The following is a 144,179-nucleotide window of genomic DNA, read 5'->3' on the forward strand; positions in this document are numbered from 1 at the left end:
CTGCGCTGCCAGGCAGGGGCCACTAGAGGCGCTGTTCACCCTACATTTTCTCTCTGGCTCGGTCTCCGTCCGTCACTGCTCCTGAGATTAAGTGCCAGGTAAGTAGATAAGGAACATCCCCAGTAAAGCCCACTTGACTATGAATGTCCAGGAGCTGTTTATATCCTCACCCATGGCTTCAAACCCTCAATTCATGACCCCCACTCTAGAAAGTTCTCCTGTCCTTCCCAAGCCCCGCTGGCACTCTAGATTCTTCTTTACCTCCCGTCTCCATGCCCAGCATTTCTTTTCCGCACAGACTTATCCAGGAATCAGGTAGGGGGCCCCAGAGCCTGGGGTCCACTTTCAGCCCCGCCAAAAGAGAGGAGGAATTCGTGACGTTGGATGCTGAGAGCGGGTGAGCCTGGTTCTGTAGAGGAGTGGTTGTCACTGTGACTTTGTGAGTGGAGGCCTCAGCTTCAGCTAAAAGAGTGTAGATAAACAACCTGCCTCACTTGAAGTATACCTGTGAAATTGTATTTTAAGCCTTAGGTCCAGTTCCTAAGAAGCAAAGCCCGAGGCAAGGGTTTATGTATCCACAGAGGCTGGGGATGAGGCAGCATGTTCTCAGGAGCTGAGCAAGGATGGGCCTGGGCTGGAGCCTGCTTCAGCCTGATCCCTGGATGGCTCTGGAATCCACCTGTCTGCAGAGTTGTCCCCACCGTGATGCCAGGCCCCAGCACAGCCGGGTGGAAGGGAACCCTGCTAGTGTCAGCTGCTGGTCAGTGGGGGGCCATGTACAAGTGGGATCTACCCGAGACCCCAGCAGCAGGTACTAAAACAGCCACAATACATCACACCTACAGACTGTCAACCGGGTGTGATGATACAAATAGAGCTTAGACTTGGAGGGAGATGGTGGTGAGTGTGTCCAATAGCAAAGACCAGAGGTTAGCCGGGAAGGACCCAACCACACTCTCCCATTTCCAACTCTGGCCTCTCTGTCTGGAAAGAGCCTCGTAAGCCGGGGCAGGGGAATCAGGCACTTTGGTGGGGCACTGGATCCTCTTGACCTTCAGGCCTACCCTCCCTTCATGGAGGTGAGCCTCTGTGTGGCCTCGCCCCAGAGCCCCGGTCCCCACTGTCTGGAACAAGCACTTCCCAGGCTGGCCTCACCCCAGGAGCTGGGTGCATGCCTGGTACAGGTTTTATTGCTTCTTATTAGGTATGATCTCTTTGTGTGCCCAGACTGTGAATTCTTGTAATCAGGGACTATGTCAAAATGTCTCTGTGCCTCATTCTTCAAGGGTGTTTGGGAAATACTCAATGGGTTGGTCACTGTTTGACTCGTCGGGGGCCAGAGACTCCAGAGAGCTGCAAAGGGACAGTCTGTGGAGGAAGGAGCACTCGGGGGGACTTGCAACTCACTGATTTCTGGTTTTGAGAACATTCTCTTCTGTTTAGAACAGGTCATTTTGCCATTATTGCTTTTTTTTTTAAGATGTCTTTTTCAGTAATCTTTACACCCAAGGTGGGGCTCAAACTCACAACCCCAAGATCAAGAGTCGCATGCTCTACGGACTGAGCCAGCCAGGCACCCCTTGGGATTCCTGTTTTTGCTGCCATGTGAATTCTAAGTTGAGGAGGCCATGCTGCTGTTCTTGTTCTTGAGTTGTTCCTTGGTACTAGAAGCGGAATATGACCAAGGCCCACCCTTGAGGTGCTCCGGGAAGATTCTAAATGTGTAAATGGTACAGTCTTTGCACACAAGGAGTTTATGATTTGAAGAGGGACAGAATAGGTGTTTTTATGCTGTGCAGAAGAAGGAAATAGGGCCAGAAGTCATGTCTCTGTGGAGTCATGTGTTTATATTCCGGACACTGAGAGAGGCTGGGGGCAAAACGCTGAGTGGCCATCCATCTCCCAGGTATGCACAGTTGTCCAAATAAGCAGAATTGTCCCTTCCAGGCAGGCAGGACAGATGAAACCTTGTCCTTAAGCTTCCTGTGCAGGCCTTCAATTAAGTCATATGATAAGGATTAATATTGTTTGTTGAGTGTCAGCAATGAACCAGACATACGACACCATCCATTCCCAGGAGCGCTAGACAGACGAGCAATTCAAACATAAAATGGGCCCACTGACGAGCTGTCCAAGGCTCAGCGATGAGCACTTTCAGGGTATATGGCCTGGTTCACTGTTTGTTTGTTCTTTGTTGATTTTTCCCCAAAATTCCACCTGCTGCTCTGGGAAGGAATGCCGTCCCTCCTGTGTATTCTGCGCTCTGTGTTCACTCCGTGGTGACACTTCCAGAATAGCTGTGGACCTTGTTAGCCACTCTCTTTCATACGGAAATCTGGTCAAAGCAGAACTGCTCTGAGGAGATCCTGCTTTCCATACATTCTCACTGGTGCATTAAGTGCGCACCAGATCGTGAATGCCGGGTGTGTTTATCCTCTCGTTGACTCAAATGACGATCATTAGTTTTCACCTGAGGCATTCCTGAAAGCAAGCTTCACTTGTAGGGAGCAAGGCAGAAACATAACAGCCAGCCACAGAGGTGATTTTGTGTCTCCCTTCTCCCTGCATTATCCAGACCACCGGTCGTGTGCTCTGGTTCTGATCTAAAGTACGTTTTCTGACCATCCCAGCAGGGTCCCCCTCTTTGAGATGTACTCCCAGTGGATTTTGCAAATTTAGGTTTGTGGAATCAGTCCACACACGTAGTAGTGAGAGAAGACGATCAAGAGAAGTGGATGGGGCACTTGGGTGGCTCAGTAGGTTAAGTCTGCCTTTGGCTCAGGTCATAATTCCAGGGTCCTGGGATCAAGTCCCACATCGGGCTCCCTTCTTAGTGAGGAGCCTGTCTCCCCCCTCCCTCCACTGCTCCCCTGCTTGTGCAAGCTCTCACTCTCAAATAAATAAATAAATAGATACATAAAATCTTTTTTTTAAGATTTTTATTTATTCATTTGACAGACAGAGATCACAAGTAGGCAGAGAAGCAGGCAGAGAAAGAGGGGGAAGCAAGCTCCCTGCTGAGCAGAGAGCCCAATGTGGGGCTCCATCCCAGGACCTTGGGATCATAACCTGAGCCAAAGGCAGAGGCTTTAACCCACTGAGCCACCCAGGTGCCCCAAATAAATAAAATATTTTAAAAAGAAAGTAGAAAGTTCATACTCTAATAGCATGGATGGGCACACATAATATTACAAACAAAGAGGCCGTCTGTTTGAAAGAGGAAAGGCCGGCTTGGATGGAGCAGAGATGACTACATGGCTTGTTGCACTCTTCTCCGTGTTTTAGTCACAGTGTGGATGGAAGCAAGTACTGTGGTAAACCTGAATCACAGTGCGCATGCTTACAATTTGTTCCATCTCCCCTCCTTTGTTTTGTTTCAGTTTTGTTTGCAGTTTTTCTGGATTCGTGGTAAGGAGGGAAAATTTGCAGGCATTTCTACTGAGCATTTCCCACCGTAATGTCCCTGGTTGCCAAGTATTCAGCAGCTGGACCAACAGCCACAAAGGGGGCTCACTGTGAGTTACACTCGGGTCATCACCACAAACTCTACTTTGACTGGCGGGCTATAGTCTCCTTTTGAGTGAGCTGATAGAGGGCCATACTTTTCTCCTGGAGTCCTTTCATGGGTTTGAAAGTTGCACCCAAGAGTATGGGAAGCTAAAACAACAAACAAACAAAAAAACACAAAAAGAAAAGAAAAGAAAACAAACCAGCTAAAAGGCTGAGAAGCTGAGCAGAGCCTTCAGCACTCACGTGGGGCAGGACACACAAATATTATGACCCACCGAAGAGGAGAGGCCCCGATCAACCCCTGATCTTGCAAACGGAACCCGAGGGGTCATTCCATGAAAGGAGTTGGAGACCTTGAAATAAACGTGCTTCCCCACGTTGGAAGTTTTAGCTTCCAGCCAGCTCCACCCTTGATCAGATCAGGATCATTTGCCCCAGTCTGTCTGCGGAATAAAAACTAATCCTCTCTGGAGAAAGATATAAACACACAAAGCCTCAAATTATCCCTCAGAATGTTTATGCTCAATGTCCAGCACTGAAGTAAAAGCAAAAACATCAACAATAATGCAAGAATCAAGGGAAAGAATTTTTTTTCAATAGATGATGCTAAGTCAATTGTGTATCCACATGAGGGGAAAACCCGCACTACACAAAAAAATCAATTCTATACAGATTGTAAATGTCAATGTGACAACTAGAGGCACTTGGGTGGCTCAGTCAGTGAACCGTTTGCCTCCGGCTCAGACCATGATCTCAGGGCCCTGGGATCAAGCCCCATGTTGGGCTCCCTGCTGAGTGGGGAGTCTGCTTCTCCCTCTCCCTCTGACCTTCCCCATACAGGTGCTTTCTCTCATAAATAAATAAAAAAATAAATAAATAAATAAATAAATAAATATCTTTAAAACAATAAATGTGACAAGTAAAACAATAAGGCTTCTAGAAGATAATGTAGGAGAACAACTTCAAGACACTGAGTAGGCAAAGTAGGCAACACAATTTCTTAAACAGAACCCAGAAAACATTATCCATGGTGCAAAAGATTGATAAAGTATACCACATTAAAATGGGAACTTCTGTTCCTCAAATAACATGATAAAAGGAATTGAAAATGAAAGACATGGAGTGGGAGAAAATATTTGTAATAATCATAATGATGAAAGTTTTGATTCCAGAATACATATTTTTTTTAAAAATTCTGATACATCTAAAAGAAAAAGTGGGGGGTCAAATAGGGGAAGGGAAGTAAGAGCACACATACTGTGATGAGCCCTGGGTGATGTGTCCAAGTGTTGAACCACTGCATTGTACACGTAAACCTAATATAACACCATATGTTGATTATACATGAGTTAAAATAATTCATAAGGAAAAAAGAGGATTAATTAAAGTAGTTATATTTTTATATAAAAAGTATTTGAGATGACGACAAAAAAGAAAGAAAAAAGACCAAATAACCCAATATAAAAATGAACAGAGGGCAGATTCAACCAAGCACTTTACAGAAGCAGGTATTTCATAGGATAAGCCAATGAAAATCTGCTTCAGTCATCGGAAAAATATAAGTTAAAATTAAAGTGAGATTCTAATACTAATCCGCTGAAATGATCCAAAGAAAGAGGACTGACCCTATTCAGCAAAAAAGGGGAGTGACTGAAATATTCAGATAGTGTTCCAGAGGGGAAATTGGGACAACTCAGGGAAACTATGTGGTAATATTTTCTAAAGCTGACTATATATGCATGGTTATGGTGTAGCGATTCCATCTTTAGACAGTGCCTGTGTCAAGCACAATAATGGCAGCCCCAGGGGCGCGTGGGTGGCTCAGTTGATTAAGTGACTGCCTTCAGCTCAGGTCATGATCCTGGAGTTCCAGAATTGAGTCCAGCAACGGGCTCCCTGCTCAGTGAGAGTCTGCTTCTCCCTCTGACCTTTCCCCTCTCATGCTCTCTTTCTCATTCTCTGTCCCAAACAAATAAATAAATAAAATCTTAAATAAAAATAATATCACTCCAAAAGACGTGTGCATCCCAATCACTTGTACCTGGGTTTAGGTTACCTTACTTAGCAAGAAGGACTTTGCAAGTATATTTAAATTGAAGATCATGAGATGGGTGTTGGGGCTCATCCTGCATTACTGAGGTGGGTTCAATCTAACACATGCATCCTCATGTAGGGGGAAGCATGGGGTCAGATTCCGGAGAAGAGGTGTGACAATGGAAGCTGGCATCTGAGTGACGAGTGAGGGCTGGAAAGGACGGCAGGTCAAGGACTGTGGGTGGTCTCTAGAAGCAACAAAAGGCTGACAGACCTTTCCCTGGGCTCTCAAGAAGCAATGCATTTCAGCCAAAACCTTGATTTTAACCCAACAAGACCCATTTGGAGCTTCTGATCTCCAGAACTGTAACATTATAAACTTAATATTGTTTTAAGGCACTAAATTTGAGGTAGTTTCTTATAAAAGCCATTCACAACTAATACAACAGCTAAAGAAATGAGTACATATGTGTACCAAAATACATTCACAAGAATGTTTCAAGAGCATTACTTGTTCAATCTAAAGCCGGAAATCTCAGCTTTTTCCATATTTTGGCTATCGTGGGCATTGCTGCAGGTGAATGGATAAGGAAAATGTGATATGTATAGATAGATAGATAGATAGATACAGATATATGGGAATATTAAATATTACATATTACATATAATATTACATATTACATCAATATTACATATATATATGTATGTGTATGTATGTATACATATATATACACAAAATATTACTCAGCCATCAGAAAGGATGAATAATTACCATTTACACTGACAAGGATAGAACTGGAGAGCATTATGCTGAGTGAAATAAGGCAGAGAAAAATAATGATATGGTTTCACTCCTATGTGGATTGTAAGAAACAGCACAGAGGGTCACGGGGGAAGGGAGGGAAAACTGAGTGGGAGGTCATCAGAGCAGGAGAAAATCCATGAGGGACTCTTAGCTATAGGAAACAAACTGAGGGTTGCTGAAGGGGAGGGAGGTGGAGGGATGGGGGTAAACGGGTGATGGGCATTAAGGAGGGCATGTGATGTGATGAGCCCTGAGTGTTAAATGCAACTGATAAATTATTGAACACTACATCTGAAACTGATGATGTACTCTATATTGCTCATTAATATTTAAATTTAAAGAAAGAAGAAAGAAAAATAAATAGCTGAAACTGGAAATCATCCAAACATCAGTGAACAGTAGAGTGGAAAAATAAACGGTGGTATAATCATTCAGCAGAATACCATAATAAATGAGCTACTACTATACGCAACAATATGTGATGTAAGTGACCAGAGGGATGCTGGCAAATGTGTAAAATCTCTCTATATATCTATACATATACTTATTATAAATTTCAGTATTATAAAGGTTGGAAAGTCACAATCTACAAGTAATAAAATCTGCAATACTCCTTAGTGGATATTCCATATTGCCAATCAATTCTCTGTCGATTTTGTTGACTTTTGCTGAACTCCTGTATCTGTAGGCAGCTGTGGGTATGGTCAACAAACCAACAATGTAGCTCTGACATGCTTGTTACTCGATCATTTTACTTATGTTGAGGAATAAGACCAAAGAAACTAAAGATTTATGTTGAGCCTTCCCATACTTGCCAGTGAAGGAGGAACCTCTATACTGAATTAGATAATAGTTTTGAATACTGAAAGAATAGTTCCTGGTTTTTTGTGTGTTTCTCACAATGTAATTTAGGCTGCAGACACAACATATTTTAAGGTTAATTGGTCCTCTTAATGAACATTTTCTCCATCACTTTCTTGAGTCTAGATGATCAACAGAACAATAAAATAAAGCCCTAATTTACAGTATTTGCTAATTTCCATGAGGTAAATACTCCCACTGTGGCCAATTTTAAGCTACCAATGTGACAGTATTGAACTCAAGATTTGAATGAAATACACAACACTGCTCCTTTCAATAATGTTTATTCCAAGCAGTTATAATTAATTTTACATAGCCTCATGAGCATAGATAAAAAAAAAGGTAGTTGAATAATTAGGAAGCAATGAGCTTTGAGTATTTATTACCTTTGTTTTTAATGTAATTAGTTTAATTATGATTTTTTATCATGTACCTTTTATGTTATGTTTGACACCTGGTTTCCAAAATTCCTAAAATTTTAACAATCAGCTCTTATAAGCTGTTAAGAGACATGCTGCTAGACAAACTTCAAAAAATAATATTGAATTAAATCTGCTAGACATAAAAGAATACCTATTGTAAGAGTCTATCTATGTAAAGTACTAAAAAAAAAGTAAAACTTGACTGTTATGTTAGATGTCAGGACAATGGCCCAGCTAAGCCCAATATTGATCAGCTGATCCACAGACATGTAAATGAATCCAGATAAAATTAGTGAAGTCAAACATCCATGGCAATAGCGATTTCTGTCTTAAAGTGCCATTGAATTCTGGGATGGTTTGTTATGGGCATTTTTGTGGCAATAGCTAAATAATTCAGAGATTGTACCCTCTCCTCTGGGGAGAAGGGTAAAGGGCAGTGCCCAGAAAGGCAATGTTTGGGGTGCTGAGGATTCTATTTCTTGACCTCTGTTCTGGCTATACCATGTGTTGGTTTTGTGATAATTCGCCGAGCTGTACTTCGGGTTTGCACACATTTCTTTACGTGTGTTTTGCCACAACAAAAACAAAAGTTTTAATAAAAAAAATACAACTGGAAAAATGTTCTTAAGCCTCTCCAGAGTAACAGAATCGATATTTATGTATAAGAATGTGTGGTGTGTGTGTGTGTGTGTGGGTGTGTGTGTGTATCCATGAGAGGTTAAATAGTCCCACCATCTGCCATCGGCAAGCTGGAGACCCCAGAAAGCTGGTGGCATAATTTAGTCTGAGTCCAAAGGCCTGAGGACCAGCAGAGCTATTGGTGTAAGTCCCAAGCCAGGAGCTGGAGAAAGAGCTTGAGATATCCCAGCTCAAGCAGTGAGGCAGGAAAAAAAGGGGTGAATTCTTCCCTCCTCCACCTTTTGTTCTGTTCAAGATTTTAATGGACTGAATGATGCCCACGCACATTGGGGAGGGCAAACTGTTTTACGGAATCCACCTGTTCCAATGTTACCAGAAATATCCAGAAATACCGCCCAAGGACACACCCAGGAATACTGTTTAATCTCTGCAGTCTCTGGTAGGTCAAGTTGACACATAAAATTAGCCATCACAACCAGTAATCAAAGATATTACAATTTTAAAAAGTAAACACCATTTCTACCTAAAAATTGGCCAAGATATTGAACTCTGTTACTCAGTGTTGAGAGATTGTTGGAAAATGAGCATTTTTAATATGTTGGTCTGTCACCAACATATTAAAATGCTTAGTATACCAACATCTCGGTGGGATGATTATATACTGATATAAATTTCTTAAAGAGTTATTTGCCAAATTTATCAAATACTTGTCAAAATATCTCTTGACCCATCATCTCACATTTGGAAGTTTACAGTAAGGAAATCATTTCAATCATTTGCAAAGATTTAGTTATTAGTGTGTCAATCACAGGATTGCTTTTGATAGTGAAATGTCTGAACAGGGGCACCTGGGTGGCTCAGTGGGTTAAATCCTTTGCCTTCGGCTCAGGTCATGAGCTCAGGATCCTGGGATCGAGCCCCACATCGGGCTCTCTGCTCAGCAGGGAGCCTGCTTCTCCCACCTCCTTGGCCTGCCTCTCTGCCTACTTGTGCTCTCTCTCTCTCTGTCAAATAAATAAATAAAAACTTTTACAAAATAAAAGTCTGAACAAATTAAATGTCATTAAGTTGTGATTAATTAATAAAGAATATACATTCCTGCCAGTGTAGCCACTTTGAGATGATGGAAAGCATATAGTTAATTCTACAGAATGTTGTTTGTGATCTACTACTTAATGGAAAGAACGAATTATATAGAATAATACAGCCTTTGTTAAAAGAGCTATATTTCTATAGCTAGATTTACATGTTAGATGTTAAAGATCACCAATGGTAAGCAAGTGAATAGGTAGATATGGAGATAAGTAGGTACGCAGAAAACGAAAAGTGTGCCAGGAGACACACCAACACACTGATAATTTTTATAACTGGATAATTTTCATTTTCTTCTCTTATTTCCATTTCCTAATTTCTTCTCTGATGTGTGTGTATTTTGTTTAACTCGAAGTGACTAACATGAGCATTGCCACCCACAAAAGAGTATAAATGCTTCATGTCAGATCAAGTTTTGCTACCAAATGAGCTTTTCAGACCTTTGTGGATCTTCAAGATTCTGCTAAGGGATCCTTGACTGTAACATATTTACTTTAGAACTTTATTACCTGTTTTCTCTCCCTGATCAGGTGGCCATATTACACGCCACCTTTTTTTTTTTGTGATTTCTTTTCTCCAATTTACCCCTGTGCTCCACCAAGATCCTACTTCTGGATCTGGATTTCTAGACACAGAAATCCACGTTGCTGTTCAACTGCTTCTGCCCAGAACAAGCTCCCACATTCCTGGGTTCCATTTTGAACGGTATCTTCCAAATCTCTGTGATAGTCTGATTTACCACTCCGTGTTATAACTCAATCCACTTTATTTACTCTGCATTTTCTATGTATTAAGTATCTGAGGTCATAAGTCTTACCTCTAGATCCTTCCTTTACTGTTTTCTCGTGGGAAAAACCAGATACGCATTTCCTTGCCATAACTGCTGTTTTCCATAATAATTCTATCCATGTCAGTGTTTCTCCTCTATTACTCCTTCAGTTTAAATCACTCTTGATCTGATTAACTAGGCTTCAGGCAGATAATGATACAAGAGCTATTAAAATAGATATGTTTTATATGTTTATATCACATGTGTTTTTATTTTTATTTTTAAATTTATTTTTAAAATCCTAACAATTTTTTAAAGCTTATTTATTTATTTACATCATCTCTACACCCAACGTGGGACTCAATCTCGTGGCCCAGAGATCAAGAGTCATAGGCTTTCCTGACTGAGCCAGTCGGGTGCCCCCCATCATGTTTTTTAATATACCAACTCCTTAATTACTCTCAAGGATTTAATTAATAATAAAATCAGAAACTAGGATCATTTGGTTTCAAGACACCTGTTTAAATAGAGGGAGAATGTTGTCACTGTTCCCTAATGTTAACATTGGTGCAGAGAAAAAAAGGGGACAGTCTCAATCCACATCGAGGAATGGCAGGTAGGGTCCCAGGATCAAGAAGGAGGCTGGCAGAAGATCTCACATTCCTCAGAGCCCATCAGTGTTGCTGCATCAGAACCTTCTGCATGCACAGTTCTGCATCATGGTGCTTTATGTTAAAAAGCCACCTACCTGTATTTTAAACCTTGTGCAAATTATACCATTTGCCTATGTAATCGTGTTATTTGTGGCATGCTTTTCACTGACGAATATGCAAGAGCTTTAAAGCTGCGCTTATACAGAATTACAGATGCATCAGACCTGACCCTGAGATCATGAAACCTGCAAATGAAAAGACATGAGAGTACTTCATATCTTAATATGAATCATCACAAACTCTTTCTTGAGATCACACATCCGATTCATTAAATACGGCTTAACCGACTTCTGATCTGGGTTGGACGCTGGAAGCTTTGGAAGCGAAGCTGGAATGGCATTTCCAGTGATTTTGTGTGAGGTCTTTTCTGTGAACCGAAGAATGTGTGAGTTAAGACAGAAAGCTAAGGGAGGTTTGGGTGCATTCCTAATATTTAGTTTTAACTCCTAAACCTCTCTAAGAAATGGGCAACTTTTAGGCATGTTTGGTAGCCCTTACTGGCTTTGTATTTCCTCAAATGCAGGCTCATGATCTTCAAAAGACCTGTGTTTTGAAAATATTAGTTACATCATGTTATGGATTGGAGGAAGTAGATGGGTGTGGGTGACAGATGGGGGTGCACAGAGCAGAACTGACTTGCCCAGCTGGTCAGTGGCTCCTAGGGCCTTAAACATTACAAGCCCATGTGGACTGGCCTACTTTAAAATGCAGGGAGGCAGAGAATGGGAAGTAAATGTACAAATAAACAGTATAGCAACTGAAAGTCAATATTAAAGGTATTGAAATGAAGAGTTTTAAAGATAACATTTAGTTAAGAATTCAAGAGAATGACCAAAACTTCTCCACTAGTCATCACAAACCCACTTTTCATCCTCTAATCCCTCCGGGTGGGCTCGGTTTTCTAGTGCTTTCCAACACTCATTTCAGGGACTTGTAGGAAGTCATAATCGAAAGGGGACAGAAGCCAGCTATGTTGTCTCTCCCAGCTTCCCCAGACTGACCCTAACCTTATGCTACAGCCAGGCATTCTGAGAAGGGATGCCCTTCCCCTCTTGGAACAACAGCTGACCATTTGGTACCAATTAGTTTGGTGTCTTGGCAAGAAATTAGCCCAACTCAGGGTCTGCATCCGGCCTCCACGTTGATGGGCCTATCACAGTTCTGCTCAAGTGGAAGCATCTAAGAATCCCACCATCTGTTCCTGGAGAGGGCTGTCCCAGGATTGGCAGAGAACCCAGAGCCCGGAAGGAATGACGCTGATGCAACACTGGGCCCGCACAACATCAATGTTAGATACTAATGGCAGGGCGTGTGCCCTCCTTCCTGCTTTGAGCCTGCAGACAAAGCTGCAGTGGCCCAGAAAGAAAGGTTTATTACCCCTTGCTTCTCTGAAAGAGATCACTGGAAAGAACCAGGCCCCCGGACTCAAACTGCTCAGTCCCCTGCCTCTCAGGATGGACTTGGACATCAGGCAGCTTGGGCACAAAATCTCCCCTGCACTTGTCAGCTAATGACCTCACTCGACAAAACCTTAGTTTCCTCATCAGTGAGAGGAAGTGGTAATAGAAACTCTCTCATAAGGATTGAGAAGATTGAATGAGATGATAGTTGTAAAAGGTAGAGTACTTTATTTCACTAGTGTTGGACATTATTATTGGCTGTGGGACCATAGGACAAAGTCAGGATATATGCCTTCCTCGGTAGACAGACCAACAGAGAGACCTCTTTAGCAGGTGCACAGCCAATGTTCGGTAGGATTTTTCTCTCTCTGGGCACTGGCATGATAGTTCTCCTCAGTACTTGAGGACACAGGCATTGGAATCAAGATGGAATTCTGACTTCTCTGCCTATAGCCTCGTGACCTTGGGCAAAAGACTTATCATTTTGGAGACTTATTTTTCTTTCCTGTGAAATGAGGATAACAATACCTGTGTCTCATAGGTTTGGGCCTAAGCTGGTGCATGGGTAAATTGTAGGCGTTCCCTAAATTGTAGCTATTCCTATTGTCGTATTATTTTCTTATCATTCTCTCTAGTTCGAGTATAGTAGGTGAGGAAGATAAATTAGGATTATGGAACAGAGACTTCTGTCAGGTGTGAATCCTTTCTGATAAAAAGAGGGAGAAAAATCTAGAAAAGATGCTCTAGGAAAAGAGGTAAATGGAAACCAGGGAAATCCAGTGCTTTGGCATCTGATCTGTCTTCCTCTTCTTTCTTTCTTTCTTTCTTTCTTTCTTTCTTTCTTTCTTTCTCTCTCTCTCTCTCTCTTTCTCTCTCTTTCTTAAATACATTAGCTTTCAATGGAAACAGTTTGAGTGAAGGAATTTAGTTGAATAGGATTACATTTCAAAGCATTTTGGAGTTTGTCTCTTGTAAAAAAGAAATCTGTCAAATATTTGCAAGTCTTATGTCTGATAAGGGATTAATATTCAGCATATATAAGGTACACATTCAGCTCAGTAAGAACAGTAATACAAACAACCCAATTGAAAAATGGTCAAAGGCCTTCAATAGACATTTTCCAAAAGATATAAAAATGGTCGTGGGGCACCTGGTGGCTCAGTGTATTAAAGCCTCTACCTTTGTCTCAGGTCATGATCCCAGGGCCCTGGGATTGAGCCCCGCATTGGGCTCTCTGCTCAGAAGGGAGTCTGCTTCCCTCTCTCTCTCTCCCTGTCTCTCTGCCTACTGTGATCTCTGGCTGTCAAGTAAATAAATAAAATCTTTTAAAAAATGGTCAATAATATATATGCATATCTTTTCCATACACTAACCATTTTTTGACTACATGTGTAGCAGATATGTTCTTCAAGGTTGTCTGTCATTTTATTCTGAGTCTTTGATTTGAAAAATTTTAATTTTAAAATTGTTGTTGAGTTTGTTAATCTTTAAGTTGTGTTTTCTGCTTTCCCTTTAATAAACTCTTGTCTTTCCTCAAGTCATAAGGATATTTTTCTATATTGTTTTTGAAACATTTTCTAGATTTTGCATTTCACAGTTAGTACTTGAATCATCTTGGCATTATGGGGTGGTTTTTGGTGTGAGTTTGGTCTTTTTTCCCTACAGATAACCAATTTTTCTCATGCTCTGTTTTGAAACACCAATTCTGTCCCCAGTGACCTAACATGTCAGTAGCACCGCCTATGAAGTACATCTACGTGTGGGTTTCTGTCACATTCCAATGGCTTATCTACACCTCTATGCCTGAACCAGTGCCATGCTGTCCTAAGTATGAGAGCCTTATGATAAGGTCCTTCCCCCTTTCAAAGAGTGCCTTGGCTGTTACCAACACTTTATACTTCTTTTTTTAAAAAGTAATTTATTTATTTACTTATTTGTTTATTTATTTATTTATTTTGAGCCCATGTCTGAGCGTTGGTAGGGGAGAGGGCAGTGGGAGAGGGTAAGAGAGAATCCCAAGCGGACTCTGCTGAGCATGGAGCCCACGTGAGGTGTGGAGCCCTAAGCAGGGTGCAGAGTTGCACACAGGGCTCAATCGCACGACCCTGAGATCATGACCTGAGCCGAAATCAAGAGTCAGCCACTTAAGCCACCTCAGTGCCCTGGCTCTTTGTGGTTATATTTATATCTTAAACTCAAAGCATCAAGAATCTCCACCCTAAAAACCATGTAATTAAATTATTTTTAACTTCCATCTGATGATCTTTGTCCTTTTTTAAAAAAAGATTTGTTTACTTAATTGAGAGAAAGAGACAGTGTGAGCTCGTGTGAATGGGGGTAGGGGCAGTGGGAGAGGGGGAGAGAATCTGAAGCAGACTCCCCTCTGAGCATGGAGGTCAACATGGGGCTGGATTCCATGACTCCAAGATCATGACCTGAGCAAAATCAAGAGTCAGATGCTTAACCAATGGAGCCACTTAGGCACCTGATCTTTGCCTTTTAATTTATTATAATTACTTATATATTTGGACTTCTGTCATTGTACTCACAGCCACTGTATTATTCCATACTTTCCCCCACCTAGTCTCACTCTTTTCTATGTCTTTTCTGTCCCCCTTTCTTTCTTTTGGACTAACCTTTTAAAGATTTTGTTTTTAAGTGATCTCTACATCCAACATGGGGCTCAAACTCACGACCCCAAGATCAAGAGTCACGTGCCCCTGACTGAGCCAGCCAGATGCCCCTAACTTGGTTTTTAAATAATTTTTTTCTTCTAAGTTTTCCTTTGACTATAGAAGTAACACATTCTTTTTATCTTTTGTTGTTTTAATGCTTATTTAATTTATCAAAGTCTAGAGTTCATAAATATTTTTATATCCTTCCAATCATTTCAAGGATTTAAGAATAATTAAACTCCACTTGTCACTAACTGAATTTTATGATGTTTTTATGTATTTTAATTCTATGTCATATTTAGACCTATAAAACATTACTGTTAATGTTTCATACAGCCATTTAAAAGTACATTTTCCCATATAATTATCACTTTCTTTGCTTTTTATTCCTTGCATCTAGTATTACCTTCCTTCTACTTAATGAATATCCTTGAAAATTTCCTTAAACTCTCCAATGTCTGGGGCACCTGGTGGCTCAGTTGGTTAAGTGTCCGACTCTTGATTTGGGCTCAAGTCACGACCTCAGGGTGGTGGGATCGAGTTCCATGTCAGATTCCACCCTCAGTACAGAGCTCAAGATTCTGCTCAAGATTCTCTCTCTCTCTCTCCCTCTACCCACCCCAACGCACAAGCTCTCTTTCTCTCTCTCAAATAAATAAATAAATCTTAAAGAAAGAAAGAAAGAAAGAAAGAAAGAAAGAAAGAAAGAAAGAAAGAAAGAAACTCCTTGATGTTTGCTGGTGGCAGGCTGAGATTTATTAGCCTAAAAATAGCTTTATATAACCCTAACCCTAACCCTTTAAAATATGCTTTAGCTGGAGGTGTGTGTCGGTGTGTGTGCACAGTTCTCTTCTCCCAGCACACTGAAAATATTCTGTTTTTGTCTGATTTCTACAGTTGCTGTTGAGATTGATTGAGCTAACAGTTGCACCTTTGAAGGTAGCCTCTCTCTCTTCTCTCTGGTTCCTTTTAAGATCTCCTCCTGTCAGTTTTTCTGCAGTTCCATTATGTGAGCTATTTGTTGGACCTTTGTATGTGGATTTGTGTCTTTTGAAAGTTTTTGAAAAATTGTAGCCATTACATCATTAAATATTATCTCTGCCTCATCTCGTCTGTCCTTTTTCTTTCCTTCAGAACATCTTGTTATACTCATGTTAGACTTTCTCACTTTATAGTTCTTGCTTTCAAATGTGCCATCTTTTCCTCTTTCTATGGGACATTTAGTAAGTTCTTAAGATCCGTATTTTGTCTTTAGGATCCAGTTCTCTCTTCGGTCATGTCGAATGTATTAAACTCATCTATTCAGGTATTTATTTCATTGCTACATTTCTTTCTAGACATTCTACTTCATTCTTTTTTTAATCTCCTCAGCCATTGAAGTCTGTTTCTTTTTTAACAGAAAACATGTTTTTTTTTTTTTAAATTCTGTGTCTGATAACTCCAGTATCTGAGCTCTTTGCAAGTCTATCTCAATTGTTGTTTGCAGTGGTTCTTACTCAGGCTGCCTTGTTTCCTTAAATATTTATGATATATTTATGTGGGCTGCTTGTTTTCCACAGACATGTATTTGAGAAAGTTCTTCGAGGACTAAGGATTCCTAATATGGAGAGAGGAGTTAAAATGGCAGAGCAGTAGGAGGACCTGAACATTTTTGTCCCCATAACACAACTAGATGTTTATCAAATTGTTCAGAACCCCCAAGAAGGCAGCTGGAGGTCCCAGAGAACAGAAACTGCAAGTCCACAAGTGGAAACACAGCCACCTTTTGGAAGGTAAGAGGTGCGGAAGTCCAACTGTAGAAGACACAGCTGTGGATGCAGCCGTAGGGAGAGAACTGGCTTGTAGGGACAACCACAAAGTGTTAGAGGCAGAGCACACAATCTGAACTTTTAAGTTTGCTATTGTGGAGGTTGTGGCTGGATTAAAGGCGCTCTGGTAAGGAAGAGGGGCTGGAATCCCAGGAGTGACAGGATGGTCCAACACCCCCAGGTCACAGGAAGAATGATGGGTAGTTCCCAGTGCTACGCTCTTCCCAGGCCTAGGAGCTGGCAAGCCAGCAGAGAGCAGCGGGTCTTGGTGCCGGCTTTCGGCTATCAACTGTGAACTGCCATTTGGACGTGGCAGTGCTTTTCTGTTGCGTCCCAAAGCGTGGTGAGCCCCTCCCCTGCAGGAAGAGTGCTGGATCGCACTGTGGGTGTTCCTGAAATTTGGAGTTTTGAAACTGGGCTCTACACCTTTAGGTAAGAAGGCTCAGACATGAGCAGGATGAATGCAGGTTCAGACGGAAACCAGGAAACAAATAGGTTGATGGCTTTTCCAGGAGGGCTCACTGAAGAGTAAGGGGTGCAAACTTTCAGTTCAGGGGTAGAACAGGGCGCAACCATATCTGTCCCTTGCATGAGCGGGGACAGCCTTCAGGGCGTAAAACAGCGCCACCTAGTGGATGCATATACATCTAGCCCCGCCCTCTGCGCACTGGCCTCACATTTCCACTAAAACACTGTGGCCTGAGAGTCAGCAGGGCAGGCCCCTCCCCTAGAAGACCAGCGCAAAGGGTGTCCTTTACTGATCATAGAGGGATGCAGAGCTTCAGATCTAGGGGAAATAAGATGGAGCTTCCTTTTTGCTTTTATTCTTTATTTCTTTTATTTTTTTTCATTTATTTTCTTATATTTTCCATTTCCTTTGCAATTTTAAAAATTTATATATATATACTATTCACATATACATATTATTTTTTCTAATTTTATTTTATTTTGGGACCTAGGTTTTTTTAACAAGCAGACCAAAACACACCTGGATCTAGTTGGCATTTATAAAATATTTTATTATTTACTTGAGAGAGAGCGAGTATGAGTGGGGGGGGGCTGAGGGAGAGAGACAAGCAGACTCCCTGCTGAGCAAGAAGCTACTCTGGGCTTGATCCAGGACCCCGGGATAATGACCTGAGCCAAAGACAGATACTTAACCAGTGAGCTACTCAGGCAGCCTCGAGCTGGATTTGGAGGTTGGGGGGGGTCTTATTTTGTGTTTTCATTTTTCTTATTTTTTTCTCTTTCTTTATTTTGTTTGTTTTTGTTGTTCTTTTTTCTCTCTCCTTTTCTGGACAAAACGATGAGGAAGAGGAATTCATTCCAAAAGAAAGAACATGAAATAGAATCACAACCAGGGATTTAATCAATACAGGCATAAGTAAAATGTCTGAACTAGAATTTAAAATGGTTATGAGGATACTAGTTGAGTTTAAAAAAAGCATAGACGACATAGACTATCTACTACAGAGATAAAAGAAATAAAATCTACTCAGGCCAAAATTAAGAATGCTATACCTAAGTGCAAACTCAAATGGATGCTGTAACAATGAGAATGGATGAAGCAGAGGAGAAAATTGGTGATATAGAAGATAAAATTATGGGAAATAATGAAACTGAAAAGAAGAGGGAAAGAAAGATAATGGACTACAAAGGTAGATTTCGAGAACTCAGCAACTTAGTAAAACATAGTAACATTTGTATAATAGGAGTTCTAGAAGATGAAGAGAGAAATAAAGGGGAAGGAGATTCATTTGAACACATTATAGCTGAAAACTTCCCTAATCTGGGGAAGTACACAGCCATCAAAATCCTCTCACTAAATTCAACAAAAAAGCTGGCCATTGCCAAGACATATCAGAGTCAAATCCACAAAATACATGGACAAGAAAAGAAACCTGAAAGTAGCAAGGGAAAAAAGTCCTTAACCTACAAGGGAAACAGATCAGGTTCACAACAGATCCTGTCCACAGAGACCTGGTAAGCCAGAAAGGAATGGCAGGAAATATTCAATGTGCTGAATAAGAAAAATATGCTGCCCATAATAGTTTAATCCAGCAAGGCTGTCATTCAGAAAGAGTTTCCCAGACAACAACAAACAAAAGGAGTTCATGACCACCAAACAAGCCCTGCAAGAAATATGAAGGGGAACTCTTTGAGTGAAAAAAAAAAAACCAGAAGCCAACAAAGACTGGAAAGGAACAGGAACAGAGAACATCACCAGAAACACCACCTCTGCAGGTAACACAACAGTATTAAATTCATATCTTTCAATACTCAATTTGAATGTAAATGGACTAAATGCTCTGATCAAAAGACATAGGGTATCAGAATGGATTAAAAAAAAAGAGCCATCTATATGCTGCCTACAATGGACTCCTTTTATACCTAAATACACCTACAGATTGAAAGTGAGGGGATGCAGAACCATCTATTGTGTTAATGCATATCAAAAGAAAGCTAGAGTGGCCATACTTATATCAGCAAATTAGATTTTAAACCAAAGACTGTAACAAGAGATGAGGAAGGGCACTGCACCATAATTCAGTAGTCTATCCATCAAGAAGAGTTCACAATTGGGGGTGACTGGGTAGCTCAGGCAGTTAAGTGCCTGCCTTTGGCTCGGGTCATGATCCCAGGACCCTGGAACTGAGCCCTACATTGGGCTCCCCATTCAATGGAGTTTATCCCTCTCCCTCTGTTCCTCCTTCTGCCCCTCCCTACACCCCTTCCCCTGCCCATGCTTGCTCTCTCTCTCTCTGAAGTAAATAAATCAAATATTTAAATAAAAGAAAAGAAAAAAAAGAAGATCTAACAATTGTAAATATTTATGCCCCCAACTTGGGAGCACCCAGAAATATAAATCAGTTAATAACAAATATAAATAAACTGATTGATAATAATACAATAATAGTAGGGGACTTTAACATGCTACTTACAGCAATGGACAATCATCTGAGCAGAAAATCAAGGAAGCAATGGCTTTGAATGACACTGGACCAGATGATATTTTATATCAAATATAAAAATTCAGAACAATTCATTCTAAAGCAGCAGAATACACATTCTTCTTGAGTGCACATGGGACATTCTCCAGAATAGATCACAAATCAGGCCTCAACAAGTACAAAAAGATGAAGTCAAACCACAAGAAAAAATTTGGAAAGACCTCAAATACATAGGTATTTTAAAATTAACATATAATGTATCATTTGTTTCAGGGTGCAGGTCTGTGAATCATCAGTCTTACATAATTCACAGAACTCACCAGAGCACATACCTTCCCCAATGTCCATCACCCAGCCACCCTATCCCTCCCTGCTCCTCCAGCAACCCTCAGTTCATTTCCTGAGATTAAGAGTCTCTCATAGTTTGTCAAATACTTACAGGTTAAAGAACATCCTATTAAAGAATGAATGGGTTAACCAGGAATTTAAAGAAGAATTTTAAAAATACATGGAAGAAAATGAGAAAGCACAACAGCCCCAAACCTTTGGGATGCAGCAAAGGCAGTTCTAAGAGGGAAGTACATTTCAGTATAGGCCTACCTCAAGAAGCAAGAAAAGTCTCAAATACACAACCTGACCTTACACCTGAAGGAGATAAAAAAGGAAGAGCAATAGAGCCTAAAGCCAACAGAAGAAGGGAAATAATAAAAGTTAGAGCAGAAATAAATTATGTAGAAACAAACAAAAAGAAAACCAGTAGAATGGATTATCGAAATTAAGAGCTGGTTCTTTAAAAGAATTAATAAAATTGATAAATCCCTAGGCCCATTAATCAAAAAGAAAAGAGAAAGGACCCAAATATATAAAATCACTAATGATAGAGGAGAGATCACAACCAATACCACATAAATACAAACAATTTTCAGAGAATACTATGAAAAATTACATGCCAACAAACTGGGCAACCTGGAAAAAATGGACAAATTTCTAGAAATTTTTAAACTATCAAAACTGAAACAGGAAGAAATAGAAAATTTGAACACACCCATAAGCAGCAATGAAATTGAATCAGAAATCAAAAATCTCCCAACAAACAAAAAGTCCTGGGCCAGATGGCTTCCCAAGGAAATTCTATCAGACATTTAAAGAAGAGTTAATATATATTCTTCTCACACTGTTCCAAAAAATAGAAATGGAAGGAAATCTTCCAAATTTATTCTATGAAGCCAGCATTACCTTGATTCCCAAACCAGATGAAGACCCCACTGAAAAGGAGAATTACAGGCTAATATCCCTGGTGAACATGGATGTAAAAGAAAATTCTCAACAAGATAATAACAAATAAAATTCAACAGTACATTAAAAGAACTATTCACCATGATCAAGAGGGATTTATTCCTGGGTTGCAGGATTTAGTGGTTCACTATTCACAAATCAATCAAAGTGGTACATCATATTAATAAAAGAAAGGATAAGATCCTGTAAATAGATACAGAAAAAAATATGACAAAATACAGCATCTTTTCCTGACAAAAATGCTCACCAGAATAAGGATAGAGGGAACATAACTCAATATCATGAGGGCCATATATGAAACACTCACAACTAATATCATTTTTCAACAAGGTAAAACTGAGAGCCTCTCCTCTACAATCAAGAACAAGATAAGGATATCCACTTGCACCATTCCTATTTAACATATTCCTGGAAGTCTTAGCCTCAGCCATAAAAAGAAATAAACAAAAAGAAATAAAAGGCATCTAAGTTGGCAAAGAAGAGTCAAAGTTACACTATTTGCAAATGACATGGTACTCTATGTAGGAAATCTGAAAGATTCCACCAAAAAGTTACTAGGACTCATACATGAATTCAGCAAATTTGCAGGGTATAAAATCAATGTACAGAAGTCTGTTGCATTTCTATATACCAACAACAAAGTAGCAGAAAAATAAATCAAGGAATGGATCCCATTTACAATTACACCAAAAACAATAGGATATTTAATAATAAATCTAAATAAAGAGGTAAAAGATCTATACTCTGAAAACTATAAAACACTTATGAAAGAAATTGAAGAGGACACAAAGAAATGGCAAGCATTCTATACTTCATATTGGAAGAACAAACATTGTTAAAGTGTTTACACTACCCAAAGCAATCTATATGTTTATTAACTCATTTTAATACCACCAGCATTTTTTCACAGTTAGAATAAAGAATCCTAAAATTTGTATGGAACCACAAAAGACCCTGAATAGCCAAAGTAATTCTGAAAAAGAAAAACAAAATTAATTGGAGGCACCACAATTTTGGATTTCAAACTATATTGCAAGGCTGTAATCATCACGGCAGTATGGTACTAGGATGCCTGGGTGGCTCAGTCGGTTTAGCATCTGACTCTTGACTTTGGCTCAGGTCATGATCTCAGGGTCTTGGGTTACAGCCCCACAACAGGCTACCCACTCATTGAGATGTCTGCTTGGACTCTCTCACTCCCTCTCCCCCTCCCCCTCAATAAAGAAATAAATCTTAAAGGAAAAAAAGACGCTATAGTACTGGCACAAAAACAGACACATAGATCAATGGAACAGAATAGAGAATCCAAAAAATGGACCTACAACTATACAGTTAACTGATCTTCAACAAAGCAGGAAAGAATATCCAATGGAAGAAAGAAAGTCCCAACACCATTGGGAAAACTGGACAGCAACATGCAGAAGAATGAAACTGAACCACTTTCTTATACCTTATACAAAAATAAATTCAAAATGGATTAAAAACCTTAATGTGAGACAGGAAATCATCAAAATCCTAGAGAACACAGGCAGAACCCTCTTTGACCTCGGCCATAGCAACTTCTTACTGGACAGGTCACCACAGACAAGGGAAACAAAAGCAACAATGAATCACTGGGATTTCACCAAGATAAAAAATCTCCTGCATAGCAAGGAAAACAATCAACAGCAGCCTATAGAATTGGAGAAGATATTTGCAAACAACAGATTTGCTGATAAAGGGTTAGTACCCCAAATCTACAAAGAACTTATCAAACTCAACACCCAAAAACCAAATAACCCAGTTAAGAAATGGGCAAAAGACATGAATAGATACTCTTCCAAAAAGAGACATCGAGATGGCTAACAGACACATGAAAAGAAGCTCAACATCAGTCATCCTCAGGGAAATGTGAATTAAGACCACAATGAGATACTATCTGAAGCCTGTCAGGATGGCTAAAATCAACAACACAAGAAACAATAGGTGTTGGCAAGGTTGTGGTGAAAGGGGAAGTCTCTTGCATTGTTGGTGGGAATGCAAACTGGTGCAGAAACTCTGGAAAACAATATGGAGGTTCCTCAACATGTTAACAGTAGAATTACCCTACAACTCAGCCATCGCACTACTACATATTTACCCAAAGGGTAGAAAAATACAGATTTGAAAGGACACCCCCCCAATGTTTATAGTTGTATTATCAACAAGAGCTAAACTATGGAGAGAGCCCAAATGTCCATTGAATGATGAATGGATAAAGAAGCTGTGGTATTTACCTACAAAGGACTATTACTTAGCCATCAAAAAGAATGAAATCTTGACACTTGCAACAACAAGAGCAAGAGAGTATTATGCTGAGTGAAATAAGTCAGAGAAAGACAAATGCCATATGATTCACTTATGTGTGGATTTTAAGAAAGAAAACAGAAGTACCTATGGGAAGGGGAAAAAGAAAAAGAGGAGAGGTACACAAGCTATAAGACTCTTAATGATAGGAACAAACCGAGCGTTGTTGGAGGGAGGTGGGTGGGGGATGGGCTAGGTGGGTGATGCGCATTAAAGAGGCCACTCATTTTTTTTTTTAAGATTTTATTTATTTATTTGACAGAAGCAGGAGAGCACTAGCAGTGGGAGCAGCAGAGGGAGAGGAGAAGCAAGCCCCCCCACTGAGCAGGGAGCCCAGTGCGGGGCTTGATCCAAGTACCCTGGGATCATGACCTGAGCTGAAGGCAGTCCCTTAACCAACTGAGCCACCCAGGCGCCCCAAGGAAGGCACTCACTAGGATGAGCCCTGGGTGTTGTATGTAAATGATGAATCACTGAATTTTGCTCCAGAAACCAATATTGCACTGTATGTTAACTACCTAAAATTTAAATTAAAAAAGAGAGAGGGAGAGAGAAAGAATTCCGGATTCTCCTGGAATTAAAGCAGAACTCTTTGTAGAAAAGTCGAGGTTATTTTGCCATATGCCCTGGGAGACCATTAGTGCATTGTCCCTTTGAGGTACATTTCCTCTTCAGTGTTGTTGTTGTTGTTGTTTTAAAATTTTATTCATTTATTTGACAGACAGAGATCACAAGTAGGCAGAGAGGCAGGCAGAGAGAGAGAGAAGGGGGGGGAAGCAGGGTCCGTGCTGAGCAGAAAGCTCGATGCTGGGTTCAATCCCAAGACCCCGAGATCATGACCCAAGCTGAAGGCAGAGGCCCAACCAACTGAGCCACCCACGTGCCCTGACTGTTGTTGTTTTACACAGGAGGTGTGAGTCTGTGCTGTAAATGTGTATAAGGTCTAGCCTGTGGCCGCGACTTCCCATGGGCGGGGTTTCCCTTCTGCTGGAGCCCAAGGAGCTGGGTGATTTTCCTCCTAGTGCTGTGCAGTGGTTAGGGGAAACTTGGGTCTATTTTCAGATCAAGCTGACGCTGAAGGTGTGATTTTCAGGCGTCCCAGTTTTGGGGGACGAGGGTCTTCTGGGATGTGCCACTTTGGCTGTCCTGTGCTGCGTCTCCATCTCCTAGGCTCCATGAAGCCGTGAGCACCAGAGCTCAGTATCATCAAAGTTGGCAAATTCCCCAGGTGGGGAGCCGACTCTGTTATTTCCCTCTGTTTCCATGTTCCCTTGGATTCTGCTTTGTGTATGCCTTGATTTCTTGCCAGCTCATCAGTGCTTTGAAGAAGCCTTTGATTTTCAACCTTTTTAATTATTTTCAGCAAGAAGGGATGATTTGGGTAATTAGGTTGCCATATTGCCAGAAAGAGAACCCTGCAGGGTTTGTGTGTGTGAAACATCAAGAGAAGAAAATGACGCCTAATAAAATGCACAGGTTAGTAAATAAAACTCTGCTTTAATTTTGTAAACAGGTGTTTCAGTCCTATTGTGTGATTGACACACATTGGGACTTTTGCTTCTGTTCAGGGAGGTACGAAGTGCTCAACCAGGTGACTTTCTCAGGAAAAGAGAAAAGACATGTGAGAAAGGAAGCGGATGACAAAATCGAATGGGAGGATTTCCTCCCCTTGTTTAGGATTGTGCCTTTCCCATGTGAAGGAAAATAAGTCTATGCCAGCGCAGACTAATTATAGGAGGAAAAATAAATAAATACTCTTGAATAAATCACATTAATCTTTTGACTTTCTTAAAACAGACTTATAAAAATATGTCGAGTTTACCTCCTTAACTTCCCCCTCAATAGAGTCACAGAAAGTAAACTAGATGGGAATTCGTCTCTCCTTCACCCAAGTGTAAAAATCATTTTTGTCTAGGTGGAAGTGGGAGGCACCAGTTCCAAGTTCCCCAATTTTAACTCATCAAAAAATGAGCAAAAACATCCCAGGGGCAGTCTGCTTTCTAAGGAACCCTGTGCTGTCATCCCCACCATGGAGGCTCACCTTGCATGCTGGTAGACACTGACTTTTCTTCCTTTTGGGGAGTAGACGGGGTCTGTAGGTGATACTAGACTGGCCTGGGGGACTGCAGACCAGGATTCGAGGCCTTTCCATGGATTGTGTGTATAAGGCTCAGCTCAGTGCCTTATTAACAAAACTGTGGGCTGAATGGGAATATGCCTAAGATTCCTCCAGCACATTAAAACAATTTGTGGGACACCTCTGTTCTCCCACACTCTGTTCTCCCACACTCTTGCCTAGAGTCAGCTCTCTGGCTCTTTCTCCTGAAGAACTTTCCATATCCCAGGGGAGGCTGCCCTGTCCTCCCTCTTCAAGGACTGCGCACCCAACCTAACCTCCCCCAGAGCCCAGTCCTGCTTTGGCCCTGGACTCAGCATGCTAGCCTCAGATGGACTTCAGCTTCTAGAATGGTCTTATGGAAAGACTTTTATGAGGGAATGAGTGGCCATGGAAGTTTCTAATCGGTGTAAGGTGACAACAAGGCACTGAGAATGGAGAAGTAAGGCACACATTGATGCTGAGCCGGGCAGGGGGCATGAGGGATGAGAAGGATTCTGCTAAGTTGAAACTGACATCCTCATGCTGGAAAGAGGCCACACTTTTATAGCTTCTCTGACTCAAGTTCACATTGCCTGCCGTGATCGGTTCAATCTTCCTAAAGACTGTTATTATCACCCAGCTCTCATGCCCCAAATCATTGCGGCTGACTTTGGCTTGCACAATAACATCAAAATACCTTAGTCTGGCTGTCAGGGTCCTCTAGGATCTATTACTGGCGTATAACATTCTGAAGTTCTAAAATTCTAGAGTCCCAGAAACGCCTGGATCTGCACCCACACTTGAAATTCTTACTTTGTAGAAATATTCCCCTTAATTCTTTCTGTGAAATCTGGTGGGACTTTGTTCTGGAGTTAACTTCTACTTGGGTAGGAAGAAGATAGAATGTTCCAGGACAGAGGCAGACAGTGGTCTCAGCTTTGAAGGCACTTAGATTTGGCTCGGTACCTCCCAGTCTTGCTTCTGCAAACCATCCTCGTTTGTGACCATATGACTTACCACTGAGTCCCACGTGGTTACCTCTCTTTAATGTCTCCCCATGTTCTGAGGCACTGCAGGGTCTAAGCTGACTCAGGCAGGCATATCTCTTTCTGAACGTCAGACTGACGCTGAGTACACAAATGGAATAAGGCATTTTTTGATTCTGAGTATAGAATCGCTCCTCTATGGCTGTGCAATAAATTACCCCCAAACTTAGCAGCCCAAACAATATATTTAAGTACTTATGATCTCACACAGTTTCTGAGGGTCAGGCACCTGAAAGCAGTCGAGCTGGGTGTTTCTGCCTTGAGGTATCTCATGAGATTGCCATCACACAGTCAGCCGGCTGCAGCTGTTTGAAGGACATATGGTGATGGGCAGACCTCAATTCTGTGCAGGTGGCAGGTGTGGAGGGCTTCAGTTCCTTGACACCCAGATATCTACAGGGAGACCTGCATGTCCAAAAGAGCTAATGATGAATGAGAGAGAGAGAGCAAGTGAGGGAGTGAGAGGGAAGGAGAGGGGGAATAGAGGAAGAAAGGAGAGAAAGAGAGAGAAGATAAAGAGAGGAAAAAAGAGAGAGAACAAAAAAGAAGCCTCAGTGTCTTTCAAAACCTAATTCTGTAATTGATTTACCCCCATTTCTCCTATATCCTGTTAGTCACACCAGATGTGGGAGGGTACAACACACGTGCAGATTCCGGGATGGAGAAATCTTCATGGTCCTCCCCGAGGCTGGCTAGCACACTGACTTATGCTTTTACCCCCACACAATTTAACATCTTTGAAATTGGGATACATCTTACAATCAAAGGTATAGAATGGTTTGGAAGGCAAAATTCCCATTTAACAGCATTTAAATCGTCATAAGCCTTATCACCATGATTTGAGGATATGCTATCCTGGGATGTTCGGGCTATCAGGAGGCTTCCTGGCTCCTGGCAGCTTGTCTTGACCCCAGTCTCTCATGGCCCCAACTTGACAGCCCACTTGCCAGCCCACTTGCCACCCACCAGATGTGCTCGGCTCCTGTCCTGTGCCCTTGCTCACCACACCACCCCTTCCAATGCATCCTCTTCATGGCTACATGATCACACCAGGTACTGAAGCCTCCAGAAGCTTTCCTGGACCAGCCGGAAGCATCACAGTCTTCTCTTGCTATAGGACCACCTATAGTCCTAGCTACTGCTGCCGTCCATTCGTCAGTACTTACGTTTCTGGCCTTGTAGACTTGCTGCATTTTCTGTGTAATAAATGTTGCTGTATGCATTTAGCCTGTTTTTTAAAAGCAGAATTTCTGGACTCTTCATAAAACAACTACAACAGACTTCTGCTCCTCAGGTGAAACTGTAAAACTAATCCAGCACACATCAATAATGGACAGCTATCCAAGAATGCACAAGCTCACCATTATACACGAAAGCTACAAAGATCACCATTTCCAGTTCTGTTCCCTACAACTTCTACATTCTAAGATTTGCTTAGACAAGACTTCGAAGTGCACCATCGCATAGGATGGGGGAGGGGTGTCTGCTCTATTTTACTTGCAAAAAATAGGGGTTCTGTCCAGTCTCTGTGTTAAGAGTAAAAGATCGGTACTTCATGACACTCTTGTAAGTGACTTAATTTGTTGCCCTTTTTTTTCAGGTTTAATTCCAACAGGTGAATTGATGTTCTCTATAGAAAGCAGGTTGAAAAGGGGGAGTGGATAAAATGCACGAACTTCCACCGAAACCCAGTAGACAAGATTGTTAAATTTGAGGATTTTCTTTCAGTTATTTGCCTGCTCCAAAGGAAAGCTGTGCTGGACCATTGCCAGGAAACAGTGGGAAAGACCCAGGCTCGTACTTCTGGGTGACAGGCTGGAAAGCATTTCTATCATTGCATGTATATATGGGAAAACAAATCATCACTCTTGCCTCACACTATATCCAAAAATTAACTGGAAATAGATCATAGACTTAAAGGTAAAGGCTAAAGCCATAAAACTTCCAAAAGGAAATGCAGGGGAAAATCTTCATATTCTTGGGGTAAGGATGGGTGGATCGGGCCAGGTACACTATTCCCTGGGCACCATTTTTCAATTCAGGGCACAGGAAGATTCAAGACTATTTTGGTCTTGAATCTAAGCCTTGTTGACTCATCTAGTCCTCAAAACCTATCACATTTGAATGAACTCGGTTCGTATCTGTTGTCAGTTTAGGTTAGAAACCAGAAGGATGATTCATTGACACATTCCCTCATCTCTAAGAGCACAGAGTCTAATATTCTTCAGTTTTCCCAGACTTGGGAAGAGGTGACTTATGGAGACATTGCAAAAAGGAGGATGACAGGATGTCTACGAAACACTCAGGTCTCTAGGAGGAAGACACCTCAGATTCACAAGGGACGACTAGCGTAACTCTTTTTCCCAAGAATATGTTCTGACTTGTTGCCAAGGACCTGTCTTTGATCTGTCTCGGGATGTCTGTGTTTAAACACACAGAGTTAATGATTGGTTTGGTGGTTGGCATGAGGGGATGGTCACTGAACAAAGGCACCCCACCTATTCTCTGCCCTCTGACTTCCTCCCTCTTCTCCAGGTCCCCTATAGCATGTGACAAGCAGAATTAGCTCACATAAAGCTATCAAAGAACTCTCTCATTAACTTAGCCCCCAGGTGTCAGAAGAAACAGCTTAAGTCCCTGAAACATGAAATGAAGATGTGTCCCCAGCTTAACGATGTAACACCCCTTCCCTCACATGCTGCACACCGTGGGAAGCTCTAATCACAACCATTAGGGACCTAGTTGCTGAGCATATATCAAAGGAATAGGACAGAAGTGAGGAAAGATAATTGTGTTTAAAAAATGAATTAAAACAATTATACAACCACCCACTGAGTACAGAGCTTTCAGCTCTGCTTCAAATAGGATATGAAAAGAATCAGCTGAGAAATCGTATTGCAATCAAAGCTGGTCAGCACTTTCAGAGAACTTTTTTCTGCAGGATCAGAATGCAGACATTATTGGTTAGAGAAATCTAAAAGGTGCTCTCTCATCAGATATCTTGTGAACCTACAGTAAATGATTCCCAGTAACATCAAAACCCAATAATAACCGTTTCAAGACATTAAAACCCCACTTCTGATGGTCAGTGGTATTGTTTGTCATGTTTGTTGTAATTTGCAACGGCCAGCATCCTTTGGACACTCTTCCTACCTCTGAGGAATTTTCCCCTGTTGACTTTCTACCCCAAAAGAGAAGCCAGAAATCACTTTCTCATTCTACATTGCAAATGATACAAGGATGTGACCTAAGGTCTGCCCCATCAGATGCACTCACATGAGGCTCTGATGGGAGAAGAAGAAGCAAGCACCAAGTAGGTAGGATCTGTTTCTAAGGATGGATGCAAAGGACTGGAGTTCTCTGAGCAGCTGTGCCCATGGTTCCATCCAGGGCCAGCTGTTGGGGTATCACTGCACTATCTCCCCTGGGCAGTCCTGCAGTGGTACAGCCCCAGAAACTGGCATTGGCCCTCCAGATATTCTTCAAGGCTCTTGATAAAGTTCAATAAAGTCCTTTTTTGTTCAAACTAATTACATCATTGACTGATACACATTTTGCTTTTCAGAAGTAAAGGATAGGGGAAGAACTCATAAGTGCTTTGAAAACTGTAAAAGACTGTACCGATCTATGGTAGCAACTACAGTGCTTGGCTTTTAAAGGCAAGAAACAGCAACCTAAGCTTGCAAATAAATAGACCACTCACAAGCTTGCTGAATGTTTGGAATTCTACAAAGTAAAACATGGGTCATGGGGATTAATGTTGTAGAGGTCCCTTCATAGCCAGATGGATGACGAGTTGGGTTTTCAGAAGTTTCCAAAGCTACTCTTAGTGTAGGAACTAGCTGAGGCTATTTCTGTCCCCACACTCTGACAATGGACACTTGTCCTTTGGGGGGAAGATAGCAGGAAACCCCAAGTTAATGGGACAATGCAGGTTTTCAGTATGGGCCTGGCTGAGGTCCCAGTCAAGAGCCCGCATGACCCACCAGGGACATCACCCACGCTCCTTCCTTTGTTAAGCTGGATGATCTTCCATCGTATGGATTTACCACATTTTGTAGGTCTGTTCATGTGGTGATGGACAGTTAGGCTGCTCTTTCTGACATGGACCTTTCCCATCATTTCGCAGAGCCCTTCCCTGGGACACAGCCCACTGGGATGGCAGACAGAGTCTCCTGCATCGGCTGCCACATGACACACAACCGAATCTGCTTCCTTGTTCCCACAGTGATTTTTCACTCATAGCCTCATCGCCCTACTTTGGTTCAGGGGCTTGATGGTCACTTACTCTGGCACATTTTTGTATTTGCCCCCACTTGGTGGAGAGACAGAGTGCACGCTATCATCAATGTGGAAAAGAAAATATGGCTTCCTTATTGTCTTATCCATTCTTGCTCATGGGGCTCTGCTTTGTATGGAGAATGAGCAGGGGACTTACAGTATCTCAGCATCTTTGTGATTAAGTAGAGTGCATTCAAAATCCAGCTCCCTCACCAGGCGGGGTCAGACACTCCATTGTACCATGCACACTTTATCAGGTATAGGCACTCTCTCTCCATTCACCCTTCTCTCTACCATGGTTCTGGATGTAGGTTGGGATGGGACTGAAGGCTGCAGGGCACAAAGCCCTTGGATTCATGCTGCGTCCTGTGGCACTGGTAGTCTTTGCTGCAGAATGCTGGTTTGTGGGTGGTCCTGGTGAGGCCTCGTGGGCTCCCACTGCTGGAGGCTGGCGCCTATCAAGTCCCCATATACCATGGCTCACTCATCCCAGCCCCATCCCTCTTGGTCTTCTCTCTGCTCCCCAGCAGGAGCTGGGGAGGTGAGGGGGGGCTCTGGGTCTTCTCCATACCACACAAACTGTGTGGAGCCAGGAACTCGCCTCAGCCTCTTCTGTCCAGCCAACTCCACACCCCCATATCTTCCTCCACCCAAACACTAAGCTTCTTGACTCAATTTTAATGATGGGAAGAGTGTTCTCGACACTCTAGGAAAGAAGCACTACCATAGAGTCCCTCAGACCTGGCTCCTAGAAGTTTGAAAGGAAGAAGCTTTTTCTAGCTGGGGATAAAAAAATAAAAATTAAAATAAAAACTCAACTTTGAAGCTTGGTTGATGAATGATCTCTTTTATTTCAGTGGTACCTGTGGTCCTTCCTGAGACTTCTGACTCTGCCTTGGGGACAGAAGTCCATATGGGAATGTAATTTGGGGCCCTACTGAGATTATATTGGTTTCATCTTTGAAAAAGATCATCTCTATTACTTGATTTCAATCTTAGAACAAGCAGAGTTGTTGTTCCCTTCCCTTTTGGAGAGCCTTTTCTGCTTTTGCCAACTTCCCCACACAATCCTGGCTAACCTCCATGATTACAGGGAAAGGTGGACGTGGGCGAGTGCTCTACTTAGATGAAAACTCTGGTTATAATCTCACTGTCAAAAGATGTCTGGATACTTGCTTAACTTTTGGGTTTCTTTTCAAGGGATTAAAATGTAAATTGATGTTTCCATCTCCAGGAACCCAAACTTGACTATATCTTCCAAATGGTTCATCCCAGTTATGTAACATCAACTTCCTCTTCCCCTAGCTCTGCCACACTGACAATGTCTGCCCCTCAGTGACGGCCTCCTGAATCGCTGATGAAGTCTGACACACTCTCACGCATCCCTGTATCTGACCCAGTTCATTCCCAGTCTCAGCTTTTTGAAAGTCTGGGAGGTACAGTAATATGCAGAATCAGAGTCCTTGAATGGACACAGAAATTCCTTCCAAACACCCAAAATATCCTCAATGTCTTCCTTTTGTATCTGTTTCTTCTCAAGTACCCTATCACCCAACAAATTTCTGTAAATACCTGTCATTCCATTTAATTTTATTTTGTGTCTATACTAGAATTAATCTTTTTTTAAAATTATTTTGAGTCAAATGTACAGTTTAAAGTAAATGACAGACTGGCAATTTTTTAGGAGGGACTTACATGTAAGTCAGTTATTTTAGCCCAACAATTCACAAAATAACTTTCTTTAATATCATGGGAAAAAATATATAATATCAGAAAGGCAGGGAGAATTTACTCTTTGTTACTGTTTATCTCTTGTGCCTTGTACAGTACCTGGAAATTTATTTATTTATTGCATTTCATTTATTGATATAATAATATAACATTATGATAATATTTCATATATTATATGTAGTATATCATTTCATTGGCTCTCTCCCGTGTCTTCCCATAAGGGCACTAATCCCATTTTTAAGGCCCCACCACCATGACCTAATAATCTCCTAAAGGCCTTATCTGTAAATGTCATTACACTGGTATTAGGGTTCCAACATATGACTTTTTTTAAGATTTTATTTATTTATTTGACAGACAGAGATCACAAGTAGGCAGAGAGGCAGGCAGAGAGAGGGAGGGAAGCAGGCTCCCTGCTGAGCAGAAAGCCCAACGCGGGGCTCGATCCCAGGACCCTGAAATCATGACCTAGCCAAAGGCAGAGGCTTAACCCATTGAGCCACCCAGGTTCCCCTCCAACATATGACTTTTGAGAGGGGACACAAACATTCAGTCTATAGCAGAGCTATATTTTTTAAAATTATTTTTTAAGAAACAGGAAAAATTAACCAAAAATCATTAATGTAAAAAAATGATAAAAGTACGTTGTATTACTCTAGATTTATTTTGTAACTGCAAATGTATAATATTCACTTAATATAATCAATCACTTGGGATGATAAAAAATGTGGACTCAGCAGCCCTGGCTGACTAATTGAGTCAGCATCTAAACTGTATCTGTGTTTTATTTTGTGTATGTGTATTTTGTGTCTTGAGAAAAATATGATTACAGAGATAAGTAACTGTAGATAAAGGCTGACTCATGACAATTTGCCTTAAAATCTCGGGGCACTCCTTAATTTAACCCAAAGTCTTGAAGAAAAAATGAAAAAAGTCTTTGCTTCAAAGTTGAATCACTAAGAAGGTCAAATACGTGTTCAGATTCCTAAACAGAAACATGCACATTTTATTACGGCAGCAGAAATTTACACAGTGATGAGTTAGTCCTTCACTTGCTATTGTATAACACTATCAAGTCCCGGAGGAAATCCCAGGGAGGAACATGAATCGAGCTATGCCCATTGGGGCAAAATAGTGCACATTCAGCATCTTCAACTGATGTTTTAAGGGTTACCAGAAGGAGACACTTTGGGCTAAAAACCAACCTGTGCTTTGCTCCCCAAGCAGTCTCCACAGCACACAGCTGTGACCACACAAAGGAAGGTGCTTCTTTTCCTAATCCACACCCAGTCATCATACAAAGATAATAAGGCACCATACATTCAGCAGTGGGAGGGGTCCTTATGTAATCAGGCATATTGTTTTGATTTTCTATGCACGGATATTCACAGGCCTGAATTTTTTAAAAGAGCAGTCAGAGTTTCAATTTTCCTGGTTAATTGTGTATTTGGAAGGTCAAAGATAGCACAATAATTCAGAGAAAAAAACATATTCGATAATCTGTATGAGGATGAATGAACAATGGCTCTATAAGTGAATGTGATGGTGGAAATTCAGGATATATAGCACACCTCAAGTTTTATTGTCATCATTTTAATAAAAAATATGAATAAAAATATTTTTAAGACACGTGAGTAAGGACTAGAAGTGCAGTCTTACAGGCTACCCACATCAAATGAGGTCACACATCCATTACATCGAAATTAAAATGGCTTCAAGTTCTCACCCTCTTCCCTCAAAGGAATCTGAAGGTCGAACATTGCTATGCTGTCACTTGGGATGCCATTGTTGGCGCTGTCACCTTGCAAGGACAGAAATATGCACTGGTTATTATGGGATCAGAAGGAAGAGTCACAGAAACCTGATTTAGGGGAAGAGAGTGAAAAAAAATATCAGGGAAGAATAATTGAACTCTGCATTAGAAACTATTGATACACTCTATGTTAACTAATTGAATTTAAATAAAAGAAGTTTAAAAAGAAAAAAAAATCAGGGAAGACGAGTAACCGTCCTTAATTTTCCATATTTTTTATTTTCCATATTTTGATACTTTGACCATCATGAGTGCTTGCTGAAGCTGGAAGGTTCAGCCCCTCCAGGGTTGGTCAGCTCCTAGAGAGAGTTATCCCTCAGCTGAGAGTGAGGTTTTTAAATGCAAAGCAATGAATCTAGAGTCTGAATTCCTGACCACCTTCTCTGTGGAACTCTTACTCAGGGTCCGAATCACCCCAGGGCCAAGTACCAGACAACCAGGGACAGCCGTTATACCCCAGCTCCTGCTGAAAGTGTCCAAATCAGCCAGTCCCAACCTACCATCCCTACTTCTCCTATTCCTTCCTACAGAAACCACAATAAAGGCTCTTATTCTCAGTCCCATCATGACAGATCCTGGTGCTCCCCTTTGTCCCCCCCCACCCCTCCCTCGTGGCTGCACCAGCCCCCTCCTTCTGGGATCTGTGAGTAACCAATTGTCTTTTCAATGGCAGTGATCTCCTTGTCTGTTGGCCTTACTATCCCTAAATGACAATAAAACCCCTAAGTCCAAACAAAGACTTCCTGGAGGAGGTGATGTATGAGGTGTATGATGTGTGAAGAATGTCTGGAAGTGTTATCTTTGTATAACAAGCCAGCAAATAGGGTTTTAGGCACAGAGAGCAGCAGGTGTGGCCAGATGCAGGTAAGAGAAAGCCAAAGCCATCCACGAATTCACAGGGGCTCACTCTGGTTCAAGCACAGAACCTGTGGAAGGAGAAGGGAAAAGTGGAATTGAAGAGATCATGTAAATGGTGGAAACTGTGGGGATTTGTGTGTGCCTGACTACTGTACTTTATCACCTTCCTCTTTCTGGGTACAGAACGCCGTTCACTCTGGGTAATTTCCCCTGTGCTTCTCTGGAAAACAGCATGGAGATTCCTCAAAGAGGAAAATACTTTCCTGTATTTTCTCACCTTCTTCTTTCTGGGTACAGAACGCCGTTCACTCTGGGTAATTTCCCCTGTGCTTCTCTGGAAAACAGCATGGAGGTTCCTCAAAGAGGAAAATAGGGTTACCCTAGGACCCAGCAATCCCACTACTGGGTATTTACTCCAAAGATACAAATGTAGTGATCCAAAGGGGCATGTGAACCTGAATATTTACAGCAACAATGTCCACAATAGCCAAACTATGGAAAGAACCTAGATGTCCATCAACAGAGGAATGGATAAAGAAGATGTGATAAACACACACACACACAAACACGTGCACGTGCGCGCACGCACACACACCCACACACACACACACACACAGAATGGAATACTATGCAGACATCAAAAATGAAATCTTGCCATTTGCAATGACTTGGATGGAACTAGAGGGTATTATGCTAAGTGAAGTAAGTCAACCAGAGAAAGGCAATTATCATATGATCTCTCTGATATAAGGAATTTGAAAGACAGGGTGGGGGGTCATGGTAGGTAGGGAGGGAAAAAATGAAACAAGATGGGATGGGGAGAGAGAAAAACCATAACAGACTTAATCTCACAAAACAAACTGAGGATTGCGGGGATGGAGGGGGTATGGAGAGGGTGGTTGGGTTATGGACATTGGGGAGGGTATGTGATATGGTGAGTTCTGTGAAATGTGTAACACAGATGAATCACAGACCTATACCCTTGGGGCAAATAATACATTATATGTTAATTAAAAAATATTTTCCTATGCTTTATGCAGTCTGGGGGACGATGGCCACACATATAAACCCACACAGTGATTGGTCCACCTGACACCAATAGGACCAATCAGAATCTCCCTGGGATTGATATGTAAATGACAGGAAGGCGAGGTTCTCTCTTTAGGCGAGTGACTGGCCTTGCTGGATGGGATTCAGGAGCTGGCAATGGCTATCTTCCCGGACACTTGAAGAGTCTCTGACCAGAGAAGAAAGTAGCCATATGGAGACGAGTAAACATGAGACATGGACAAAGAGAAAAGTGTTTTGCCGGTTTCCAGTCCCTAATTCTTGATTCTGAAATTTTAGTTCTGCAGCTCTTCTTTTGATTTTTTTTAAAGATTTTTTCTTTATTTATCTGACAGAGATCACAAGTAGGCAGAGAGGCAGGCAGAGAGAGAGGAGGAAGCAGGCTCCCCGCTGAGCAGGGAGCCCGATGTAGGGCTCGATCCCAGGACCCTGGGATCATGACCTGAGCCGAAGGCAGAGGCTTAACCCACTGAGCCACCCAGGTGCCCCGTCTTCTTTTGATTTTTATGAACTCCCATGGTGTCCACCCCTACAGGAACCTGGACATTCCTTTGTTTTTTGTTTGTTTGCTTGCTTGCTTTTCCCCTTTGGTTCTGTACAGTTTTCTTTGGACTTCTGCCACTTGCAATCAAAGGGTCTTGTAAAAATAGAACACCAAGGAAATTTACATGTCCTTAGGAGCTACTGAGTAAGTTTCTGTAGGGGAAGGACATAATGAGATGCACATTTTAGAGTGATCATCTTGGAATAAGTTTAGAGGATGAATTGGTGTGAGAAGGGGAGGGAAAGGGGCATGTTCCTGGAGATGAGATGACAGATTGTAAGGCTGTTATAGTCATTCTGGCAAAGTATGGTGAATGCCTGAAACAGAAGAGAAAAAGGGGCCATGGAAAGATTAAACATACACAAGGTGAGAAGACTTATGAGACTTTATGAAATCCGAATTTCTGAAATCCGAAATTGCTAGGCTTTTAACACAGTTACTTTGGGATCTAATCTTTAAAAAAAAAATTAAATATCTCTGGTGGTGACGACACCATCGTCTTTCCAATGATTAAGAACTTGAAATCTTAATCTGGCCTGGGCTATAGAATGTCAGTTGCGGCTTGAGCACAATGAAAAGTCGTCGAAGGGTTTTATGCTGGTAGGTGGAGGGTGGTCATGGGATTCCTTTTGCATTTTTAAAATGTCATTTTTGGGGGCGCCTGGGTGGCTCAGTAGGTTAAGCCGCTGCCTTCGGCTCAGGTCATGATCTCAGAGTCCTGTGATCGAGCCCCGCATCAGGCTCTCTGCTCGGTGGGGAACCTGCTTACTCTTCTCTCTCTGACTGCTTGTGATCTCTCTGTGTCAAATAAATAAATAAAATCTTAAAAAAAGGTCATTTTTGGCTGCCGTGTAAAGAATGGATAGAGAAAAGGCAAAAATAGAAACAAATCATTCTCCAATATTTATGGAACATCTACTATGTGTCAGGTACTGTTCTAAATCTTAAAGACAGAATAGTTAACAAGAGACAAAATAAATTTGATGTCCCCTTGGAGTTACCATTTTAGTTGTTGAGTGAGAAATGAAGCAAATAAATATACATACATATCAGGGGTTGATACGAGGTAGGAAGGAATCTAAGCTGAGTGAGTGGATATGGGGTGTGGGGGTTTAGGGAAGCAGGTTGGTATTTTCTATGGGGCTGTGTTAGGGAAGTCTCCCTCATTTGAGGAAAGACCTGGAGGAAATTAAGGAACAAGCAGTTGTGCTGTTTGGAGAAGAGCATCCCACACAAAGCAAACAGTAAGCCCAAGGTGGGAGCACATCTGGTGTGTTAAAAGAATGACATGGGGACCAGTAATGCTGGGCAAAAGATGAGCAAGAGGGCAAGTAGTAGGAGGTAGGTAAGGAAGGTAGTGGGGTCAGATCACATAAAGTCTTGAAGGCCTTTGTAAAGAATTGCCTTTAACTTTGTGCCAGACAAGAAGACCTTGGATGGTTTTGAAGAGGCTTGACTTGATTTAGATTAGAAAAATATCAGGGCACCTGGGTGGCTCAGTGGGTGAAGCCTCTGCCTTCAGCTCAGGTCATGGTCTCAGGGTCCTGGGATCGAGCCCCACATTGGGCTCTCTGCTCATCAGGGAGCCTGATTCCCCCTTTCCCACTGCCTGCCTCTCTGCCTATATGAGATCTCTCTCTCGCTCTGTCAAATAAATAAATAAAATCTTAAAAAGAAAAGAAAAGAATCACTCAGGCTGCTGTGTGCAGAACGGACTTGCGGGGTTGTGGGGTGGGGATGCTACTTGCATTAATGTAGACTGAGATTTCTATACTGCTGGCATTTAAGGCCGCATTAATTTTTGCTATGGGGAGCTGTCCTGTGCACTGACCACTAGATCCCAGGAGCTCCCTTTCCCACTCCCAAGTTGTGACAACCAAAAGTGTGTCCAGACCCTGTCAAAGTCCCCTGGCGGGGGGCAGGTGCACAAAACTCTCCTGGTTGAGGACCACTGATCTGGGTGAGAGGGGGTATTGGCCCAGACCAGAGCGGTAGATGCAGGGGTGGGGAGAAGGGGGGATATTCTGGGTGTATATTGAAGGCAAAACACGCAGGATTTGTAAATATATTAAGTGTGGAGTGTACGGAAAAGACAAGAGTTGGGATGATTTTACAATTTTGGGGGCCCGAGGCCCTGGAACAGTGAAGTTGCCACTTGCTAAGATGGGAAAGACGACGGGAGAAGCAAGTTTGATGGGCAACAAGTGTTTGGTTCTGGATTTGGCGGCTGAATCCACATGGGGATGCCCAACCAGCAGCTGAACACACGAGTCTGGCATTCAGGGGTGAGGTCCAGGCTGGAGGCACAAATATGAGCACCGTTAGGACATAGGGTTCAAGCTCTGAGAAGAAGTGGGCTTACCTAGGCAGTGAGTATGGACAGAGGTGTGTTTGGCAACACGATAAGGCAGCCTCATGATATCTGCCCCCTGGTGTTTGTCCTGTGAGTATGGACGGGAGTGTGTATGGGACTTAGGACTTGCTTTTAACCAGTAGAATTCGGCAAGGTAAGAAGATGTCACTATTATGATCTCATTATATTAAATCAGACTGTTTTACTGATTGGAGTGAGAGGCTGTCCTGGACTTGAAGAAGCAAAGAGCCAAGTTCGGAATCACCCGTGGAGAGATTTATATGGCAGGAAACCGCAAGCAGCCTCTGGGGGCTGAGGATGGTCTCCAGTTAACAGCCTGGAGAATCTCCCTGCCCCTCCCCAGCATGGGCTGCCCCCCAAATCACACAGCTACAAGGAAATGAGTTCTGCCAACAACCCGAGTGAGTTTGGAAGCAGAGCCTTCCATAGTGGAACCTGCAAGTGAGAACACAGCTTGGTGGGTGCCTTCTCTCCTCCTTTGAGTGAGACCCAGAGCCGAGGATCCTGGTTAAGCTGTGTCTGGCCTCCTGACAGCTAGAGATGGTAGGATGGTAAACTGAGCTGTTTAAAGTTACTAAACTTGTTATTATTTGTTACAAAGTAATTATTAAAAACAAAACAAGAGGCCCAAAATGGAGTTGCTTATGCTAAGCCCCACGTCATCCAAACCAGACTTAATTATTATTTCAGCTGTCCCAGAAATGGAATCTGAGCCCAGGCAATCAGACACCACCTGATCCCCACTCCCTCAGACCCCTGCCATCCCCGGCAGCCAAGTCACCTGGCCACAACCAACCTGCCTTATTTGCCTGATGTGACTTCCTTGTTCTTCCTCTCTTCTGCCTATAAAAGTCTTTCATTTTGTACAGCTCCTCCGAGATCCTTTCAATCTGCTAGATTAGATGCTGCCCATTTCATGAATCATTGAATAAAGCCAATAGGTTCTTTAAAATGTACTCAGCTGAATTTTTTTTTAACACAACAGAAAACTCAAGCAGAAGGTCTGAGTCCCAGAGCACAGGACTGATGTCTAAAGGTCAGGAAGCTCAAGAAAACCCAGCCAGGAAAGGAGCCATCATCACTGACCAGTGTGGAAGAGGAAGGGAGAGCCAACATCACGATGAAAAAGATAGAATATTTCCATAGAAGTGGAGGGACTTCTGTGTCTATAGGACTGACAGGTTGAGTCATTTGGATCTGAGGGTTAATCATTGGATTTGGCAACTTGCGGTGATTAGCGATCTTGTAAAATATCTGTGTAGGTGTAGTCATGGGACCAATGACTGTTAACCGTGTCTGAAGTGCAAAACAAATTTCAGGGTTTGGATTCAAATGGGAGCAGTGGATATAAAGAGCAGTGATCAAGTCTGACTTCTGTTTTGGATCAAATCAGTTGGTTTTGCTGATGGATTAGATATGAGATAAGGGAAAGGAATTTATCCCAGGGGCTGAGGCTTTAGCCAGTAGGAGGTGGGGATGCTGTTTACTAAGATGGGGAGACCAGGACAGGTGCAGGTTGAGGAGGGAGCAGGTTAGAAATCGTGGTGAAAATAAGATTCCCGTTACATATTCATGGAGAAATGCTGCAAGCAGCTGGCCACGTGATTCTCAGCTCCAAGGGCGGGTTAGGATTAAAGACGTTAACTTCAGAGCCTTCAGCTTCTACAAAGAACTTAAATCAATGATGCTGAATGGAATCGGCTAAAGCAGTGGTTTTTAAGCTGGGGCTGGGAGGCAAGGAGTTTTGCTCCCAGGGCCGATTGAACAATATCCGGAGACATTTTTGGTGGTCACCACTGGGTGGGGTGGTGCTACTGTCATCTAGTGACTAGAGACCAGAGATGCTGCTAACTGTCCTGCAGTGCACAGGACATCCCCATAGCAGAGAATCACACACCAGGTATCAATAGTGCTAAGTTGCGAAACCCTGATCGAGGGAGAGAGAGAGAGAGAGAGAATGCAAGCACATAGCTACAGAAGACCCAGAATCAAGCTCTTCAAAGGTGTGGAGATGAGATAGAGAAGCAGATTGAGAATACAGGTCCAGGATGGTAGGAAGAGAAACCACGTGAGGGTGTAAGGTTAAGAGGGCACTAAGGAAGCGGGAACCTAGAGACACCGAGTACGTCCACGTTTGCTAGTGGTAGGCGTGTATGGTGCATAGACCCCCTACGAGAATTCATGCACCTTGCACATTTTTAAGTGGACATCTGAAAATTTTAATCATAAACTTTTCATCACAGTATATGTATATTTTATTAACTCGGTGTTGAAAATATTAAACATTTAAAAAATGAGATAGAGGGCACCTCGGTGGCTCAGTCACTAAGCAGCTGCCTTTGGCTCAGGTCATGATCCCAGGGGCCTGGGATGAAGGCCCACATTCCTGCTCAGCAGAAAGCCTGCTTCTCCCTCCCCAGCTCCCCCTACTTGTTTTGTGGTGTGTGTGTGTGTGTGTGTGTGTGTGTGTGTGTGTGTGTGTGTGTCTCAATGCCAAATAAATAAATAAATAAATCTTTAAAAAGAAAATGAGATAGGAAAGGATTGACTTCATTGGAATAACATTTGTCTGCTACAAGTTGGGTTTTTTTTTTTTTTAAGCAGAACAGTCTCGTTTTCTGTTATTTTCTTTCCCAAACCACATTGGAATGGAATGAAACCATTAAAATCCTTACTTGTGCTTTTTCCTATTATGTCCCTAAAAATATGTAGTTTAATTTAAATATGAAGGAATGAGTGTCACTAACCAAAACTGATTGTTTTTCTAATTTCAGAGCACTTCTAACATCTACCCAAATCCACTTTCCGATTTTAACCTTCACCCTTAATAAGGAGAGGAAACCCTAAAGGTGGAGCCCGGGGGCTGCCTACAGAAGGGCGTTATTTGAAACAAAACTGGTATTTCAACTTTGGTGTCACCCCAAGTCCTGCACTCTAATACTATCTGGGTGCCTTGCTCTTCCAGGAAGCAGAGGAGTATCCTGATATCAGACCCATTCTTGGGCATATCACATGTCCTACAGAGAACATGTGGAGTTTGGATCTGGAAATGGATTCCCTTAAAATGATCTGCACATAAGGATTCTTTATAGAGATTTCTCAGCTATCCTTGGGGACATGGTACCCTTCACCCACAGGTGTGGACAAATATTTTACATGCTATTCTGGGAATGAGGTGGGGAAAGAAACATGGAGGATGCTGTAAGAAGATAGAATGTTAAATTAAGTCTTTGATTTGGGTTCTTTTTTTCTTTTGTTTTTAAGAAAAAGGTCATTTGTCTTCTGACTGGAAGGATCCATTGGAAAGAGAACTTGATATTGACCCTGGGAGTGGAGTCCTGGAGAGGGCTGGAGGGAACAAATTTCAGGCACAAGGAAGGGAACCCAGCTTGGGGTGTCTGTTCTTCTCAATAACCCTGCTCTGCCTTCAACTCTTTCTGTGTTTCTTGTACATTTCTCCAATTACCATGTAAATTCCATGATTCCAGGGACTTTTCTGTGTCATTCGCCACAGATTTACAAACACTCAGGGAAGTGTGTAGCACACAGTAGGTACTGGCTAAATATTTGTTGAGTACATGTCTAAAAACAAATTAACAATGGATACATATGTAGGTATAGATTTGATTGGGTGGTGGTAAGATAAGGGAATTCCTGCACAAGGGGCTTTTATTTTCTTGAAGTGTGACACTAGTGATAACGTTTTGGAACACAGGTGAGGTTCGGTGGGGCGAGGTCCAGAGCTGATGACCAAGAAAGGATTCTTGAGACGTCTTAGGTGAAAATGGTGGTTTTATTAAAACACGGGGACAGGACCCAGGGACAGAAAGAGTTGCTCAGACAGAGGCGTGGTTGACTGGGAGCTGAGGAAGGTGAGGACAAAGGGGGTGTCCAGAAGAACTGTCATATGCTAAAGAAGAATTTCAGGATAAGGGAGACCTAGTTATTGTCAAGTCAAGGCTTTTTTGCCTTGAGGGGAAGCATGAAGACAGTTGGGAGTTTCTTGGAGAAATGATACATTCTTCCTATCACACATCCTTGTCAGTGGGCTTCGGGTTTAGAAGAAATTCAGTTTTATTTACATTTCCCTCCCCCTCAGCCTCCCTCAATTTTATGGAGGGGAGGGTGATGTTAGAGCTTCCAGAAACTGAGGTATGGGTTTCCGGAAGTCAGGCTATTGATGAGAAAGCTTCTTCCTTCCTTGTAAGTCGCTAGGACATTTGTAGATGGAGAGAGACTTTTGTCCTGCAGGACTGGGATCTCTATCATTTAAGTATCGTTTTTCCTTTAGGGCAGCCAGGAGTGCCTGAGGAATGTCACACATATGGCATGGGGAGAGGGTGTAGGGCGCCAGCTTCTGCTTTGTCCTCAGCTTGCCTTCTGCTCCTTCATCCATAGGACAGGAGCTGGGAGTGAGGGGACATAGTTCAGAAAAGGTGGGGGTAGGGGTTGTTGAGGCAAGTCTTGAAGGTGTGAAACAGTCATCCATTAGAGGGAAAGCAAACCCACTGGAGAGACAAGGGAGTTTGAAGCCAGGGTTGAGTATCCACTGGAGAATTGTGCTCAAGTGTTTTAAAGTATAGCAGGTTGGCTCAGCTGTATGATTCCTTCCTGGTTTCTGGTGCATGCCCCGGGCATTGGTGGAATCATTTCTAAAGAAACAAAACAAAGGAGGATAAGCTGTTCTTTCAGAAACGATGATGAATCAAGTTTTGAACTTGATGGGTTTTGAGGCACAGGTGGACCATCACAGTGAAATAGCACGAGTAGGCAGTCAGATACACGGGCCTGGTGGATAGGAAAGAAACAGATGGTCGTGTATCAGTGGGAGAGATGTTGGCTAGGGAATGGGAGCTGAAACCAAGGGCACAGTTGATATCACTACAAGAGAGGGTAGCTTGGAAGAGAAAGGTTAACTGAACCCCCGGGGAAACCCTGATGGGAAAGCCACGCGCATTTGTCAGGCATGCCAATGTTGACACAGATTACTGTAACTCCTGGGGGCCAGAAGCCCCATCTTCGAGCTTCATTCATTCTCTGCCTCTGGAATAGCATGGGCCACACTGAAGGTAATTCTAAAATTCGTTCTGATTTGATTTCACTGCACTTTTCATTTACCAGAATCTTGTCATGGATTGCTAGTGTAGCATCTTCTTGAAAAGATTAAATAAGGACCATTTTACAAATATGAGATGAACACAAAGTGATTCTGTTTAATTCATTCATTACCTCGGGAACCACTAAGACATTACCACCACTTCAAGCAGGAATCTCAAGGCAGACACATATACAATCAGTAATACTTAAACGAATTTGCTTTCATAGATGCAAATAGAATGCAAATGAATGCAAAACTGCCTTCTACCAAAGGAAAGGGGTCAACTGTACTTCCAGTGGACAAAATTCATTTACATATCGCTAGACAAGATCATCTGCATCCACATCAATTATGTACAATCTATAGAGTTGCAAAATAGCTCAAGATAAGAAAGGCACAGAATATCCCATAGAACTGGTCACCCAGAAGACAGCCCAGAGACAACACCTGTTTTCCCTTGGAAGACACTATAATCTTTTAGGTTCATTTCAATGTCCTTCATGAGTTTTCCTATGCTTAAAAACAAAAAAACAAAAAAACAAAAAAACAAAAAAACTTACCCTTATCATTCTTATTAGTTTGAATAAAAACTAATAAAATACTAGTCTGTTATAAAATACACATGGAAGAATGTTCTGGCACTATCATACCCAATTTGGGGTACTAACTGATTAGGAAGATGAGGCAGAATTTGGGAGCCCCTAGGATGAGTCTGTTTCCGGTTGGAATGGGAAATATTTAAGAATCAAACTAAATGATCTCACATCCACTCTGGAATGAAACAGGGTATAAGGAAAATACAGAAGATGTTGAAATGGCCCTGTTGGTTCATTGTGAGCTTCCCTCACAATGAGGAATGGAGATCGAATGGAGACCTCTACCATGATGCTTGTCCTTCACATCCCACCCACCCCATACCTGCTATCCTGGCACTAAAGGGCCACCAGACTTTAGGCTCAGTCTGCAGTTCCAAATGGAAACCCTCTGTTCCCACAGTAGTGGACAGGATGACTCTGGTTGCTGATGGAAGCGTCAGCTGCTTTAGTCCAACAGTTCAAGAGAGGATCAGAAGAGCATAAGGACGATATTGGAAAAAATGCTGACGAATTTCCAGAACACCATATTTCTCTTTGCAATTTTTGAGTGTTCTGTAGCCAACCTGCCAAAAAAAAATGTGAAAACTATAAATAGAGAGGATTGGGAAGGAGAAATGAGGACCTGTCACAGTGCCAGCGAAAATAGGGAACTGAGAATTTTCCAGAGATTCAGAGTCAAAGGGGCTTAATATTTACTTAGAAAAGAAGTCGTGGGCACAAGCTCTAGGATGAAATGAAGGCAAGAGAGGCAAGTTAGGGAATAGAGAGAGAGAAAGACTTGAAGATAAAAAAAGTCAACTTAAAGTCTCATTCCTCATTAAGGAATGTATAGATCAGAGAAGAGGGGAGAGACTGGGATATACTTGATCGCCGATTGTGTCTGGCTCTGATTAGAAGCTTTGTATACACTTTTTAATTTCATCTTCCAGACTTTTTCCTGGATTCCAGCTCCTATTTCCTATGAAATAGGTACCATCACCAAAGACGAGAGTCAAACATGTAACAGTAGGCAAATCTTTAACAGCGTGGACAACTAACTAACCAAAAACTGGCCCGAGGACCCCTGCAGAGTCATGTGTTACACTCCCAGTGCCTGGATCCCGAGGCCATGATAGGGATCTTGAGAAGGGTTCAGGGTAGGGAGACACAGCAGGCTCTGGCCAGAGGCTAACCACCAAACTTTGCGTGGCTGAATGGGTGTGTACCAGCTGAATGTCAGCTCCCAGGTGAAACTGAGGGCAATGTCCTTTGGGAAGGTTTCCGCTGACTCTCTGCCTTTCCTTCGTCCTCCCCAGGGTGTTCCATTAGCATCTGGGGTCTTGCCTGTTGCTCCTGGCTTTGGTGGGCCAGGCCACTGCCACAGTCAGGGGCTCCGAGTGGCAGCGCACTGTATGGGGTCTTGACTGTTCCCTCCTGACTTGGAAGGAGAACAGGCAGCAGGGATTTTCATTCTTTGTTGGCACCTACTCTCTTCAGCATCCCCAAGATCAGTACCCCAGGCTGCACAAGCTCAGGTTCATGTCTTTACCAAAGGCCGGCAATCATTTCAGAAAGGAATGACAATGAAGGTAAGAAACAGTTCAACTACTTGCTCATCTGGACTCCTAGGGCAGGTGGGGTCCCCAGACAACTTTGTTTGGTCCGTCTGGCACCCTTGCCCCCTCTCTCGGTGCCTTGGTGATGAGTGTGGGCCTTGCTGTTTGCACTACCTGAATTCGCCCTTGTCGCTTATTAACAGTGTGGCCCTGGGCTAAAAGTCATGCCTCTCAGAGCCAATCGGAATAGCTTATTAGACCTATTGATTCTGGCATGGTGGGCCTGTGCGGAAATCTCTCTTCTTCATCCCTCCTCCTTCTCAGTCTTCCCCTCCTCCACCTCTTCCTCCTCCTTCTTTGATGTGTAAACCAAGGTATTTGGGGAGCAGGGAATGATGTGATGTTTGGGATTTACTTTAAAATATATTCCAGACCTCCCCCCCTCCCCAAAAAACAAAAGTACAGGCACTGCGAGGGTAGTAAGAGGAGGAGGGCCTATGAAACAGTTGGGGAAGCAGAGTGATAAGTACTCGGAAGGGCCGGGATCCTTCTGCTCTACACACCTTGGTGTATGTTTGAGAATTTTCATCATAAGAGTAAACAAACAAAGACCAAATAACGAGACTTTCATTCCCTATATCCAAATGACCACAACAGGGCATAGAATGCACTTTCATAGTTGCTCCCCTGGCAATTTATTCTGATTCTCCAAATAAGATTCCAGCTCTCATCCTACCTGTCATAGTCTCTGGATATTGACTGGGAACGTTTTCCTCAACAAGGCCTTGCCAGGCCCACTGCTAGGGAATGTATTGTTTCAGATTCTGTACTCATGTTTTTAAAAAAAGTGACCAGTTTCCCGTTTGGAGTGACTCGAATGCAAGACTCTGTAAGCCGTTGTCTTGCTGTGTCCCATCCCTTTCTAAGGACTGCTCGTGCTATCTCTGGGAGATCACAGCATTGGGAGGGGCATCCCAGGCCTGGGCTATTACAGCAAAGCTGCAGGGTGAAGGGCGCGAGTGAGATCTGTGGTTTGAGCTCTCAGAGTCTCACGGAGAAAAAAAAGAGAAATGAATCATCATTTGACCATGGCATTCCCACTAAAGGGGAGGACAGTGGGAGAAAGAGCAAGGGAATAGGAGAGAAAAATCTCAAAATAAATGTGGGGTGGATGGCAGGAGGAGGCAGGTCTCGGAAATTGGGGGCAGGTGTGGCGATCGAACCAATGCTAGCCACAAAAACACGATTCCACCCATTCTAGTGCGGACTGGACATAAACATGCTCGCACATCTACTTGTTGGCTGTGTTTTGTCGGCTGGTAGCGAGGTGATCCTTTAAGAGCTCTGAGGACCAGATCACATCTCCCAAACTCTGGCTTTAAAAGTGCTTGTGTCTGGATCCTCTGCAGTGTGGCCATATCATTTTTAATATGTAGGGGTTTCTAGACGAAGGTATATTGTACTCTTGTTCTTGTATGGTGATGTTAAACGACGGTAATAAAGGGTGTAAATTGAATGGAATGTCTGAAGGAGAGCACAGAGTGAATTCTCTGGTCCAGAGACCTTCTGTTAATGAAGGACATATGATGAGGAGAGAGGTCATTGGAAGAAGAAAAGGCACACACAGAGACTTAAAGAATCTCAAAGCATGGAATTCTCTTTAGTTTGTCTGTCTTTGGACTTCGTCAGGCTTCCTTTGGGCCTAACACTAGCATTTTCTCACACTTACTAGCCCTGCCATCTTTCTCACTCTGAGCTGACAGAATGCCTTTGGTCAAAGCAGCTTTAGAAAATAGAAATCTCAAAATAGCAGTTCTAAAGTAGGACTTAGAGGTAGGGAGAGAGCAAACTGGGAAAGTGGCTAGAATGCCAGCAATTCCGTGTTTTTCAAGGCTCTGAAACTTCTGAATATAATGTACAATTTGTAGTGTTAATGAACGTGACCCCTTCATAAATAGAAGGAAAATACATGGAGCAGCTGTTCTGTGTAAAGTGGTATTGATCTATGTGGGAGCTGGAGATAAAGGTTATTTGCAATTTGTGTTTCCGTCAGAGAGATGTTTTGTAAGTTACAGTTCCGAGGCAGAAATGAGTGGAGAGCTTGCTGTCAGGATTATATTTCTACATAGGTGTCTTGTTTGGCACGTTTTGGAATGAGACTGGGATGGTAGAAAGGGAGATGGGGTGGGGCTGCGGGTTGCACCTTGGACACTGCATACATTGAGGGGTCCACGTTGATGCAGTCTTCACGGTAGAGCTGCAGTCAGGTTTACAGCAGGAAGTTGCATGGTCATATCTGTTGCGTTGGAGCTAACTGATGGCAGGAGACTACTTAATCGCATGTTTATGAGATCTAATGAGAAATAGGAGGGGAAAGGTATGCAAAAGAGGTAGGTGATAAAAATGGAGGAATGGCAGATGGGGAAGGGTCACCTGGGGCAGAGGCACTGGCAACATCATACTTTGTCGGTTTAGAAATACAAAAATCCTTAGGGTTGACAGCCAGCTAATAGATGAGCAAGACATAAGGTATTGGCAGTAGGTGGAGAAAGTGGCATAACAGACAAATTAGACCATTTACATGGGTGTGCTATTGACATCACACGTAGCCTTCCTCCTCCATCTCAACATATGACTTCATCTCCAGTCGTACAGAAAAATTAGCAGCCATCCCACGGGGCCTCCTTCATCCTGCTGATCACGATCCCATTCTTATATTTGTCCCCTTCTCCTCCTCGCCTGGTATGGGGAGGGGCTCTCCTTCCTCCTCGGGTTCAGTCTCCACTCTGGCTCAGAGTCCATGCCCTCCTGCCCTTCCAGGAGCCTGCGGGGATCCTCTCCCCTGCACTCCTTCCCATCACCCGCTCCTGTTTGATCCTCTCCCACTTGACGTTCCCACCTCTAGGTATTGCCCTGTCACTGTCGCGCATCGCAGCTGGTGCTCAGGGGTTGACTTGACTTTCCCACCTTCCACACTTCAGGCCCTGTCATTCCACTAAAGAGTTCTTACCAAAACTGTTTGTAAGTCAGCGCACCTGACCTTTCTCTGTCTCCTTACTCGACATCGCAGTAGACCAAATGCTCTGCATTGCTTCCTGTTTTTCTTCTACCTCTCTGATGTGTCTCCTGTGCAAAGTCATGCTCCTGGTAGCCACTGAATGCTGATTATGGGCTTAGCCCCATGTTCCTTTCTTTCCCTAGATGACCTTTCGTGCAGCTTCATGACCACCTATTGGCAGGTAAGGCAGATTCCTGTCTCTGGCCCACACGCCTCCTGAGCACCAGTTCTGTGTATCGGACTTGCTGACCTTTCTTCTCGGATGTGTCTGTGGCCCCTCAGACTCATCAGGTTCAAGTCGGAATTCATGAGCACCTCCTCCACTGAAAATCACCTTTCTTATTCTATTGCCTCTCTCAGTAAACACTTCATCTGTTTAGCTGGGAGTCAGGAAACCAGAAGTCAACTCCTACTCTGTCACCTTTCCAAAATCTAGTCTGTCACACCAAGTTCTGTGGATTTCGCTTCCTAAACCTCTTCAGTCCATATACTTCTCTCCATCTCTTCTCATACTTTTGCAGTGCGCCCTCATCATTATGCCGTAGAAGCTTCTCACCCAGTCTCCTTGCGCCTTCCTTGTCTTTCTGGCCCCTGGTCTACACTGCAGGCAGGCCACTCTTGTCAGAATGCGGATGTGATCTTGTAAGTACCAGGTGACTGGTTAGTCCACCAGTTCTTGAAAAACCATTTTCCCACACACTCGAACATATTTCAAAGAGAATCAGTCCCCCGTGGGATAGTTTTCCTTGGTAGACAGTTTGTTTCTGCACTGAGCCAGTTGCCTCCTTCAAACTTCTCTGCGTCAGTTCCTCTCTGGAACCTGTGGCTTTGTTGGCACCCCGGGTAGGCACATGATGACCTTTTCCATGAGAAGTGAAGGCAGGAGCCGTCTGGATGGTGAATGTATGTACCGTCATGTTCCATAGGTAAAAGAACCGTGTGTGTGTGGTGGGGGGTAAGTCCTTGAGGCCCCTCCCTGTTCTAATTGGGTGAACTGGGAATTTTGAGACAGGAAGCGGGTCCTGCAGGTCCTTGTTCACAGGGAGCATGCATTCTGATGGACAAAACAGAAAGGGGGAAGAACGAGTAGCTGCTCAGATCTGTTTGTGCTGTGCTGGCTGATTAGCTGTGACCTGCAGATGTGGGTCCCATCCTCGGCTCTGCTCTCTGCCTGCTTATGTCTGACTTGGGGCAAATCACTCGCCTCTGGCCTTCTGTTTGCTTGTTAGTATAATGAGGTGGTGCTTATCTATGTGATCTTTGCTGGCTCCTCTGAAAAGACTCTAGCCCATTTTCCTGGCTTTCAGATAAGGAAACTGAGGCCTGAGGTGTGATGACTTCCTTTAAAGCCACACATCTAGTTGGGGCCAACCACAGGCTGGATCTCCTGACCCCCACGCATCAGTCCTTGGAAATCCTACTATAATATGTTCCTTTCCAGAGGCCACGGGGGGGAACTGAGGGAAGTGGGACAATCAGAACATTAAGAATAGCGCAGAAGATGGCACAATGTCCGCACGCCTTGGCGCCTGCATTTCACCAATAGGGCCACCTCTTCCCTTAGAAGTTCCCACAGGGCTGATGATCTGGACGCCTGGCCTGGAGCTTAGCTACGGTAAACGGGACCAGGGGAAGTGATGGCTGTTTGAAGTGGACTTTGTTGACGGCGGCTGGAGATAGCAGCTGACAGAGGAGGAAGAGGGAAGAGTGACAGACGGCAGATAGCCGCAGGCCCGCAGGTCAGCCACTGTTGCCCAGGGTCGCCCATCCCCAGGAGCCGTCTTCGTGTCACAGGAGCTGAGTGCTTACCCTGTGGGTTCTTAGTTTGATGTCACGTCTTGATGACAAGATTCCATTCTCTTCCACATCAGTTTGAGACAGACCTCATAATGAAATTCTAATTAGCCAAATATGGAATGTAAGCCCGGCACTCATTTTATAGAGAAATTTTCTTATGTGAACTAATTTCCCTGATGATAGAGGAGTTGTGACGATGTAACATCAGATAAAGTTTATCTGATTGGCACTTGGTAAGAAGGGTTCCCGGCAAAAAAGAAGTGTTTTTGTTGTTGTGTCCTCCCTTTTGATCTTTGCTTTCCATTTTTCCTTTTGTGAGCGGTCATCTGATTTATAAAAAGATGCAACAAAATGTAAAATGGTACAAGATAATCAGTTTCAAGACATAAAAAAAGTGAGTGTCTTTAGCCATAGCTCAGAACAGAGGAACTGGGTAAGGAGAATTGCTTGTATGAACTGGCAACAGGAAAAGTTGGTAAAGGAGAGCTGAGGAACTCTGTTAAGAAATAGGAGTGAGGGGCTCCATCATCATCTGGCATTCGCTCAGTGTCGTCCCTATGGTTAGAAATGTCCATGATGGGAACTCCAGCAATCTTCTGGGTCTGGGTCAGCTGATGCCACAGTGTAACACTCTGAATTACTTCTGTACTGAGCAGTCATCTGCATAGTTTGTCTTGTGTGTATGTGGTAATCGTTTGAATCTTGGCTCTTTGGCAATCCTTAGAGCCACTTGATACTTTCACCCCGGTTTCTCAGTTTCAGCCATTACACAGTCAGTTGTACAACTGGTACACTTGGCACACAGCCTGTCCATCATTGACTGTACCCGGTCAAGTTTGGCTTAAATAGAAAAGTTGATAAAGTCAGTACCAACCAGGATGTGGTAAGGCGGCCCAGCTGTGTGTTTATACTAGAAAAATCAGGAGGGATGTAGAAGGACTTCTCTTTCCTTGAGTGCATGGGATCTTTCTTTTCTTTCTTTTTAGGTTTTAATCTGTCCTTCTCTTGGAGAAGGATCTCGGAGCTAAACATTCGCTTCCAAGTCACATACTTTCTTGCTTTCTCTTGCTTCCCCATGTTCACACCATGCCCATTTTTCCTTGCTTTTGATTTTCTAATTTACTCTTTGTAGTAGCATAAAACTCATCATTTAAATAAAATGTTGGCCTACTAAGTTATTGATTTTTAGTAAGTTCTTTGTTCAAAATTTGAGAGCAAGAAGTATTATGTAAATATATCTTTTTGTTATTTAACTAGTCTTACAATGTTTAGCATCAAATTTCTTTAAACAATTAAACAAATTAATCACAAACTGGGGCTTGGGCTTCTTCTTTTTTTTTTTTTTAAGTAATCTCTATACCCAACATGGGACTTGCACTCACAACCCTGAGATCAAGACCTGCACGCTCCAGTGACTGAACCAGCCAGGTGCCCTTTGGGCTTTTTGTTTTTAAGTTCCTCAGGTGAGGGGGTGCCTTAGTGGCTCAAAGGGTTAAGCTTCTGCCTTCAGCTCAGGTCATGGTCTCAGGGTTCTGGGATTGAGCCCTGCATGGGGCTCTGTGCTCAGCAGGGAGCATGATTCCCTCCCTCTCTGCCTACTTGTGATCTCTCTCTCTGTGTGTCAAATAAACAAATAAAATCTTAAAAAAAAAAAAAAAGTTGCTTAAGTGATTCTAATGTGTGACCAGTGTTGAGAACTCTAGCACTAGATAATTCCTCTAAATAGATCAAGAAATTAAGTTCGAAAAGCAAACTAAAAGCCTACATAGATTATGATTGGTGTTAAATTGAGGGGGAAAAAAGAGATAAAGAGAAGAAATCAGCTGGAACAGAGTGTAATTGGGTACTCAAATATTTGTAAGATGGATGAATACATTTAAGGAATGTAGGGTTTTTTTTTGTCTCTTCATAAATATTCAAACAGGTATATAAATTCAACAAAGGAGTTTGATATAAAATTGATTAAAATGTTAGAACAGAAGTTCCTTAGAATTTCAGTGTTACTATTTCATGATGCTTTTAAGATGATCTTTCTGTAGATGGTGGGAAGATCTTGATAGCATATGTTTTTAATTTCTCAAGCTTGAATAATTTAGTCACCGAACAAAGATTCAGAATGAGTTTTGGGAGACACAAGTCCTAGATTATGTCCCCACCTAGCTGGGTCAGAGATTTGAGAGCAGGGGCTGGAGGGAAGAGCTCCAAGGACATTTTTGTACACATGCTGATACCTTGGGCGGGAACACTCTTCCCACACTTCCTGTGGCTAGCTCCTTTGTGTCATTTGGATCTCAACTCATTGTTCTGTAAGTGTATTTCATGGTTCTTCCAAGTTAAAGTACATCCCATTTGTCATTCAAACCTTTATAGTGTCCTCTTTTCATTTTAGCTGTGATCACTATTCATTAATGACTATTTGATCACTGTTCATTAATATCATGTTTGTTTGTTTGTTTACATGTTTATTTTCTCATTTCTGCATTAGAATATATGCTTCTTAAAAGCAGAGACCTTGTCTTTTCTTTTCATGACTGTGTACCCAGGTCTTAGAGCAGAGCCGGAGTTGCATGATAAATATTTAAGGAATATTTATGGGATGTACAGGGGCATTTATTCATCTCTGTTGTCCATTGTTTTCAAGAATGGTTGGAAGCACACACATACGTGAGCTCACACAAACTCTCTATGTCTTTCAACCCCTATGTAGTGTGCAGATTAGTGCTTAACTATTTTGGTTTTTTGTCTCGATGAAATGGGATGTGTTTCAGGGCAGAGATTATAAATTTCATGTGCCCTCTTAGTACTTCTCATCATTACAGAGTAACGGTTCTGGGGGATTCTGCTTCTCGTGGAGATAGTATATAGTGATTTTATGAGTCCATGTATCTGGGAAGGAGTGTTTTACTTCTTGGCGGCTTAGAGAATTTCAATCTTTCCAAATTCCATGTTATTTTCATAGCATTAAAGCTACTAATTTTGGATTTTTGGTAAGTTTTAAATGATTAATTCCCATGTTACTTCGAATTAGTCTTGGTTTGCCATCCCTGATTGCAGCTAGTTGGTAAAGTCGCTAAACTTTTAAACTCTACTTGGTTTTAATTTTGAGTGATGTCACTGCTTCTCTAATGGTTAATGGTTCTTAATTGCCTGCAGCTTGTCTGGTTTGCTCATTTCTTTTCCTATGTTCCAACACGTCTTATGATCTCCCAACTTCTGGCCTTTTGGGGGATTTGTACTTTACCTGGGTTCAGATAGGAAATACCCCCCGAGTACAAAGAGAAGCTATTTTTCTTCTAATTTCAATATCTCCTATTATTAATACCTTGAATTGATGTAGTACATGTGTTACAACTGATGAACCAGCATTGATACAGTATTAACTAAAGTCCATGGTTTATATTAGGGTTCACTCCTCTTTCTATACTTCTGTGGGTTTTGAAAAATGTATAATGTTATTTACCTACTGTTGGTACCTTACAGCCTAGTTTCATTGCCTTGAAAATCCCTGTACCTCATCTATTTGTTTCTTCTCCTCTGCCTGCACCCTCCTCTCTCACCCCTCAGCCCGGGATCTTTTTACTATCTAGAGTTTTACCTTTTCAGAGGCACCTGGATGGCTCAGTCGCTAGGGCATCTGACTCTTGATCTCGGGGTTGTGAGCTCCAGCCACGGCATTGGGTATAGAGATGACCTAAAAAATAAATAAAAAATAAAAATGTTGGTTAATTTTTACCTTTTCCAGAATGCCATAGAGTTGGAAGCATATAGTATTTAGCCTTTCAGACTGGTCTTTCACTTAGCAATACGCATTTAAGGTTCTTCCAAGTCTTGTGGCTTAATAATTCATCTTTTTAATTGCCAAATAATCCATTGTGTGGGTGTGGCACAGTGTACCTGTTCACCTACTGAAGGAGATTTGGATTGCTTCCAAGTTTTGGAACTTCAGAGAATAAAGCTGCTGTAAACATCCTTGTGCAGGTTTTTGTGTGGACACTAGTTTTAAGCTCTTTTCGGTAAATATAAAGGAGTACAATTACTGATTTTATAATGAGAGTGTGTTTGGTTCTGTGAGAAACTGCCAAGCTGTCTCACACAGTGTCTCCCATTTTGCATTCTGACCAAACAGTGAATGAGAGTTCGGTTGTCCCACATCCTTGCTAGCATTTGGTATTACTAGTGCTTTGGATTTTTTATATTCTACGTGATATGTAATAGTACCTTGTTTAAATTTGCATTTTCCTAATGACATACAATGTTGAGCATCTTTTCAGATCCTTTTTTTTTAAAGATTATATTTATTTATTAACAGCAAAAGCACACGGAGAGGTAGCAGCAGGCAGTGGGAGAGGGAAAAGCAGGCTTCTCCCTGGGCAGGGGGCCCAGTGTGGGGTTCAATCCCAGGACCTGAGCCAAAGGCAGATGCTTAACCGACTGGACCTCCCAGCCACTGCTCTTTTCACATTTTTAAATTAGGTTTGATTTCTTATTGCCACTAAGACATCCTTATATTATATTTTTCGTTTTAAGTCCTTTACCATGGATGTGTTTTGCAGATATTTTCTCTACTCTGTGACTGGTCTTTTCATTCTCTTAACAGTGTCTTTTACAGAGAAGTTTAATTTTAACAAAGTCCCTCTCATCAGTTTTTTCTTTCGTAGATCATGCTTTTGGTTTTATATCTGAAAAATCATTGCCAAATCCAAGGATGTCTACATTTTTTCTTATGTCATCTTTAAGAAGTTTTGCATTTTACATTTAGGTTTTGTGAAAGGTGTGAAAAGTTTGTTTTTATTCTTTTATTTTGTTTGTTTTTTCTTATCGATGTCCCATTGTTTTTTCTTATCGATGTCCCATTGTGGTTTTGTGGTTCCATTTGTTGAGACTGTCCTTGCCATTGAGTTGCCTTTGCCTGTGTGTGTGGATGTTTTTCTGGGCTCTCCACTCTGTTCCAAACACCTGTCTCTTTTGACAACCACCTTCTGTCTTAATCACTATAGCTTTAATAGTAAGTCTTGAGATAGGGTGGTGGCAGTCCTCAATTTCCTTTTTTTTTCCCCCTTTAATATTTTGTTGACTACTCTGGGACTCTTGGTTTTCCAGTTTTCCATCCAGATTTTAGAGTCAACATGTTGGTATCCACAAAATAACTTCCTGGCATTTTGATTGGGATTGCTTTGAGTCTGTCAATCAGTTTGGGAAGAACTGACCTCTTAACAGTATTGAGTGTTCTTACCCAAGATTATGGACTTTCTTTCCACTTCACATCTTACCTTGCTTGTTATCTTTCATCAGAATTTTATACTTTTTCTCACATAGATCTTGTGCATATTTCGTTAGATCTGCCCCTAAGTATTAATTTTTTTTGTCTGCTAATGTAAATGGTCTTGTGTTTTTAACTTCAAATTCCATTTGTACATTGCTGGTATATACGAAAGCAATGGACTTTTTAAATTTTTTTATTTAAATTCAATTTCGGGGGGAACAAGATGGCAGGGGAGTAGGAGGAGGCATCTTTTCAGCTGGTACCCCAAAGTGAGCTGATTACCTACCAAAGAACTCCGATCACCCATGAAATCAGCCTGAGATCAGAATTATACACGTCTGGATCTCTACAGGGGCAGAAGATGCCAGTGGGCAGGTAAAGCGGAATGGGAACAGCAGACTGATATCGGAAGATAAACAAAAGGGGGAGGGAGCCACCAGAGGCGACCAGTTGGAAAGTAATACCCCAATACAAGCGAGAGTGCCCTGCGTCTGGGGACGAACATTAACTTGGAGACTGGTTGAAAGCACTCCAAAAGAGCAAAGGATCATGGGGGGGGGAATTGTGGGAATCAGGGCGGCTAGGGAGAGGGGCTTAAGTCTCCGGTCCCAGTACAGCTTCCCCGGCACTGAGGCAGAGAGAGTGCGGCGGAGAAACCAGCTCTTGGTCCCTAAGCCACCAGCGCACCCGAGAATGCGTGGGTTCTAGCTCCTGTGAGGGGATTGGAGCCACGCCAGTGGGCAGAACACACAAGCCCTACCACAAAGCTTGAGATACACGCGCACGTCCCTCCTGCTCCCCAGAGTTACAAAGGCCCGGCCGGCGCTCTTTGACTCGCGCCATTGTTTCAAAGCCTAAGCCACGCACCCCAAACTCTCCCCTGACAGAGGTGCGCAAAAGCCCAGCCTGATGCTTACGAACCAGCGCCCCGTTCTCAGTGCCCCAGACGCGCGCTGCCTCTTAAAGAGGTGTGCGCAAGCCGGGCACTCCCAGCCCGGGCCAGCAGCAAATTCTCAGTGTGTGATCGTTTCTTGGAACCTCTCTGGCAGTCGGGAGCTCCCAGACAGCAGCCACTGCCTTGGCTTTGGGTACAAGCAAAAGATACTGCGCCTCCAGGGTCTGCAACTTGGAACCTGCTCTGCCAGCGGCCAAGGGGGAACTTATTTAGGCTCTGCACCCATACTGAGGCTTCTCTCTGAAAGGGAGATCAGGGTGCAGTTTGTTTTCCTCTAAAACTACAAAAACCATCAAAGGCGGTCAAGGGGAGAGGAAAAAAAAAGTGAACAAGCATAAAAACCGCCAGAGAACAAAATCCTGAAAAAAACCAGTTTCCTGAGAGCCCACCCCGTTGAGGGGGGCAGGAGGACTTAACTCAGGAAACATCATTGACTGACAACCCACGTGACAGGCCCCTCCCCCAGAAAACAAACCAAGAAAGAAAGAAAAAAAAAGACTACAAGAGAACAACCACTACTTCATAGGAAAACTTGTATTGTTCACTTGTTCCCACTATTCCGGTTATTTTTTTTTCACACATAGGTAATTTTTTTCACCTATTTACCATCACAGCGAGTTGTACAGAACATCAAATTCCATAATACCTTTCTAACCTGAACTTTTTGATACATACACCTATGTTTTTCTTTTGCATTTTTATTTTTTGAATTCCTTTTTTTTAATTTTAGTTTAGTTTAGTCTAGTTTATTCCTTTTATTTTTATCCTCTAATATTCACATAGAGTTAAACTTCAAAGTAATCCCCTTTCCCCAATCAATACTACCCCTATAGGTAAACCAATTTTTAATACCCTTTATCTTAGGAAAGTTGAGTCCTTTTACAAAGATATCAAGATACATCCAGGATACATCTTGCACACACTGAGAATTTATAAGAACTCTCCAATCTTCTTCCACCAGTGTTTCTGTGTTTTTTGTGTTTGATCTCATAGCATATAAATTTTGCACTTGTGGTACTTTTTAATGAGGTTCTTTCTTTATTTGCATATGTATATTTTTTTCTCTTGTCATATACTTGTATCAGTCTTTTTATCTCTTTTTGTTTGTCTACTTCATAAATCTTACCTTGGGGTCCATTTGGGCTGAACCTTCTTTTTCATTTTCCCTTTCTTTCCTGTCTCTCTCTCTCTCTTTTTTTTTTCTTCTTTTCTTTTTTTTTCTTTTTCTTTTTCTTTTCTTTTGTCTCTCGTTTGGGTGGGGAATCCTGATTGCTCAGAAGTGTTTCAGGGTGCACCTTGACTGCACCACAGTTGATACATCCAGCTACATCTGTTCAGTCATCTCCCACCAAAAGGACTAGGAGGAGGAATGCCCAACAGAAGAAAAATACAGAGGATGGACCTTCTGCAACAGAGCTAACGGCTATCAACATAGACAATATGTTGGAAAGGGAATTCAGGCTAACAATTATCCAGGCAATAGCTAGGTTGGAGAAAGCCATGGATGACCAAACAATTGATTAGGGCCGAACTGAAAGCGACCAGACAGGAGGTTCACAATGTTAGGGAGGAGCTTAAAGCTACCAGGGAGGAGGTTCACAATGCCCTCAATGAGTTCCAATCTAATCTAAACTCTCTCAAAGCTAGGGTAACTGAGACAGAAGATAGAATTAGTGATCTGTAAGACAAACAGATAGAGAGAAAGGATCAGGAGGAAGCCTGGAACAAACAGCTTAGAAACCACGAAAACAGAATCAGGGAAATAAATGATTCCATGAAGCGTTCCAATGTCAGAATTATTGGAATCCCTGAAGGGGAGGAGAAAGAAAGAAGTCTAGAAGATATAGTGGAACAAGTCCTTCATGAAAATTTTCCCAATCTCACGAATGGAACCAGCATTCATGTACTAGAGGCTGAATGGTCTCCACCCAAGATTCTACATTCCAAAAAAACATCACAACACCTGATAGTCAAATTGAGGAATTATAATTGTAGGTATAATCTCTTGAAAGCCGCCAGGGCAAAGAGGGTCCTTACTTACAGAGGGAAGCCCATCAGAATAACGTCAGACCTGTCCACAGAGACCTGGCAAGCCAGAAGAGGCTGGCAAGATATATTCAGGGCACTAAATGAAAAGAACATGCAGCCAAGAATACTTTATCCAGCAAGACTGACATTCAAAATGAATGGAGAGATAAAGAGTTTTCAAGACCGGCAAGGCTTAAAAGACTATGCAACCACCAAGCCAACACTGAGGAAATATTAAGGGGGGCTCTATAAAAGAGAAAAAAAATCCCAAGAATAGCATTGAACAGAAATATAGAGACAGTCTACAGAAAGAAAGACTTCAAAGGTAACTCGATGTCAATAAAAACGTATCTATCAATAATCACTCTCAATGTGAATGGCCTAAATGCACCCATAAAACGGCACAGGATTGCAGATTGGATAAAACGACAGGACCCATCCATATGTTGTCTACAAGAGACCCATTTTGAACCTAAAGATACACGCAGACTGAAAGTGAAGGGATGGAGAAGCATCTTTCATGCCAATGGGCCTCAAAAGAAGGCTGGGGTAACGATTCTCATATCAGATAAATTAGACTTCAAACTAAAGACTGTAGTCAGAGATACAGAAGGACACTGCATAATCCTTAAAGGGACTATCCACCAAGATGATCTAACAATTGTAAATATCTATGCTACCAATATGGGAGCAGCCAATTACTTAAGAAAACTGTTAATCAAGATAAAGAGTCATATTGATATGAATACACTAATCGTAGGAGATCTTAACATGCCTCTCTCAGAATTAGACAGATCATCGAAGCAGAAAATCAACAAAGAAACAAGAGCATTGAATGACACATTAGACCAGATGGACCTCATAGATATATACAGAACATTCCACCCTAAAACAACAGAATACTCATTCTTCTCAAGTGCACACGGAACTTTCTCCAGAATAGACCACATACTGGGTCAGAAATCAGGATTCAACCGATACCAAAAGACTGAGATTATTCCCTGCATATTCTCAGATCACAATTCTTTGAAAATGGAGCTCAATCACAAGGAGAAGTTCAGAAGGAACTCAATCACCTGGAAGCTAAAGACCACCTTGCTTAAGAATGCTTGGATCAACCAGGAGATCAAAGAAGAACTGAAACAATTCATGGAAACCAATGAGAATGAAGACACTTCAGTCCAAAACCTATGGGATACAGCAAAGGCTGTCCTAAGGGGAAAATACATAGCCATCCAAGCATCCCTCAAAAAAATTGAAAAATCCAGAACACATCAGCTGTCTCTACACCTTAAAGAACTGGAGAATCAACAACAAATCAAACCAACTCCACACATAAGAAGGGAAATCATAAAGATTAGAGTTGAGATCGATGAGGTAGAAACCATAGATACAGTAGAACGTATCAATGAAACTAGAAGCTGTTTTTTTGAAAGAATCAATAAGATCGATAAACCATTGGCCACACTAATCCAAAAGTAAAGAGAGAAAGCCCAAATTCATAAAATAATGAATGAAAAGGTAGAGATCACAACTAACACCAAGGAAGTAGAAACAATCATCAGAAGTTATTATCAACAGCTATATGCCAATAAGCTCAGCAACCTAGATGAATTGGATGCATTCCTGGAAAAATATAAACTACCAAAATTGAACCAGGAAGAAATCGACAACCTGAATAGACTGATATCTAATAACGAGGTTGAAGCAGTGATCAAAAACCTCCCAAAAAACAAGAGCCCAGGACCTGACGGATTCCCTAGGGAATTCTACCAAACCGTCAAAGAAGAAATAACACCTATTCTCCTGAACTGTTCCAAAAAATTGAAGAAGAAGGAAAACTTCCAGACTCTTTCTATGAAGCCAGCATTACCCTGATCCCCAAACCAGGCAAAGACCCTACCAAAAAGGAGAATTTTAGACCAATATCACTGATGAATATGGATTCTAAGATTCTCAACAAGACCCAAGCCAACAGGATCCAACAGCACATTAAAAAGATTATCCACCATGATCAGGGGGGATTCATCCCTGGGCTACAAGGATGGTTCAACATTCGAAAATCAATCAATGTGATACAAATTAATAGGAGAAGAGAGAAGAACCGCATGGTCCTCTCAATTGATGCAGAAAAAGCATTTGACAAAATCCAGCATCTGTTCCTGATTAAAACACTTCAAAGTATAGGGATAGAGGGAACATTCCTGAACCTCATCAAATCTATCTATGAAAGACCCCCAGCAAATATCATCCTCAATGGGGAAAAGCTTGCAGCCTTCCCGCTGAGATCAGGAACAAGACAAGGATGCCCACTTTCACCACTCTTGTTAAACATAGTATTAGAAGTCCTAGCAACAGCAATCAGACAACAAAGAGAAATAAAAGGTATCCAAATTGGCAATGAAGAAGTCAAACTCTCTCTCATCACAGATGACATGATTCTTTCTATGGAAAACCCAAAAGACTCCACCCCCAAACTACTAGAACTCATACAGCAATTCAGCAACGTGGCAGGATACAATGTCAATGTGCAGAAATCCGTGGATTTCTTATACACTAACAATGAAAATACAGAAAGGGAAATTAGAGAATCGATTCCATTTACTATAGCATCAAGAACCATAAGATACTTGGGAATAAACCTAACCAAAGAGGTAAAGGATCTGTACTTGAGGAACTACAGAACGCTCATGAAAGAAATTGAAGAAGACACAAAAAGATGGAAGACCATTCCATGCTCTTGGATCGGAAGAATAAACATTGTTAAAATGTCTATACTGCCTAGAGCAATCTATACTTTTAATGCCATTCCGATCAAAATTCCACCAGTATTCTTCAAAGAGCTGGAGGAAATAATCCGAAAATTTGTATGGAATCAGAAGAGACCCCGAATCACTAAGGAAATGTTGAAAACCAAAAATAAAGCTGGGGGCATCATGTTACCTGATTTCAAGCTTTATTACAAAGCTGTGATCATCAAGACAGCATGGTACTGGTATAAAAACAGACACATAGACCAGTGGAACAGAGTAGAGAGCCCCGATATGGACCCTCAAGTCTATGGTCAATTAATCTTCAACAAAACAGGAAAAAATATACAGTTGAAAAAAGACAGTCTCTTCAATAAATGGTGCTGGGAAAACTGGACAGCTATATGTAGAAGAATGAAACTCGACCATTCTCTTACACCATACACAAAGATAAACTCAAAATGGATAAAATACCTCAACGTGAGACAGGAATCCCCCAGAATCCTAGAGGAGAACATAGGCAGTAATCTCTTCGATATCAGCTACAGCAACTTCTTTCAAGATATGTCTCCAAAGGCAAAGAAAACAAAAGCAAAAATAAACTTTTGGGACTTCATCAAAATCAAAAGCTTCTGCACAGCAAAGGAAACAGTCAAAAAAACAAACAGGCAACCCATGGAATGGGAGAAGATATTTGCAAATGACAGTACAGACCAAAGGTTGATATCCAGGATCTATAATGAACTCCTCAAACTCAACACACACGAAACAGGGAAACATATCAAAAAATGGGCAGAAGATATGAACAGACACTTCTCCAATCAAGACATACAAATGGCTATCAGACACATGAAAAAATGTTCATCATCATTAGCCCTCAGGGAGATTCAAATTAAAACCACATTGAGATATCACCTCACACCTGTTAGAATGGCCAAAATTAACAAAAGAGGAAACAAAATGTGTTGGAGAGGATGTGGAGAAAGGGGAACCCTCTTATACTGTTGATGGGAATGCAAGTTGGTGCAGCCTCTTTGGAGAACAGTGTGGAGATTCCTCAAGAAATTAAAAATAGAGCTTCCCTATGACCCTGCAATTGCACTCCTGGATATTTACCCCAAGGATACAGATGTCGTGAAAAGAAGGGCCATCTGTACCCCAATGTTTATAGCAGCAATGGCCATGGTCGCCAAACTATGGAAAGAACCAAGATGCCCTTCAATGGACGAATGGATAAGGAAAATGTGGTCCATATACACTATGGAGTATTATGCCTCCATCAGAAAGGATGAATACCCAACTTTTGTAGCAACATGGACGGGACTGGAAGAGACTATGCTGAGTGAAATAAGTCAAGCAGAGAGAGTCAATTATCATATGGTTTCACTTATTTGTGGAGCATAACAAATATCATGGAGGACAAGGGGTGTTAGAGAAGAGAAGGGAGTTGAGGAAAATTGGAAGGGGAGGTGAATCACGAGAGACTATGGACTCTGAAAAACAATCTGAAGGGTTGAAGTGGCGGGGCGTGGGAGGTTGGGGTACCAGGTGGTGGGTATTATAGAGTGCACAGATTGCATGGAGCACTAGGTGTGGTGAAAAAACAATGAATACTGTTTTTCTGAAAATAAGTAAATTGAAAAAATTTTTAAAAAATAAATTAAAAAAAATAAAATACAAAGAGAGATGTCTCTTGATTTTTAGAGGAATATTAAACCTCGTCCTTTTAATTTTTATTTGTCCTCACAGCACTCTTACCACTCAAAGTTAATATTGTACTATGATATTGTACTAAGGGCCTAGACAGGGCAATTAGGCAATAAAATAGAAGAAAAGTGATCCACAGCGGAAATAAAGTGGTAAAACTATTTCTGTCTGCAGATGATGCGACCTTATTATTTAGAAATTTCTTAGGAACCTGACAAAAACATTAGAATAAATGACAATAAATTTGTAGGGTACATCGGGGCGCCTGGGTGGCTCAGCGGGTTAAAGCCTCTGCCTTCGGCTCAGGTCATGGTCTCAGGGTCCTGGGATCGAGCCCCGCATCGGGCTCTCTGCTCAGCGGGGAGCCCGCTTCCTCCTCTCTCTCTGCCTGCCTCTCTGCCTACTTGTGATCTGTCTGTCAAATAAATAAATAAAATCTTTAAAAAAAAATTTGTAGGGTACATGTTCAATAAATTAATATCAAATGAATTTGCATATGTTAGCATTGAGCAATCCAAAAACAAAGTTTTCAGTAATGAATTTAACAGAAGGAGTGTAAGACTTTTTTCCAGCTCTACCCTGGATAGTTGTATAATGTTAGATGGAGGAAGTATGACTTTGTTATTGTCCTTATTTGGAGATTAAATATGGAATATGGTATTAGAAACTAAGATCTGGGCACTGCATGTACATACTGCTTCTAAAACATTGGTGCACTTATATCCTTAGCTGACAGAGAAAAAGATATATTTTGTGTATAATGCATTTAATAATGCACTGTGTATATAAACATAAAAGCATATATGCAAGCATATGTATCTATATTCAATTAAATATGAGTTCACATTGATTTTTCCAACTCTCACCCATTACTACATGGATCACTCTAGCGTCCTTTTCTTGCCCATTTGTAACGTCTCAATGCAACAGTGTAAACCTAGCTCTTCCCATCTGCTACACATTTACTTAACTGTTCCATCCCAGTATAAATGTATAGCAGTACCATAATCGTTAACCTGTACCCCATGGAAAACAACATTATCAACTAGGGTAAAATGCTTATGTGCAGTTCTTTGTCTTGAGGCTTATAGTCTCCACACATTTCCATAGTTACTTAAATCAGCACACGTCACCCTCCACCTCCTTCAATGAGGTGGTTCCATAATTAGTTTACAATCCGTCCTGGCATCCTTGGAACCCCTCAATGGCTTTTTAAATCTGCCTACATTAAGTTTCCTTATTTATACTGTAAAGTCCTACAGGTCTGAACAAATGCATAAAGTCATGCATCCACCATAATGGTATCCTACAGAATAATAGCTTCACCACTGAAAAAATTTCCTGTGAATCATCTGTTCAGCCCTCTCAACCTCCCCTTTAAGCCTTCTAAATGTTAGTCTCTATAACGCTGGTTCTTCCAATGTCATATAAAAATGCCTGGGTGGGTTAAGCCTCTGCCTTCGGCTCAGGTCATGGTCTCGGGGTGCTGGGATTAAGCCCCACATCAGGCTCTCTTCTCAGTAGGGAGCCTGCTTCCCACCCCACCCCCCGACCGCCTCTCTGCCTGTGATTGCTCTCTCTGTCAAATAAATAAATATAATCTTTAAAAAAATAAAAATAAAAATCAATCATACATCAAATAGCTCTTTCAGACTGGCTTCCTTAACTAATATGCATTTAAAATTGCTTCATGACTTTTAGTGGCTTAACATACCATATTTTTAAATCACTAAATAGTATTTCACTGTATGTATATGCTAGTTTTTTATCCTCTCTTCTACTGAAGGGTATCTTGGTTGCTTTCAATTTGGGACATTATGAATAAAGTTGGTATAAGTATTCATATGCAGGCTTTTGTGTAAATGTTAAGTTTTCAAATAAGTTGAGTAATTACCTAGGAGTGCAGTGCTTGGATTATACCAGACTATGTTTAACTTTGTAAAAACCTGCTAAAGTTTGCAAATATTTTTAACCTCCATTTATAGTAAGAAATACACTTTAATTCATGATCCAATATAAGCACAAATATTCATTTGACATTTATCCATTAAATATTTACAATGTGCCATAACCTAGGCACAGTATTTAGAGTACTAACTAAAATAGAGAAAACTCCCAGTTTTGATGGTATTTACATTCTAGTGAGGGAATATAAAGAAAATAAGCAAGACATTTCATATGCTAAATAAATACCTCTGTAAAAAGTTACAGTAGGAAAGGGAACAGTTTACAGAAAAGGAAAAACTATGGAGACAAGATAAAACTACAAATCGACACTTCCCTTGTCACCCGATGTGAAGCTATTTAGCAGCAAATGCTTTATTCCCCCTTTATGGTTCTTAGTAAATACCATCATAAACTGTTTGCTTTCTGCTGGCAAGGCCATCAATACACCTTCAGTGTCCTACCTCAGGGGCTTATCGACTCTTCAGCCCTATATCACAGTCTAGTCTACAGACAGCCGGATTGTCTTTATCTTGCACCCGATGTCTTGCTGATTCATTATACTGGTGATATAATGCTGGTTGAACCTACTGTGCTAGGGAAGTAATAAATACTCAAGACACATTGGTAAGACACTTGTCTGCTTCAGGGTGGGATCTAATCCCACAGAAAGGCAGGGGAATGCCACCATGGTAAAATTTCTACGGGTCCAGTGTTGTAGTGCATGCCAAAGTATTCCTTCTAAGGTAAAGAATGAGTTGCTCCTCCTACCAATAGGAAAGAGGTACAACCATTATCGGGCCACCTTGGATTTTGAAGACAGTATACACCACATTTGGGCCTGCTATTCCAAGCCATTTACTAAGTGAACAGAGAAGCTACCAATTTTGAGTAGGGTCCAGAACAGGAGACTGTTGTGCAACAGATCCGAGCTGCCAAGCACACTGCTGTGCCATTTGGGCTGTATTAACCAGGAGATCTAACATTGCTTGAAGTATTGGTAGTGGAGGGTCCTGCTTAGAGTTTTTGGCAGGCAACTATATGTGAATCACAGTGCATACCCTTAGGATTCTTTAGGCAAAGCCATGCATCCTCTGTAAACAACTATGCTTTTGAGAAACAGCTTTTGGCATGCCTGGTGGGCCACAGTGTTAAGACTGAACACTTAACCCCAGGCTACCAAGTTACCATGTATCCTGAACTTCCCTTCAAGAACTAGGTGTTGTATGATCCACCAAGCCATACAACTCAGTACTCAAGCTGCCCTTCATCATTTAATGAAACAGCATATACAAGATTAGTCTCCAGCAGGTTCTGAAAACTCAAGTATGCCCATGACCTCTACTAACTCCTATATTCTACCCTCTTACTGTCTTCAGTTCACAGCTATAGTCTCATGAGAAGTTTACGACCAGCTGACTGAGAAAGAAAAAGCTCAGGCTCTATGTACTGAGTGCCCAGTATATGACCAACAACTGATGCTCCAGTGGTGTATACAGCAGGGCTGAAGAAGGTAGTTTCTCATGCCAGAAGCTCACAGGCAATTAATGGCGATGATGGATGGTCTACAAACTCCAGGAGGCATGAGAGGACATTGCTAAGGTCTCTAGAGGGAAGGAAGGGCATTGACAGGAGTGCCTGTTGATTTCAATCTGGATTGATTCTAGAGTCTATTTTTGGAGAAGGTCCTATACAAGTTGAGTCAATTTGAAAGTAACAGCATTAGTGAATTAAGTGAACCTTGTAAGTGGAGAACAAGTCACTTGCAGAACCCCAAAACGACTAAATGATGTATGTGCATTAACATTCTGTGTGCAAAGAACACACAACAGGGAGAATAGTCAATAGCTATTTCTTGATAGTGCCAGGGATGGAGCAGCCCTTGGTTTACCAATACTGAGCCAGATCTTTGCAAATATGTATGGGGAAATGAATTATTCACTTTTGTGATTCTTTTGTATGTGTATGTTGACAATGAATGTGTGAAATAGCTCCTCAGAAGAGGATATCATCAGTATAATGTCATACCTGTGCTCCTAAAGAAATGTGGTTGCAGTTAAGATACTGCCTGCAAAGACCATGTGCAGAGGCAGAGGTGCTGAGATATCCCACTGGTAGCCTGAGAAAGGTGTACTGTGCCCCTTCGGAGGTGAAGGCAAATTGTGGCTGAGGCTGTTGAAGAGGGCACTGAACAGAATATAGTACCCAAATCTGTGAGAACAAAATCTGTAGTGGTGGCTATTGGGATAGAAGGAGTAATTTCAGTAAAGTGGTGTTGGGTCCTGAACAGATAGGCCATAGCACCGAGGTTACCACTGTGACGTACTATCAGCATTTCCAGGTTTAAGAAGAGACTATGCTGGACTATTAAATGGAGAAGCAGTAGTGATAATCACTTCTCTGAACAGGACTTTACAATGATTTCAACTAAAGGTGTACGGTACATGAGGGGTCCCATTTTGTCAAACTGATTGTTTAAGTGCCCAAAGTTTATATTCACTGGATCAGAACCTACTGTGGGATGGTGCTTTAAGTCAAAGGGTGCTATACCATGGAGAACTTTGGCTACAGTTCTGTTGGTTAAGGTAAAATGAACCTATTTATCCTGAATGTCTCAGATTGTTCAGGTTGTTAAAACAAAGTATCAGAGACCAGGTGGCTTATAAACAACAGAAATTTATTTCTCACAGTTCCGCAGGCTGGGAAGTCCAAGACCAAGGCGCCCTGCAGTATCGGGGTCTGGTGGGGGCCTGCTTCCTGGTTCACAGACAACTGTCTTTCTGGGTTGTCCTCACACAGGCAAAAAGCCAAGGGAGTTCTCTGGAGTCTTATTAGGGCACTACTCCCACTCATGAGAGTTCCATCCTCATAACCAAACCTTATCCAGATACCATCACACTGGGGTTTAGATTTCAACAAGTGAATTTTAAGGAAAACACCAATATTTAGTCTATAGAAATTCTATTTTATATTCAGTAACTCCTCCAAGATTTTAAGGAGTAACATGATTAAATTGAGTGGAATGCCCAGATATAGCTGTAATCTGAGCCCTGTTTTAAGGCCATGGAAATTTGACAATGATGCATTTCAGCAGATATTTAAGTCAATTCAGAACGTAAATAGTAGAGGTACAAAAGCCAATCAATGCCCTTTTGTCTTTGTTGTACAAATTATTTAAGTATGTTCCCCCAGTTGGGCCAATCTGTGGACCTTCATTTCCATCATTTTATGGTCTCCTCTTCCTGTATCCAAGTCCCTCCCCCTTCCTCAATCTTTCTTTTTTTTTTTTTCCCTAAGATTATTTGACACAGAGAGAGATCACAAGTAGGCAGAGAGGCAGGCAGGGGTCGGGGGGTGGGGAAGCAGACCCCCTGCTGAGCAGAGAGCCTGATGCGGGGCTTGATCCCAGGACCATGGGATCATGACCTGTGCGGAAGGCAAAGGCTATAACCCACTGAGCCACCCAGGCGCCCCCTCATTCTTTCTTGCTGCATCTTTCCTTTTTGTTGTCACTAGACAGACCTCAGGGTTTTTTTCTTTACTCTGATCAAATTTACAAATTTCCTTCCCCAGAGATCCTCCAGGCAGGATCTTCAGGGCCATGGGCCAGCTCCATGGTAATAGTCGCTTCTTACAGATTAAAGATCCTGGGCTTAAGTCACATTCGAATAATCCCCTTTGCTGAGGCACAGAGTGTGTCTTTTCCCCCCTAAACAAGAGGATGAGAATTTCTTTCCAACACAGGCACAGGGAGAAGACTGGAGCAGCAGGAGTGTGCTTAGCCCATTACTCAGTGGTTGATGGATCATCTTCTGTATGGTTGTCTCTTTTTTTCTACCATGCCCATCATCTTCTCTCTCTCCTTTCTCTCTGTAAAAATTCCCTCCGAATATTTTGGACTTCTAACCATGTAAAGTCACAAGTTTCTGTTTTTGTCACCTGTAGCATGGACCTGGGTGGTCAGAAAGGAAAGCACCAGAGCCCAGCAGTCGACCTCTTTGGCAGTTGTTGCTTCCTCCTGGGAATGCCAGTCAATCTCCAGGGGGTCAGGGTTCACAAACAGTAAGGTCATTTGTCTATAGCCCCGGTCAAAGCCATTAAGCTCCATAATTCCAAGATTAGACCCTTGGGGTAATGATAAAACAGCAGTGCTAAGCAGAACTTAGGTTCACTGGCTAAAGGTTTTGCATCAGAAGAGCATTTGAGCTACTTTCTCTGGCGATTTGGAAGGGATCTCTTTTCTTATCACCAACTGAGCCACAGGATACCATAAATGTGCACCTCAACACCATCGGGCATCAGATGTGTGCACAACGGCAGCAAGGGAAGGAGTAGCAGAGGAAAGAGGGAAGGGGAGGCTCCTGCCCTTACCTGAGCAACAGCTTCTTAGACAACTGGAATGCCACGGTCATCCTACCGGAGCTGGTTGTCTTACCTTTCCAAAATTTCACAAAGGACAGCTGCATGTCATCCCAGCAGTACACAGTAACAAACCAGGCTATGCATGCATAGCCTGAGCCGTCAAGGATAGTCACCAGACTGTGCAGTAACCACAGAGTTCTAGCCAGATCTTTGGTAGGTGGGGTGCAAATGCAGTTAGGGAACAGTGTTGTCACTGCCTTTACAGGAAGGAGCTTCACAGCCACACTGAACCCAAAGGGAAGTCACCTGGGGTATGGCCAATTAACAATTCTCTCTTAGGGACAAGAGCTTTTTAGGGTGGGAAGACACAGTGACACCCCAAAAAGGTGGCACTACAGTGTCGGTCAAAAGGCAGGACTGGCAGCAACTAGCAGCTCTGTCCCAAGGGGCCTTTGTCATATCACAGAACCAGTCAGTCAGTCAAGAACAATTAGTTAATGATAACTAGATGAATTACATCTTAGATGGTGACCTTCATCTTGGATGGACCATCCTGTTCATTATGATAAGTGTATTAACTGCCTCCTATTCACTCGGTTGGTGGTGGGATTCCATCTTGGTTTCAGATGCAAAAGAGTCCATTATACTAGGCCTTAATTTCAGGCCACAGTTACTATAATTTAAAATATTCCAAAGACTATAAAAACATCTCAAATGTTCATTAATATTGATTATATTTTCAGTGCAGAAATCTATGACAAAAACCGTAATATAGAAACAAGATGTTATGAAGAGAGGTAAGAAATTTATGATACTTCCAAGAAAGATAATACGGCTTTCAAGAGCAGAAAAGCTATAACTGAAAATAGGTTTAGTGGCTGTCAATATGCAATTTCTGAGAATGCATTCTGCTTCCCACCATGGGAAAACTGGTACTAAATAATGTGAGTTCTTAATTTTTTAAGTATAGAAGAAAGCAGCTTCACAGATTCATCTACACTGCTATATGCAGGCAGGGTTGTTTAATACACTTTATTTTTTAGAGTAGTTTTAGAGTTACAAATAATTGAGCAGAAAGTACAGAGTTCCTATGTACGCCCTTCACTTCTACCCACTGCTACAGTCCCGTATTTGAATTTTGTATTACTGTGGTACATTTGTTACAACTGGTGAGCCAATATTGATACATTATTACTAACTAAAGTCCACAGTTTACCTCACCGTTTACCCTTTGTGTTTTATACTTTATGGGCATTGACAAGTAAATGACATGTATCTACTATTATAATATCCTACAGCATTGTTTCACTGTCTTAAAAATCCTCTAAAATCCATCTATTCAAACTTCCCTGCCTTGCCCCGAAACCCTGGCTATCACTCTTCTTTTTATTGTCTCCATATGCTTCTGCTGTTATCAGAATGCACTATAGATGGAAACCAAAGTGTAAAGTCTTTTCAGATTGGCTTTCATTTAGCAACATGTAAGTGAGTTTCCTCCATGTCTTCTATTCCTGAGAGTTCATTTCTTTTTACCACTCACTCAATCACTGTACCTTATAACCTTGTTATAATTGCTTACCAGTGTCAAGGTATTCTATTGTTGACTCCTTGGAATTTTCTACCTACAGAATCATGTCATGTGTGAATATAGACAGTTTTATTATCTCTTCCTTCCAAATCCAAGATTATTTTCTTTGTAATACTATGTTAGCAAAGACTTCCAGAAGGAGGCTGAAAAAGAGTGGTCAAAGGGGCCCCCTTCCTCCTTACATTACCGGAAAAGCATCTATTCTCACCATTAAGTACAATGTTAGCTATAGGGCTGTTGAAGACATGTTTTACCGAGTTAAAGAAATTCCCTGTATTCCTAGTATGCTGAGATTTCTTATTGTGAATGTGGGTTAAGATTTTGTGAAATGCTTTTCTGCACCTATTGGTATGATCATATGGTAATTTCTTCTTTTGCCTGTTGATGTGATGGGTTACATGAACTGATTATCAAATGTTGAACCAGGACTGCATACTTGAAATAAACCCCACTCGGTCATGGTGTGAAAATGTATACTGTTGGATTCAATTTGCTAATGACTTGTTGAGGATTTCTGCATCTATGTTCCAAGACATAGACTTCTATCTGCAGTTTCCTTTTCTTGTAATGTCCACCTTGTTTTGCTACTACAGCAATGCTGGCTTCACAGAATGAGTTAAGAAGTAGTTCTGCTTTTACTTTTTGGAAGAGATTGTAGAGAAATGGTATCACTTCTTCCTGAAGTGTTTGGTAGAATTCACTAATGAACACATTTGGGCCTGACACTGATTTGGAAGATCAAGTATTAACTCAATTTCTTTAACAGCTATATGCCTAGTTAGATCTTTCGGTGAGTTTTGGCAGATTGTGTCCTTCAAGGAACTGGTCTATTTAATTTTATCTAGGTTATGAAATTTGTGGACAGAGAGCAGTCCATAGTATTATCCTTTTAATGTCCATGGAATCAGTTGTTACGGCTTTCCCTCATTCTCTTGTCAGCACCTTGTATCTTCTCTTTTTCTTAGTTAATTTAGCAAAGATGTTTATCAGTTTCATTGACCTTTTCAAATAACTAACTTTTGGTTCTACTGATTTCTGCTCAAAGAAAGTTTATGCTGGATTTAATCAGCTCCTTTTCCTAGTTTCCTAAGATGTAAGCTTAGACTCTTTGTGCAAGTTAAGACCATTTGTTTCTGTAACCTGGTTTGTGTAATCTCACTGATGGTGTAATTTATTATACCACCTTTATACCCTGTCAGTCAATAAATGCCCCACTCCAGCCCCACCCGCTCCAGTCTCAACCCACCTTCTCACAGAGCCAAAAATCTCCAACGACTCAGATCTGTCTCTGGCTACACTGGCCTCTGCCTTAGAGGGCAGCTACTTGCAGAGGGTTTGTATAAAATTTGGGCTGAGGACTAGAGGACTCACATATGTATACTCAAGGCACTCCTGGTTTGGCATGAACCATGAGTGAATGGGGAAAATGAGACTAGGAACTAGATATCCCTCTACACTGAATACATTCTACTTGCCACTTTGCCATTTTGATTTATACATTCTAAAGTGTTACAAATGAGCTCTGTGGGCCTCCTTTTACAAACTGCTCAGCCCTTACACACATGGGCGATGTGCCTGATATGGTAACAACTGCCAAATTAGGAGTGGCTGTTCTGTGTTCACAACTAGATTAAGTTTCATGATGCATATGAAGCACATATAGTTTATATAAGGTACCGTATGTGGAAATGCAAATCCTGCACACTTGAGGGATGCTTCACATAAGGATTTAAGGCTGTGGCCCTAATTACTCAGTTTATTTCTGCTTTTAAAAAGCTTCATATTCACATGATTGCCAGAATGAGGGTTGCAGTACGATTAACACGAGGGAACTTCTTGTGATGAAATCATGATTCCCTTGTAATTCTAATGTAACAGAAACTCCAGATTCCTTTTCGATTTTGTAAGCTGTGTTGATGGTTACTCAAACTATTAAGTGATAAAATTTCACAGAACTACACGTACACACAAACTGCATGTAAAAACTGAAGTGAGAATAAGGACTGTATGTGACTTAGTACTGTGGTACCATCAACTCCCTCTGCTTGACAATATACAATGGTTGTGGAAATCAGCCACAGAGGAAGCTTGCTGGAGGGCATGTGAGAATTCTATGTATGACTGAAACTTCTTGTGATTCTATTTTTTTCTATTTTTATTTATTAGTTAGTTAGTTAGTTTTTAAAGCTTTACATGGCACAATATACTTCTATATATTACAATTTCTTATGTTTCCCAAAGATAAATATGGCATCAAAACCCAAAACTCAACTTCTAATGTTGTGTTACCTCTAAAAATAATCTTCAAGCTATATACCCCAAAATTGAAAGGTTTCTCTTTAATATAAATTCTGACATAACCTAGTTTGTATTTTTGCTAAAAAAGCAAACAAAGATACTTTTACAAAATAAAAAAATCTGTCACGCTTTATACCAGTATTTGCTTGGTAACATTCAATGGAATGTTACTTAACAAGAATGTCCTGCATTTGTCACAGTCTACCTTGGAGTAAAATAAGGCCAGTTTGTGTGGAAGAAGGTTCCCAAACATTCAGGATGTCAACAGAGCTTCTGCCAGTGTGAATTCTTGTGTAATGGCTGCTGAAGTGCAGCTCGACACTCCTAACATCCACTTCAATTGTAAGATTTTTCTCCTGTGTGTGTTCTCTGATGTACAATGAGGTTTGACTTCTGAGAGAAGGTTTTTCCACATGTGTTACATTCATAAGGCTTCTCCAACCGTGTGTGATCTCTGATGTTTAGCAAGGTCTGACTTACGGTAAAAAATTTTCCCACATTCATTACACTGACAAGATCTCTCTCCTGGGTGAGCCCTGTGAGGTACTGTGAGGGATGATTTGTGACTGAAGGATTTCCCACATTCATTACATTCATAGGGTTTCTCCCCTGTGTGTTTTCTGTGATGTAAAATAAGTCCTGACTTCACACAGAAAGATTCCCCACATTCATTACATTTATAGGGCTTTTCTTCTGTATGAGTTCTCTGGAAGACAATTAAGGCGGACTTATGATAGAAAGCCTTTCCACATATATTAAACTCATAAGGTTTCTCGCCTATCTGAATTCTCTGGTGCTGTGTGAGCTGAGACTTCTGACAGAAGGTTTTCCCACATTTGTTACATTCATAGGGCTTCTCCCCTGTGTGTGTTCTATTATGTTTAGTTAGGTATGATTTATTATAGAAGATTTTCCCACATTCGTGACATTCAAAGTGTTTCTCCCCTGTATGTGTCCTATAATGTTGAGAGAGGGTAGACTTATGGCTGAAGAATTTCCCACATTCAGGACATGCAAAAGGCTTCTCCCCTGTGTGAGTTCTCTGATGTACTGTGAGGTCAGACTTCAAGCAGAAGGTTTTCCCACATTCAAATCATTCATAAGGTTTCAACCCTGTATGAATTATCTGATGCCGGTGAGAACTGACTTGTAGTAGAATGTTTTCCCACATGCATTACAATCATAGGGTTTATCCCCTATGTGAGTTCTTGGATGTTGTCTAAGGTGTGACTTCTGACAGAAAGATTTCCCACAGTCAGGACATTCAAAGGGTTTTTCACCTGTATGAGTTCTCTGATGTACTGTAAGGTGTGAATCCATACAGAAGGAATTCCCGCATTCATAGCATTCATAGGCTTTCAGTCCTGTGTGTGTTCTCTGGTGTTTAGTGAGGTCTGACTTCTGATAAAAAGTTTTCCCACATGCATTACACTGATAGGGTTTCTCACCTGTATGTGTTCTCTGGTGTAATGTGAGGGCTGACTTGTGGCTGAAGGCTTTCCCACATTCACTGCACACATAGGGCTTCTCTCCTGTGTGTGAGCTCTGATGTTTAGTGAGGTTTGACTTCTCCCAAAAAGTTTTTCCACATTCATTACTCTGAAAGCGTTTCTTTCCTGTGTGTATCCTCTGATGTCAAATGAGGTGGGATTTCTCCCAAAACGCTTTCCCACATTCATTACATTCAAAGTGTTTTTCTCCTTTATGAGGTTTCTGAAGTTGTGAAAGGCATAAATTCCTCCCGAAATCATTCCCACTTTGATTACATTCATAGTGTTTCATATGTGCCCCATGATGTTTCAAAAGGGTAGACTTTATACATAAGGATTTTCCACAACCACTAAATCCACAGTGATTTTCCTCTGAGGAATTTATCCGATGGACTAAGAAGGAGTTATCAAAGAAGGTGCTCCCATATTCATTACACTCACAATCATTACCTTCTGCAATCTCTCTCTTGTACATACTAAATATTGCCTTTTCAAGGAAGGTTTCTTGATAAATATCGCCCTCGACCTGCAAGGACGACAAGAAGCCTGGTTCGGTGTTAATGCTTCATTCCCCTTTATTTCGTCAACTTCCTTAGCTTATATGCGGCAGGGTGACCAATAAGGGGCCAAGCAATAGGGAGAGCCAATGAGAGTCTTGTTACTATGCTGATTAAATTTGAAACAGCCAATGACTATATCCTCCTTTAGGCGGGCTTCACCAGAAAGTTCATTGTTTACTTGCAGCGTATTTTGCTGGCAGTGAGCCAAGCGCCATCTTGTAATGGCGGGGACTTTCCCGGCCGGAGGCGGTCCCTGACAGGTAAATATTATAATCAAAATTTTGCTCTAACATTTGAATCTTCTCAGGATGAATAGGGTCCTCATCATGACTCAACATTTTCCCATTTTTAAAAAATTCACTTTTCTCTCTAGTATGAGTTTTCTCACGTTTAATACTGAGTAGCAATTTTCCACAGGCATTAAATTCATCAGTCTTTTTTCCTAAACAGTTTTTCTTATTGATAAACAATTCTGAAATACAGCTGAAATTCACTCCATGTGAGTCCCACTGACAGAGGGTTCTTCTGGAAGGAAGACTTTGTGTCCAAGTTAAGTGGTTTTTCTACTACATTACCTTGTTCTTTAGTTAGTGTTTTATTATTGATGAATGCAACTTCCCACACATGTTTAGGCTGGTTTTGGTGGCTTCTTTCTTTCTTGTGATCAGTTTTCCAGATTTCTAAAAATAAGAAAAATTAACCTTACATGGAAATATTAACACATTTTTTATGGAATGCAATATATATACAAATGCCCTATATTATAGCTGACTTGGATTTCTTTTTTAGTCTACAGAGAAGAAAATAATTTTAAGCACATTTTTTTTTCTATTCTTGAGTTTGATATGAACCACAGAAATGAAAACAAGAAACAAAAGCCTGGCACAGTACAAAAAGGGAGCAGAAACTGCCTATTACAACGTGAACATCTGCATTCTGATGTCTAAAAAATAACAGCACCTGTTAAAATCTGAATGTCTCCATCTCCCCTCTAAACAAATGTATGGATCAATATAAGGAGAGCAAATAAAATTACCTCCAACAACCCATGCCTTTGGCATAACTAGGAGATACAAAGTACTACTAAATTCAAATCACCACTAAGAAAAGAAACATTTAAATACAGAAGAAACTGATAATGAGCCCACATCCTTTGAAAGAGTCAGCTACATACTGTAGCAACCACACATAAAGAAGAGACAGGGAACTCAGAGATGATTAAATGCAAACAGAATCATTCCCAGAAAGGGGAAGTCTCACTATGAGTGGGGCAATACTGAGATGACATCTCAGTTCTGATACATGACAATTCAGACCACTGGGAACTCCAAGAGTATATGGGAACTAAGGACACAACGCTTAGTGATCTAGGTGAGGAATAATATTGTAAAAAGGACAATGTGACCTTGGAATAGACTTAAATTACAAGGAGCCAGATATGAACTGAATTGTCCCTCTCCCAAATTCATATGCTGCAGCCCTAATTCCCAAGGTGACTGTATCTGGAGACAGTGCCTTTAAGGAGGCAATTAAGGTTGAATTAGGTCATCAGCGTGTTGGGCTAATCTGATAGGAGCAGCACCCTTATTAGAAGTTGAAGAGACACCAACTTCCTTGCTCCCACCATGTGCACACACAAAAAAGCGATGTGAGGCTACAGCAAGAAGGTGCTGTCTGCAAGCTGAAGAGATAGGGCTCACCAGAAACCAACCCTGCTGGCACCTTCACCTTGGCTTTACAAACTCCAGAAGTGTGAGAAAACAAATTTCTGTTATTTAAGTCACCCAGTCTGTGGTGTTTTGTTGTAGTAGTCCAGGCAGACTGACAGAGAGCCCAGATAGAAAAGAGACTTCACTGGAATTTTAATAAATAGCATTGAAAAAGGCTCAGTGATGACAGAGCAGAAAAAAATTACAATAAAACTAAAGAAAGAAGAAATGGATCACAAGGAAGACCCTGGCTAAAGAAGGTAGTCTGCAAAATAAATAAAAATTTTAAAATAAAATTATATGCATATATGTAGGATTATAGTTTCTATAGAGGAAAAACCCTAGAAAAGAGAAAATTAAACCCAAAAGAAGTAAGAGAAGTAAGGAATAAACCCAAACACAGTAAGAGAAGTAAGGAATAAAGATCATATGGAAAATAATGAAAACAATGAAATACTATACACATACTTCATTTCCAATATAAAAATTTCCTATATGTTGATTTCCTACAAATTCTGTTTTCATGAACATTCAGCTTAAAATAGTTTCTAATTTACCCTTCAAATTCTTCTCTGAACCATCAAGTTATGTAAAAGTGTGCCATTAAGTTTCTAACTATTTAGGAATTTCTGTTATTGATTTTTAATTTGGCTAGATCTAACTCTACTCTGGTAAGAAAAAGTATTTTATATGACTTGACTCCTTTTAAATTAATTGAGATTTGTTTTAGATCTTAGAATGCGATCTACCTTGGTTTACGTTCATGTGTTCCTGAAAAGAATGTGTATTCCACTGGTTTATTTGTGTGTAGGGGTGGGGGATATTTTATAAATGTCAATTAAGTCAATTTGGTTACTCAGTGTTCTTCTATTTATCAGGAGAGAGATATTGAAACAGACTGTAACTGTGCGTCTTTTTCTCACTCAAGTTCCATCAGGTTTTCCTTTCTAACACTTTGAAAAACTTATCTGTCATCCTAGTAACACTAGGTGCCCCCAAGGCAGAGGCCTCTGACAAGAGTCATTAGAGATGTACACTGTGGATGGAAAGGACTTTACATAATCCAACCCAGTCATTAAACAAATAAATAAGCAAGGAAAAATAACAACAGACCCTTTCAGAGAAAGAAGGAATCAGTATAAGGCTAGGTACAAAATATCTAAAATATCCCTTTTGTCCAAACAAAAAAAAAAAAAAAGGAAAGAAAAAGAAGAAGGAAAGAAAGAAAGAAAGAAAGCTTTGTCTTGTGATTCATAAAACAAAGAGGAAAATTTCACATATATGGGGGAAGGAGCAGGCAACTAACTGCCCTTGAAAGAGTCCAGATATCAGACTTAGCACTTCTCAAAGCAGTTTTTACAAACACACCCAAAAGGCAACCATGTTCAAGGAAGTAAAGGAAGGTAATGATGGCACCCTCATCACATAGAGAACATCAAAAAACTGAAAAGAATGAAACAAAAATTCTTAATTTGAAAATTATAATATCTGCATTGTAAATTCATTAGACAGGAATTATAAATTCGTTGATTCAAGCTTATAGAAGATGAATTAGTAAACTTGAAGATACATCAATAGATATCATTTACACAGAAGAAATAATAATGAATAAAACCAAAGAAAGCCTCAAACAAATGAAAGACAGTGCTACCTGCACCAACATATTCATAATGGGAATATCAAAAGAACAGAAGGAAGAGTGAGAGGAGAAAAATCATTCAACAGAATGATGGCAAAACCCTGGAAACTTAAGAGAAAAATAATATGCAAATTCAAGAAGATAAACTCCACGTGAGATAAACAGAGATCCATGCCAAGATGCATCATAGTAAAAATACTAAAAAAGAATCACAAAAAAGAAAACTTAAGTATCAAGAGAAATACAACTCATCACATATAAGGAACTCCAGTGAGACTGATACCTGACATTTCTGTGCGTTATTTTTTAAATTTTCCTTTGGGATGTCTTTCATTCATGCTTTACTTACATGTGTCTTGTTTAATTCTGAAATGTTTAGGTATTTTTCTATTGCCTTTTTTTAAGATTTTATTTATTTATTTCACAGACACAGATCACAAGTAGGTAGAGAGAGAGAGGAAGGGAAGCAGACTCCCCACTGTAGAGAGAGCCTGACTCCGGGCTCAATCCCAGGACCCTGAGATCATGCCCGGAGCCAAAGGCAGAGGCTTTAACCCACTGAGCCACCCGGGTGCCCTCTACTGCCTTTCTATTACTGATTTGCAGTTTGATTTCCTTATGCTAAGAGAACATAGCACAATTTTGGTTCTGCTAAATTTACTAAGGTTTGTTTATGGCCTAGGATATGTTGTATCTTACTGAGTGCTCCACAGGCACTTGAGAAGAATGCATATCCTGCTGCTTCTAGGTACTATCTACAAATGTTCATTCAATCCCACTGGTTAATGGTACCATTCAGTTCTTCTACATCTGCCATTAATTTATATCTGCTGTCTGAAAGTTCTACCAATTGCTGAGAGTAAGGTGCTGAATTCCCCAAATATAATTGAAAATTTGTTTATTTCTCCTTTCAGCTCAATCGGTTTTGATGTGTGTACTATGAGGTTCTTTCTGTTGTTTGGTGGGGTCACATTTTGGATCACAGTCTTTTTCATTGGAATACTGCTTTTTCTCCAATAATTTCCTTTGCTCTCAAGACTAATTTATCTAATATTAATGGAGTCAGTCTTGTTTTTTTCATTAATGTTTGCATAGTGTATTTTCCTCTTTCTCATTTTTTAAGAGATTTTATTTATTAATTTAACAGGGAGAGACACAAAGAGAGGGAACCTAAGCAGGAGGAGTGAAAGAGGGAGAAGCAGACTTCCCGACAAGCAGGGAGCCTGATGCAGGGTTGGATCCAGGATCCTGGGATTATGACCTGAACTGAAGGCAGACGCTTAATGACTGAGCCACCCAGGTACCCCAGTGTATCTTTTTCTATTTCCCATCAAACTCACTATGTTGTATTTGAAATGAATTTCTTTGTAGATAACATATTTCTGCCTTTTGTTTTTTGTTTTATCCAGTCTGCCAGTCTATACCTGAATTGGTGTGTTTTTAAATTTTTTTTAAAAGATTTTATTTATTTATTTGAGAGAGAGCATGAGAGAGGAGAAGTTCAGTGGGAAAGGTAGACTCCCCATGGAGCCTGGAACCCAATGTGGGACTCCATCCAGGTACTGCGGGATCACGACCTGAGCCAAAAGCAGTCGCTTAACCAATTGAGCTGCTCAGGTGCCCTGAATTGGTGTGTTTAGATCATTTACATTTACAGTAGACACTGCTATGTCAATGTTTAAGTCTGTTGTTTTATTTTTCTATTGTTTTCTCAGTTTCTTATTCATCTGTTCCTAATTTATTTTCTTACTGGTTACTTGAACATCTTCTTAAAGATTCCGTCTTCATTTACTTACAGTATTTCTAAGTTTACCACCTTGTATAGTTTTTTTAGTGGTTGTTCTAAGTATTCCAAGTCCATTTCTAGGTAAAATGTACATATATAATTTATTACAGTCTTCCTGGATCAACATTTTACCACTTCAAGGAAATATAACACTTTAATTCCAATTAAATTCCTGTATTCTATCTTGTAAATACATCATATCCTCCACACGCAGAGCATCAAATCATGATATTCTAAATTTTGTATCAACAATCAAATATGATTTCAGAAACTCCTTAGATGGGAACTCTATTATATTTACCCTTATTTTTTGCCACTTCCAATGTTCTTTCTTTTTTGAAGCTCCACGGTTTCTTGTGTTATTTCCTTTCTATTTAAAGAACTTCCTCTAGCCATTTTTAAAAGATAAGTTTGCTAACAACATTTTCTATTTTTTTTTCCATTGTAGGATACCTTCAGTTATCCTTTCATGAATGTATTTTCACAAGCCACAGTTCCGTTTTGTTTGAAAGTTCTTTTCTTTCAGTACTTGGAAAAAAATGTATTATTGCCTTCTAGCCTCCATGGTTTCAGATGACGAATTCACTATCATTTCCAAAAATTACTCTCATAATTTTTTTCTCTTTTGGTTTCAGAAATTTAATCATGACATGCCATTGGTATGAATATCTTTTTTGCCAAATTTTGGAAGTTTTCATCATTATTCCTTTAAATACTTCAAGTGCCATCATCTTTTCCCTTTTTAGTTCTTTTTTTTATTTTTAAAGTTTTTTTTTTTAAATTTATTTGAGACAGAGACAGAGAGAACATAAGCAGGGGGAGAGGGGCAGAGGGAGAATAAGGGTAAGAAGCAGACTCCCCACTTAACAGGGAGCCCAAAGCAGGGCTTGATCCCAGGACCCTGGGATCATGACTTGAGCCAAAGGCAAACACTTAACCAACTGAGCCACCCAGGTGCCCCAATACAAATGTTAATTCTTCAGTTATTCCAAATACAGAGAAAATCCAGCCTCTTCTCATTACCTCCATTCCTCTCCAATTTTGACTAAATGACCATAATCACCCTTCAGGAAAACTTAAAAGGTTCCACTAGTGAACTCTCTTAAGTGCTTACGTTCTTTCCAACGTTTTCTCTACAGAGGTGAGAGAGATCTTATAAATCAGACATTGTTTGTTTCCCAAAATACACTAGTAAGAATAAAATTAAAAACTTCAGTAAGACTTATGATATTCTTCTTTTGGACCACAGCTGCCTGACACCATTTCCTGCGCCACTTCCCATCAAACATTCCCCTTGGCCATTGTGACTATTTTTCCTGTTTCCCAAGAAACACCAAACACATTCCTCCTCATTGGCTTAGTAGCTGCTATTATCCCTTCTGTGAAGAAGCAGGATCCTCACAGTTCACACAATCATCTCATTCAAATTCCGCTTTAAAAAAAAAAAAAGCTTTTATTTATTTATTTGACAGAGAGAGAGAGAGATCGAAAGTAGGCAGAGAGGCAGGCAGAGAGGAGGAAGCAGGCTCCTCGCTGAGCAGAGAGCCAAAGTAGACCCGAGCCGAAGGCAGAGGCTTAACCCACTGAGCCACCCAGGTGCCCCGAGATGTTTATTTTCCTTTGGGATTATGGAGGGGAAAAATCAAATTCTGCTTTGATGGAGATCTCCTTAAGGTTTTCCCTAAGACTCTTAAGAGTAGCACAGTCAACTTAACTTTGCTCTAATTCTAGGATAATTTTTACCACTACAGGGCTTTAATACACATAAGTATATGATTTTAGTGTCACCTTTTAAATTTACATTTGACAAAAAACTGCATAAATTTTCAGTGTACAATCTGTTAATTTGATACATTTTTATGCTGTGTAATTGCCACTGTACCAATAATTAGCAACCCTGTTATGTTACATCATTACCACTTCTTATTAGTAATTAGAAAAATTAAGTTCTAATGTCTCAGTTTGATTACTGTAACAAAATACTGTTTTCATTATATGATATATAACATCTCTAGGGCTTATTTATTTATCTTTTTTTTTAAATGGTATTCATTCACTTGACAGAGACACAGCAGTAGAGGGAACACAAGCAGGGAAAGTAGAAGTGGGAGAAGCAGGCTTCCCACAGCAGAGAGCCCAATGCGGGGCTCGATCCCAGCCAAAGGCAGATGCTTAATGACTGAGCCACCCAGGCACCCCTCTAGGGCTTATTTACTACTCGTTATACTTTTTATACACTTAAACAACATCTCTTCTATCTCTCCCTCTCCTCTGGGTAACCACCACATTACTCATGTTTATAACAAATTCAGCTTTTCTAGATTCCAGACACAAGTGACAACATGCAGTACTTGCCTTTCTCTGTCAGACTTATCTCACTTGATATAAAGCACTCAAGGTTCACCCGTTTTGCAAGTGGCAGAATGTCCTTTCTCATGGCTGAATAGTATTCTATTACTCACACATACCTATCTTATTTAGCTATTCATCCATTGACAGGAACCTAAGGTCATTTCCGTATCTGGCTATTGTGAATCATACTGTGATAAACACCAGCATGCATATTCTCTCTTTCACAGCCTGTTTTCATTTCCTCTGGGTGTCTTCCCAAGTGATACTACTGGATCATACAAGATAGTTCTATATTTTACTTTCTGAGCAATCTCTATACCATTTTCTATTGTAGCTGATCCAATTTACAACACAGTCAGCAGTGCACAAGCGTTCCTTTTTCTCCGCATCCTTCCCAGAACTAGTTATCCCTTCTCTTCTTGGTACTAGCCATTCTAAATGGTGTGATATGTGGTTCCAATTTGCATTTCCCTGATGTTTAGTAATGCTGACCATCTTTTCATGTATTTGTTGGCTGTACTGCTATTTGTATAAGCTCATTGACACATAGATAATAGCAATTACTCAAAAATTATTTGAGTCGAAAAATGAGCATATGAAAGAATGCCTGATGACAGTAAGGCAGGCAACTGAAACTGCTTTTGGAAACAAAGGAATGAAAAAAACAACAGTAAAAATAAAGTAGGCAAAGACTGGTTTTTTGACAGATGTAAGAATGGTAAATACTAAAAAAGTGAATCAAAAAAATGTTATTTTAAGAGTGGTTTCTGGAGATTTGTTAAAAAACCAGTATTCCCAGTCAGTTCCCAGGATTAAGACATCTAAAGAGATATTCTTGAAATTGTCAACCTCTGGGTTAATCATGGGAAAACACTAAACGCCCTGATGTTCATCTGTGCAGAGTCCATTAACTCACCTGGGAAGCTCTGGCTTGGGAATTCCTCCTCCAGTATCCATGGCTCCTCTCCTCGCTCTAGCCTGAAGATCACTTCTGGTTTGGTAACACAATACCCTGACAAAGCAAAACAGTTCAGGATTCAGACCAGAAGGCCTGGCTTGCAGGGTCTCTGAAAGAGCAGCAAGCTTCTGGAGCTGCTCGATGAAGATGCTATTGAACATTTCACTGGAGAGGTAAACACAAATATCTTCCTGGTACCCAAAAGAGATCAATCAACACTGATTACTCAGTTCCAATATTAAAAATCATCCAACTCTACAGTGTCTATATGCTTCACAGTTAAAAGAATGAGAACATGCTACTTAGAATTACAAAAAACCAGACCTTACCCACTGAGACAAGGTTACTGTAGTTCTCCAGCATCATGTCTCTAGACAGGGACCTCTGAGCTGAATCCAGGTGCTACCACTCTTCCTGGGTGAAGCCCACAGTCACATCCTTAAATGACACTGACCCCTGGAATTTCTGTTCAATCTGAAATGTTCAGAATTGGGTAACATGGTAAAAGCTGTATGGGAACCAATCCTCACCAGGATTACCAAATAGTTTGCAAAACATTTGACTTTATACTTTGTGAAAAGATGAGAAACCATAATGGAAATACTATGCCATTGCTTAAGGTATTATTCATGCAAAAAATGATCAAATCGCACACTGTATCTGGAACCATTCTAGTTCTTAGAAATGCTAAATTATTAAAATTGTTCTTGGATTCAAGTAGCAATAATATGGTAAGAAAACACACAGTAGTATGTTACAATTGCTAAGGTGAGAGTACACAGCAGACAGACTAAAATAAATGAGGAAGAAAATTAGTTCTATTTTGAGCTTCACTGAAGAACAGCTGCGGGACAAACAGTCATGCTGTGTTGCTCATGCAACTCCATGGTACATGTGAAGGCAGGGCTCCTCTGCTCCTCTAGCACATTTGGGAAATGAGCAGAGGGCAAACAGCACAGGAAATGTTGAGAAGCAGCTGGAGCTGTGAGGACAGAAAGGGCCACGAAGAAAGCAAGCCATGGAATGGATTACAGAGAAGTTTCACACCAAGTCTCCAACATATGTGATCACCACCAACCTTAGAGAGTATTTCTGAGTACTACACAAGTTTGTATTTATGAATTATGGAAATAAATTATCAATATATCTTGTGACAAGCTTTATTCTTCTTCAACTTTAAAAAGTAAAGAGACAGCTTAATATTGTATTAATTTATTAATATTTATTAATATTTTATTCACTGCAGTACACATTCCAGTTTCAAAGTCTTCAACTTTGAGCCCATAATTAGGATGTGTAGAAAATAAGAAGGGAAGATTTTGGAACTGTTACACTTGAAATACCTGTAGAACACAGAGAAGATACCAACTGGATTGTTTGGGATGTCATCTAGAGTGCATGCCTCTACTTTACGACTCACTGTATCAAAGAAAGGGGAGCCAGAGAAGAGATCTGAGAGTATATAAAAATTATGTGACTAGGTTTTTATTTATAGACCAATTCTCCCAAAAAAGTAAAGGGAAAGCTAAAGGACAAAGAACACAGCTTAGATAAACTACTACCGCAAAAGCTGTGAAACAAATAGGGAATTGATAAGTGGACAGAGAGTGAGAGAACATGGCCACCAATCATGGGCAGAAAGAAATTTCCTCAGAGCATATGCCCAAACAGCTGCATAAACACAAGTATCACAAAATAAGCAAGGAAAAAAATAAACTGGACACTGTATTTTAACAAGATACATCTTAAATGTGAAACATAATACTGTAGGTCTAGAATGAAAATAAAGATTTGACAAACATAATAATTTGGTAGCATTTGATATCACCAACAATGAATCAGAAAGCTCTCAGAGAAGTAAGAGACTGACAATAATCAAGAATGCAAGGTGTGAAAAAATCACTTTGTAAATGGAAAACAGAAGAACAGGCCATGAAGGAATTTTCTGAAGGTGGAAATAAAAATAAGAATGAATAGTTTTAAAAACTAAGAGATGACAATATGATCATCTGAGTATATACCCAAAACCGTAATTAAAAAACAAAACAAAACAAAAAACAACTAGTGACAAACTAGAAATTTCCCTAGTGTGATAATGGACTTTCATATATACCTACAGCAAATATTACACTTAATGGTGAAATATACGAGTGTTCAACTTAGGGGAGCCTGGGTGGATGGGTCTGTTAAGCATTTGACTCTTGATTTTGGCTCATGTCATGATCTCAGGTCGTGAGATCAAGCCCCGCATCAGGCTCCATGCTGAATGGGGAGTCCACTGGAGATTCTCTTTCTCCCTTTTCCTCTGCCCATCCCCTAATCATGCATGTGCTTATGTGTGTAGTCTCTTTCTCTCTTAAGAAAAAAAAAAAAGGAAGAAAACATGCTGAAGAATTCTGACCTCCGTATATGAAAAAATTAACATTATTCTGACTCTTGGTTTTAGCTTAATGATATCCTTGAGACTTCTTTAGATTAACAATTTGTCATTGTCAACTCTGTGATTTTTGTAAATTTGTTGAAGTATGAATATACTTAAAAATAACACAAAAGTGAACCTTGGAGTACAAAGGCTCCATGTAGTTTCACACAGTGAACACATGCATAAAACTAGCATTTAGATCAAGAAATAAAACATTAGTGAAACTGAGAAGCTCCTTCATATCCCATCTAGTACCTACCACCTACCCCGAACCTAACTCTCACATGATAACCACAATGACATACACACCGGGATGTCTGAAATGAAAAACTCAGAAAATACCAAATAGAGATAACTGGCAAAAATGTGAAAACAACTGGAACATTCATACCTTGCCAGTAGGAGGATAAGCAAGTACATATACCTTGGGGAAATATTAAGGAATTTCTATTTAAAGCTATAGTATTAATTCCTCTCCTAGTTATATACCCTTTGTCAACCAAAGGGTCTATAGGAAATATTCAGAGAAGTTTGATTTATTAGCCAAAACCTGGAAACAGTCCAAAAGCCCATCAACAGAATGGAGAAATAAAACTGCAGTATGGCTATTAGTGGAATACATAACGAAGATAAAAGAAAAACTGATACACTCGGCAAAATGGATGAATCTCACATATACGATACTGAGTGGAATCCAGATATACAAGCAACACTAATCAATGATAAGAGATGTCAAAGTAAGATGAACCTCAAGTACCAGAGAAACTTCTTGGGTACTGGGTGGCAATTACACAGGGGTGTGTGTGCATGCGTGTGCACACATACACACACATATAAAAATTCATCAAGCTTGACACTTAAGTTATATACAGCTTACCTCAATTAACTGACAAAAAAATACTTTTTGGAACTTATAATACACAGTAAGTTCCTGGCATAAAACTGATGATATACTATTCATAAAACCAATAGACTAAAACAAAAGATTCTGAAATACAATAGCAAAACCAAGGCACTTATTTAGAAGTGATGTGGAAATGCAATATCATTCTGACATTCTTTTCTAGTTTGGATGAAAGGGAAGAAATGGACAATCAAAAGAACCTGATGATAAAACATTACTCAATAAAGATGTGTTAACAGAGAAATATAGACTATTATAACAGTAATGTCTTCATAATCAAAACTAGAAACCAACAATTTATCAAATTAGGGGAAAAAAAAAGGAAAGTAAATTTGACCAGCAGTGCAATGAGAAACTGAGTGTATGACAAAAATTAAAACGACATAGAACACACAAAACATTAATGATGTTATACTAGGATATACAGTAAACAAGACTGTAAAACAAAAACCTAAACTATAAAATGGTATATGAATGTGCTAAATTTCTTACCAATGGGTGACATAACTGATTTGAAAACAAAACCAATTATTTGCAATATCAAAAAAATTTGAAAACAAAATAAAGGGCAAATATCAAATATACTGCAAAAAATATATATGCAAAATAGGGGCACCTGGGTGACTCAATCACTTAAGCATATGCCTTGGGATCAGGTCATGATCTCAGAGTCCTGGGATCAAGCCCCATGTTGGGTTCCCTGCTCAGTAGGGTCTGCTTCTTCCTCTCCCTTTGCCCTTCCCCCACTCCTCTTTCACTCTCAAATGAATAAAAAAACTTTAAAAAATAGATAAGCAAAATTAAAGTGGTTTAACGTAATTCACAGCAGATAAGGTAACACTGAGGGCTAAAAGAATGAAATGAGCAATGATGATTCTTCAAGAAGAGAAAGAAATCATTTATCTTTTTTGGCACCAAATATCTGAAAAGACAATCACTTAAAGAAAATACAACTATAGGGGTGCCTGGGTGGCTCAGTTGGTTAAGCGTCGGCTCGGGTCATGATTCCAGGGTCCTAGGATCGAGCCCCACATTGGGCTCCCTGCTCAGTGGAGAACCTGCTTCTCCCTCTCCCTCTGCTGCTCCCCCTGCTTGCACTCTCTCTGTGAAATCAATAAATTAAAAAAAAAAAAAGAAAATACAACTATAAATACGAGGACACTTTTTAAATATATATATTTTTTATTTATTTAACAGAGCAAGAGAGAGAGAGAGAGAGATCACAAGTAGGCAGAGAGGAGATCACAAGTAGGCAGAGAGGCAGGCAGAGAAAGGGGAAGCAGGCTCCCTGCTGAGCAGAGAGCCTGATGTGGGGCTTGATCCCAAGACCGTGGAATCATGACCCGAGCTGAAGGCAGAGGCTTAACCCTCTAAGTCACCCAGGCACCCCACGAGGACACTTTTAAGACACAGTCATATATCTATGAAAATATAGGAGATACACTCAGATCTCCATGAAATATATTTTGTTTTCCTGAAGAAAATATTGTATATGATATCCCAAAAGAAACCAATGCTTTGGGCTGAAACATTAAGGAACTACCAAAATAGATTTAGAGAAAGGTAGAAAATCAGTGTATAGTCCAATAACCAAAAATAGGACTTAAAAATATTTAAAAATCAATTGAAGATCATGAAGATCTACCATGGAAAAAAAACAATCTCAGATATTTTTCAGGATTAAAATCTAGCCAACACTAAGTGACAACCCATGCTTATTTATTTATTTATTTATATTAAAAGATTTATTTATCCGAGAGAGAGAGCACACACGGGCAGGTGAAGGGGCAGAGGGAGAAGCAGACTTCCTGTTGAGCAGGGAGCCCAATGAAGGGCTCGATCCCAGGACCCCGAGATCAGGAACTGAGCCAAAAGCAAACGCTTAACTGATGGAGCCACTAGGCAACCCCCAACAACCCATATAATTTAAACATTCTATACCATAAAAAATATCTGTGGAACATTATAAATTTAGTAACAAAATATTGTTCAAAAACAATTCCTATTTAATTTTGATACATATATTCTAAATAAAACACTTGCAAACTCAATTCATAACAGTCTATTAAGAGTAATTCAGGAAAAAAAAAAAAGGCAAAAAGTAATTCAGCATGTCCATGCAGAACTCTCCAGGTTCCAAACAGGTTCAGAAAAGTAGGTTATTTTGTTTATAGTATATATTCCAAACACTTAAAACAGTCCATGAAAGGTGTTCCAAAAATATTTGCCGAATGAATGGTCTAGTATATTTCTTCTAAAAATTTAAGCTTAGGACACAGGGAGCTCCAGATATTGGAATTATCTGACATATTTAATGACTATGGTTAAAATGACAAAGAAAAAGACTTGTTGAATCACCATATTGTATGCCTGAAACTAACATAACATTGTGTGTCAACTATAATTTTTAAAAAAATGATAAAGGGAAGGGGAGCCTGGGTGGCTCAGTGGGTTAAAGCCTCTGCCTTAGACTCAGGTCATGATCCCAGGGTCCTGGGATCGAGCCCCACATCAGGCTCTCTGCTCAGCAGGGAGTCTGCTTCTCCCTCTCTCTGCCTGCCTCTCTGCCTACTTGTGATCTCTATCAAATAAATAAATAAAATCTTTTTAAAAAATGATAAAGGGAAAAAGATGGACAGATTGAGAGTTTCCAAAAGAGATATAAAAACTATGAGAAAGACTGAATATAAATGGCAAACCTTAAAAGCAGTCAGAGAGAAATGAAACAGTAATTACCTTCAGGGAAAATGTAGTCCCAAACTGCAAAATATATTTACACACATACACACACACACTTTTCAGATCCACACATACTCTGTACTTAAATTGACCAGTTTGGGACACAAAGCAGATTTCTACAACTTCAAAGATTTGATATCATACAGAGAACATTCTTTTTACAGTGTTTAATATATCAGTAAGAAAAAGATTAAACAGAAAACATCACAACGTTTACAGATTAAGATACATGTGTTGTTATATTTATTTAAGAAATATATTTCTAAATAGAGATTAGAGGTTATTTATTTATTTATTATTTGAGAGAGAGAACACACCCATGTGCCTGCAAGTGGGTGGGGAGGGACAGAGGGAGAATATCAAGCAGACTCCCCACTGAGCATGCAGCCCTCCATACAGCGCAATCCTACAACCCCAAGACCACGACCTGAGCCAAGACCAAGAGTTGGACACTTAACCGACTGAAACATTCTTGTACTCCTAGATTAGAGAATATTTTTAAGTGAATTATCAAAATACAACATACCAAAACCTGTAAGACACATCTAAGAAGTTATGCTTTAAAAAAAATCCTTAATAGTATATATTAGAAAAGTTAAAAAAATCAGTAAGTATCTACCTTTTTAAAGCAAAAGAGGAAGTTACAGCTAATATATGCACAAAGACATGTTACAGATCAGACATTAACAAATTTAAAAAATCTACATATAGTATAAAGAGAGAGGACAAAACCAAGTTTGTACCTTGACAATTCTTTGCCAAAGCTGATCAAGTTATAAAGAAGAAAGGTTCACTCTCCAATATCTGGCATGAAAACAACATCTCTATACAGTTTCTGTGGTCTATGAAAATATAGTGAAGAAATTAAGGGCCAATAATTTTGAAAATGTGGGGGGAAAGTTTACTTTCAAGAAAGAAACTACTTATCAAAACTTACTTTTTAAAAAAGAAAATCTAGGGTCACCTGGGTAGCTCAGTTGGTTGAGTGTCCGACTTTTTTTTTAAGATTTTATTTATTTACTTATTTGACAGACACAGATCTCAAGTAGGCAGAGAGGCAGGCAGAGGTTGTGGGAGTGGGTAGGGAGCAGACTCCCTGCTGAGCAGAGAGCCAGATGTGGGGCTTGATCCCAGGACCCTGGGATCATGACCTGAGCTGAAGGAAGAGGCTTAACCCACTGAGCCACTCAGGTGCCCCGAGTGTTTGACTCTTGATCCTGGCTCAAGTCTCAGTCGAAGGGTCATGAGTTTGAGCCCTGCGCTGGGCTCCACTGTGGACATGTAGTCTACAAAAAACAGGCAGAAAGAAAGAAACAAAGAAAGGAAAGGAAAAGAAAGGAAAGAAAATCAAATCTAATGCCACATGTCTGTTAAGGAAATTGCATCTATAATTTAAACTCTTCCTGGCTGGCTCAATTGATGGAACACTTGACTCTCAATCTCAGGGTTGTGAGTTCAAGCCCCAAGTTGGGAAAGAGCTTCCTTAACAAAAGAGAGACAGGAAGAAAGAAATCTTCCCATGAAGGCAACTCCAGTCACAGATGTCCTCACATATGAATGAAAAACCTAAGAAGCAGCAACAAACTAAAAGATCCTGTAGAGAAAGCAAGAGGAAATACTCCAAATTCATGTTATATATTCAACATATTCCTGATATTAAATACTAAATCGTAACAAGAACATATTCTGCTCCCTCTCTACCCCAAAACACTTACTGGTCTGTCTTTCTCATGAAGGACGCAAATATAAAAATCCAAAACAAAGTATTATCAAACTAAAGCCAGGAATATATAAAAAGAATACCATGGCCCAGCTCAGTTTCAAGAATATCTAGTTTGTTTTACATTTAAAAATTAATGTAATTTACCAACTAAGAAAATAGAGGAGATAAATCATATGATTTCAATAGATGTTCAAAACCACTGAATAAAATTTAATAGACACTCACAAAAACAAGAAAAACTTTAGATAAGAAGGGATAGAAGGGGACATCCTTGGTGTGGTAAGAAATGAGAAATAAAGGGCGCCTGGGTGGCGCAGCTGGTTAGGCGTCCGATTCCATGATCTCGGGGTTGTGGGATCAGGTCCACGTTGGGGTCTGTGCTCAGTGGTTCTGCTTGAGATTCTTTCCCTCCTTCCATCCTCTCACTCATGTTCTTTCTGTCTCTCAGATAAATAAAATAAATCTTTAAAAGAAAGAATAAAAGTGAACACCAGGGACATTGTGCAAGTGGCCGGCACCATGAAGATCTGGACTTCAGACTGCGTCTTTGACCACCCATTGGAAACTATTACAGCTGCAACACAGAAAGGCCCAAATGTGGTTGGAGGTGATGTGATGTACTGGACAGACATACAGATCACTCTGGAAAGCTGTACAGCCAAAGACTTCTCAGCACAGAGTGGGGGCTGCCTTCCATTGTGAAATCTCATATTGCAGCAAAAACTAACACATTTGTGCAAGAACACTCTGTACTTGATCCTGCAGAGAAAACGATGGAACTTAAATCTACTAATATTTCACTTACAAATATGGTTTCTGCAGTTTATACACAAAGCACACCTTCAGGACCCAGAAAAAAATATTTTGACTCAAGAAGCTGTGATCACTATGGAAGGAGTCAGTCTTAGCAGTTACCTTGAAGGACTGACGGCAAGCATGGTATCTTCAAATGCCAATAAAGGCCAGGAAACAATGGAATGGGTAATATATCAATTAAATGCTGAGACTGAAGACTTGGCAGCTTCGGCAAGAGGGAGCATGAAGACACCAAATGCAGTGGCAGGGTTTGTAAGAGAAATGAGGATGAAAGCTGTTACACGAAACACCCACTCCCCACATCTCTGCAAGCTGGCAATATACTTGTTATTTAAAAATCAGAAATATATTTTAGGTAGGATATTTTTTAATAAGCTGAAGAAAAGCTGTATGATTTTTTATCAAAACAAAGAGGTGGCAGATTTCTAAATAAAAGGGATCATCCGAAAGTAGTATTGTATGAAATGTCCATCTAATTCCTGAGGATTCTAGCAGTTATGTGAAAATTTAGCAATTTCTGAAAAGGACCTAGAAAATCATATTGGCATATTACATCTCCTTTAATGTAGAACTGTAAAGCTTTTCATGCATTAGTACTCTTCCTGGCTTTGGACTAACCCCAGAACAAAGCTGAGCCAGCTAAATACATATAATTATCTTGCTACAGTAAACCTAAAGAGCTTGCATTAGGAAATCCTTTTAAAAAAAGAGAGAGAGAGAGAGTAATTATAGGGGCAACTAGGTGGCTCAGTTGGTTAGGCATCAGTCTTTGGCTCAGATTATGATCTCAGGGTCCTTGGTTCAAGCCCCACATCAGGTTCCCCACTGAGCAGGAAGTCTGCTTCTCCCTCTGCCTTTGCCTCTTCCCCCTGCTTGTGTGAACACTCATTTGCACTAAGTAAAATCTTTAAAAAAGGAAAAATTTTACAGTTTTAAAAGATATTGATTTGTATAAAATAACTTGCTCTGTTATAAAGCACCATTAAAAACCACAGTGTTTTGTTTGGTACTTAAATGACATTTTTGGAGTGAAAATTATTATTAAAGTAATACATAACTCCAACAACAACAACAAAGAATTTTATTGTATTAAAGAGTACTGTACTAATTTGCTACAGTTTTGTAACTTAGGAAAGGTATTACCTTCCCTGGATTTGTCCTTTATGACTTAGTATGCTATAAAGTGGGCTTAAGATGTTATCTGAAAAATAAAGTCAACCTGGAACTTTGCAACACTCCAAAGAGAGAAGAGCTGTTCACATTGTTTAGCATTTCACATTTCAATAACTTATAAACTGTCAGGTGTCAAAGCCATGGTTCTCTAATTGCTAAAGCATAACATGCCAGGTTATTTGGATATAATTACTTTTTGAAGTAACTGTGACTACAAAACATCTTTTTTATGCGATCGGGAGGGAAACAAACCATAAGAGACCCTTAATCTTACAAAACAAACTGAGGGTTGCAGGGGGCGGGGCGGTTAGGGAAAGGGTGTTTGGGTTACGGACACTGGGGAAGGTATGTGCTATGATGAGTGCTGTGAAGTGTGTAAACCTGGCGATTCACAGACCTGTACCCCTGGGGCTAATAATACATTCTATGATAATAAAAAATTAAAAATTAAAAAAAAACATCTTTTTTACATGAAGAACTCCACGTTATTGAAATTACTCAATCACTGTCTTCTGAAGCATATATCCCAGGCACTTAGTGTTTTTAATAATATGGTGCAACTGCAGGGGGGTGGGTCATGGGAGGGGGAGTGATAACGAGAAAAAAAGTACTGATCTAAACTAAGCCCTACATGAATTGCTTTGGAGTTTTTATTTACAGGAAATCCCTAAGGAGCAGCTGCAATCTGAAAAACAATCCAGTAAACAAATTTTGTTTTAAATTTTGTAGCAATTATTAACCACTAAATACCTTTGATATTTGCAATTGTTACACAGAGTACTATAGTTAGAAGGTAATTAGCTCTTGTCCTGGATTACGTAATGCTTGATGTGGTAAACTCATCAGATTTCCTATAAAAGAAACCAGTTGATATATGTTTATAACTACAGAAACAGTATACCAAACTATTTAAAACTGCGTGTTTTCCTACTTAAAATATTGTTTAGCTTAAGACTTCTTAGGATATTGGTAAAACGAAGTTAAATCCAAAGAGTTTTTTGTGTTTTAAGATTTACTTACTTATTTTATTTTTTAAAATATTTTATTTATTTATTTGACAAAGAGAGATCACAAGTAGGCAGAGAGGCAGGCAGAGAGAGAGAGAGAGGAGGAAGCAGGCTCCCTGCTGAGCAGAGAGCCTGATGTGGGACTCCATCCCAGGACCCTGAGATCATGACCAGAGCTGAAGGCACAGGCTTTAACCCACTGAGCCACCCAGGCACCCCTTGATTTACTTATTTATTTTAGAGAGAGCTAGCACACAAGCAGGAGGGGCAGAGGCTAAGCACAGAGCCCAATGTGAGGCTCAATCTCACCACCTCAACACCATGACCTGAGCGAAAAACAAGAGTCAGACACCTAACCGGATGCACCACCTAAGCACCCTCTAGTAAGGTTTTTGATTACTTTTTGCAACTGAAGATGGTTTTTACAACTGAAATAATATTCTGGCAAAACAAAACATTGCTAAACATTGATATTTGATAAAAAGCTGCCTTCTATAATTTCTGTAAATTATACTTGTTCTGAAAAAGATGCAATGTCCTAATGATAAAAAGATTTCTCAACAGGGTGCCTGCATGGCTCAGTGGGTTAAGCCTCTGCCTTTGGCTCATGTCATGATCTCAGGGTCCTGGGATCAAGGTCCATATTGGGCTCTCTGCTCAGCAGGGAGCCTACTTCCCCCTGCTCTCTCTGCCTGCCTCTCTGCCTACTTGTGATCTCTGTCAAAAAAATAAATAAAATCTTAAAAAAAATTTCTAAACAAACAAAAGTAAATACCAAGTCCATTAAAACAGGCATAAATGTGAAAGCCAATAAATAAATAAATAAATAAATAATAACAGAGGAGATTATCTATCTGGCCTTAGAGTAGGAAAATTAATTTTAAACAGGATACAAATGAAAGCAACATTAATAACTTTAATAAACTAATCCAAGGATCTGGAAAGTCTTCCTTGTAAAGAGCCAGACAGAAAATACTTTAGGCCTTTAGGGCCAGATGGTCTTCATCATTTCACTACTTAATGCTACCCCTGAAGCCATTGATTACACACAAATGAATGACCAGCGTAGTAACAGGTAGGGATTGTGAGAGGAGCACAAGGGAGGCTTTAGAAGCGCTGCCAGTGTTTGCTCTGACCTATGTATTACTTATGCGGGCATTAGATTTGCGGTAATTCACTGGGCTCTACACTTACAATCTGTGGATTTTTTTAAAACATTTGTTGTATGTATAAAAATAAGATTAAAGGGGCACCTGGGTGGCTCAGTGGATTGAGCCTCTGCCTTCGGCTTGGGCTGTGGTCTCCGGGTCCTGGGATCAAGCCCCGCATCTGGCTCTCTGGTTGGTGGGGAGCCTGCTCCCTCCTCTCTCTCTCTGTCTGCCTCTCTGCATACTTGTGATCTCTGTCTGTCAAATAAATAAATAAAAATCTTTATTAAAAAAATAAGATTAGAAAATAAAATACATTTTAGGTTAGTGATCAAAGAAGGCATCAGAAAGGAAATGGCAGCCTGTGTAGAAAAAAAAAAAGCACCACATATTGATACTTGATACTGATTCTGCAGCCAAAGTAGTAGTAGAGGGAAATTATATCCTTACATGGGCATAATAAAGAGCTTTACAATAAACTCATCTTCAACAAAACGTTACAAAAAACATCTTATAACCAAAGATATCTGAAGGAAAGAATAAAGGTAAAAGCAGAAGTTAATAAAAATAACAGTGGAAGGGTGCCTGGTTGGCTCAATGGGTTAAGCCTCTGCCTTCGGCTCGGGTCGTGATCTCAGGGTCTTGGGATTGAGCCCCGCATTGGGCTCTCTGCTTGACGGGGGGCCTGTTTCCACCCCCACCCACCACCTACATGTGATCTCTCAAATGAATTAATAAAATCTTTAAAAAAAAATAACAGTGGAGGGGTGCCTGGGTGCTAGAGTCAGTTAAGCATCGGTCTCTGGATTTCTGCTCAGGTCATGATCTCAGGGTTGTGAGGCTGATCCCCACATTGGGCTCCAGGCTCAGCGTGGAATCTGCATAATACACCCTCTTCCTGTCTCTGTGCCCGGCTTCCTGGGCTCATGCATGCCCGTGCTCAATCTCTCAAATAAATAATTTTTTTAAGATTTTATTGACGTATTTGACAGAGAGAGAGATCACAAGGAGGGAGAAAGGCAGGCAGAGAGAGAAAGAGGAGGAAGCAGGCTCCCTGCTGAGCAGAGAGCCCGATGTGGGGCTCGATCCCAGGACCCTGAGATCATGACCTGAGCAGGAGGCAGAGGCCTAACCCACTGAGCCACCCAGGCACCCCAAATCTTTTTTTTTTTTTAAGGGAAAAAAACAGAGTGAAAATCAATAAAACCAAAAGCTGGCTCCATGAAGAATAAAATACTATCTGTGATAAACATTAGTCCAAACAAATTAGAAAAGCCACTAGGAATAATAAGGAACAAATTAAATATTTTTTCCAAATTTTTATTTAAATTCTAGTCAGTTAACATACGGTGCAATACTGGTTTCAGGAGCAGAATTCAGTGATTCATCACTTGCATACAAAACCCAGTGCTCATCACAAGTGCCTTCTTTAATACCATCACCCATATAGTCTATCCCCACCACTTCCCTCCACCAACCCTGTTTGTCCTGTCCTTAAGAGTCTCTTATGCCTTCTTTCCCTCTCCTTTTCCCCCCTCCCATATATTCATCCCTTTTGTTTCTTAAATTATACATATGAGTGAAATCAAATTAAATGTTTTTTAAGCAACAAGGTTATGGAAAAAAATACTGACAAACAGAATTACAGTTATCATCAAAAGAGTAACACTCTTTGACCAAGTAGGGCTTCTTTTAAAAAAATAAAGATTAGTTTTTAAGAAATATGGAAATATAATAGATCTAAAAAGAAAAATTATATCATCATTCCCATTAAATGTTAAGAAAGCATTTGGAAAAATTATTCTAATTTTCAATAAAACAAGACTCCAAGGATACTTTGTGAACATGACAAAAAAAACCCAGTCCAAAGTCAGCAACGTGCATAATGGAGAAGAAACACGGCAGGCATTCCCACTCACGTGCATTGTGTTAGTCCTTTTATTGTTCTGCTTATTTTTTAGAGATGCTCAAATATACAATCAGATCCCTTATCACATTATACTAAAAAAAATTCTAGATTAAGGTACTAAATGTTTTTAAAAAGTCTTATTAGAAAAAAAGACAGAAAACAGAAAAATGTCATCAGGCCCCCAGGGTCAGGAAAACAATAATAAAAAATAGAAGAGGCAAAAGGGTTGTATCACAATGTAAAATTTCCAGAAATAATACTACTATATTAAAAGACAAAGCATATGGAGAGAAGAAAATTGACAAAAATTGTCATGAAAGATTACCACCTAGGGGCACCTGGGTGGCTCAGTGGGTTAAAGCCTCTGCCTTCGGCTCAGGTCATGATCCCAGGGTCCTGGGAATGAGCCTCACCATGGGGATCTCTGCTCAGCAGGGAGCCTGCTTTCCCCTCTCTCATTGCCTGGTTGCCTCTCTGCCCATTTGTGATCTCTGTCAAATAAATAAAAAAAAAATCTTAAAAAAAAAAAGATTACCACCTAAAATACATAAGAATTCTTACAAAACTCCATAGCCTGAAAGAACTTAAAAAGCCAGATTTATGAAAGTCAAAAAAATTCAACAACCAGAAAAATGGAAATTAAAGTTTTCACCCCTTAGTGTACAAATACTTTTTATATCTGGAGAGAAGAGAGGGAAAGTAGTCTTCTAATGAATAAGTTTACCTAGAAAAATTAGAAATGCTCATATCCTGTAACTCAAAAATACTAATCATTGGACTATAGAGCAGTAATTCTTAAACTTGATGTGTATGAGCATCATATGCACACCTTGTTAAAAATATGGACTGCTGGGGTGCCTGGGTGGCTCTGTGGGTTAAAGCCTCTGCCTTCAGCTCAGGTCATAATCCCAGGGTCCTGGGATGGAGCCCCGCCATCAGGCTCTCTGCTCAGCGGGGAGCCTGCTTCCTCCTCTTTCTGCCTGCATCTCTGCCTATTTGTGATCTCTGTCTGTCAAATAAATAAATAAAATCTTTAAAAAATAATTCTCGCCCCCAAATTTTTCTTCCAGAAGGTCTGGGAACATACATAAAAATCTGCATTTCTGACGAGTTTCAAGGTGATACTGCCATTTCTGGTCAAAGAACCTAACTTTGAGAAGCACTGCTCCAGAGTCTGGAGACACACTTGCATCTATGCAGAGAGAACAAGTATATTCACAGCAGCATTTATATTAATGAAAAGTGGAAATTACCTAAATGCCTATCAATAAAATATAGTATTTAGAATATAGTGTACCATACAATGTGAAAAATAGAGCATTAAAAGGGCTAAACTACATGTGAATAGATCCCAAATTACTGGTCAATTGAGGGGGAAAATGTCCATTGCATATACATGAAGCTAATTTATACATTTCTAGAAGTATTCAAAACAATGAACAGTACTATTCAACTCTCTACCTATCTTTTCAATGTTTGTGTATTGATATGATGATAAAGCTAGTAGACAAAGGATAAAAAATTGGAACCGAACCATATGGCTCTATGAGGAAGACTCCACGAAAGAGCCATCAGAAGACTGATACAAGAAGACTTGCCCCAGGAGCTGCAGTAGAGTAATGCAGCAGTTCTTCGAGGAAAGCAATTACAATTAAATCTTTGGCCACCTTTACCTGGGTAGATCCCAATAGCAGAGGGGAAAGACCAGGACAGAATTCTATGGGAAGAATTTGACTGGGAAGCTCAGACATACTTACCAGAGAATTTACCTCTGAACCATTGGCTGCGCAACTTAAATACACAAGCTGGCTAAAGTCCTCACGGAGAGTTTTTCTAACAGGCATGCAGGCCATTCATTCCTCTGAACATACCAGCTTTTATAGCAGGACCAAATAAGACCATTATAAATGCACTACTTTAACTATCTCTTGGACCCTATTACTCTCAGTGAGGAATGGCTTTAGGCACTCCTTTCAGGGCTGTCACTGGAAGGTTACCCACTATGTGTCCCCATGTTAAGACCAAAAATTATACCTTTCAAGAACTTTTTGTGTTTAAAAAAAAAAAAAAGAAAGGGTCTGTCTGTATCCAAATACAGTGTCTTCCTTTTTCCGTGGTTATCAGAAACAGCAGAGACGTATTTGTGGATTACCTTAGAAACTCTAAGATATATAATGATCAGTATGTATCTATAAGCCAACCTGGCCTTGCTCCTGATGTTACTTTGTATTTTTCTGTAAAGTTAGATTTTTATCAATTACTAATTTTCCCCATCTTAACATATGGACTCCTACAAATCTCACAAAGTCCACTGTTAAAAAAAAAAAAAAAAGGTGGGGAATGAACAAATAACTTACCTGGGACTTGTTCATTTTCCGCTGTCTTGGATAAACGCAGACAACTCTGAAAATGCAGACAACTCTGGGTTACAAGAGGGAAGGGGTCATGGAAGATCTGGCGTGCCTAGCAGCTCCAGAATCCTCCTGCCCTAAAAACTACACACACCCAACAGACAGGAAGAATGTCAGTACCTCCGACCTTCGGATGCTGAAACACCCCTTATATACCATGACTCTGATATTATCATGTAGTAGCTCCTGGCCATAACGTTTTTCACTGGGCAAATGTAAATATTTGCTCCCTGAGGATTTAACAGTTTAAACCTCCCCTGATGCTCACACACACTAAAATTTTTAAATAAACCAGTTCAGACCAAACAATACACCCAGTGAAATAACATTAACTCTTCACCAAAACTATTCAAAAAATACTCCTCCGACTAACCCGTTTATCAATTTCCCTACTGTTACTAAACCCTTGGTTAGTGATTCCGCAGAAAGCTATAAAAAGCAGTGCTTTAAGGAAAGGTCTAGGTTTCAATTTCTGTATGTTTGTTGCCATTTTTCAAAAGGACCTTTTAAATGTAATTTGCTTTTCCTTGCCTGTAAAAGCAGACAGTTCTCTCTCACGAGTCAGGAGACACGACTTTCAGTCTTCGCCACTAACAAGGTGATTCTGAACAAGTCGCTAACTTTCAAGAGGGGAATTTTTTTTTTTTAAATTTTTTTAAGGTTTTTTTTTTTTTTGGCAGTTAAATAAGACAAAAGCAGAGAATTCTTAAAGACGCTTCGTGAACGCCAGGGCAAGTCAGGACTGATTAACAGCGCACATCGGGATGCAGTGACGGCAGGGCTAGTGAGCAGCTCAGCCTCCAGGAAGAATAAAGGGAGAGCCGAGGGAACGGGTCTCCCCGAGGCCAGGCGGTAACCGCACAGCCCGGGTGGGCGCGCCCCGCTTCCCCGACCACCGCACGTAAGCACCCACCGCGCACGCGTAGACGTCCTCCCCGCAGCGCCACCCCCTACCCAAGGGTTCCACACACCCACCGTGCACGCGCACACCCCCTCTTCCTTTGGCCTCCAAAAAGGGGCTCCACGAACAGCCCCGCACGCTCCGCGCAGGGGCCGATCACGTGGGGTCTCCGACCCCTAGTCTTGATGCGGAGGTCCCCATCCTGCCGTGGGCGGGCCGCAGATTTCCTCCACACTACTGGGCACAGACCCCTACACCAGACCCGCGACCCCAGGCAGCGCGGCGCCACACCTCGGCCTTTGTCCAGCTGCTCCGGGCTCACCTGTCGCTTCCTCGTTGGGAGGGACTGGCCCCGGAAAAGCGCGGGCACTCAGCAGCGCAGGAATTGCCTCCCACGTGAGACCTGAATAAAACGGGGAAAGGAGCGGTGGAAGCACAGAGGCAGAGGGCGGAACTAGGCATGCGCAGAAACAGGCACGCTCAGAACCTGGTAGTCCGGGCAATCAGTGCTACCAATTGAACTACCTTTCCCCGCTACCCCTGGTGCGAGATTGGCTGAGAGTGCAATCTTCTATCGAGCCCGAGAAAGTTTGGGGCGCTTGAGATAGCTCTCCAAGCAGTCAGAGCCCGTCAGGGACTCCCCACAGCTTACAGATTACAGCTGAGTTCTCTGCAAGTGTGCAATTTAGAGCTGTCAGGGAACGGGAACCTGCATGTAACCTTCACTTTTTCAAATGCTAGGAAGTAGATTCCACCAATACAGTAAAAGAATGCTTATGGGCGCCTGGGTGGCTCAGTGGGTTAAAGCCTCTCTGCCTTCCGCTCAGGTCATGGTCTCAGGGTCCTGAGATCCAGCCCCACATCGGGCTCTCTGCTTGGCAGGGAGCCTGCTTCCCCCACCCTCTCTGTCTGCCTCTCTGACTACTTGTGATGTCTGTCTGTCAAATAAATAAATAAAATATTTTTTAAAAACCCCATAAAAGAATGCTTAAAAAAATTGTATCTGACACCATCAGCGATTCTCTCAGAAAATGAAAAGCCAGGGGACACGGGTGAGGTCAAGAAAACTAGTTCATCAAAAGTCATGAAAGCAAGAAACGAAAATTGTAGATAAATCATAAAACAGTCCAAAAATATATATATTCATTTACATAAACATATTCTTTCCTCTGCGACATTAAGGTTATTGAATAAATGAAAGATCCCTTTCAGAGAATCAATATTCTTTGAAAACATTCCGCTATGAATCTCATAAACTTATATACATCTTTTTCTCTTTGATTTTTGTATACCTTAAGTGTACCTCACAAAAGCACTCTCAACTTCATCTGGAATAAGTAAAAATCCAAAGGAACAGAAAACATTTCAAAAAGAATTCCTAATAAGTATCAATGCGCATAATTTTACTCGACTAAAGATAGTTTGCCATCTACTTCATGGAAACAAAGCCATGATTAGGTGTATGTTTTGAATGTAGTATAATAAATGTAGCACTTCAAAGTACTGAGGAAACAAGGGAATATTCCAAACAGCAATCCCTTCCTAACAATTTGGTGTAAAGTTATGTACATAGATCATACATGGTACAGTTCACATGGATTCAAGATTTAAAATAAAACACTAAGTTAATAAAAATAGAGGTGACACGTTGTGTCACCAAAATTAGAAACCATAAATTAAGTATCTGATACATTAGAAAAATAACAACTCAGTTCTATTTTTCTTAAAAGCTAAAAACAAATAAACCAGGAAAGTCTATTCTTACTATTTGAAAGAAAAGATGTATTAATTTAAAGAGAGATCTTTAAATCAACAGAAAGAAAATTTTATAATAGGGTACAGAACTAAGCACTAATATAATGAATGACAATATATAAAGTGAAAATGAATGGATATAAAAGTCCATTATCAGAATTGAAACAATGCAAATGCTTAAATAAAAACATGTAAGATATCATTGAGATTTAATTTTTAAAATTTTTGTACACAAAAATTCATTCTGTAGTTTTATGAATTTTGGCAAAGGCATAAGTCTGTGTAACCACCACCACAGTCAAAATACAGAACTGTTTCATCACAGCCCCCAAAATTACTCTATCCCCAGGGGTACAGGTCTGTGAATCACCAGGTTTACACACTTCACAGCACTCACCAAAGCACATACCCTCCCCAATGTCCATAATCCCACCCCCTTCTCCCAAACCCCCTCCCCCCAGCAACCCTCAGTTTGTTTTGTGAGATTAAAAGTCACTTATGGTTTGTGTCCCTCCCAATCCCATCTTGTTTCCTTTATTCTTCTCCTACCCACTTAAGCCCCCATGTTGCATCACCACTTCCTCATATCAAGGAGATCATATGATAGTTGTCTTTCTCTGCTTGACTTATTTCGCTAAGCATGATACGCTCTAGTTCCATCCATGTTGTCGCAAATGGCAAGATTTCATTTCTTTTGATGGCTGCATAGTATTCCATTGTGTATATATACCACATCTTCTTGATCCATTCATCTGTTGATGGACATCTAGGTTCTTTCCATAGTTTGGCTATTGTGGACATTGCTGCTATAAACATTCGAGTGCACGTGCCCCTTTGGATCACTACGTTTGTGTCCTTAGGGTAAATACCCAATAGTGCAATTGCTGGATCATAGGGCAGTTCTATTTTCAACATTTTGAGGAACCTCCATGCTGTTTTCCAGAGTGGCTGCACCAGCTTGCATTCCCACCAACAGTGTAGGAGGGTTCCCCTTTCTCCGCATCCTCGCCAGCATCTGTCATTTCCTGACTTGTTTATTTTAGCCATTCTGACTGGTGTGAGGTGGTATCTCATTGTGGTTTTGATTTGTATTTCCCTGATGCCGAGTGATATGGAGCACTTTTTCATGTGTCTGTTCGCCATCTGGATGTCTTCTTTGAAGAAATGTCTGTTCATGTCCTCTGCCCATTTCTTGATTGGATTATTTGTTCTTTGGGTGTTGAGTTTGCTAAGTTCTTTATAGATTCTGGACACTAGTCCTTTATCTGATATGTCATTTGCAAATATCTTCTCCCATTCTGTCAGTTGTCTTTTGATTTTGTTAACCGTTTCCTTTTCATGCTACCCTTTTGAAATCAAACTTCCTCACCACTCTTCTCCTTTGGCAGCTACTATCTCTTCTTCATGCCTACAGTTTGCCTTTTCTGGAAAGTCACATACATAGAATCTTACCATGTGTAATCTTATGAATCTGTTATCTTTTACTTAGTACAATACATTTAAGATTCATCAATGTTGTTTTGTGTACCAATACACTTTTGGCTTTTATTTCCCAGGTCCTACTCCATGGTATGAATTCACCACACTTCACTTATTTCTTCCCCAGCCAAGCGACCTGAACTTCCAATCTGGGGAAATTATGAATAAGTAAAATTCCATTTTGAAGTATAAGACTCATATTTTTTTTAAAGAGTAATACAGAGTTAGGGTGTGTGCTTGAGAAAATACGTATTCCTACTCACTTTTACTGAGGGTTTAATTCACTGGAGGGTAAACTCACTGGAGGTTCATTTTTATCAAATTCTGAAGGAATTTCAAAGATTTATTTATTTATTTATTTATTTGACAGACATAGATCACAAGTAGGCAGAGAGGCAGGCAGAGAGAGAGGGGGAAGCAGGCTCCCCGCCCAAGCAGAGCGCCCGATCCCAGCACCCTGGGATCATGACCTGAGCCGAAGGCAGAGGCTTTAACCCACTGAGCCACGCAGGCGCCCATAAAGCAGGTATTTTAAAGGCAAAAGTGAACACCGGGGTAACAGGGATAATGGCAGATGGCAGCTACCACCCCAGGGTAACGTGATGGAAGAAGTCGAAGAATCCAAACTTAGCCCTCAAGAGAGGATTCCACACCTGAAGCAGGGGAGGTGCCTGGGGCATGTTATCGTACATAGGGAGAGAAGAACCCAGCAGAACTGGAATGCAGACCTTCAGAGGGGGGCCGTCCAGTTCCTGCAGGCCTGTCAGAAATGTATGGTGGGGGAGGATCATGCCTCTGAGGGGGGGCCTGCTCAGCTGGTGCTGCCTGTCAGAGAGGGATCAATATGGCTACATGTGTGAGAGAGCTAAAAGAAGCTGGAGAGTGAGAGAACCTGCTGGGATTAGATACTAGTGTTGGTGGCACAACTTTGTGAATATATTTGAAACCACTGAATTTTCTGCTCTTAAGGGAGTGAATTTAAAGACTTGTGAATTATATCTCAATTTTTAAATAATTCAATAAAAGAAGCTGTAGTGTATCACTAGTGACCAAGGTGAAGAGCCACTGCTGGGGTGCTGTTAAGGAACCATTCTGCAAACAGGAAGAAGGAAGTTGGTCCTCCAGTAACCCTGCCCTCCAAACTTCCTGTAGGATCTCCTAGGGAAAAGCCTAACAGGCATCAGGGTAAGTATAAAATGTGGTTTACACAGTCCAAGCACCAATATCCCAATGCACAGTAGAGAATTCTACATTTAGTGCAATTAAGCTATAACAACATAGCTATAACTAAGAGGATTCTGTAAAACTTAATTTATAAAAGCAAATACTAGAAACAAAATGTCCTTTTAGTTTGTGTAAGTAAAATAAAATTAAGACCATATAGTGGAATGCTAAGATGCTATGATGTTCAACAAAAAGAAACTGGTAATGCAGAGGTGTACTAACTTACACAGGGGGGTTGATTACAAAATACCTTGAAATTAAGAATTTGGTTTATATAAGAATATTTAAGACAAGATCACATTAAAAATAAAACATAGAGAGGTATGCTTGGCTTGTTTTGGCTGCTTGGCAGGCAACTCTTGATACCAGAATCATCCAGTTTGAGCCCCACTCTGGGCATAAAGATTATGTAAAACAAAAGTGGAAATCAAAAATGTTCTAGAGAGTGACATCAACATGATGCTGTAGTATAAGACGTTGGTTCCTCCTTTTTCTCTCTCTTTTTAAAAACTAATTTGACATCCATCCCTGAACAAAAATGCCTTGGTGGTAGTTGTAGAACCCAACACTATACGCTAAGAGACCCAGAATGAGTCTCCTCTACCTGTGTACAATTATTAATAGGCAGGCAGACCTTGTTAAGAACTGCAGAACCAGCAGAGCCAGCAAACCTGCCTCAGTCCCTTTTGCCTTGGGAAAAAAACTTGAAGAGTGCTCACTTAGGACAGATGGGTGGCAAAGAAAATATACAAATACATTCATAAACAAACACACACACCAATATTATTCAGCCACGAAAAGGGAAATCTTTAATTTGCAATATTGGCTACACATTGAGGGCATTATGCAAATGAGGTAAGTCAGACAGTAACAGAAAAATGTTGTATGATCTCACTTATATGTGGAATCTTTAAACAGAAACAAAAACAACCAAAATCATAGTACAGATGAGGGGTTGCCGGAGGCAGGGTGTAGGGAGTGGTATAAAGGGCAAAGTGGCTGAAAGGGTATAAACTGCCAGTTACAAGATAAATAAGGCTGGGGGACATAATGTCTGGCATGGTAATCATAGTTAACAATACTGCATTGTCTTTTGAAAGGTGTAAAGAGAGTAGATCTTGAGTGGATCTTGAACCTGGATAAAGGTTCTGTGCCAAGTGAATTTTTCCTACAGACTCAGGTCCCAGCACAATGAACAGGAATCCAACCTGGAAGATAAAACTCTCTTACCTGAGCTTTCTCTCTCTCTCTCTTGAGTTAAATCACACAGACAGAACCCCCCAAAAGAGATTACCTTGCATTTCTGTGATCAGAATTTGTTATTTATCTCCCAAGAAGTGGTCAAAACCTGCAGGATGTCACCATTCTCAGAAGCCATCAAAGACTATGATCCCAGGTTCAGAAGGGAGGACCCGCTGGAGCTGCAGGACGTGACACCAGCAGTCTGTGTGAGATATGTCACTTGACTGAAGGGACAGCTCCTCAATCCTCCTGGTCTTTCACAACCTTGACACTTTGATGAATAGTTCCTGATTACTTTGTAGAATGTCCCCCATTATGTTTGCCTGATGTTTTTTCGTGATTGGGATGATGTATGTGTGGGACAATATACCACTTGAGAGATGTGTGCTTGTCAGAGAATCCTATCAGGGATTTCATCATGTTGCCATGTCATATAATAAGATATGTTAATCACTCTGTTAAAGTTATGTCTGCCAGGGTCCTCTGCTGTAAAGTTACTATGTTTCCCATTGTAAACCTAACTAATATCTCAATATGAGCATCTGTCTGCAGTAATCATTGATGTGTGGTTTGCCTTATGATGGCTTTCTTATTTCCTTCATTTAGATAACTTTTAAAGATTTTTAAGAAATATTTTCAATTTTAATTTGTAATGTAAAAGAAGCCCAAATCATTAAATCACCCATAAAACCTCTTATGCACTTGCTCCATATCACTGGGCATCAGGGAAATACAAATCAAAACCACAATAAGGTATCACCTCACACCAGTCAGAATGGCTAAAATCAACAAGTAAGGAAATGACAGATGCTGGCGAGGATGCGGAGAAAGGGGAACCCTCCTACACTGTTGGTGGGAATGCAAGCTGGTGCAGCCACTCTGGAAAACAGCATGGAGGTTCCTCAAAATGTTGAAAATAGAACTGCCCTATGACCCAGCAATAGCACTACTGGGTATTTACCCTAAAGATACAAACGTAGTGATCCAAAGGGGCACGTGCACCCGAATGTTTATAGCAGCAATGTCCACAATAGCCAAACTATGGAAAGAACCTAGATGTCCATCAACAGATGAATGGATCAAGAAGATGTGGTATATATACACAATGGAATACTATGCAGCCATCAAAAGAAATGAAATCTTGCCATTTGCGACAACATGGATGGAACTAGAGCGTATCATGCTTAGCGAAATAAGTCAAGCAGAGAAAGACAACTATCATATGATCTCCCTGATATGAGGAAGTGGTGATGCAACATGGGGGCTTAAGTGGGTAGAAGAAGAATCAATGAAACAAGATGGAATTGGGAGGGAGACAAACCATAAGTGACTCTTAATCTCACAAAACAAACTGAGGGTTGCTGGGGGGAGGGGGGTTGGGAGAAGGGGGTGGGATTATGGACATTGGGGAGGGTATGTGCTTTGGTGAGTGCTGTGAAGTGTGTAAACCTGGTGATTCACAGACCTGTACCCCTGGGGATAAAAATATATGTTTATAAAAAATAAAAAATTTTAAAAAAAGACTTAAAAAAAAAAAAAACCTCTTATGCACTTATGTAAGAGTGGGGCCCATTCACAGGATACCAACAATTATAAAATTTAGGCTTACTAGTTAAAATATCATTACCACATGGAAACCAGAGGCACAGTTTCATTTGGGAAGTTAGTTTTAACATTTTATAATAATTATTAATAATTAATTAATAATAATTGATAATTCAGCAATTGTATTATTTTAACATTTCTAATAATAAATACCAGACTTCATGAATGTTGCTATATTATTTAAAATTGGCATAACAAAAATAATCTTAGACATGGTATTCTTATTATATATTCTTCATATGTACATATATGTGGATTTTAAATATACAGGAAAGGAATATGTTAAAGGTTACACACTGTACTAAAAGCAATGGTTACAGCAAAGAAGACTACTGATGTATAAGGGGAGTCCAGAGAAACTAATTATTTAATGGTTTATTTTGAAATAATCTCAAACTTTAGGAAAGTTGCAAGAACAGTGCAAAAAATTCCCATATCCCCCATTCCTACATTCTCCAAGTGTTAACATTTCCCTGCATTTGTTTCATATCTGTCTGATCAACTATTCTATCAGCATTATTCTCTTCCTGAGTATATTAGTTAGAGCTGCAAACGTCATACACCACATTTCCAAAGGGCTCCACTAGGCATGCTCCTAAAGCAAAGACACTTTCTTACAGAACCAACAACCAAATAAGCAAGTCAGAAAATCAACCTTGACAGAACACCATTGTCAAATCCACAAACCCCATTCCAATCTCAACAATTGTCTCAACAAAGTCTTTCCTTTCTAGTCCTGGATCCCAGCAGTCTGTATCTGTCCTGTTGTTTCTTCATTATCAGACTTAGGTCATGCTTTCTTGGTAGTCACTGCAGAAAAGATGGACCAGTCAGTACCATGTCAGGGGCCACACAGTGCTGATGACCATGGTGTCATTAGCCTGGATCATCTTGTCATTTTGGTATCTGCCAGGATTCCCTGCCATTATAGCACCATTAAGTCCTTTGAAATTGCTAATTGTGGAGATATCTATTCTGAGATTATGCCAATAACCTGTTCCTCATCCACTCACCAATCTAAGTATCTATTAATAATCTCACCTGAATCAATCACTATGATGGTTACCAAATACTGGTTTTCCATTTCCATTATTCCTCATACATTTACTAGTAAGGAAGAAATTTCCCTTCTCCCCACTTTTTTCTGTATCAATATGGATTCATAGCTTTCCATTTTATAATGCAGGTTATATTCCAAAGTTACTATTCATTTTTATGATCAAGTTGTTCCATATTTGGCCAATAGAAGCATCTTCAAGATGGCTTTTATGTACTTTTGCTATGCCCCCCCTTATTCCTTGAGCCATTCCTTGCCTTCTCTCACAGGAAGATGTTTTAGACTCATCGGCTTTTCCAATTCCAGGCCTGGAATAAGACATTTACCAAGGGGTTCTGCTTCCTTCAAGTGGAAAATAGTATCTAGAAACCAAACTCTAAAAGCCAGGCCTCATTGCTACTGGGATGGAGTTGCTCCTAAGCAATCTCAGCATAAAGAGCTAGGAAACTTCTGTAAGGAGGACATTCACACACACACACACACACACACACACACACACACGTATACCTGCATGTACATGTGCATGTGTCTACACACATATGTACACATACACCCATAAATGGATCTAACAGTGCATGTATATTTACAAAATGATCAGTTCCTACCAATACCTCCAATTCTGATTCAACAACTCGGGGTTCTGTTCAGTCTTCTGCCTTTCTATATTTATAAATACTTTCAACAGGAAGAAACTTGGCTCCTCTTTTCAATACATTCATCTCCCCATCAATGTGATCCATCTCCAACCATGCCAATAATTTCCTCTACAATCTCCTTAGCCGCCAACTCCCAGTGTCCCATGTATCTGTGATAGGAACGGTTGTATTACTCTGCTCCTCTGTGTGGACATTCTCTCTTCAGAGACCTCAAGAGAGGTCTTGACCTCACTGACCTCCAATGGGACTGCTGTCCCTGTGCTGGGAAGGGAAGGGAAAAGAAAGGAATAGATGTAATTTTAAAAAAGAACCCACTCCAGTATTATCTGTAAAGTAGAAATAATAAAAATGAAGAAATAACACTATAGATTGTTTATGTCCCATATCAGCTGTTCCCTCTAAAACAAATCATGTGGCAAAACTAATTCCAATGTATTAATATTTAGAGGTGGGGCTTTGGAGAATGATTAGGTCATGAGAGTAGAACCCTCAATGAATGGGATTGGTGCCTTTATATAAGAAACCCCAGGGGTGCCTGGGTATCTCAGTGGGTTATAGCCTCTGCCTTCGGCTCAGGTCATAATCCCAGGGTCCTGGGATTGAGCCCCACATTGGGATCTTTTCTCAGTGGGGAGCCTGCTTCCTCCTCTCTCTTCCTGCCTCTCTGCCTACTTGTGATCACTGTCCAATAAATAAATAAAATCTTTAAAAAAGAAAAAACCTGAGAGATCCCTTACCAGGTCTGCCTTGTGAGAACACAGGGACAAAAGGGGCTTCTATGAACCAGGAAGTAGGCCCTCAGCAGACACAAATTCTGCCAGTGCCATGATCTTAGACTTCGCAGCATCCAGAAGTGGGAGAAATAAATATCTGTTGCTTATAAACCACCTAGTCTACGGGCTTCGTCATAGCAGCCTGAATGAACTAAGATGTACAATTATACAACATGGGTCTAGAGTTTTTGGTCACCTTAAGGATTCTAGGAGGTTCCCACCCTTAGCTCCTACATTCCACAGGCTTCTGACAGTGGTTTCTCCTCCCTGATTTACATTCTCATCGTCATTACTACAGTCATTCATTCACTGGATCACTATGAGTTAAATTTGACTATTTCTAGCTCAAGACCTGACACGAAGTAAGTGTTCAGTAACATATGTTTAGTCACTATACAGAGGGCCCAGAGAGGGACAGTTACCTTAGATAACCCATCCACTCCCTTCATCCACACAGGACATTCACAATGCCTCTTCCTCCCAATACAATGGCTGGTGCCAGCCCAGGAACAAAATGCTTGAGCCCAGAGACCACCAACACAGGAGTAAACATGGGTACCAGTCACAGCTGCCAATGCCCTCCAATTTCCTTTACTTTTTTTTTTTTTAAAGATTTTGTTTATTTATTTGACAGAGATCACAAGTAGGCAGAGAGGCAGGCAGAGAGAGAGAGGAGGAAGCAGACTCCCCACTGAGCAGAGAGCCTGATGTGGGGCTCAATCCCAGGACCCTGGGATCATGACCTGAGCTGAAGGCAGAGGCTTTAACCCACTGAGCCACCCAGGTGCCCCTCCCTTTACTTTTTTAAAAAAGTGACCCAAAGACCCATGTGTGAGGAATAACACATGGAAGAGATATGAGTTCTAAGTACACAGTAAACAGCTCAGAGTCCAGGCTCTTCTGCTCAGGATACGTGAGCTTCCTCTAGAGAAGCCTCTTAGAACCAGTTTCATTTTTAACCAAGCCTAAAATTAACCAATTTTAACTTATAGCTTAACATTATTAACGAAGTTAAAGAAACAAAGATTAGGTGAATTATCTATCAAGCACAAATTATATTATTCTTTGAAAATAATCTTAAACTTAGGAAAAGTTTGCAACAGTAGTGCAAATAACCTTTTATTCTCCAAATTACTGAGAGCACATTGTCGACATGCTCCAGATACTTTAGTAACAAGCATATATACACATTTCAAACATCAAAATCAGGAAACTAACACTAACACCTACCACCTAATCCTTGTACACCATTCACTTTTCACCCATTCTTTGAATCATTTCCTTTACAGCCAAATGATTAATCCAGGATCACACATTGTGATTTCATCTCTCTTCAGTCTTCAACCTGGAACACTTTCTCAGTTTTCTTGACTTGCATGAACTTGACATGTTTGGAGATTATGAGCCACTATTTTAAAGAGTGCACCTCACTGTGAGTTTGTTTGATGGTCCCTCCTGCTTAGACTCAGGTTAGACACTTTGGGCTGTATTCTCATTGTCTCCTATTAGATGACACACAAATTCAATACTACTGAGTGACACCAAACATCAGTATTATTCATGTTAATTTCAATCACTTGACTAGGTTGGACCCGCCGCCTTTTTTTACTGTAACCACACTTAGGCTTTACTGGCTGTCATGCTGGCCAACAGCATTCCCTTGAGGGCTGCAAGGATGGAGGAGGGCAAAGAGACATGCTTCTTCCCGTTTGTCTCCTGTGGGCTACCTATCAGCATCCTGAGCCATCAGCACCTTAGCAATACTGTATCATGCCAGTCATGAACAGGGTCTTCTGAGAGCAGCAGCTAAATTCAATTTGTGGTTTTGGTAACATGTGGATACTGGTGTCATCATGCCCCATAAGAGAAACCAGTGCCAGCAAGCCAGCACTCTCTCCTCAGCCAGTATGGGGCTACCTATCAGCATCCTGAGCCATCAGCACCTTAGCAATACTGTATCATGCCAGTCATGAACAGGGTCTTCTGAGAGCAGCAGCTAAATTCAATTTGTGGTTTTGGTAACATGTGGATACTGGTGTCATCATGCCCCATAAGAGAAACCAGTGCCAGCAAGCCAGCACTCTTTCCTCAGCCAGTATGGGCCCTAATCCCATGAGGCGCCTGCTCTGGGCTCGGACACCCACATGAGTGGAACAGGTTCCTTTCAGAGGCCTGCACTTCAGCTCTGAGGGATCCTCCCATTCCCTCCATTTGACCAGTCTAGAGCTGGTAGCTTCTGCTGGCAGTTGTTACTTTAGTGGTACACTTGACTTTTATTCTTCCCTTTCAGATTCCTGCCATCTTTATAATACGCAGTGGTTTTTTTTACCCTTTCAGATCCCTAGTTAACAACTGTACATCAAGTTAACAATGCTCTCTATCATATTGTTTTTGTTCAAATCACTGCTATGTTTTCTGTCTTCTCACAACCCTGATATGTCTCACTGGAACTGAATCTCAGGAAGAGGAGAACTTTTGTTTTATTTACTGCTGTACAATGCCCTCTACTTAGTAAGTGACTAATAAATACTGATCGGATCAACAAACGTTTGTATTTACAGTCACTAAAACCTTATTTCTCACTGTGGGTTGAGGATTCAGCTCTACTCTGTATGAAATACTCAATGTCCAAAATAGTATTGTTCATAATTGTGAAAAATTAGAAACAAGAGGCCTTTCAACAGAATTAAGTTATTTTAATAGAACGGAATATAAGATGCTAAAAAGTAGTCAGAGCTACATATATAAACATGGATGTAACCCAAAACCATTTTGCCATTTTTTTTAAGATTTTATTTATTTATTTGACAGACAGATCACAAGTAGGCAGAGAGGCAGGCCGAGACAGGGGAGAAGGCAGGCTTCCTGCGGAGCAGAGAGCCCGATGCGGGGCTTCATCCCAGGACCCTGGGATCATGACCTGAGCCGAAGGCAGAGGCTTTAACCCACTGAGCCACCCAGGTGCCCCCATTTTGCTGGTTTTAATAAAGGAATAGTGCTCAGGATAAGGCACAAAACGTGACATGACAAAATGTTACTAGAACCACTGGAATTCACAAGGAGTTTATACACAGCAGCAAAAAGCAGAAAGTGAAGAACAGTCAAATCATCAGTGTGGGGTAGTAGGGTGGTGTCCTATGGTAGGCCCATCCACATTGTGTACCACCAGTAGCATAGTGGGGACAGGAATACAGGGCCTAAAAATGTAACAGCCACACCAAAGGATACATCTGTATACAATAAAAATGTGCTTTCAAATCGGTGAAATAGGGGTGAATGAATCACAAGGTGAAAGATCAATTGGCTATTCATTTGGAAAAAACCAAAACACCACACCCTTCTTACCATACACGTTTCCTTGTCAGTGTGTTTACAAATGTAACCGTTCTTAGTTCCAGTGCTCTCAGGCATCTGGACTCCCAGCTTCTTCTTGCGTGTCTCCTCTGCACCAGACTTATTTCTCTTCTGAACTTTTCCCCTTGGAGGTTGATGTCTATGACTTTCCAGCTGAGAGCCTCTTTGCTTTAAGATTTTGCCTTCTCATCCAAAGGTCCTGCTTTCAGAACCATATTCATAAGAGTAAAATATACTCACAAATTAAATAACAAACCTCACTCCACAGGAACAGTCTTCTACAAGCATGTATTTATAACCTCTGCTACAGTAGTAAGAGTTCTTCAGTGTGGTGGTTCCATTTGTATTTATATTTTAAATGGTTTGATGAAGTAGTTAGGAAGGAAAGGAATATTTCAGTGTTCTGGCTCTTTTTTAGCTGCCTTAAAGATTTCTCTTTTTTCACAGGTTGTTTTTTTTTTTAAGTTTATTTGTTGAGGAAACTTTATAGCCAGCACAGGGCTTGAACTCACAACCCTGAAATCAAGAGTTGCACAGTCTTCCAACTGAGCCAGGCAGGTGCCTCACTTTGTCATTGATTTTAAATGGTTTTACTTAAAAAGACCAAGGTCTGGTGTTTTGTCTTGTTTTGTTGTTTTCATTTTGACTCACCAAATACCTCTGGGTTAATATTTTTTCATTAGTTCTGGAAAGTCCTTGGCCAGTATTTCTTTAAACGTTGTGAGTTTTGCTTCTGCTTTATTCTGTTTCTTCTCTCCGTTGAGACTCCAATTACACATCCCGTAGAAAGTTTGAACATGTTCTACATGTCTCTTATAATTTTATTTTGCCCCATGCTTATTTTCTTGCCTACTTACTTTGGATATTTTCTATTGATTTGTCTTCAGGTGCAACAATCCTGTCCAATCTACTCTTATTTTAATCCACTGATATCATAATTTAAGATACTGTATGGTTTCAGTTCTAGAATGCTTATTTGACTTTCATACATTCCAATTCTCTGATAAAACCCTCCATTTTCCATCTTCTCCATCTGTCTCTTGAATACATCAGTCAGTTATTTAAAAGCCCTTGTCTGCCACTGCTAACAGCTAGGTCATCTGTGATTCTGTTTCTATCATCCCTTGTCTCTCTTGTTTAGCAGCTCCATCATCTTGCCTCTTTGCATGGCTCTACGCTGAGAGTGTTCCAGTTACATCCTTAGAGGACCCAGGGATGTTCCCCACTATTGGAGGGGTTCTTCTATGTCAGAGGATGTGTGGGGGCTGGTTCCCCACATCGAGTTTTGGGAAAACACCAAAATAAAGCCTGCTGCCAACCCAGAAAATATTTCCCCAATTTTTTTGTAAAAAGCAAGAGAATAGTTTTGTTATTGAGTAAGCATTAAACTGATATTGTATAACCATTAGACAATCCACTAAAGATATTGCAAAGGCAGAATAGAATCCCACCCTTTCCCACATCCAGGGATACTCATCCTTGTACATTGTCCTAACTATCAAAAAGAAAATTAGAACTTGCGGTGTCTTTTTCACAAACAGGAAGTTACCACTTGGAGCTAAGGGTTGAAACTTGAACCCCCCTGAAACAGAAAGATGGGGTGTCATACTCCTTGGTGTTTGTATTTTGAAGAGATACCTCCAAGATCTTCAAGAAGGACATTCTTGGGATGCCAAGAGTCCCAATTTAGCTTTTGCACACCTTGTAGAGGTGGACAGAGCACTTACAACTTCAAATTTCCTAAACAAAATGATACAGAGACATTAGGAGGACAGAGTTCTCCTTCCTTTATGCACCAGGGAACATCTTACATTTCCTTTTTTTTTTCCCCTCAGATGGGTATTTAGCCTTACACCAGTCAGAGTTACACTCGATCAGAACTGGGTGGCAGCTTGGGTAAACATCAGTGAGATTCAGTGTACCTTCAGTTCCCCTCTAGTCCTTTTAGTTGAGAACCCATGGTGGATCTGGTTGGGTTGAGAAGATCCACTTCCTTTTTCCACCTTCCTTTGAGCCAAAAAGACAACAGCTTCAAAATCTCTCAAAAGTCTTCAGTGAAGAAATCGCTTCAACACTCCCCCAACTCAATGTCTCTAAATTTGTCACTCTAATCTCATGCAAATGTCCATAGCAGAGGTCTCCCACCAAATGCAGCAGAAACCCTCAGGCTAAGGTCAAGTGTAGACCATCAGTGTCTACTTTCTCCTCCCCGTAGAGGTCTCATCTCAGGCACCTACTGCCACAGGTCTTTCTTTCCTGAAGACCCTGAGCCTATAGGAGATCTTACTCTGCTTTTCAGAAGCTTTGGCATCACAGGCTCCTTCCACACAAAATTCAGCAGATGTCTTCTGAAGAAAACCACTCTGTGCCTCATGTTCAGGAAGCCTCCCGTGGTCTGACTCTGGATGAGTGCCAGAGCTCTGCTGGTTTCTTTTGTCTCCAGAGGTAGGTAGTTGTTGGCCTTGGCCAACCCCTGTTCTTCAGCCAGTGCCCGGAGCTGGCAGACATGAATTTGGGGGAGGGGGGAACAGCCAGCTCTTGGGGTGCCTGGAATGGCCATCCCCTGTTAGGAATGGCATTTCAGCCAGACCTTGTGGTTCCTATGACCCCCCAGTGCCATTCCCAATACAATCTCTGCAGTGCATGCCTTTGTTGTAAGGGGGATGGTTCTGTGCCTACAGGGATTGGGTGGGGCAAAAGGTTCCCTCTGGACCACTCTCTGAGGCTTTGCTTCTGGGATGAAACCCTGAGCCTGTGCTCTTATTAAAATAAGTAGATAAGTAAGGGATCCACATTTCTCCACAGTTGGTAGCAACCAATTCTTAAAAATCACAAACTAATCCTAAGTCCTCCCTTTTTTAAAATTTTAAATGCCCACGTGCCTTTCTATTTTGTTTCACTTTCTTGACTTCTGATATTTTTTCTCAAATGACGGAACCTCTGTCCCAGGCATGGAGGCATCATTTCACCAGTCTGCCCGCATTGGCTTCCTCTTAGCTTTTTGGTCTGAGATGTTCCTGGTTACAAGTTATTCAGTTATTAGTATCTTCTGATGAGGTGTGAAGAAAGCAGAATTGCTTTTTTTTTAACTTATTTATTTATTTGAGATAAAGGAAGAGAAAGCAAGTAGGGGAGGGACAGAGGGAGAGGAAGAGGCAGAATCTCAAGCAGACACCACACTGAGCACAGAGCCCAACTCGGGGCTTGATCTCACCACCCTGAAATCACGACCTGAACTGAAACCAGAGTCGGACACTTAACCCACTGAGCCTCCCAGGCCCCAAAGCAGGATTGCTTTCTTTTGTAGCAAAAGAAACAAATGATTTTATGTGAGTGATGACTCCTTAATTTATCTGGCTTGTTACATTTGTATTCTAAATTTACAGGGAATGCATATTCAGTGCATGGCATATAACAGCTTAGAAAGTTTAATATTTAATTAATGAGTTAGAATCATACGGGTGGATTAAATGAAGAACAGATCTCAAATCTCTCTCTCACACACACACACACACACACACACACACGCACACACACACACACTGAAGTAAAAAGAAAACAATACGTGGTGCATAAGTCAGAAGTCAATTTTGGGTGAACCTGTCCCCTTTTGAATTCATTTATTGATTGATTTGTCTACAGATATGTCAATATTGATCACTCTTAGAGTAAGCACTCCAAGGACCACTGACCAGGGGCTGTTCAGTACACTATCTGGTGGAGAAAGTGGTTAGTAGACACTTGTAGATGGATTTGAAAGATGACAGACATTCTCTTTATAAAGTGCTGGACAACTAAAAATCATATTATTTGAGGGGGAGATAGCAGGTTGTTAACAGCAAAATATGAGATGCTCACCTCTCTGACCTCTCTATTAGTGTGAGAACAAGAATGGTGTGGCCAAAAATAGTTCATGTGCTTAATGTATCATAGACATCACTTGGTAAACCACTGGTCAACTTAACAGCAAGCATCATAAATAACAGAAACTGGGATCAATAATACCAAGATCTTGCTGTCTACTGGAATAGGCATATTATTATTTCTTATGTTTTGAGGTCTAAAAAAAATTAGGAGTCTTTGTATTTACTGCAAGAAAGATCGTAAAACCTTGAGCATAGGGGTACACGACATCTTTCGTGCTCATCACTTGAACCGGCAGCAGCTGCAAGGCCACCTGCTCACCGAGGAACGGTCCTGGCTGGAACCAGGGAGCCAGCCACAGGGCATGAGGGAACCGAGTCGAGTCTACATCGCAGCACTCGCACAAAAGATGGGCTGTGTCCCCACGGACTAGCTCCCTTACCCTTTGTGCTCTCGTGTGACACCAGCACCCTTTCCATCCACTGTTTTTGGGCCAGAACCACCTGCAGGCCTGGCCCCTGTGAGGGGTGGCTGACGTGTCTGTCCCCACTGACAAGTAAGACGTACTCAGTTCAGGACACGAATACTGACTCGGGAAAACCTACCAGGTGGAATCTGGAGCCTGAGGATGGGGTCCAAGTTTCAGTCCTGAGCGTGGCCGGTGCTGGTACCTTGACCACGGTGGAGTCCACTGAATGGGACTGGGAGCCAGAAGACCTGGGGTTCTTCTCTCAGGCCCACCCCACATCACTGGGTATCAGCCGGCTTACACTTGGTCATGGTGGACTGAGCCTAGGCAGCCTCGCTCCTTCCCTCCTGCCTTCTTTGCAGCACAGATGCTCACAGACACCCACCCAGCAAACGGTGGTGGTCGGGGGGTAACACTCTCCGGCCAACAGAAGGGGAAAGAACCACTACATGCAAGAGCATGGGAGACCCAGAGACCAGCAGAGGGGGCTTCTCCGGGCGTTCAATGCTGGGAGCAGAGGCGAGACAGGCAATGGATAGCAAGGGGACTCAGAGTGTCATAAATGGTGAGCAGCAGGGAGAAACATAGAGGAGAGGGAAGAGAGTGCCCAGGAGAAGGCTGCTGTCTCCTTCCAAGGAAGCCTTCTCGACAAGGGGATGCTCGAGCTGAGGTCCTGGGTGGTGAGGGAGGCAGCTGCTCACACAACTAGGAAGCCTACTTCTGGCAAAGGGAGAGCAGGTGCAAAGGCCCAAAGGCAGGGCATGTCAGCTCTGTGTGAGCAGCAGCAACTGGCAGTGGCTAAAGAGTGAGACTGGGGAAGATGGTGGGAGATGAGATCTGAGCGGAGCTAGGTCATGCTGCACCTTGCAGGCCACTGGGAAACTTTTGCCTTTACTCTGAGTAGATGGGGCACCATGAGAGGGTTTGAGCCAAGGAACCATGAGAACATGTGGAACATGTATTAGGCCTTTGTCCCTGTGTTTTAGCACAGGGCTCAGAAGACCCTTGGAATCGTCAGAGTAATGAGAGTAGCTTCTGCTTTCCAGTGACATGGCTGGTGGCCCCAGGATGGGGGATGACAGCCAGGAGACCACCCATGTCGCGAAAGGGCTGGAATTTTCTGCCCCCCTTCCTGACTTCCTGGGAGGGGAGAGAGGCTAGAGGTTGAGTCAATCACCCATGACCAGCAAATTAATCAACTGTGCCTATGTAATGAAACCTCCCTGAAAATTCCAAAAAGACCTTCTGGGTTGGTGAAGGCATGGAGATGATGGAGGTTGGTGTCCCCCAAGAGAGTGTGGCAATGCCCTGTCCCTCTCCACATGGCTCACCCTGTGCCTCTCATCCACCTGGCTGTCCTGGAGTTGGAGCCTTTACAATAAACTGACAGTAGTGAGCAGAGCCCTTTCCTGAGTTCTGTGAGCCATTCTAGCAAATTCTCAAATCTGAAAAGCAGGTCCTAGAATGTTTAGGCTAAAGCTGGTCCACCAGAAGTGCGAGTGGCCCAGGACTTGTGACTGGTTTCTGAAGTGGGGGATAGTCTTGTGGGACCGGGAGGTCTGCCCCAGCTCAGGGTTAGTTCACATCAGAATGGATCTGAATTGTTCCACACCTAGCTGGTGTCAGAGCCTGGGTTTCTGGTGTACAAAACGCCCATGACCTTTGGTGTCCAAGGCGTTGTTAGTGAAAACAGCTTGGGGAAGATGCTCTGACAGCTAGGAAGGGATTGCCTGGGGTGGTAGCATTCCAGATGGGGCATTGCAGCCTGGCAGCCTGTCCGCAGTGGCCCGGTCATCTGATTGGGATGGGGAAGGGAGGACAGCGGCCCGCCATCTGCTGGGACACCGGGTCTCTGAACACCACGCAGTCCATGCTTTATTTCAGACTATGTTGATCATCTTGTGCTCCTCCAGGTCTTACAAGGCCTCCCGTCCAGGCAGCAATGAGGCATACATGCTGAGAGTGCTAAGGGGTCCTCGTGGAGAATAAGGACCAGCAAGGAAAGGAGATCCAGCCACCAGGGGGACAGGCCTGGACAAGGCAGCTGAGCCTGGAACACAGAACGTGCTCTTGCATGAGATTATCAAGAAGCAATCCGGTATTACAGAACAATTTCAGTGAGCCTGTCACTGTGTGTCTGTATGGCCAAGGGCCAAGAGACGTTTGGCTTCATCATCTAGGTAACAGGGAGCCAGGGGAGGCTTTCAGATTGAAAGGAGACATAGCAGAACCATGGCTCACACATCTCACGGTACAGTGTGGTAAGGACCGAGGTGCCGTGGGATGTGGGTAAGAAACAAAAGGCAGGACCACCAGAGGAGAGAGGGCAAAAGCGGCCTGGGGATTAAACCCAGGGAACCAGGAGGCTGGGCCAGCAGCCTCAGCCAGGAGCGCTGGAGGAAGAAGAGATGTCATTTGGGTCACATTCCAGGGAGTGGATGCCACACCCAGGAGGTGGAACAAGACCAAGTGTCTAGTTTAGGCAGGAAATAGTCTTTTTTAATTTTCAAAATCAAACATCCAGTCTCCTGTGGAGAAATGTGCTAGCATTTCCACTTTATATTTAATTTGCAGTATCTCGGCTCACTAGAACTTTCCAAAGACTTTTCATGCCTTCATTAAATTACATCAGAATAAATGAGTTGAGAGCTTGGATCATTTTCCCATTCAAGGTCCTATATGCAATCATCCTCTGTTGTCTTACATTATTGCTTTTTTACCTATATCACTTCTTCAACATTGCATATCTCATTACCCTGCATCTAGGAACTTTTTTTTTTTCTTTGATGGCAGGTATTCCAGAAGGGAGAAGCACAGCAGAGTCCAACTGATTAGATGACCTCAAGGTCTGAATTTTCTGTGTCTCTACGCTCTGAGCACTTTTCTTCCCTTCATGAAAGAGAATTCAACCTTCACATTTTGCTATAGCTCCCACTGCATTGAGCAGGGAATGGTTTTGCCACCTCGCCCCTCTCTCTCTCCCCCCCTTTCTCTCTTTCCCTCAGGCTTTCCAGGACTATTTGGTCTTTCCCGCAGGGGTCAGAAAGCAAGTAGGGTCAAATCACATTTCCCTATATCTTCCTTCCATCAAAGACCACTGGTGACCAGGAAGGCCAGTTGGGAAAGTGGGGTGCATGGGGATACATAAACTCCTTTACTGGCTTCATTTTGTAAGTTAATAAAGGTTACCAATGTCCAGGGTTGTAAATACAGCTTCTGTCCTAATCCTGAAACAGTGAACGCAGTCCAGAAGTCCTTCAGCAGGGGAGTGAGTTCACAAACTGTGCTGCATCCATACAATGGAACATGACCCATTAACTGAAGGAACACCTGACCCAGGCAAAAATGTGGATGACTCAGCAATGCATTTCACTGTGAAGAAGCCCGGCCTGAAATGATCTCCAGTCTCTGAGTCCATCTGTAACATCCTGGAAAGGGGAAGCAGAAGGGATGGAGCACAGATCCATTACTGTCAGGGCTTGCCGGTGCCCGGAGGGTTCCATGACAGAAGCAAAGCACGATGGAAGTTTTGCGACAAAGGAAATGGCTTTGCTGGTGGGTATGTGACTGTGCACCTTGGTCAAAACCCATGGAGTGCATACCATAACGGGTGCTGTTAACAAAAGCTCACTCTTCACAGATACCTGTTAATGGGGGAATCAGCCAGGAGGTGTGTTAAACCACCAGCTTTAGCCAAGGACATTAGCTCTGTCCTAAATGAATAACATAATCACTCAAGCTCCTTGGGAGAATGAGGTCCTTACCCTCCATTCTGGAGAATTCAATCCCTCCACAAATGCCACTTGTGCAGGAAGGAAAGCACCTCAGCACGAAGCCAGCACTAAGCTGCCCGCTCATAAATTTGGGGAAGAACCCTTAGAATCCTTCCATTCACCTCCTGCTTCCAGGTTTGCACTTTGGCTCGTCCCTAAGTGAAGTCTCTTTCAGAGAAGAATCGGGAAAGTTTCTCTACAGCAGGATATGTAGTTTTCACCCTCGGGATCAGCACACGTCTGTGTAATGAGAGAACAGAAATGGGGCCAGCCTGGGCAGGAGATTCCGTCTCTGGTTTTGGGAAGCAACCCTTCCCAAAGCTCAGGACAGCAAGAGATGAACGAGGCATTTCTCTGATGGAATCACTTGTGAAATGTCGGGGTTCTGCTCGAGCCTTCATCTATCACCTCCATTCCAGCCCACCCCCAAGGAAAACCACAGGGACCCCCAGTGTCTGTGGGAGTCAACCTGAAAATCACTGACTGAGGCAAGAGGGGATGGAGGAAGGAGGAGGGATACCCCGTTCTGGTTCTGTGCATGGTCATGGTTGTGGCCATTGATATGCATAAGCAGTTGTGTTGTTCCCTACTTAAAGGGGGTCACATGATTCCCTGCATTTCACTGCACTTTTTGCCCTGTCCCTATTTTGGTGACTCTCCTTGTCTAACACTCTCAGTGCACTGGGAATGTCTATGATATCGGGCATCATGTAGAAGAACTTTCATGTTCCAGGTCTTTGCTAGCTGTTCTGACTTTATGCATCTGCTGACACCAGGTTCCTAGGATGCCCTCCTGTGCTTGTCTGTTTCTCAAGCTCAAGTTCATGCTGCAGCTCAAGGGCTTCTGCTGGGGTCCTCACTTGCCCTCAGGCACCCACACTTGTAACTGCCTGAAGTCCTACTTAACAGACCAGTTTTAATGGGAGTAATGAGTAGACTCAGCCAGGGGAGTCTTAAATTCCTTTGGACGTGGTCTCCTTAGAAAATCCTTTCAAACCTTGGTTTAGGAATTAAAAAGCAGAGAGTGAGAGTATTTAACAATTGCATACAAGTCTGAGATAAGTGGGCCCCTTTCCTCCCCACTGTGGGTCCCTTAGGTGACCTTGCAAACCAGGCTGGACCCTAGAGGCCAGCATTGAAGTGGCCTTGTCCACAGCAGAAAGTGTTCCAAGGCTTGGACCAGGGCAGTAAGTTGATCAAGCCATGTTGTAGGGCAAAATGTTGTTTGTTTACTTGTTGAGCAATGCTTTGGATGGACTGAAGAGATTCACAACAAGGACATGAGTGAATAAGTTACCACAGGAGGCTTTGAATTGAAGACTGTGGGTAGAGGCTGCCTGAGCACTGAAGAGATGTATTTCACTCGGATTTTTAAGGAATGGATTAGTGAGGAAATAGTACACAGGTGTTGTGACTGGATGTCACCCAAAGAACGTCCTCATACATCGGAGATCTTCACCCCATGCAGCGCCCAGGGATACCCGGCACAGCACCCAGGGACAGTGTAAAGCAGAGATACACTTACAGCGGCTTTGAAGTAAAATTGTTTCAAGGTCACTGGAAGTACCTCTTTACCTGTGGGTTTGCCTCGTGTCCAGTGTACTCTGCATCCAAGATCCCTTTCTACATGTGGTCTTGTAGTACCCCCACTTTGTTCTTTAACTGTTAGTTTTAATTAGAGTATGTTTTTTTGCTCTGCTATTTTTATTGAAAGATTATTATGTAGTCAAATTTATCAGTCATAAATATACATTCCACACCACATTACTATGAAAAATTATTTCCTCTAGCTTATCATGTCATCTGTAAAGTGTTTGTGGGATTTTTTTTAATTTTTATTTTGAAATGAATTTTACTTTTTATTTAGTTTGGCAGAAAAGTTGCAAAGAGCACAGAGTTCCCATAGAGCCTTCACCCAGTTTCCCCATAATGTTACCTAATATATCATTGTACATTTACCAATTCTAAGAAATTAATATTGACATATTATTATCATCCAAACTGAAGACTTGACTGGAATTTAACTGCTTTTTCCCCTTGTGTCCTACGATTTTGCATGGTATGTAGTCGCTGTTTCCTCAGGTCTTCTCCGAAGAGACAGCAGCTCAATCTGTCCTTGCTGGTCCCGATGTTTTGAAGAGTCCAGGTCAAGTATTTCATAAAGTGTCCTGGGGTTTGGGTGTGTCCAGGGTCCTCCTATGATCAGATGGGGTTTCTGGGAAGATCTGGGAGGCACAGATTTTTAGAAGGATGCCACAGGGGTGATAAGCCTGAGTCCTTCCATTAGCTCGGTCACATGACTTATTTCTGGTGACATGAACCTTCAACAATTTGGCGCCCACCTGTTTCTCCACTAGAGTTAATATTTTTCCCTTTCTGTTCACTATTTATTAGAAATGAGTCATTAATTGTAGCCCACACTCAGCAGAAGGGAAATCAAGATTCACCTCCTGGAAAGAGGAATATCAAATAATTTGTGGACATATGTTAAAACCAACATAGTAATTAATCAATATTTGGCATTTGTTCATGGATATTGCCAGCAGCAATATCGCTGTGATGTGCTAATGGTGATTTTCTATTCCACTCATTTGGTCTGCATTCATTAATTGGAATTTTTCCGTAAGGGTGATTTTCTCCTTCCATGTTTATTTATTAATTCAGCTGTTGGATAGAGTTGGACTCCAAATAGATTAAAGATCAAAAGAAGAAAGAAGAGAATGTAAAACTAACCAAGGGGTAGGAAAAACATCAGAAACACAATAAAAACATTCAAGACAATTAAGCACTTCTAATCAACAATAAACACCCACAGAGTGTTGAGAGACTTCACGCAAGGTACCACATACACAGAACAGACTTTATTTTTGAGACATATCTAAAATACAATAAATCAAAGTCTACCATATCCCCAAATTCTTTTTTTTTAAATATTTTATTTATCTGACAGAGAGAAAGAGAGAGCTTGAGCACAAGCAGGGGGAGGGTCAGAAGAAGTGGGAGAAGCAGGCTTCTCACTGATCAGGGAACCCCAATGTGGGGCTTGATCCCAGGACTCTGGGATTGTGACCTGAGCCAAAGGCAGGAGCTCCATTGACTGAGCCCCCCCAGGCATCCTATATCCAAAAATTATTACAAATGAGCTATGAGGATGACAGCAACAACAAAGCTAAGGGGTCCCAATCTTTAAAAATCCACAAGAGACACAAAATCCACAAATGATGGGCAATTTCCAGAGAAGAACACTAAAAATCCATTTGGTGAAAAGATGTTCTATCCACGAGTAAGCCAGGAAATGTATGTTGAAATAATGAGATACACTTCACATCCAACGAAGTGACTAATAAAGGGGTCATAATAACATGTGTCAGCCTAGGTGGGAGGAAACAGCCTTTTGAGCCCTTCTGTGGGAGTGCAAATCACAGAACATTCTGGAAAGGAGTCCAGGGAGCATTCAGTGACAAAAAGTGTGTGTCCTCTGACCAGTTATCTCATTCCTGGGCCTCTATCTAGAGATATGCTTAAATTCGTCCATAGGGAGACACAGAAACAGGCTCGGTGTGTTGTGGCAGGGAATTAGAAAGAACGGACTTTTTTTTTGTTGGTGAACTGATGAGACAGAAGCACTCAGTGCTTGCTACAGAACCTGTGGCAGGGGAAAAGCCCCAAGTGGGAAGAAGGACCGACAACAACATAAGTAGCCCCAGAGTGCACTGAGAACGGAGAAAGCAGAGAATGAGATTTTTGGAGCAGAACTGGAAAAGGAAAAGCACATGCTCAGAGCCCCCATGTTGTACCCAGCTGCAGCATCTTTAGGGACACACACAAACATACTAAGAGGAGTGTGTTGTGCAGAAGGGAACAGAAACAGGATAAGGGTGGGGAGCACTGTGAGGACGGTGTTTGCGGGCGTCTGTGCAGAGAAAGGTGACTAACTTACTCCAACTAATGGAATTCTTTTTTAAATTAGGAAGCGATAATTTGGACATGTCCTATGGCCCAGGAGAGACTGGTGCATAAGCGGAATGAGGTAAAAATAAGAGCTCCCACAGTTACTATGTTCAGGACACGGATAAACAAAAAATGTGGTCTATCCACACAACAGACTACTATTTGGCCATTAAAAAATATAAACAAATAAAAAATTTAAAAAACAGTAAAATAAGTTCTCCAGTGTGGATGGCTCTCAAACATGTCGTGATCACCACAAGAAGGCAGACGTGAAGGGTCACATATTATGTGTTTCTATTTATAAGAAATAGTTAAAGCTGGTGAATCCACAGAGACAGGAAGCAGGTCCATGCTTGCCAGGGGGAGATGCGGGTGAGGGAAAAGGGAGTAACTGCCTAAGGGTTTGGGATCTCCTTTGGGGGCAGCAAAATTATTTTGGCTCCACACAAAGGTAACTGTTGCACAAGATTGTGACTAAACTAAATCCCAGTAAGTTGTAGACTTTAAAATAATAAATTACATGTTATCTGAACTCTACTTCAATGAAAGTGTGATCTTCATGGTTACCACGGAGGAGAGCAGATGACTTCTCTCTGAAGGGACACAGCCTTGTCATAAATCCCAGTTTACTAAATAATAAGTCTCAGTCCCAAAAACTGAGGGAAGCACACCTCTCAGACCAATCGTTTGGAGCAGAAGAAGCAGAGTATATCTCAAGTCTTTATAATCCGTAGTTTGGCCAGGAAGCAAATAATGGATTTTAATAATGCCTTAGACATGAATTACTACATTAATAATTAACAATGTTTAATATTTCTTTGTGGTATAGGTATATGTGGTTATTATGCATGATATATTATATATATTTCTGCATTAAACATATATTATACATATAATCATAAAATTATAATATCGTATATTTATGTAATCATATATTACCCATGTGAGTGTATATAAGTTTACATGAGGTAGATAATTATATGCATTATACATCATTTATCAAGTGTATTCTAGTTCTGTGTTTGTGGGGTGTGTGTGTGTAGAGAGAGATGTGCACACACTTGTACATGTTAGGGAATGTTGCCAGAAGTGAAGTTCGGTATCTTACCTTCAAGACTTACTAAGGCTTCATTAAGGGTCCTTCTCCTTAGCCCAGGAACAGTTTAATGGATAGACATTAAAATGTATTAAGAAGGGCCCTGGGGTGGCTCATTGGTTAAGTATCTGCCTTCTGCTCAGGTCATGATCCTGGAGTCCTGGGATCCAGCCATAAGTTGGGCTCCCTGCTCGGTGGGGAGTCTGCTTCTCCTTCTGACCTCCCCCACTTTCATGCTCTCTCACACACACACAAATAAATAAATAAAACCTTTTAAAAATGACAAGAATAGATAACTTTGATAAACATTTTGAAAAGACTATTCGTGCTCCATGTGGAGAATAGATAGCATCAGTCTAACGTGGGTGTAGGTGGGTCAGGGAGGGGTCTCCTGCGGGATTCACAGAGAATGGGCAATTTGGATCTGGCCGACATCCAGGGAGAAAGGCTTTTATGGCTGGATTTGAACCACCCTTAGGATGAGACCAGAATGACTGGATATCAGGAAACAAAGTTGTCAGGGATTCTGCTGGGCTTCCGGCTGGCTTCGCAATCAGACAGGAATGCCAGGAGTGAGATCCTGGGATCTCAAACGGGATGGGATTGAGGTGTGTCTGACCGTTCCTGGCAGGGCTGCCACGTAATCCATGCTCCCGAACAGAGGCCACTTCTGGGAGAGGTGTTCCGCTCCTAGGGGTTAAGCAAAGCCAGAGGGGTGGAGCAGATGGTTTTTTGGGTTTAAGGTGAAACCAGCATCCATTTCTGGTTACCAATTTAGGGGAATTGGTATTTAGGGGAATTTATAGGGGAATTTAAAGCCTGACACCAATATTTGAGTTAAAGGGCAATTAGTATTAACATTTCGTCCAAACTCAAAGCTGTATTTGAACGTAACCCAACCTACTCAAGGCATTTGGCATATGCTAATTAGCGATGTACTAATCTCACTGAGTACTGATCTCACTAGCAAACAACCAGACTCCTCTGAACCCAGCTGAATCCACAGATCACGATCACCTCCTATGTTAAGTCCCATTAAAAAGTAACATGACAGAAAGCCAACTTTCCTCCAAAAGTTCGAGCCTGAAGGAAGCAATCCCAAATGCCTTGGGGCTGGAGGATAGAAGGAACAGAAAGGCAGATCAAGACACATTTGCCAAGATGGACCCACTAAGCAGAGAGTCTGCATCTAATGTGGTGGCTTTGGGTCGGTTTGTCCAAACGGTTGGTTGGCGGAAACATAACCCAAAAGGTGGCTTTTGCTCAGTAAAGCTAAAGCACCAGGCCAGCCTTGGTGTCCTACAAAGGTGGGGATTCAAAGCTCAGGGGGTCTGGTAGGCAGTTTGGGCTGGTGGACAAAGCAGCATGGTTGGGGGCCGTAATCACAGCAGGCTTATTTATTTCTCACAGTCACTGGGTCTGGAGGTCTGAGGTCAGGATGCCAGCGTGGTCAACTTCTGGCGAGGGCCCAGGTTGCAGACTGCCAGTTTTCTCCCAAGGTTTCTGGAGTGTTTTTCCAAAGAGCCTTAATCCCATCCATGATGGTTGCCCCCTCCTGATTTAATCATCTCACCAAGGACCTCCTACCAAGACCATCACACCAGGGACAGGAATTCTGGCATAGGGATTTCAGCAGACAGAAAGACTTCATCTGTTGCAGCAGGCTGGGGAAGTAGAGTGTAGTTGTCACAAAGACATTCTGACCCACCCTGGGAAGGACCAGACCCCAGACCTTACACCAGGACTGTGAGAAATCACTAGTGAGTGGAGGCTGCATCCTTGAGGGGTTCTGTGATTGTTCTTTGCCATGAGCCGGACCCTCCAGCAGGAACTGTGGCTATAACAGGGAAACTGGCATGCAGTAGAATTGGTTGGATCGGGGGTGGCATGGGCCAGGAGTAGCACCCCACAGCCAAAGCTGTATGGACCTGAGGCCATCATGGAGAGCAGAGCCAACAGAGTAATTGGCACTTGATCCCTGCATTCTAGAAAGGAAAGAAACGGGATGTCCAATACTCGACCTATGTGAGCAATGTTAGTCGAGTGAACAGACCTTAACTTGAGTCCTGGAAACAGAGAACGATGGCTCCTCAGTCTTGAGCCAGTTTGCAAACCTAAGACACCTTGAGTGGATGGAAGGCCAAGAGAGGTGACTCTGCTACAATGCCAAAAATTTTTACTATTAATGCTTCACCCAGACTTCCCCAAAGGAACCTGCGGCCCTCTGCAGGGTTACTGTGCATTGCAAAAAAAGAAAATAATCAGACTTTTCAGAGACTATGAACACGGGCTCTGAATTGACAAGAATTTCAGGAGACGTGAAACGTCCCAGTTGTCCTATAAGAGTAGGAGCTTATGGAAATCAGACAGTCGAAGGCTGATCTCATATTTGACCCAGTGGATCCCTAAGTTTATCCTGTAGTTATTTCGCAGGTCTGGACTACATAGTTGGGAAGACCTTCCCGGCAGCCAGCAGCATCCCTGTGTTGATTCCATGGCCTATTAATAAGTGCTATTATGGTGAGAAAGCCAAGTGGAAGCCACTAGAACTGTCTCTAGTGGAAAACTGTAAGTTATGGCACATTTCTAGAGGGACTGCAGAGATGAACACCACCACCAAGGACTTGAGGGGTGCAGGGTGGTGACGGCCAACCCCTCTCCATCTGGCTTGCATATTAAGTCTGTGCAGAAAACAGATGGATCCTGAATAATGACTATGGCTTCTCATAACTTTACCCAGATGGTGACTCTGCCCTCCTGCACCAGATGTAGCCTCATTGCTTGAACAAATTAACATGTCCCCCACAATCGAGTCTACAGCTATCACCCTAAAAAATGCTCTCTCCTCCAACCTGTTTGTAAAAACCACCAGAAGCAGTTTCCTTTCAGCTGGCCAGGCCAACAATACCTTGTCTTGTCCTACAGAGGTGTATCAACTCTCCATCCCTGTGCCATGGTTTAGTTCACAGTGATCTTGACTGCCTTTCCCTTCCACACAAGAGACCATGCTCACATGAGCCCATGACATTGATGACTGGACCTCGTGAACAAGAAGCTGCAACCGCTGTAGAGTTATTGGGAAGAAGTTAGTACAACAGAGGATGGGAAATACAGACAAATCAGACAAATTCAGAGGCCTTGACCTTGGTGAAATTTCTAGGGTCCCACCCTGTGGAGCATGATGAGATGTCCCTTCTAATTTGTCACTTATTGTATCTGACCTCTCCAACAGCCATGAATGAGGCATGATGCCCATGACCTCCTTTGACTTTTGGAGGCAAAACAGTCTTCATTTAGATGTGGGACTCCAATTCATTTATTGAGTGACCCAAAAAACTGCTGATTTTGAGTGAAAACCCAGAATGACAGAAGGCTCTGCATCAGGTCCAGGCTGCTCTGCAAGCTGCTCGGCCACTCGGTCTGAGTGCAGATAGGATAGCTATTTGGAGCTTTGGCCAATTCTCATAGGTGACCTGCAGTGCAGGACCTTAGAGTTTGGGGACCAAGCCCCACCATCCTCTTTGGATAATTGTTCCTTTTGAGAAACAGCTCAAGGTCCATTAGAGGGCCTTAGGAGAGTTACTTAATCTTGGGCTACTGACTTAACAGGTGACCTGAGCATGACACACGGTGACACTCAGCCATCAGGTTGGTGTCATCTGGCCCACCATGCCACAAAGTAAAACATTTCAAGCAGCGTTCCATCGTGCAGCAGGACTGCTATACACATGGCTGGGCCCAGGCAGTCCTGGGCATGTAATTTACACAAATAAGCTGTCCAAGGGTGCATGGTTCCCCACTCCTGACCCGCTGCCTTCCTTCCCATTATGTGCCTATGGCCTCCTCATGGAGAGTTACCTGTGGTCAAGTGACAGAAGAAGAGAAAAATTGGACCTGGTTCAGAGATGCTCCTGGCTTGTACTCAGGCACCACCTGGAAGTGGAAGGTAGCCTCCCTGTGCCCTTGTCCAAGACGTCCACGAAGGAAAATACTCCCAGGGCACAGAACATCAAGCAGCATGCCTAGGAATTCCCTTTCCTGAAATGGAAAGCAGCAAGACAGGGAATTCTATACCAGTTCTTGGGCTGCTGTCCACACTTTGGCTGGATGGTCAAGGACTTGAGCACATTTGGAAAATTGGTGGCAAGGGAAACTGGGGAAAGGTCTATGGATGGAATTCTCTGGATGGCTAAAAATTGGGGAGACATTTATGTCCATGAGAATGCTCAGCACAGGAGCCTTTTAATCAGTGAGTACATAGGATGACTTGTTCTGTGGACCCTAGCCACCACTGCCATTGTTCAAAGGGTCCATGAAGAAAGGGCTGTGGTGGGAGAGAGTATGTATAGGCTCAGCAACACATCTTCCCACTTAGCACTGCTGAGTGCCTGATCTGCCAGCAGCAGTCTGACATCGTACCAACTCTGTATTTCTAGGACATTGATGGCCATGTGTCACTCCAGGGGAAAAGAAACAGGAGAGAGTGAAGTCTGAAACTCATGTCCTCAGGAGTAGAGGAGGCAATTGGGGTGATCAAGGGGAGGGAGGAAACCTGTGTGGCTTATGGGAAAGAAACAAACGTTGCTCAGAGACACTGGTCCAGAACAGAGAGAGCCGGGGCTCACAAAGAGTGGGGTCTACCTCTTTAATGCACCCATGCTCCCATGAGTCCCTCTCTGCAGGTCAGGGCAGCTACTGGGGAGGACACTGGGTGCAGACTCCTCTAATGCAGGAGAAGGTAGATGGGGATGCAGGAGGAGAGAAGGAGCATGGCTGGAGGCAACGTTAGCTAAAGGTCATGTGACAACCTAATTTTTTTTAACTTTTATTTTTTAATTTATTTTTTATTTATTTTCAGCATAACAATATTCATTATTTTTGCACCACACCCAGTGCTCCATGCAATCCGTGCCCTCTCTAATACCCACCACCTGGTTCCCCCAACCTCCCACCCACCCCCGCCGCTTAAAACCCCTCAGATTGTTTTTCAGAGTCCATAGTCTCTCATGGTTCACCTCCCCTTCCAATTTACCCCAACTTCCTTCTCTTCTCTAACTCCCCATGTCCTCCATGCTATTTGTTATGCTCCACAAATAAGTGAAACCATATGATAATTGACTCTCTCTGCTTGACTTATTTCACTCAGCATAATCTCTTCCAGTCCCGTCCATGTTGCTACAAAAGTTGGGTATTCATCTTTTCTGATGGAGGCATAATACTCCATAGTGTATATGGACCACATCTTCCTTATCCATTTGTCCGTTGAAGGGCATCTTGGTTCTTTCCACAGTTTGGCGACCGTGGCCATTGCTGCTATAAACATTGGGGTACAGATGGCCCTTCTTTTCACGACATCTGTATCTTTGGGGTAAATACCCACTAGTGCAATTGCAGGGTCATAGGGAAGTTCTATTTTTAATTTCTCGAGGAATCTCCACACTGTTCTCCAAAGAGGCTGCACCAACTTGCATTCCCACCAACAGTGGAAGAGGGTTCCCCTTTCTCCATATCCCCTCCAACACATATTGTTTCCTGTCTTGCTAATTTTGGCCATTCTAACTGGTATGAGGTGATATCTCAATGTGGTTTTAATTTGAATCTCCCTGATGGCTAGTGATGATGAACATTTTTTCATGTGTCTGATAGCCATTTGTATGTCTTCATTGGAGAAGTGTCTGTTCATGTCTTCTGCCCATACTTTGATATGATTATTTGTTTTGTGTGTGTTGAGTTTGAGGAGTTCTTTGTAGATCCTGGTTATCAACCTTTTGTCTGTACGTGACAACCTAATTTTATAGACCAGGTACCTGAAGCCCCGAGAATAGATGAACCACACAGCTGATGGGTGCCTGGGCTTCTCTGAAAGCCCCCAAACCCATGACAGGGCTTTGTGTCTGTGAGAGCCAGTGTGCCCAAGCATCATCAACCTCATCCCAAGAGCCTTGATTTCCAGGCACAACTTTGTCTTCTCTCAAATGGGTGGCTTTTCGGAAGCATTTTTGCTGCCGTTCCTTACGTGTCTCTGCTGACAAACGGCGTCATTCCTCGTTCTGTGTGATGACTCAGTACTTTTAAGTTTGCGAGCTCTGGCAAATCCCGTAATCCCAGAAGTCTCATCCATTCACACTAACTGAAACTCCTCTATAAGATTTACCATTTTCTGGAGGGTTTCCCTCGAAATACCCTGTTCCCTGGAGTTGAGGCACTTGTCTCCATTCTGAACTCTTCTTTCATACTGAAAAGTAGATTTCCCTACTTGTTTTCAGCTGTGGAGGCCATCTCCAAAAGAACTCTTTTTCCAAACCGATTGTCTCCAGAAGACAGTCGTCCCTCCGACAACCCATGTGGGTGGGCACAACAGGACATGAGCACAGTGGAGATTTGGGTCTTCTAATACAAGGAAGAAAATGTGCTACACTTTATCATAAGATCTTGCACCCTTCATCCTCCTTAACAATGTAAAGTATACATAGAAAAAAGTTAGAAGTAATTATCTTAGAAATGAAAAACCACAAAAAAAAATACATTAACTGAGATAAGGGCTTTCTTTGTCTTAAATTTGAAGGGAAGGATCTGTATAGAATGCAACAGTAGAAAATGAGAGCATAATGGACAATGACTTGGAGAATAAATTCCCGAAAATCATGGAAACATTCTTAGAGGATATGCTTCTTACTGTCTCCTTGACATTTATGCATTTTTCTTTACCCGAGGGCAATTAGTCAATTGCAGTTACCTTTCCACCTGGGAGGAGGGAACTCAAGGTACGCTCTTTAAGGTAGGATGGGCAGGACCGGGGCCCATGTGGTCTACTTTTAGTTGTTTCTGAGACTTTCTGGAAGGAGCATTCCCTAGAAGCTTCATTAAGGAAGGTTCAAATGAAGAAAGCAGGGCTTCACGCTCCCCATCTGGGTCCTGAGGCAAGAAGACCCTCAGCTTCACCCCAGATCTCAGAGTGGGTTACCAGGCAGACAGCCACAGCTCTGCAATATGGCTCCTGGTACCTGGAGAGAGGGGATGGGAGCATTTGAAAGCTCCCCAAAGACATTTTAATAAGGACAAATCCAAATTCTCAAGATGGCATCATTTGGGCCTTCATCTCTGGTTTGTTGGTTTTTTTTTTTTTTTAATCACTCGCCAATGATTTAAGATCTCAGGTAGAGTGAGCTCACCTTGTCACCGTTGTAATGTGCAGCACGAGGACATCCCCCCCCCCCAGCTTTCTGACATTTCTTATTTTGGTGACTTTACCTGGATGTGTGGGAATATTTAGCTGGTATGTCTCCCTCTCCCCATGCTGTAATGTGTCAGCTTCTGATAGGTGCCCAGATCTGAATCTAGACAAGGGTTATCATAAGTGAAAAGGGGAGGAGGGATGGCCAGGTATGACAGTCAGAGAGACACTATCAGAAAACACTTGGGACAGATTTCTCAATGTAGTTTTATTTTGAATCTCCCTGATGGCTAGTGATGATGAACATTTTATCATGTGTCTGATAGCCATTTGTATGTCTTCATTGGAGAAGATTTCTCTGTAATGAGTAAATGAACAATTACACATTATCAGGCCTCCAGTTTTTCATCCACCCCACCTTTCAGTGCCCATGGCCACATCTCTTCCTCCTCTTAAATGCTCTTCCCCCCTCCACTCTCCCACTAGACACGATTGCAGATGTGTTTCCCAAATACACTAGGTCATCTTGAGCTTGGATTCTTCCAAGGTAACTCCACCTCGAGCCCAGCTTCCCAATTCCAGGTCCTGCCATCCCTGACCAGTCCTGTCACCAAGCTCCTCTTCCCACGTCCCCAGGTTGGCCAATGCAACCATTCACAAGAACCTCAACACATGCCTCACAGCCACTGCTCTGCCCGTTGGTTCATGGCACTACCTCACTTGAAGGTCACAGTCCCACCCAAGGTCAACAAATGCTTCTTCCTTCAGTAAAATCTCCTCTATTGCTCCGGCTGAAAATGTGATCCCTTCTTTGCACTTCCTTCACTTGTGTGTTTCCTATCTGCTGTTGTAACAAGTTATCACAGGCAATGGATTCAAACAATTCACAGAGATTCATTCTCTTTAGTCAGTGGTCCACACAGTTCTTCCTAGACTACAGTTAAGATGTTAGCAGGGCCATTTTCCTTCTGAATGCTCCAGAGGAAAATCTGTTTATTTGACATTTACAATTCATAGATGTATTGGAATTTCTTGTCTTGTGGCCCCTTCTTCCACATCCAAAGACACAGCATAGTATCTCTCTGACTCTGATGCCTGACTATTCCTCTCCTTTTCACTTGTAATGGCCCTTGTGATTACATTGGACCCACCCAAACAATCCAGTATAATCCGCTCCTCTAAAAATTCTTAATTGAAGCTGCAATCCCATTGCCACATGTGGTAACAGATGCTCAGGGTTCTGAGGATCAGAGTGTGAATATCTTTGAGGGGGCTGCTGTTTGCCATCAGAGTAATAGCACTCTTGTGGCTCATAGGAAATCCCTCCTACTATTATAATTATTTTGATGCACATTTTATCTATCCTACAAATTTCTGTAGAATAGGGACAAAAATTAGCCTGTACTTATATTTGTGCTCATGGCAAAGCATGCAGAATGAAAAGCATGTCCAGAAGACAGAGAAGCTTGTGGCCAAGGGAAAAGCAGTCTGGGGAGACCTAGAGAATCTCGAGTAAATGCAAGACCTGTTTGATGGGTCCACTGACCCAAAGGTCCATGTTAGCAATGCTTCTTCATTAGCTGCAATTTTTAACCTACGCCATCAAAACTCTTTCCAAGAGTTAAATTGCAGCACAAAAACAGATCATCACTTTGTAAATTCGTCCTCTCAGTTAAATTATGAGGAATATGGAACACATGTTTTCTGTTTATAGAAAACCATGCACTCTCTATGCAGTGGTTGTACTGTGCCCTACAGAATGTGATTTACATTCCAGAAAATAAGAAAAAGGACTACTTCCTCACAGAATTTGGAAATGATACTCTTTCAAAATGCAAGTTTCCTTTTCTCTATTTGATTGGGGCGCAATTTTGGGGGCCCATTCAATAGCTCTCCATCATGTAAATATTTCCTTCCTTTTTGATCAGTTTTCATTCATAATAAAGATCTTCTTCTGAAAGTGTGTATTTAGCTGAATCTAAGTTATAATGACATATCAAATACTAAAGCTTACACTCATGTACATGGTTGTGCATGAATTTTTAACAGTTTTATATTTCTTTTTATTTTAAATTTTTTATTTTTTTTATTTTCAGCATAACAGTATTCATTGTGTTTTGCACCACACCCAGTGCTCCATGCAATCCGTGCCCTCTCCGATACCCAGCACCTGGATCCCCCAACCCCCCACGCCCCCGCCCCTTCAAAACCCTCAGATTGTTTTTCAGAGTCCATAGTCTCTCATGATTCACCTCCCCTTCCAATTTATCCCAACTCCCTTCTCCTCTCTAACTCCCCATGTCCTCCATGCTATTTGTTATGCTCCACAAATAAGTGAAACCATATGATAATTGACTCTCTCTGCTTGACTTATTTCACTCAGCATAATCTCTTCCAGTCCCGTCATGTTGCTACAAAAGTTGGGTATTCGTCCTTTCTGATGGAGGCACAATACTCATAGTGTATATGGATCACATCTTCCTTATCCATTCGTCCGTTGAAGGGCATCCTGGTTCTTTCCACAGTTTGGCGACCGTGGCCATTGCTGCTATAAACATTGGGGTACAGATGGCCCTTCTTTTCACGACATCTGTATCTTTGGGGTAAATACCCACTAGTGCAATTGCAGGGTCATAGGGAAGCTCTATTTTTAATTTCTTGAGAAATCTCTACACTTTTCACACAAAAAATTTTTTTAAAAGATTTTATTTATTTGATTGGCAGAGAGAGAAAGTGCACAAGTTGGGGTTGGGACAAGGGGAGAGGAAGAAGCAGACTCCCTGCTGAACTGGCAGTGGGACAATAGGCTTGATCCTGGGACTCTAGGATCATGACCTGAGCCAAAGGTAGAAGCTTAACCGAATGAGCCAACCAAGTGCCTCTACAGATACATAGTTTAATATGTTTCTTTCATAGTTTAATACTTTTCTTTTTTAGCATTCTTTTTTTTTAATTTAATTCAGGATAACAGTACTCATTATTTTTTCACCACACCCAGTGCTCCTTGCAATCCGTGCCCTCTATAATACTCACCACCTGTTACCCCAATCTCGTACCCCCTCACCATTTCAAACACCTCAGATTGTTTTTCAGGGTCCATAGTCTCTCATGATTCTATTTTTTTAAATATTTTATTTATCCATTTGACAGACAGAGACTACAAGTAGGTGGAGAGACAGGCAGAGAGAGAGAGGAGGAAGCAGGCTTTCCGCTGAGCAGAGAGCCCTATGCAGGGCTTGATCCCAGGACCCTGGGACCATGACCCGAGCCGAAGGCAGAGGCTTTAACCCACTAAGCCACCCAGGTGCCCCTATTTTATATTTCTATAACTACTTATGGACAGTAGGTAAACATCTATGATATGATTTTTTTTTTTTCAGAGAAGATGGGATGGGAGGGAAGGGTAGTGAGAGAGGGAAGGAGATAATCTCAGGCAGACTCCATGCCAAGTGTGGAGCCTGACATAGGGTTCGATCTCATGACCTTGAGATCATGACCTGAACTGAAATCAAGTGTTGGACATTCAGCCAACTGAGCCACCCAGGTGCCCTGAGAAGTTGTCCCTTCAATGGTCTTCCTGCCTTGTCTCTCGAGCTGCTCGTGATGCTGTTTCACTGTACTTTTTTTCTCTGGAACACTCATGTTTATGGTCTTTCACACACAATTGTTGTTGGATTAAATGGCACCCTAGTGGCTTCTAAAATCAAACAGGGCTTTTCCCTTTTCTAACTTAGAATCAAAGAGTAATCTCCCATGAAGGCATAGAAAAGATGTTTTTTCATTCATCTGAAGTGTTTTCCTTTAGGCTAGCAGGTCTTTACTGAGCTTTATAAAAACTTCTACTAATTTTTTTTAAAAAGGTTAATTCATCTAGTTTCAAGTCTATTCTGTAGAAATCAGAATTATCAAGAACATCAAATGATGCATGCTTCAAAAGGTAACCATAAAAATTAGCTTCACTGCACAGAATAGACTTACCAAAAGATGGCTGTTGGCCATCAGCCTTGCCGGAGAAGTCTGTCTGCCCCCAAGATCATGTGTTTTTTACAGTCTGTTAGTTTCCATAGTCTTCAGTCAAAGACCACATCATTAAAGCCATTTTTGGGTTCTGAACCAAAAGGAAGAGATTTTAAAAATCAGGAAATAGAGTTCTTTGTCCATATTCTACCGTATACTCTTAAAATGTATATACTTTATTTACCGTTATAAAAGTTAACCTCCAGAGTAAATGTTAACCATTAACAGTCTTATCTTTTAATTTCCTTCTTTGCACTTTACTGTATGTTCCAAAGTGGGTTTTTTTCCCCTCATAAAAGTTAACCCCCAGGGGTGCCTGGGTGGCTCAGTGGGTTAAGCCACTGCCTTCGGCTCAGGTCATGATCTCAGGGTCCTGGGATCGAGTCCCGCATCGGGCTCTCTGCTCAGCAGGGAGCCTGCTTCCCTTCCTCTCTGCCTGCCTCTCCATCTGCTTGTGATTTCTCTCTGTCAAATAAATAAATAAAATCTTTAAAAAATTTAAAAAAAATAAAAAAATAAAATAAAAAGTTAACCCCCAGAGTAATCAAACATATGCTTACTGAACCTTAACATTATCAGAGGAAACTCCAAAAGCAGAGAAGAGAAGAAAATATGGAAATATACAGGAAACAAAGGAAGACTTTGAACAGATCACAGGAATATGAATAAATATACTAGTAGATGAAAACAGGACAAATCTGCCTCTTACAAGAAAAGGTTCTCCCCAGAGATCTCAAAGCAAGACTGAACTATGTCTGAGTGAAACACCAGAGACTTTGTGAGGAGGTCAAGGACAAAAGGACAGGAACTGGTATAACTAGTGGAGGGGAAATGGAGACAAATAGAAAACATAAAGACAACAGAAATAAAACAATTCCAAAATAGTACATTTATATTCAAGATAAAACCCAGTCACAAGATACAGAGGAGCATTTTGTAAAGGCAACCATCACCCAGGAGATGGGCTGCTAGATTTGAGGATGTGCAGTGTCCCCAATAGTTTCTTTATAGGGTCTCTGAAGAAACTGCACACCTGAGACTCTTTCCTGAATATTCCAGCTGCCTGGTATCTTCTGGCTACTGTGGTGTGGGTATGAGGAGACATTAGTCCACAATGCCGTCATTACCAGGATCTTGCCATGAGGACCTGTGGCATCTGAGATGATGAAGGAATTACTAGCCAGCAGTCCTGTGCTAATATTTGATGCTGTGTCTTACTTCCTGATGCTCACCTTCCATGTCTTCAGAGGGTGCTGGGTCCCATGCCCCGCTCCACCAGGTAAACCACAAATAGTCTAGTCAAGAAATAGACCTGGAAGAAATAGTCCCTTGTCTCCTTCTGGTGTCCTGTATGCTTGTTGAGGCCAACCTGTGAATGCGCAGAGCAATGGCAGCTATGCTGGGGTCACAAGGTGGGGGTTACTCTGGGCAGGATACACTGAGGATGGTAGAGCAGAAAGATGGAAGCAACCTGATCCTTGATGACATCGCTGAGCCCCCAAAGGCATCAACTCTGGAGCTGCCCTACTCTGGCCTTCTTGTTATGTGGGCTAACTTTTCCTATGGTTTAAAGATATTTCTAACTGGCTTTTCTCTTTATTATGCTGAAAACATTAAAACTCATACAGAGCCCTGGAGAGGTTCGTCCTCCACAGCATTCCATCCCAGGCACACAGTGGGCTCCTGGTCAGCGGACTAAGGGGACAAGTTTAAATGCATACATCCAGTTGTTATCTAGCAAACAGACTTTTTTATTTTTTAAAAACTCCCTTTGTAAAAGTGTTGCCTTCTTCCAGTCTCTCTGGCAGGGTGCCCGTTCCCTAACGGACATTTCTAAGTTACCCTATTCTCATTTCACATCTGCCTGTTCATGTGTTGCATTTTTTTTTATTTTAATGGATAGTTTAGTTTAATTTATCTTCTTAAGGTTCTTATACATACTAATGCTAAAATCTTTGCCAAAACCTTCTCTAAATTCAATTTCTACAACCTCAGGTAATTCTCTGGTATTAATTTTGCTGTTATTTTTAGCATGATATTTCTTTATGGGTTTGGTAAATTTAACTTGTAGGCTCCTATGAGCAGAAGCATCTTCAACCTGCAAACTGTGTGTTATGTGGTATGAAGTGGGGGTACAGGGTGTGTGTGTGTGTGTGTGTGTGTGTGTGTGTGTGTGTGTGTGTGAGATGTGTGGTGTCTGGGAATGTGCATGTGTGTGTGGTGATATGCTCTGTGTGTGTGTGAGAGAGATATGTGTGTGGTCTATGTGTGGGGTGTGTATGTGTGATGTGCTGATATGGCATATGCATGTGTGCATGTATACATGTGTGTGTGATATGATGTCTGTGGTGTGTGTGTGTGATATGATGTGTGTGTGGTATGATGATATGATGTGTGTGTGTGCGCACATATGCACACATATGCTGGGGTTTTGTGGGGGGTTGTTACCCCCAGGCTCCCAGCTCCCTCAGTCAGGACCAGGATTTGCAGTGGTCTGAAGCTCCTTCCCCCCTGTGAGGTTGGGGACTGCAGACCAGCATGGGCTTCATTCAGCTCTCGTCATGAGCTTAATCTTTCAATCCCTGCTCCCCATGTCTCTTGTTCCATACAAGTCAGAGGCTCAGGTATCATTGAAAACAGCCTCTCTGCCTCGTTTCAGGGGTGAACAGTCTCACCTTCAGCCCTGGTGTCAAGTCTTTAAAAACATGGTCCCTGCTCCCCATGTGGGGGAACATGTGAACAGCCTGGGAACACTGGCCCCATGACTTTGGCTTCACTCTCTGCTTTGCTCCCTCCTGCCCATGGCATGGTGGATTTTGTTTAAGAGCATGCCTATTGTACCCCAATGTTTATAGCAGCAATGGCCACGGTCACCAAACTATGGAAAGAACCAAGATGCCCTTCAACGGACGAATGGATAAGGAAGATGTGGTCCATATACACTGTGGAGTATTATGCCACCATCAGAAAGGATGAATACCCAACTTTTGTAGCAACATGGACGGGACTGAAAGAGATTATGCTGAGTGAAATAAGTCAAGCAGAGAGAGTCAATTATCATATGGTTTCACTTATTTGTGGAGCATAACAAATATCATGGAGGACAAGGGTTGTTAGAGAGGAGAAGGGAGTTCGGGTAAATTGGAAGGGGAGGTGAATCATGAGAGACTATGGACTCTGAAAAACAATCTGAGGGGTTTGAAGTGGCGGGGGTGTGGGAGGTGGGGTACCAGGTGGTGGGTATTAGAGAGGGCACGGATTGCATGGAGCACTGGGTGTGGTGAAAAAATAATGAATACTTTTTTTCTGAAAATATATAAATTGAAAAAATTTAAAAAAATAGCATGCCTATTCCTCTTCACTTTCCCTTTATATAATTTATCTATCAGGACTGCACATTTGCAGCAATGAGGGTTCATCTGTGTGTAAATCCATTGACTCATTTTTAATTGGAATTCCCTTTAAACTTTCTTAAAAAAATATGATCACAGCTATTACCTTCCTTAAAGATTCTCAGTGACTTGTTTTGAGTATAAAAACTATACTTCGTATAATGATATAAGAGGGTTTCTCTCTTTTTTATTTTGCAAGAACCTCCCTTGAACGTTTTCTGTCTCTCATGTTTTAGAAAATACTCGAGACAATCAATACCTTTGATTATATATAACATAATGGACAGACACAGGAACTCATCTAGAACAGTTCCTGGCATGTCCTCGTCACTCAATAGGTATTAGCGACTGTTGCTGTTTTTACATTTAGCCAAATGTCATTATATAAGACATCTCCATTTAAAAAAAATTGATATTTGAATTCATGTCAGTTCTTTTCTTTTTTTCCACTAGATATTAGGATATTCTACTCAATCTGTCGACACTGATGGTCATAAAATAAACAGATTGAAGGCACATTTTCAGGTCCTGGTAACAAAGACGCACTGTCCAAAGTTCTTATACACTCCACACCACCCCCTGCCATTCCCGGCAGACATGACTAACTGATCACCAGATTCTCCTCCAAGTGGAGTCGAGGCTCCAGGCAGCCACAATCGATCCATCAGATTTTGTAAATGGGATGAAGGCAGTGTTTCCATCCCAACACAAAATCCAGGGCCATGGACTGACCCCATGAGGGAAGCAAATGGTTTCTTTCTGAGAGTCTCTCATTTTCAGAACGTTTAAATCTGCGGTATACTTTCAAAAGAACAAAAAAACTAAAATAATGGATTTTATCAATGAAATGAAAAGTTGAGGGTTCAACCACGAATTCTTACTTGGAGAAAATGGTGTCTAATTTGCTGTTTAAAATTACTGATTATTTTAAACAGATTTTAAGTGAAGTAATTGGTTCCATTGTCTCCCAAATAATTGTCGAATGGGAAGCGTTGCTTGGGAGGGAAAATTAGCCAGGTTACTTTGTGAGAATAGAGCATGGTAAATCCACGCAACCAAAGACAATGCACAGGTCAGAAGTTTGTTTCAAAAAATCAGAATTACGAGAGAGAAGATGCTGAAGAAGGTCAGAGCCTTTTTGTTTTTATGACCAATCAGGAACGCATCCCAGCAATGCAGTAGTGCCTGACCTACTCACCCCCGCCTTGGATTTCCCCTAATGCGCGTGTGTCCCAGAATCATTAAATTACATTTATTTTCTCCATGAACTCACCCTGCTATGCTTTTCTATTTTAACCAAATCCATTCCTTTCTTATGTTTGCCCTCAGCAGTAATAGAGAGAAATAGGAGAAACATGGAATAAGAGATATAGTTTATCTTCCCTGGAGTAAGAAATTATTTGTGCCATAAACAACCAAATCATGTTGTTTACAGAAGAGCAGAATAACCAGGACGTATTCCAGAAGTTTGAAGCAACAACAGATGCCCCTGCAGTGATAATACAGTGTTCACAGGGGAGACAGAATTTGAGCTCAGTAGCCTGGCATCGCTGCTGTCA

The 144,179-nt window shown here is 41.5% G+C and overlaps 2 protein-coding genes and 1 pseudogene across 2 annotated transcripts; 1 reads left to right on the top strand and 2 right to left on the bottom strand.

Annotated features, from left to right (window-relative positions):
* Positions 1-51,591: 51,591 nt before the first annotated feature.
* LOC116572627 lies at positions 51,592-52,311 on the bottom strand (annotated as a pseudogene).
* A 19,592-nt stretch (positions 52,312-71,903) lies between these two features.
* LOC116573276 (zinc finger protein 33B-like) lies at positions 71,904-102,323 on the bottom strand. The gene is given in 10 exon segments (XM_032313321.1): positions 71,904-74,442; positions 74,444-74,530; positions 74,532-75,229; positions 75,232-76,094; positions 76,407-76,685; positions 76,687-76,822; positions 84,545-84,640; positions 84,916-85,060; positions 100,785-100,830; positions 102,062-102,323. Coding segments are annotated over 8 exon segments (2,352 nt in total). The 5' UTR covers positions 84,953-85,060; positions 100,785-100,830; positions 102,062-102,323; the 3' UTR covers positions 71,904-74,286.
* Positions 92,894-102,139, top strand: LOC116573581 (PRELI domain containing protein 3B-like). Its single transcript, XM_032313755.1, is given in 4 exon segments — positions 92,894-92,980; positions 92,983-93,123; positions 93,197-93,442; positions 101,855-102,139. Coding segments are annotated over 4 exon segments (759 nt in total).
* Positions 102,324-144,179: the final 41,856 nt, after the last annotated feature.

Source organism: Mustela erminea, chromosome 14 (assembly GCF_009829155.1).
Source record: "Mustela erminea isolate mMusErm1 chromosome 14, mMusErm1.Pri, whole genome shotgun sequence".
In the NCBI taxonomy this organism is placed as follows: Eukaryota; Metazoa; Chordata; class Mammalia; order Carnivora; family Mustelidae; genus Mustela; species Mustela erminea.